Source organism: Aythya fuligula, chromosome 13 (genome assembly GCF_009819795.1).
Source record: "Aythya fuligula isolate bAytFul2 chromosome 13, bAytFul2.pri, whole genome shotgun sequence".
Taxonomy (NCBI): domain Eukaryota; kingdom Metazoa; phylum Chordata; class Aves; order Anseriformes; family Anatidae; genus Aythya; species Aythya fuligula.
Window position 1 is genome coordinate 19,732,382 of NC_045571.1, and position 134,325 is coordinate 19,866,706.

The 134,325-nt window shown below is 53.9% G+C and overlaps 13 protein-coding genes across 15 annotated transcripts in view; 4 read left to right on the forward strand and 9 right to left on the reverse strand.

Annotated features, from left to right (window-relative positions):
• The first annotated feature begins 2,471 nt into the window (after positions 1-2,471).
• On the forward strand, positions 2,472-6,163 carry TAF9B (TATA-box binding protein associated factor 9b). Its single transcript, XM_032196599.1, has 7 exons — positions 2,472-2,533; positions 2,621-2,702; positions 2,910-3,046; positions 3,115-3,249; positions 3,740-3,821; positions 4,399-4,512; positions 4,667-6,163. Exons 1-7 carry the CDS (start codon positions 2,483-2,485, stop codon positions 4,831-4,833), a joined length of 768 nt encoding a protein of 255 aa, XP_032052490.1. The 5' UTR covers positions 2,472-2,482; the 3' UTR covers positions 4,834-6,163.
• A 1,590-nt stretch (positions 6,164-7,753) lies between these two features.
• On the reverse strand, positions 7,754-28,376 carry KIF4A (kinesin family member 4A). 2 transcript variants are annotated; one of them, XM_032196594.1, is made up of 29 exons: positions 28,094-28,376; positions 25,842-26,032; positions 25,642-25,734; positions 24,685-24,851; positions 24,364-24,458; positions 24,037-24,156; positions 22,690-22,865; positions 21,605-21,666; positions 20,780-20,915; positions 20,448-20,503; positions 20,136-20,241; positions 19,765-19,830; positions 19,270-19,455; positions 18,933-19,036; positions 18,153-18,297; positions 17,548-17,658; positions 16,722-16,805; positions 16,464-16,577; positions 16,082-16,237; positions 15,598-15,692; positions 15,019-15,148; positions 13,970-14,140; positions 13,454-13,561; positions 12,691-12,759; positions 12,498-12,599; positions 11,568-11,729; positions 10,081-10,200; positions 9,231-9,353; positions 7,754-8,567 (listed from the first exon to the last, which is right to left on the reverse strand). In XM_032196594.1, the coding sequence occupies exons 1-29, from the start codon at positions 28,332-28,334 to the stop codon at positions 8,382-8,384; spliced, it is 3,675 nt and encodes a 1,224-aa protein (XP_032052485.1). In that variant the 5' UTR covers positions 28,335-28,376; the 3' UTR covers positions 7,754-8,381. The 2 variants fall into 2 exon arrangements, with proteins under 2 accessions (XP_032052485.1, XP_032052484.1); XM_032196593.1 differs by having other exon boundaries at positions 13,961-14,140.
• Positions 28,377-28,513: 137 nt separating this feature from the next.
• PDZD11 (PDZ domain containing 11) lies at positions 28,514-31,117 on the forward strand. The gene is made up of 6 exons (XM_032196203.1): positions 28,514-28,636; positions 28,741-28,824; positions 28,982-29,038; positions 29,230-29,328; positions 29,499-29,559; positions 30,026-31,117. Exons 1-6 carry the CDS (start codon positions 28,550-28,552, stop codon positions 30,058-30,060), a joined length of 423 nt encoding a protein of 140 aa, XP_032052094.1. The 5' UTR covers positions 28,514-28,549; the 3' UTR covers positions 30,061-31,117.
• Positions 31,118-32,094: 977 nt separating this feature from the next.
• Positions 32,095-33,754, reverse strand: LOC116494570 (START domain-containing protein 10-like). The gene is made up of 6 exons (XM_032196498.1): positions 33,611-33,754; positions 33,375-33,522; positions 33,048-33,151; positions 32,717-32,834; positions 32,462-32,514; positions 32,095-32,316 (listed from the first exon to the last, which is right to left on the reverse strand). The coding sequence occupies exons 1-6, from the start codon at positions 33,752-33,754 to the stop codon at positions 32,095-32,097; spliced, it is 789 nt and encodes a 262-aa protein (XP_032052389.1).
• A 134-nt stretch (positions 33,755-33,888) lies between these two features.
• On the reverse strand, positions 33,889-50,650 carry RAB41 (RAB41, member RAS oncogene family). Its single transcript, XM_032196105.1, has 8 exons — positions 50,512-50,650; positions 49,487-49,545; positions 47,765-47,818; positions 42,211-42,316; positions 41,852-41,963; positions 38,628-38,721; positions 36,731-36,797; positions 33,889-36,202 (listed from the first exon to the last, which is right to left on the reverse strand). Exons 1-8 carry the CDS (start codon positions 50,588-50,590, stop codon positions 36,138-36,140), a joined length of 636 nt encoding a protein of 211 aa, XP_032051996.1. The 5' UTR covers positions 50,591-50,650; the 3' UTR covers positions 33,889-36,137.
• A 268-nt stretch (positions 50,651-50,918) lies between these two features.
• Positions 50,919-56,120, reverse strand: ARR3 (arrestin 3). The gene is made up of 17 exons (XM_032196455.1): positions 56,104-56,120; positions 55,961-55,991; positions 55,601-55,661; positions 55,293-55,337; positions 54,879-55,078; positions 54,734-54,793; positions 54,472-54,539; positions 54,048-54,183; positions 53,842-53,926; positions 53,653-53,725; positions 53,017-53,154; positions 52,678-52,761; positions 52,468-52,491; positions 52,298-52,350; positions 51,859-51,868; positions 51,111-51,113; positions 50,919-51,018 (listed from the first exon to the last, which is right to left on the reverse strand). The coding sequence occupies exons 1-17, from the start codon at positions 56,118-56,120 to the stop codon at positions 50,919-50,921; spliced, it is 1,188 nt and encodes a 395-aa protein (XP_032052346.1).
• Positions 56,121-59,491: 3,371 nt separating this feature from the next.
• On the forward strand, positions 59,492-67,406 carry LOC116494418 (phosphatidylinositol 3,4,5-trisphosphate 5-phosphatase 2-like). The gene is made up of 26 exons (XM_032196309.1): positions 59,492-59,628; positions 60,375-60,438; positions 61,079-61,217; positions 61,301-61,436; positions 61,612-61,752; positions 62,095-62,182; positions 62,432-62,518; positions 62,683-62,787; positions 62,867-62,981; positions 63,051-63,157; positions 63,415-63,517; positions 63,786-63,982; positions 64,066-64,183; positions 64,265-64,361; positions 64,495-64,633; positions 64,712-64,811; positions 65,032-65,120; positions 65,203-65,284; positions 65,381-65,470; positions 65,555-65,671; positions 65,772-65,860; positions 66,055-66,142; positions 66,255-66,410; positions 66,506-66,578; positions 66,654-67,086; positions 67,212-67,406. Exons 1-26 carry the CDS (start codon positions 59,492-59,494, stop codon positions 67,404-67,406), a joined length of 3,285 nt encoding a protein of 1,094 aa, XP_032052200.1.
• A 4,708-nt stretch (positions 67,407-72,114) lies between these two features.
• Positions 72,115-73,251, forward strand: P2RY4 (pyrimidinergic receptor P2Y4). The gene has a single exon (XM_032196365.1). The coding sequence runs from the start codon at positions 72,115-72,117 to the stop codon at positions 73,249-73,251; it is 1,137 nt and encodes a 378-aa protein (XP_032052256.1).
• Positions 73,252-74,603: 1,352 nt separating this feature from the next.
• LOC116494455 (diacylglycerol O-acyltransferase 2-like) lies at positions 74,604-77,622 on the reverse strand. Its single transcript, XM_032196366.1, has 8 exons — positions 77,583-77,622; positions 76,316-76,444; positions 76,131-76,238; positions 75,911-75,981; positions 75,531-75,735; positions 75,211-75,385; positions 74,935-75,137; positions 74,604-74,758 (listed from the first exon to the last, which is right to left on the reverse strand). Exons 1-8 carry the CDS (start codon positions 77,620-77,622, stop codon positions 74,604-74,606), a joined length of 1,086 nt encoding a protein of 361 aa, XP_032052257.1.
• A 1,788-nt stretch (positions 77,623-79,410) lies between these two features.
• IGBP1 (immunoglobulin binding protein 1) lies at positions 79,411-84,381 on the reverse strand. 2 transcript variants are annotated; one of them, XM_032196553.1, is made up of 6 exons: positions 84,182-84,381; positions 83,783-84,106; positions 82,473-82,668; positions 81,373-81,458; positions 80,203-80,315; positions 79,411-79,943 (listed from the first exon to the last, which is right to left on the reverse strand). In XM_032196553.1, the coding sequence occupies exons 1-6, from the start codon at positions 84,367-84,369 to the stop codon at positions 79,798-79,800; spliced, it is 1,053 nt and encodes a 350-aa protein (XP_032052444.1). In that variant the 5' UTR covers positions 84,370-84,381; the 3' UTR covers positions 79,411-79,797. The 2 variants fall into 2 exon arrangements, with proteins under 2 accessions (XP_032052444.1, XP_032052443.1); XM_032196552.1 differs by having other exon boundaries at positions 79,411-79,946.
• A 6,779-nt stretch (positions 84,382-91,160) lies between these two features.
• Positions 91,161-93,438, reverse strand: LOC116494628 (protein Wnt-11b-like). Its single transcript, XM_032196591.1, has 5 exons — positions 93,368-93,438; positions 92,939-93,174; positions 92,253-92,530; positions 91,536-91,828; positions 91,161-91,335 (listed from the first exon to the last, which is right to left on the reverse strand). Exons 1-5 carry the CDS (start codon positions 93,436-93,438, stop codon positions 91,161-91,163), a joined length of 1,053 nt encoding a protein of 350 aa, XP_032052482.1.
• Positions 93,439-98,921: 5,483 nt separating this feature from the next.
• Positions 98,922-101,930, reverse strand: LOC116494531 (transforming growth factor beta activator LRRC32-like). The gene is made up of 2 exons (XM_032196446.1): positions 101,811-101,930; positions 98,922-100,895 (listed from the first exon to the last, which is right to left on the reverse strand). The coding sequence occupies exons 1-2, from the start codon at positions 101,928-101,930 to the stop codon at positions 98,922-98,924; spliced, it is 2,094 nt and encodes a 697-aa protein (XP_032052337.1).
• A 4,893-nt stretch (positions 101,931-106,823) lies between these two features.
• EDA (ectodysplasin A) overlaps positions 106,824-134,325 on the reverse strand; it is a 53,724-nt gene continuing 26,222 nt past the window's right edge. Inside the window, exons 4-10 of the mRNA XM_032196449.1 lie at positions 133,848-133,953; positions 117,999-118,028; positions 114,144-114,323; positions 113,183-113,217; positions 112,780-112,831; positions 109,870-109,985; positions 106,824-107,886 (exon numbers count right to left, since the gene is read on the reverse strand). Coding sequence (XP_032052340.1) covers positions 107,635-107,886; positions 109,870-109,985; positions 112,780-112,831; positions 113,183-113,217; positions 114,144-114,323; positions 117,999-118,028; positions 133,848-133,953 — 771 coding nt within the window. The 3' untranslated portion in view covers positions 106,824-107,634. The remainder of the gene's footprint in view (positions 107,887-109,869; positions 109,986-112,779; positions 112,832-113,182; positions 113,218-114,143; positions 114,324-117,998; positions 118,029-133,847; positions 133,954-134,325) is intronic.

Sequence of the window (134,325 nt, forward strand, 5' to 3'; positions counted from 1 at the left end):
CATTTCCAAGAGGCAGAAACACGGGCAGTTGTTTTTTTTTTGAAGACATTTAGGCACCCCAATAAAAAAAAAAAAAAAAAAAAAAAAGAGAAAAAAGCTGTGTGCTAAGGCTGTGTTTTGCTGCACCTTAAACACCTCTAGAAAACCTGTTGAAAAATCCCCACCACCTGATTCTGCTGGTGGGGATTTAGACAGCGTGCCCTGGGCTGAACAATGGGCGGCTGTCGGCCCCGTTTATTCGAGCAGATCGCTCCCAGCTGGGGGACAGTCACCTCGGATGAATGTCCCCAGCTCCGCGGTGACAGACGGAGGAGCCAGCGCTCGGCCTGGCCATGCCGTGACCCAGTTTCCTGTTTTGTCATGCTGAAAGAAACCTCAGTGTCTGGGCAGAGATGAACGGTGACTGCTCTTTTATTCGGCCAGCATGTGGAGCGCCCACAGCGAGCTGAACACAGGCATTCATAGCAGTGCTGGGGCTCGCGTGCCCCAGAGGACTGGTGGTGAGGAGGAAGCTTTCGTGGCCAAGCAGCCCCAACCCAGCTCAGCAGCAGATCTGTTGCAGGCAGTGGCTGCTCGGCTGCCCACACAGAAGGTATTTGTGGCCTCGGGGACAAATGTCTCCCTTGAGGAATCTGGCTCTCTGCATCTTCTCCTGGCCACAGCTCTCGATCGCGCTGCTCAGCCTGAAAAGTCGCCTCTTGTAGCAGGGCTGGCTGGGAAGCACGGTGACGGCCGGGAGGAGAGCCCCTTGGGTCCAGAAGGGCCTCGGGCTGCTCTCTGAGGTAAACCCACCAGCAATATGAAGTACCTTGCTTTCTTAACGCACTGGGAATAAATGGCAGGGACAGCGGATGGCCTGATGATGCCGAGTTTCAACCTAACCCACAGCCTGCGTCTTGTCTGTGGTGGAAAAGCTCCCCTCCCCCTCTTTCCTAAAACGAGGGGAAAAAGTGGGTTTTGTTTGTTGTCTAAGGTCAGTGTCTGGAATTCATCCTTCGTTCCCTCCTAGCAGGATGTTTTTGTGTAATACACGATGACTCATGAAAGTCAAATGACTTGGACTACAATGCTACAGTACTTCCAGCCAAAGCACTGCCGCAGCAGCGGCATTCTGGCCGTTTGCACGTCCAGCACTGGCGCTGGCACGTGCGAGATGCGGGCTTACAGCTCCTCGCACCACCACGGCTGCGGCGGGGCTGCCTCTGCCCTCCTGAGAGCAAAGGGGCCCGTGCCAGCCCCAGCCCCAGCCCCTCTGCAGCAAACCCATAAGGAGCCTGTCCCGCTCGCCCAGGGCCACGTCACGCCGTGAAGCACCCGCACCCACCGCCACGGCCGCAGCCTGAAACAGCTCGGGGCTGACAGGCGGCTGCTTGGGCTGCAGCCAGGCTCTTTCCGAAGGGCCTTGTGCCAAAGCCCAGGCTGTGTCCAAGCGGCCGTGCGGGGCGTTGTGCTTTTGGGGTCCCCGGGAGGCCATGCTGGCGAGCTGCTCCCCACACCCAGCGCACGGCCGCAGCTCGGCCCCTCGCTGGTGCCAGCACAGGGACAGCTGCCCTGCCGAGCCCAGTGCAGCCCTCGGGATCCCTCACCAGCTGCCGGCTGCCATTTCATTAAACGCTGAGGGAGCCCAGGGCGGGTTTGGACGTTGCGTTTACATCCGTGTAGGTTGAGTTCACTGCTTCCAGGTGTTCAATGTCACCCTCCGTGTGGATGAGAAGCAGAGCAGGACTCTCTGCTGCTGGAACGTTTCAGCGTGTGCTAGGCGTGAACCAAGCGAGCAGCTGGTTGCTTCTCCGTGCTCTGACAGGAGGCTGGCCTGGCCTCCCTTCCCCTTACATCAGCTGGCCTGACGCGGGTGCCGCTCCTTCCCCAGACCTTGCTTCATTTGGATCGTGGCACCCAGTGACAACGCTGCTGCGAGCTCTGGTATGCTGCTAATCCCCGGGCTGGCCGAAATCACATGAAACCAATTTTTTTTGTTGTTGTTGTTTTCCCTTAGAAAGCGAGCGAGGAACTTCTGACGAGACTTGCGTGGAATTTGCACAAAGATCCTCAGGAGCTTCTAAGCTATGAAAACAAGCTGTGCGGGCCGTGCTGCCAGCACGCGGGGCTCTCTTGGGTGCTGGGGATGCGGAACTTTTAAACTTTTAACTACGACACTTTGAGGAGCAGTGAGGGAGGCAAGGGCAGAGGGGGGGCATTAATGGAGTGTAGGGGGGCAATCCCCCGAGCTGCTCATGCTTTGGTGTGTTACTGCGTTGTCACAAGTATCTTTATTTAAAAACCTAAAGAAACAATAAACAAACAAACAAACAAACAAATAAAAAATAAATAAAGTACAAATAAATAACAAATACATAAATAAATAAATGAGGGCTGGGTGGTGGCGAGCGCCAAGGCCCCTCCCAGCCAGGCCGCGTCTCCATGGCAACTCCCGCCGCCCGCGTCACGTGGCCGGAAGCGGGCGGTGGAGAAGGCGGAAGCGATGGAGCCGGCCAAGATGGCGTCTCCCAAGAGCGCCCCCAAAGACGCGCAGGTACCGGGGGGCCGCGCCGGGCCGGGCCGGGCTCAGGGAGGGGAGGTGCGGGCGGAGCTGAGCCCGAGCCCTGCCTGTGTCCCGCAGGTGATGGCGCAGATCCTGAAGGACATGGGCATCACGGAGTACGAGCCGCGCGTCATCAACCAGATGCTGGAGTTCGCCTACCGTGAGCGGCGGGGCCGGGCTGAGGGGGGCCGGGGGGGGCTGAGGGGGTCTGAAATTAATCTTTTCAAAACGTACTCTTCATTTTGTACTCTATTTATTTTGATTAAAAGTCAAAGGTCTCAAAAATCAAAAGGTATCAAAAGTCAAAAGTCTGAGGGGGCTGAGGGGGACTGAGGGGGGCTGAGGGAGCGGCCGTGTGTGCCCGCAGGGTACGTGACCACCATCCTGGAGGACGCCAAGGTGTACTCGAGCCACGCCAAGAAGCCGAGCGTGGACGCGGAGGACGTGCGGCTGGCCATCCAGTGCCGCACCGACCAGTCCTTCACCTCGCCGCCGCCCCGCGATGTAAGTGCTGCGGGCGGGCAGGGCGCGGGGCCCGGCGGGCGGCTTAGGGCTCACCGCCCCGCCCGCAGTTCCTCCTAGACATCGCCAGGCAGAAGAACCAGACGCCGCTGCCGCTGATAAAGCCGTACTCCGGGCCCAGGCTGCCGCCTGACAGGTACTGCCTGACAGCGCCCAACTACAGGCTGAAGTCCCTGCAGAAGAAGGTGAGGGGCCGGCAGGGCTGCGTGCGCTGAATGCACACACAGTGCGTCGGGAGAGATGCTGGGCTTGGGGTTTTCACACCTCAGAAGGATGGGTGGGTGGAAATAGCGCTTAGTTTCAAGTTAGTGGCCTTCGTCTAGAGGGATTTGCAAATATTGTTACTGCTAATTAACTTCAGCCTATAAAAAGCATGTCTGTGAGTCTGTTTAGGCTTAAAGCAACATTTTCACGTCATACATCAGCTTGGAAAAGGTAAAAGTAAGGTAAGGCATTAGTATAGAGCCCCGAGCCCACAAGCTTTCCAGCTCACATGCATGGTGTTCACACCACAAAGACTTAGAGAACTTTGTGTCCAAATACAGATCGTGATCTAACAAATTATTGCTGTAAAATAAGCTGTCTGTGGTCTCTGGGGAGGAACCACCTCTGACTGTTATGTTAAGAACCGTTACTTTCTAATGTGATGTTAAACCGAATGTCCTGTTTTCACAGGTCTCTTCCTCAGCAGGAAGGATAACAGTCCCTCGCCTGAGTGTCGGAGCTGTGAGCAGCAGGCCCAGCACCCCTACTTTAGGTAAGAAACAGATCCCTGGGGCCTTCTTATGTTGATTTTATGAAGGAAAAAATCTTGGGGGATGTTTTTAAAGCCTGCTTCGAGCACTGATAGTGTTGGGTGCCACCTGAACTTGGTGGCATTCAGCCCCTTAGCTAACAGCGTGAGTTCATTTCAAGAAGATGATCATAATCTGGTATTTGTATACATAGCTGGCCTCTGGTTTTATTCCTGTATTTCTGATAGTTTCTATAGATGAAGAGACTATTCAAGAAACAAATGAGTTTTGTTTTTTTTTCTTTAGTGTAAGCACTACACAGAGCTGCAAACAGCAGTAAATAAAAACCATTGTTAAAAGGTTCACAGAACTGTGACCGAGCGTGAGCACTTCCCTGTTAATGCGTGTGGTTGGAGCTAGCCCAGAATATCAGTGTTCATAGTAAACTTGCAGTTTTGCCTGAAAATCTGACTCCTGACTATGCAGTATCAATGCGTTCCTGTGTGTTCTCGTTACTTTGACAACAGCAAGTTCTGTTCTGAAAGCAGACCTAGAAGTGTGTGTTTTCTTATATTTTCATTGAACCGTTTTAAATTTTAGGTACGCCCTCGGCACAAACCGTGTCTGTTTCAACAAAAGTCGGCACCCCCGTGTCGCTGACTGGTCAGAGGTTCACCGTGCAGATCCCGTCTTCTCAGACCACAGTCAAAGCAGGTAAAGTGCCCGCTGTAAAACAGACACTGCCTTCTCAGATCAGCACTGCTTTTTGTGTTAGTTTTAGCAGAATATTTAAGACAGGGGAAGCTTGGTTTCAGTGTGGGAAAATCATTTTTCAAGCTGTTTAATTAGTGTTTTTTTTTCTTCACAGCCACACCAACTACACCAACAGTTCAGAATGTCCTAATTAATCCTTCATTAATTGGACCAAAGAACATTCTTATTACTACAAACATGGTATCATCGCAGAATACAGCTAGTGAAACAAATACCTTGAAGAGGAAGCATGAAGATGATGATGACTACGATAACTTGTGAAGAGCCTGTCCCCTCCCCTCCTGTTCGTCAGTGATTCATATTGAGTCTGATAGGGTTTATTTCTGAGTGGTGTTGTAAGGTGTATGATAGCTTGTAAATAATCGGGCAGCATGCAGTGGGGTGTAGTGGGAGAGAGAGAGATCATCATCCTGTGGAAAGACAAAAAAGGAAGTCGCCTTTTTTTCTGGTCTTTAATGGCTTTTGAACCTCAACAGCGGGGATGAGCACTGGTCGCTGTTACAGGCGTGCAGTCCTCACCTCTCTTGTTGCCTTACTTCAAAGAGAACAGTCTGTGTTTCTGAAGACTGGCGAGGCAGCTGCTTGTAGTACTGCTCTGTGCCAAACAACCTTTAGGAAACACTAGGTAGCGTAGAACGTGACATAGACGCTAAATTTCAAATTAAATTAACAACAAAATAAAATCCTGTGCAAGGAGGAAAGTATCCAGGGCTACTTTTTTTTTTTTTTCCTTCCCTGAAACACATTTACAGCTTAAGCTTTTAGTTGTATGCATTATTGTCCATGTGCAGCTCTGGGTGTTCTCTTAACAACAGAAATACAGATGCGAGGTGAGGAGGATTTGTCTGAATACTTAGGCTGATCACCTGTATTTATTACTACATGAAGACTGTTGGCCTTAACACCTACTAACGTACCCACAACTCCAGCTGAAGTTAGTGGAAGAGGTAAAAGCCCACCCAACTTTTTTTTTTTTTATTTATTTCTGATGAGTTTTCTCTCAGTCAGATGTCATTTGGTTAAGCTTCCATTTTTACATGTGAACTGAGTGAACTCACTGTCAGCACGGCACAAAGGGGGATCTGGCAAAGGGCAAATTGTTCCGATCTTGACTTCAGGTGCCTGATTTGGTGCTTCAGGTACTTGAAAGTGCTGCTGGTGTGTTGTAAGATCCCGGGTATGCCGTGCTAAACAAAAAATGAAGAATTGTTTTTATATATATATTAAATAATAAAGTGGTGTGCTTTTGTAAGGATGTCTCTTGGTGACTGCTTTAATTTGTAATGCCTGACGTGACTTGGGCTTGCAGAGCTGGTGTGAGAATTCTGATTAGATTGCAAATGCAAAGCCAGTTTTCCTAAGACCTTTAAAGGGTCGCAAGGAATGGACTGTACTGGTCTTTAAAGGGATATAAAAAAAGAATGCTACCTCCTTGCAACACCACTCTTTCATGAGTGAGTGACAACCCCACCACCACTTACCCCCAGCTAACTCCTTACAAGTTTTGAGGCTGCTGAATGTATTCTTCATAATTATGGCATCATTTTTCAGTCATTTTTGCTCGAAGAAGTGCCGAATAAAGCTTTCTCTTCCCTGTGGAAAAAGGAAGAGTAGATGGGTGAGTTTTCAATGTGAGACTTTACAGAAGGATGGAAGAAAAAAGTGTTTTGGACTCCTACCCCAAATTAGATGTGCATGTACATTTGTGTTACACGTGAGAGAGGGAATATTTACTTATCCAGGCACATAAGCACATTTTCAGGCACCTTTTAAATCTAGTAGAAATACGTATGTATATACACATTGCTGTATTATACACACACTCATGCAGACATCTCACACGTACATGATCTGTGTACATAATCTGTGTTTGTATCTCACACCCCTTTTATAAAGCTATACAACAATGTATTAAATATTTGCATTATACACAGCTCATACTCCTTCACAGACACTATTCTTATAAGACTAAAATATTTTATTATGTATATGTAGACATAATTATATCTTATACACACCTACTTTTTAATATAATTCATCTATGTATTTATTTACACCTATTTTATCCAACTCCATCTGTAGCTTTATTTCACACACGCTCACTAATGCAGCCCCCGTTCATAGGCATACATTTATACTCTACATACCCAGTCTCAGACACCCTTCCATCTTTGTATCAGTATAGAATAATAATATATAAGACACTACATAATGCTTCATTATGTTATGAATTACATATTGTGCATATTATATTCTATAGCTATTGTGTAATACATACATGTATATACAGTAATATAACGTATAGGAGGCTTGTGGGGTGAGATGAGCACCTTTCCCCTCTCGCAAGGACTCACAACTTACCAGCTTGTTTAAATCACTTTGAAACGAGCATCTTCAACGATCCAGGACTTTTTACCTGGAAAGGAAAGAGTCTAGCAGAGATGTCACCTAACAGCTCTCCGGTGAGCAGGCCACGTGTGGGCAGTTTTCACAGACAGCACGTGCCTACGGCCCCAACCCGAGCAATTTGGACGCCAGGAACACTTGCAGGGCCTGCATCAAGCCCAGCTCTGCTCTGACATCAACAGACACAGCAATGGGAGAGGCACGGTGCTCACTCACCGTGATACTGACCTCATTTAGGAGAAACCTTCCTCTTCCCCTTTGATGGTTATTAAAGGCATGTCTGAACAGCTCCTGGGCTGAGAAGCCTGCTCAGCTTGCACCTGACCAGAAGCCACCTACCATGGCTAATACAGCACCAAGCCCCAAAAATAAACCTAAAGCACACGTAAAGCTCAAGGGAGGTACAGTGCTAATGCACCACTCATCCACAAGACACAGGGTAGAGCTCAGTTGTTACCATTACCAGTGGTAATTCTCTCCAATATTACCAATTCTCTCCAATGCTTCCACTGGAGAAAAAGAAATGAGCAAAGGAAAAGACAAACAGTTTCACTTTTCTTCATGCTGTAAAGGAAAAGAAAGCAGCATTACACAAATCAGGCTGCCTACTTTTTAAGATATAATAGAAAAATTCTAAAGCTGAACACAGCAACCGACAAAACACTTCTGAGACCAATTTTAATAAGAGACACTAATCACAGAGATCCTGGAGTGGATACCAAGAACTACACAGGCAATAAAGAAAGACAGGGTCATTTTTTTTTTTTTCCTCCAAAGTATTTCCTTTATTAAAGCTAATAAAACAAATTAAAATTACTAAATCGTTCACATAGGGCTAGCAAGTTTCTAATTTCATTGAACAAGAATAGACCAGTGCCCTAAGCAGTACAAGAACACTGGCATTTCATATCTGCTAACTAGTTTAAGACTACAGACAGTGTCTCCTCAGAATCAAGCACCAGCGGATCCCACATGGCAGTTTAGAACAGTTCCTCATATTGTATTGGAAGAGACAGAGCCAAGATTTCCAGTGCAAATGCAAAGTTCTTTCAAGATCCTGGATTATCTGTACCCGACGCATTCACAGCTCAGGGTGAGGAAGGCAGCTGTAATGAACAACCTGGATAAATCATCTGCACTCACTCCAGAAATTCCAAAGAGGGAAGTCTCACCATCATCCTTGTAGAAGACATATGACCAAGCCCCACACATACAAATATTTACAAAGAATTGACACAATCTAGCAAGAACTAGTGCTCCACTCCCTTGGTGCTGCCTGCAGCTGTCAGGCCAGACAATGGACTACACTGCAGCAAGAGTTCCCAACACTATTTTTCCTTTTAAAAAATCCCCCTCATCTGTGGCGTAAAGAAGTGCAGCATGACCCAGTTGTCAGTCACGGCTCAGTCAGCTTCCTCTTTGATAGGGGTACAACCTGAGAAAAAGCTGGTGTTGCTAATTAGCATTCTCTTCTTTTTCTTCACAAACGGCAGCTGGTTCTCTTGGGACTCCTCATCCATCGTGAGCACAGGAGCAGCAGTGCTGGGCTTCTTCAAGAACATTTCTTGGTCTGTGATATCTTTCAGGACCTATCAGGAAAGTGAGGAAGACAATTTCGCAGTTGGTCACCACCCTGAAGCCAACCAGCTTGTACTGGAGCATGGAGACAGCGCATACAGAAGTTGCCTTGCCAGGCTCAAGAATTGCTACATTTCTTGACTCGTGTCAAAATTCTGAAGCCCTGTCATGGTTCTCATGGGCTGGGCAGGATGAGACAGCATAGGAATAGCGTGCAGAGGGTACGTATGAGGGAAGTCATTCAGTTTACCTGAGGCAAAACTACATCTGCCAAGTCAGGATAAGACCAGCTTGGATGTAGATATCATTTTATCCTAGTTTCCCAATTCTCAGTCTCTTTTCACTACTGGGAGGTGCAGCAGGACTGTACGGCAATACAAGAGTCAATATGGGTGAAGTCAGCATATTGGCTCCAGTTCCTTTCACAGAAAGCCTACGTGGCAGTTTTAGGATGAAAACTTAAGAAGTCAGCAGACTCAAAACTGAAAAACAAGCTGACTTAACAGCCATATTCTTTTCAGAGTTTTCTAGCACAGTTTCTTTTCTTGGTTAACCACCCCCCTTTAGATCCAATCACTAAACATACCGAGTGGTTCTGAACGTATGTACCATGGTGTTTTATTTGTTTTTAATAATAAAAAAAATAAAAAATAAAAAAAAGCTTTAGCAAGTACCTTTGCAGTTGGGGTGATACACACAGGCTGAAAGAAGGTCTCTCCTGGAGTCACTTCAGTAGGGTCTTCTAGTTTGAAGGAACCTTCTGAGTCCCTTGTTTGGTCCTCACACACCGTGGCATTCTGAGGGACAGAGTTCTTTTGAAGCACTTTTACAACATTTAGCCCTTCTTTTCCCACCAACAGCTGAAGAAATTCTAAGGATCTCTAAGCCACCTTCTCTCTAGTTCCAAAGTAATTCCTGTTTCAGGATGCTAGGTGCCTCTATCAGGCAACCACTTTCATGAAATAGCAAATAATTAAAGAATTACTATGGAGGTTTCTGCTTCAAATCTTTAAGATCCAAGAATACAGCATACGTTTCAAGCAAGAAGTCTAATGAACATCAGTTCACGAACCACTCTGATGCTACAACCCCCCCTCCCTTAATTATCCCTTCTACTCCTTTAAAAAAAAAGGAACAAATATAAATATTTTAAGTAGATTAAGCTTTCATGCTTAATGACAACATACAAGTTTTATTTACTGAGTGGGATTAAGAAAGGACAAATTGCTTGTTTTCAATTTGGTGGCTAGCAACTAGCACTAGGTGAATATATGTGGCTTTGGATGTTGCCCAAATTTCTTTACTTTAGCGTGAGAGCCTGGCGCTGCAGTAGCAAACTTTGGACTCGATTACCGTGGATAAAACAGTGAATTACAGTGACATTTACAAAGGTTTCAGGAAGGTGTGTTCGCTTTAACTTGACAAACCGTGCACGTATGCCAGCAGTGGAACTGATTATCCATTCATCCAAACTTGCTTAAACATACTGGGTAGTCTGGATGTTGGGTTACAAGCGCTACTCACCGGAAAGCTGGGGTCTCTATTTCTGCATTTTGTTGGGTCACAGTTACAGCCTCCAGTGCAGCCCGCCTTGCGCTTCCTGCAGCCACACTGTTTGTTTCCACATCGGCCCTTGCAGCAGCACTAAGCAAGAGAAGAGTTCTGTGCAGAAAGAGCTTTGGCGTTTTATAGACTTCCTGTAGATTGCTATAGCTGTCAGTGCTTGAGGCAGCCTGAAGGACAGCGCTATTCCAAGCTGTCATGAACCTTTTATTTCATTGCTAGTCCCACATCTCAGGAAAAGCAGTAAGATCTTTCCACCTACAGAGCCATCTCTTGCTTCAGTATCCCCAAAATAAGAATCTTTGATTATCCAGTGCCTGACTTCAAGTTACCCAAAAGGAACCTAGTCTTAGTGCCAGCTGAACAAGCTAACATTTAAGCACTAAGAGAAACACCATCAACATACCTAGGGTCCTCCATCTAGATAGAGATGACCCAACTGAGCTATTTCATGGATCAGAGGAGGTATTTTCTTTGCTAGGCTGGGTATGTGAAGCAATAGCTGACTGCATGGCCCAGATGCCCCAAGTTACAGTTCAGAACTGAGAAACAATTTGCACTAGAGTTCCACTGGGCTACGTGCATGAACTTAGAAGAGTCAGGTGCCAAACACACACCACCCTTGTTCTTGCAGTGTGGAAGAAAAGAACGCACCAAAACCCAAACCACTCAGTAAATTCAGAATTCATCAGGGTGACAAGCACCAGTGAAAGAAACTAAAGCTACCCCTTCAAATTCCTAAGCTTTTCTGTAGTAACTGCTGACATTGTCAGTCACACGATAGTAAACTGCAGTAATTTACCGTTTGTAAAAGGAGACAAAGATCTCATGATGGAGGTCTAGCCTTATAGCACTTCAAACTCAGAGATGCCCATTGGTTCACAGTGACTTATGTTCAGCAAGATCAAGTCACCTCTTCCACATTGTGAGGAATTAACTGAGCAGGAAGCTGAAGCTTCAAAGCCCAGCAGGCTGATGGAAACAGAATACTGAAGCTGAAGCTTCTGTCAGTAGGACTAAGGACCCACAGCACACCACTGTGGGAACAGTATATAGAGGTATGTGACAGACCGTCCCTTTTTCCCTGCTAAAAGAGGCTCCAAGAAGGAACAAAGGAGCTGCTAGGGCTCAACATTCGGCTGCTGTCTAAAACATCTAGGTCAGCTGCACACCCAGAAGTAAGAGGGAATGCGTGTTTCGCTTGTGGTAGTTTTTTCATTGGACAATTTATCTTCTATTGAGGCAGGTGTTGCTGTCTATAGACAATGTTTGCTCTGTCTGAAGATCATAAATAACCCATATCAGCATTCTATTATAATAATACTGTTATAATAAACAGTTGGTGGAGACACTGCAGTTTCACTGGTGTGCTGTACACATGCTAGATGCTCAGGGATGCAGGTGATTCCCTTAGTAGTAAAAAGTGACAAAGAGTAACTAGATCTTACCCCCATCATGCTCTTCTTTCCTCCTTTGACTGCTTTTATTGGAACCCATTCTGCATCTTCCTTCTCCTCTCCAGACTCCGCAGAGTCAGAAAAAAGCTCTTCTACATCCATTTCTGGGGTTGGTGCGCGGGGTTTTGTTACTGTTTGCCGGCGGGTCTTGGGCTACACACAGAGAAATTACAAAGATTGAGGCCCCAGAAGAAATGTCAGGGGATTTACATTTTATTAAGGCACTTCAGAATCCAGCCACCATATCCCCATTCCTCTCAAGACAGCCAAGAAGATTAGGGAAAGGAAGAAACAAATGATCAAACTGGCAAGGATTAAAAGTTCAATTGAGCAGTCAGTTTAAAGTGCTAGAGTCCATAAAAATATAATGGACAAATCCTTGAAAAATTAGCATAAAACTATTTTGCCAAGACTATAACACGTCTCATTTATTCTTCTCAGCACTAAGCTTTGGATCTTTTGCACAGCCATGATTAAGTGTGCTATACCAGGTACCTTGCTCCAGGATTCAAAGACTAGAAATGCTACAGAGAAAATACCTGGATACCTGGATTACTAGGAAGCAGACAGAGTCAGACATAATTAAACTGAGGAAATGTTTGTTGTTGTTGTTGTTGTTGTTTTTTGTTTGTTTGTTTGTTTGTTTTGTCATTGTTGAGCTTTGTTCTGTTGTGGTTTTTTGTTTTATTTTGTTTTTTAAGATGGAAAAAAATGCAAACTACTTTCAGAATTATTTTGAAAACAGAAACCTTAGGGACCATCTGATGTAGAGAACAGGCCTATTAAAAATAAGCATAACAAGATGCTTTGTAAAAAGCAACATGGGTGAAAGATACCAAGATTTTTAGTGGCCGGCATTAACATTCAGAAAAAAAAAATAGGTACAATACAAGAATGAAAATTGGTATGCAGCAACTTTACTTTGGGTGGAATGTAATCAAAAGAAGAATCTGGAGACTCGGGCGGCTCTTGCTGAGTGCGATGGAACTTCTGTCCACTGGCAAGTTGGAGAAGCAGCAATTTCTGTTAGGAGGGACAAAAGTTAGCTTTGTAAAGCATACTAACCCAACTGCCAAGATGCTCCCATGTGACTTATGTCTGTACAGATCGCTACCTGTTTAAGAGTGTCATTTTCCTGGAGAAGTTCTTGGTTCTTCTCGCAGATCTTCTCCAGCTTTTCCTCCTGTTCACAATACAAAATGAAATCTATAGGCTTACATGGGGGTAGGACAAGTAGTAGTTTGGGACAGATTTTTATGTTTGGGTCTTTCTTGTAACAGCAGAGGGGTTTTCTCTGTATTTTACAATAAGACATCAGGTCTGACTTCTAGATCAGGAGAATCATTAGTGCTACTACCTAGTTTTATGCATAATATTGGATCCTTTCAGTTGTGCTGACAACTTAGGATCTAAAATCTCCTCTATTGCCAAGGCTTACTGGCAAATTAGGTGCACCTACGACTGACGTTACCCCAGTGTGTCACTGAATGTGCCCTTCTGCAGGAAGTGACGAGACAAGGTACAGTGTGTACCATGCTAACGTGGTCTAGCTAAAGCTATTCTCCTGCTGATAACGCAGTGGAGCTGTGCTCAGCAAAAGATTAGTAATAACACGTTGACCACCTCAACTGAAGGTATCCTGAGCACAGAAGTCTGCATGAGCCAGTTAGATTCTGTAGGTCTTGGAGTACAGTTGCTCTTCAGGCTCAATAAGAATGTCTCTTCTTCCATTAAATAACTGTAAATGTATAAATCTTAGCAACAACTGGAAAAGCCCTCAAATTTCTCTGCATGTTCCTCACTGTAAAGCAATTATTCCAATTAACATGTGGCCATAACGAGTAGCCTCTGGAAAAACAAACACATCCAGACATTACCTGACACTTAAGTTGCTCTTGCAGCTGTTTCTCCTTCTCATTTACTGAATCTTCCAGTCTCTTCTCCGCTGCTTCTTTTTGCTGAAGTTGGCTAAGCAGGTACAGAACCTAAAAGCAAGTTAATATAACAGACAAAGAGGTGTGAATTCCTAAAGAGATATCTGGCAGCTCAGACATGAAAGGCCCAGACAGTTTCAGAAAGAAGATGCTTCCCACTGTTTCTAGCATTATTTTGCCCTGATCCCCTTTAAAAGTCATCTTATGCTGAGATATAACATTCACACTTCAAACACTGTGAGACGTTACTGAATAAGATAACTTGTGAGGGACAGAAGATGAATAGGGAGATTTCTTTGGCTTTTGTTACCTATCCTGCAAGAGTCCAACAAATTTCCAACAACCACAAAGTAACAGATCAGTTTCAGCACGTCTCCACTGCCTTTATCTATGAGCAGATCTGGGAATCAGAGTTCTAAGATGCAAGCAAATGAAATCTTGAGAGCCCACCTCTTTTACCTTCTCCTGGTGCTGTTGTTCCCGTACCAAAACCTGATTTTGGAATTCAGCCTCCATTTCTGTTATGTAGTTTTGCCCTTCAATCAGCATCTTCTGTATGTCTGAGCAGCTAGCTTTACTCTGCTGAAGGCTGCTCTCCAGCTTGCTTTCCTGCACCTTGGAGGAGACCAGCTGAAAGACAAAAGCAAGGTGACTGCTCGGTTCCACATTTCATAGCGTGCACTGGGACAGAAATAACACAGTCTGAAGGCGTAGCACTTCTGCTTAACTGCCAGCCACCCTAAGAAGTGGAACAGCCACTTCAGCAAGGGGAGTAGGTGAGACATCCGGAGCTAGACATCTGACAGCCACTATGGAAGTGCAGAACAGATAGCAGGAGTCCTTGTTAACTGTTCCTCATTTCCTTTCCTGCAGCATGTTAAATCCGAGCACATGGGGGAAGGGATGACCCCCTCCCAAATAAATGCTCTTCCATATAGTTTTCATTATTCTCTTCCATTAGTCTCCAGGTGCCAGGGACTGCCACATAATTGGCAGTAGAAAAGAGTAAGAATCGGACCAACGCTGAATCAACTGAATGACAATCTCGTTCGATCTTCTCCCCTCCCAACATCCATTCTGATCTCAGAGTACTGCCCTGTTTCTTCCTGCAGATTTCCTATTTATTCAGGAATTACTATTTTTTTATTATTTATTTATTTTTTTTTTAGGTACTTCATCCTCTTATCTTCCACCTCTGAAATTTGTCTCTTCCTTTTTATTATTATCATGTACGTGTTCTGCGAGCACAGCTTTAACTGGCACCTCCAGACCCATGTCTATACTGCTTCCCTCTTCCCTGATCTTTTTCAATTTCACTCCCCAAAATGATCTGCAGTAGAGAAGAATATTTTAATCAGAAGTCGTGAGGGAAATAAACCTCATTCAGAAAAACACTTCACTTGAATTCATCATCTCTGCTGTCAGCCTATGATTCACTTCTTTCATTCCTGGCTAAGCAGACTTCATTACTAAAAATGGAAGTTCTAAAATAGGTAGACTCAGTTTACCTCTGCAAGGAGATACTTCAAAGCACATTTAGCCTCAGAAATTGTTGCAATATTGTCCCAACGCTGTTTCGCACGATCTCCGTTGTCTGCATCTAACAGTTTCTGCTGTAGGTCTGCTATCTGGGCATTCCTTTGAAAGAATACACATATTTGAAGTCACAACACAGGAGAGAACTTGGGCTAAAACTGTTGTTATCAGAATATTAGACGAAATAGTTCAAGTTAATAGTGTGACTGCTTAGAAATGTAGACTCTGGCTGTCACACTACATCAGTCTCTCCTCCCCTCGACACCTCCAATTAAAAGAGAAGCGTTTCCCTCACTCACAAATGCTTGTAAACAGCTAAGAATAAAACAATCTTAGTGACTGAGTTGTGTCCTTAAATCCCTGCATTAAAAAATATATAAATAAAACCAGGAAAACCATATGGTCTTATTTTATAACTATCATTGTCATTGAATGAATTATTTCAATTTCTCTTCTGTCTCACAGTACAGCTACAGATAAAAACGAGGTTAAAAAAAAGCCACCAGCTTAAGGTGCAAGCTCTGCAAATCAGCTTTATAGTAATATCTTACCTGAGCTCCATCTCAGTTTCCAGGCTTTCTATCTGCTTTGATAGAGAAAGGTCTGCCTCTGATGCCTTTAAATCTGTGATGGAGTAGGTGCGCCTCTAAAGAATTACAGCAATAGACAGAAGTGAGCAATATCTGAAGCAATGCATGGGAGCCAATCTTTCGTTTATAGGCATTTCAGCAAAAAGTAGTAGTAGTATTATAAAAGCCTTCAAGCTTTTCTTCAGTTGAAATCCCATTGTTCCTTCCCAATAGTCTTTGGTAACAGCTGTGACCCACTCACATCCATCAGATTCATTGCATTAAGTAACAGGTTACTTAAGCAGCTCTTCCCTGACATGTCACAGGACAGTAAGAACATTAAATCCTTTCTTCCTGAAAAGGAACCATCACTACCTCCCTTCTGAGGGAAGGGGTCAAACAGGAGTAAGAGTAAGGTACAGGCAATCATCGATGTGGGACAGGTAACATGGCATTTCCCTCTTACCCGGAGCTTTGGAGGTGGGTTTTCCCCAGAGTCTTTTTTCTCTTTAAGCTGAAGGAGCTCCTGTGTCAAAATCTTTCTGTCCTCCAGAAGGTCTGCAAGGTGCCGTCGAGCCTCTTCAGTGCTAACGAGAACCTCTACTTCATTTGCCAGCCAGCCCTGCAGGAAAAGCAGTACAGTGGGTCACTGCAGTCTCAGCTTCAGGACTGGCTCCTGCTCTGAAATGCCTTCACAGCTGAACTGCATAATCCAGTTGCTTCCCTTAATAAGTAACTCCACGTTCCAACCCCTTGCTCTCCAGCCATCAACCCCAGCAGCACCTCATGAGTTAACAAAGCTAAGTTTGCCTACTGCTTATTGGGATGCACAAAAAGTTGGTACACACCTTTACTCGCGCAGCAACTCCTTCCATGCCCCGATTTTGACCCTCCTTCCGTTTATCCGCAGCCTCCTGTTGTTTCTGCAAAGCATCTTTTAGGCGCTTGTTAGCAGCTGCAGCCTGCAAAAGAGTTTACACAAAAAGTGATATGGCACTTAATATCTATTGACTGAAAACATGAAGTGCTCAGATTGCAACCTCCAACCACATTTTGCAGACAGTTGGGAACCGGTCAGGAGTTTGTAGCAGGTACTGACTCCCTACCTCTTCTGCTTTGCGTCGAAGGACATTGGCCTGCTTCTGAAAGTCTCGTTCAAGCTTAAGTAGGTCATACTGCCTCTTGCGATCCTGCAGAAATACGTCAGATGGAAAATTATGTGTCACCTTTATACCTACGGCCAGTTTCACACTTCTTGAAACAGAAGAGATGCGTTACAGAACAATAAGCGTTAAGAGCTTCATGACAATGATTTCACTGGTCATTACAAGCTTAAGCCATGCAGTGCCATGGGGAACTCTTAGGCTTAAAATGACTAGAGAAGAGGCTCCACAGTTTCCACCAAAAAAGGTTTAGTAGACTGAATGCTGTAAGAGACTGCAAAACATGAGCTTAAAACATATCATCCCAAAATACTGGAGTAAGATTTTTACAGCAAGAATTCCTGTCAGATCAGAAAGCAAGACGTACAGCTGTATGTTCTACATTACACGTGAATGCTACAAGCCAGATGTATTTAATTAACTCGCTGTTTACCTAGAGATTCAATATTCCCTTGAAAGGTGGAAGACCTCCCATTTTGTGGCCCAACCCTACAACTTTAAATACTTAAAAGTACTAAATATTTTTGGCTTTTACTTGAGTTGAATGCTGATGACTTTTGATAGTTTTAAGTGCTCCAGACATTAGCAAGCCCTTTTACAAGTGGTGAAAGGTGGTAACCGTATGAGCTAACGTTTTGTTATCTTCAAAGCATTCCCCAGATGTTTTTCCAGATGCTTGCAAATTAAACAAAGCCTCACAGCAAAGACATTAATGATTTGTTTCACTCTGAAGAGGGAGGTACTGTTTGGGGGCTTATTGTTTGCTCACCCGTTCTTTCAGCTGGATCACTTCCTTGTCCTTCTGTTGTTTCCACTGCCTAAATTTTTCAGCATCATCCTTCATCTGGCGCATCAACTGTACCCTTTGGGTTTTCATTTCCTGGAATATAGAAATGGCTGGAAAAATTGCCTAATGCTTTGACTCTGGATAGTTTTGACCTATATTTCCCTGCTGTGGGTTTATGGATATGGGTGTCAGGGGGTGGTGGAGGACAGGAAGTACCACAATATGCTGCCCAGTAGGAGTATATGCCTAAGGATGCTTTCAAAGTGCTAAAGTCCAGGAATTCGTTTGTAAGATGTAAAAGGAAAACATATATACACACGATGCACTCGTGGGACTCAAAATGAAGTGACTTGACTAAGGCAACAAATTATCAGGATAGTCAGAAGACACTTCAGACTTCTTTTCCTCCACATCACTGTAGGTGTGATGCCTACTGCATCACACTAGCAATGATGGCCCCGTAGCCAAAAGCATCTCACCAAAAGACCGGTGCCCTCAGTCTAATAAACAGAAATCGTGAATATCTTCTGTCTGGAAACTGCTTTGTCTACATCGGGGTGAGCCTGAGAACTGCTAGGGTTAGTTACCCTGATCTCCTGGTTCAGTTTGGAGACAGTGCGTTCTGTAGATTCCTTCAGCTTTAAGAGCTTTGATTGTTCATTCAGCTTTTTCTTCAGCTCATTAATTTGCCCTTCCAACTCCTGAAGTCTTTTCCGACGCCGTTCACTCAGCCTGTAAAGAAACCACCCTTTAAGAACAGGCCCCTAATTACTGTTACTCTCAAGTTTTCTCCAACTTCAGAGGTACTTCATGAAAAAGGATGCAATTCTGTATCATGTTTCCCACTGCTCCTTTCAGGCTTCTTTACAATTCATACAACTCGCATGGCATGGGAAAGGGAAGATTAGGCCCAGAAAGCCTCCCGTACTTCACGGTTCAATGACTACTTCTCAGGTGGCGGGGGAATGATCTTCTGGAAACTAAGAATGTCTCAGGCAAAAGGCCAGTTATTACAAGTGACTCAGCACTAAGGAGCTGAAGCACACCTTGTGCTGACCCCTCGTCTCGTTACAAAATCCTGCACCTTTCAGAGTCAGGACTCACAATAAAAAGATCACTACAGTGCTACCAAAAGAGATGCTAGGGCACAAAGGGCCTGAGTTGTCCACATTAGATGAATTTAGTTTTTCTTCATATTCTATCTAGTTCTCCAGTTTCACACCTCAGAACTGTTCTTAATTCTGTGCTTACACCAAAATAAGAACTTTTCAATACAGCTGAAGTAAGGCCAAGACAGCGAACTTTTTCATGTGCATTAACACAATTTTGAGTGCTATAAGCCATGCAGCTTGTGTAGTCAGTCTTACTTGGCTTGGTTGACATCCTTCTTTGCCATTTGCAGAGCAAGGATCAGCTCCTCCTTTTCTTTTTGCAGATTGCTGACTTCTAATTCCAGATCCTTGATATTAGTCTAGAAAGGACAGGAGTAGTAAGACTCACAAGGAAAACCTCAAAACCCCAATCTCAGAGACAAAGCTTTAAGATGGAAGACCTTAAGGAACCATGTTTCTTTCCAAGAGGCTGTAAAACACGTGAAAGGACAGATCTTCCTTCTCCCTTCCTTCCTCAACATAAAGCGAATCCATGAATTGGGGAAAAAGAAACTTCAAGAAAAAGCTCTTGTAAGGATCTGTAAGAATTTACCTGGTACTGGGACTGAATGGGCTCCAGCTGACTATCATTCTGTGACATTTTTTTGGCAAGTGCTTCTTTCAGAGCCAGGACTTTATTCAGTTCAATCAGCTCTTTGGACATCTGTGCTTGACGGAGGGCATGTTGCGTGCTGAAGTCATCTGAAGATCTCTTGACATCCTGTCCCGTTTCTGCTTTCTGTATGAGACATAGCAATGAGCTGCAGAGGCCAATCTAAAGCTCTTTGACTACGTGATTAGTTTTTGCAGAGCACTTCAAATCATTTTTACATTAAAAAAATAGATATTCAGAAATTAGAGCAGGTTTTTGATCTTGAATTAACTGAGCAAACAAGGGTGTAGAAAAGCAGCAGATACAAATGTGATGTATTATTTACCAGTCACTTGAATTAAAAAAAAAGCATAGACATAAATAAAAGAGGAGGAATGGGATAAAGACATGCCCTGGCTGGGTCTGCACTGCACACTAAGGACTCCTTTCACTTACAGTCATAGCATCCTGTTCAGGGCTTGCCATCTCCGCAACAGCTTCCACTGTGGCAGCTCTTTCACTCTATATAGGACAGAGGAAAAAAATATCGGTATAAAGGTAGAAAATATGAAGTTAATAGCAACCTGTTGGTCTGTAATGACAACATAGGTTATTCTCCAACCACGAGTAGCTTTGCTGTTGCATTAAAAGTGCAGCTTGTTTGGAAGTGGATGTTAAGAGTCACTTAATACTTCTAATTCCTGGGCTCCTTAAATAAGGCTTCTGCTGAGTGAAATCCACTGCTCAAGCGGATCAGCATAAGAGCACTAAATTCCATTAGTAAACTCATTTGGCACACACTCTTATCTCCTCAAATTCAGTTTTACCTGCAGCTGAACCAACGCTTCCTGCAGATTGCAAATCACCTCTATGTTTTCTTTTAGTTCCTCATCTTCCACAGTCTCTACCAGCTTCTGGAGATCAAGTTTGCATCTGCAATGCAGACATAGGAATAAGTCCGTGAGTCCTATGTGGCAGGTTTATGTCACACGTGACAACAAAAAATACTTCCCAACAGAACATACAAATGAGTTCGGGATGAACAAATGTAAGTAGACAGCATCCAGTTTATCCCAACATGAACATTTAATGCTAAAAGGCATTTCCTCAGCACAAGCAAGGTATGGAAACAGACTTACACAGCGTGTTGAAGCTGCTCTAGTTTGGCATTCATCTTCTCATTTTCTTGTTCTGTCTAAGAGAAGCCAGAATTATACTGAATTATAGGAAGCATGAGACAAAAGTAAGAAACAGCTAATTTATTTGTAGCAAAGGACAGGCTGTCAGCCTGTTGCAAATCAATGCACCAAAACGTTTTCCACAATTTCTTCCACTAGTTTGGAAGCCCTAACACCAGTTTTGGCAGGAATACACACTCTTAGCATGCCATTAGTACAAAAGCTGCTATCAATCTTCAGCTAAGAGGGAAAGTCGTACAACTTAAGGCTCCTCTCAGGTAATTCAGCCTTACCAGAATGATCCTTTCCAACATCTGTGCTGTCTGACCAGCAGCTTCACTCAGCCCTCTGCTCAGCTTTTCATTCTCCTCCATTAGCGACTGGTTCTTCTCCATCAGGGACTGCAGATTCTCTGAAGGTGCCATACTACTGAAATATCAAGAACCAGTTTGCTGGTGAGCATGACTTCAAAGGTTTGTAATAGCACTGAAATTACCTCCAAGTTTCCTAAGTAACTTACAGCATATACAGGTTGTAGCTGATGAATAGAAAGACTGGAGAAGTCTAATCTGAATTGAAAATCTCTGAAGAATACAGTATACTGAAAGAAGACATTTGCAAGAGAAGAAAACAGACCCCTTTTTAAAAATAATGCTGTTTAACCAATGCTAAGCCTGTAAACTACATTAACACGGATTTTGAAACATCCTTATGCAACATCCACACAGTTCAAACTCTTCCATTTGCTTTGTTCTTTTAAGATCGATAGACATAGAGGTGCCAAACATTTAGAGGTATAAGGGTGAGGAAGAAAGGAGAGATGGATAGACTGGGAAACACATAATTAAAATTAATTGCCTAATTCCTTTTTTTTTTTTATTTCCTACAATTGCAATCCTAAGGGGTTTTCTACAAAACTGTGTGACCCATACATGCATGGAATCTCAATAAGCGTGACAAAACGTGCAGAAAGAGAAAACAAATCTTGAGAACCTCTTAGGAAGCAATAATTTTGCTTTACCCCCACTCTACAGTACTGTCTGGAGCAAAAGAGATCTACAGCCTTTGCTGGTGTGTGATGGCTGTTAGCTACATTGAGCATAATCTACAAAGCTTACTTGATAGACACCGGGAGGGTCCCTCCATGGGCCTGCAGCAGCAACACCTGCAGCTGTTGTACCTAGAAACACAAACAATTACTGCTTGTAAGCTTCTCTCATACAGTAACTAGCTGGCTGAAAGAACACAATTCGGAACCTTAGTCTTAATGAGTCACCTGCTACAGGATTGTGTTTTACTGCTTCCTGTGGGAAGGGATCACATCTCTACTGTATTTGAAGTAATTTGTTCATAAAAAACAAAAACAAAACCAACAAAACGACCTTCTCTTCACCAGGAGCACTCAGATCACAGCATGCAGTTAACAGGCAGCTAACATGCCACTGTGCAGGGTGCCAGAGGTCCCACTGAGTCAAAGAGAAGGTCTCACACTTCACTGGACCAATGCTCTGTTGCTGCATTTCATGTGAGATAGAGTCAGATCCTTCGCCTTCCTAAGCTACTTGAATACAGGGTTTGAGTTTACAGTACATTAATATGTGTTCACTAAACTCTAGCAAATGCTTGTATGCAAAATCAAAACCACTTTACTGGCTGAATTTCAAACCAGACTATTGACTGTTCCTAGGAAGAGCTAAGAAAGCTGTATCATATACTTGCTGCCAAGTGAGCATGGAGAGCCTGGTTTAGCTATCTCTAGTAGATAAGCCCTCTAGCACTTCTAGCTTTGGATTTAACCAATTCCAGTTTATACAACTTATCTCCTCCGAAGCTGGCCACAAGCTGCTCTTCACTTCCCACTCTGCTGCATGTAGGCAGGTGAAGGCAGCACAGCAACCATCACTGTATCTCTATCTTTACCTGCCTGTTAGCCTACAGGCAATATTTTGTCCAGTGGAAGGCAAATGTAAATCACATTAATGATATGATTTTACTGTAACAAGGAACGGTTGCTGTAGAATTACAAGAAGCACTCACGTATTCCCTGTCCAGCACTTACACAGTCATCTCAAGAGATGGAGAAACACATAGTGAATATTTCCCCATATTCTGTGTAGGTGCCCTATTTCTTTGCTTGGTGTTCACGGAGCGGATTACCAAAAGGCTAAATCTGGTCTTACCACATGAAGAAAGCGTCCAGTACCTGCTGCTTTAGGTGATGCAACTCAGCCGCCTGGGGATCGACGTTGACAATTGGTTTGTTTTTTATTTTTCTTGCCCTGTCAGCGTAACGCAGAGTACTTAGAGTTTCTTCTAGATTGGAATCTGCTGGGCTTACACAGGCAATCATGAGAGTGTGGCTGTTACCACCCAGAGAATCTGAGAAGGAAAACAGGACACAGTCAGTGCTCCGACAGAGAGCAAAAATAATTAGCCAGACATCACTATTAAGATACTTAAGGCAGCATAGCAGATCTCCGTACTACAGCTGGATTGTATCTAGGTGTAGTTTTGTCTCAGGAGCATTTTCCTGAACACTGAAGTCCCAAAGTTGCCTCAACTCTGAGCACCAATGTTTTCACATCAGAAGCTCCGGGGATATTGTTGTCCCGTTGAATAATTTTGGTAACTACTATAATTTCTAAGTAATTTCTGGTATAGTTCTTCCACGTTTTTCCCCTCCCTCCTCCCACACAGTATTACTCAAGACCTCCATGGATATCCAGACATCACAATTCACACTGTTCTGCAATCCAAGGCAGCACTGACTAGCACATTTGTTCAGATCATCAAGCTGCACAGCATCTTCTCCTCTGGTTTCACACTAACACATATTGGCTACTTAAAGCTTGCAGCCAGAGAAGAAGGCCCCACATCCAGCTCTGCATAATCCAGTTTCCTTGCATTAGGTATTTGCCGATACAAAAATACTGGGAAAGCCTATCTTTTTGTACAAAATCACTCAACTATCCAAAAATCCCCAGTAAATTGCATTATTCTAGATACACCCACATTAAAGATTATCTTGAATAACACGTATTAGAAGACCATTGCAACTATTAAAAAAAATAAGCACCATGAAGAAAAGGAATTAAGGGAAAAAAAAAAAAAAAAAAAAAAAACCAACACACAAATATTTGAAGAGCACACTGAAAGCACAGACAGCATGAGTTTCATTTTGGTAGTGATAAATCTCCAGTAAGTGGTTTTAATCAGGATATAACAACAGATCTCTGCTGCTTCCAGATTGAAAATTCTCCCCCTCCTTCTCCCCACCAGAACAACTGCACTGAATTTATCATGTTTCCTCCCATCACAGAGTAACTGTGAAAGAGCAAGACTTAAGAGTCCCTGTTTGAAAGCATTTGTAACCTAAAAAGAAAAGACCAGAAGAGGTCTAGCAACAGCGAGAAGAGAAATCAAACCAACAAATGCAATCACTGTCAACAGCAGTTCCCACTTTGGGCTCTAGTTGTATGGCTGTTAGGTTTTTTGATGGTTTTTTAAAATGCCTCAGCAGATTTAGGCTTTGTCGTGATCCATTTCTTACCTTGCAGCAGTCTTGTTAACTTTGAGTCTCTGTAGGGGACAAAACCACCCTTTTTATTTTCATCACCTAGAGCACTAATCACATTCCCCAGGCAAAGGAGACCTCTGTTAATGTTGATACCTGCACACAAATAGATGATGGTGAGTAGAGCTACCTCAGTGGCTAGGAACTGGTCAATTCCTGCACTTTCTACAAAACGAAGTTTTTTTTAATTAAAAAAAAGAGTGCTTATTTTAAATATTAAAGAACTACATGGCTTTTCTTGATAAGGACTTGATTTATGAACTCAAAAGAAACCCAAGCTACACCAGTCCTTTTCCTACAGACCTTCTTTTAGTCGGTCTCCTTCAGCCTTGGTCTTCTTTTGTCTCTCAGAGCCAGCAAGATCAACCAGGTGTAGCTTGGAGTGAAAACTGCTGTTCCTATGGCAGAAACAAGACTATTTTACTCTCTCCAATAAATACAGAGTTAGGAAAGGAACTGTCTAGTGGTTACTACAGCTGAGCTCCAGTGCTCAAAGAATCCCTGATACCAGAAAGCACTAAATAAAGTGCCTCAAGAGTAGCTCAGCTGCATTAATCCAAGAGAATGAAATCCTGAGCAAGTCTGACTCTAACAGCTGCTACGAGTAGCTCTGGCATCACTTACTTGTCACTTTTCTTTTTCTGATCGATGCAAATGGTGAAGATAGCATGGGACCGCGAAGACTGGGAGTTCATTGCCGTGGAGGCCACCGTTCTGGAATTGTTCCCCTGCTCCAGGCAGGACACAGTATCTTGTGCATGGGCGACACTTCTTTCAGTCAATCCTATAATCTATACCCAGGAAGAAAGCATCATTTATCCTCTCCTTCTTCTTCACCCTTGACTTTCTACATCAGGAAAGTTATCTCCTGCCTTGGCCAACAGCGAAGTGAAGTCTGTGTACACACAGCCTCACAAGCATCAGTCTCACTTCATGGAGGAACTGCATCGCTGCTCTTCAGCAGTGACAGTGAGCAGCACAAGATCACACAAAATACTGACAGATCAAAGCGCCAGGTGTCCTGTACGCTTACCTGCTGGGTATGACAACAGCCTCCCCACCACTACAGACAAACTATGTGAACAAAGCATAACTGATGGACATAGGTTTAACTACAAAACATACACAGAGCATGCAGGAGCACAAGGGTTTTTCCTGCTCTACGCTATAAACATGCATCTGTAGGAAATTGCTAAGAAAGTAACTTCAGCATTTGACCAGCTTCTGTCAGGATCCCTTTGTTGCACATGACTTTAGCAAGTAAAATTGAAAATGGGTTTGAAGTTTGATGAAGGGACCTGAATTACAACATTTTCAGGTATTCGCCTAAATTAGCCTTCAAATGAAAAGTCAGATCACAACTTTCAAGTGACTTTGCCACGAGTGGCTAACCCTATTAGCATTACACTTGAAGTAAATTTAAAGATCATCAATAGCTCAATTTTGAAAGGAAGGAGCAGGTTTTGTGATTTCATATGTACAAATACAAAGCAGTGCTCAAGCAGACTGGCAGTTCTTCCACTGAAACATTTGTCCCCAGCAGCATTGTCCCCTTCCCTTTTCAACCTCTTTCTAACAGACCTTGATGCCTTCTTTAGGATCTTCCCGTATACTGATTTGAGAAGACCGTTCCCTTGATGGGCAGAGCAGGTCTAGAATATCCTCATTGTAGATCTGAAAGCATCAAAACAGCAGTTCAGAGTTGGCAGCTTTTCCAGAGAACAACTCACTTCACCTGCAGCTCATAAGTTTATAACAGTTTAAAAACCAACAGTGTTTACCTCCAAATAGGAGACTTTGAGGACAAACTCCCAGTCCTGCCTCTGCTCCTTCTCCTGAAATAGCAGCTTGATTACACGAGGGATGATCCCCACGCTTGGATCATGCTCTTGACTGGCAGTGTAAGCACCTCCCATAGAATACGTCTTTCCAGATCCTGTCTGTCCATAGGCTATGACAGTAGCATTATACCCTAGGGGAACAAAGAACACCCAGATCAGAGAGCCAAAGAGAAACCAGAAGAAACAGGCAAGCAAAGCAGCATTCCAGGAAGAGCATCCTTCCAAACAAGCACTATCATTCACTGGCAGTTTATACAACCTTTATGCACCGGTCACAGTCGGCAACATCAAGGGAGAAAAGAAGTTAATAAAAAACATACATAAAATTAGTATACCAGCTTTTTTTTTTTTTTTTTTTTTTTGTCAGATTACCTCTAGTAAAGCAACAGAGCGATCACAGAAACACAATGTAAATTTTCTGTCATTCCAGCTGCACTTCAGCAACAGAAACAGTTGCTGGTACAGGATGCTTATTAAATCACGGCATTATTCTTAAGAAAATCCTCTCTTGCTTCATAAAAATATGTATTCAGGTACAAAAATAATCCAGTGACCACAGACAGGTCATGTTGATGTCAGTATGGAGTACCAGTGGCTGTAAACAGGCAAGATTGGGCACTTTGCAATAGTTTCTGGACATTTTAGCCTAGTTTCTGGATGGATCTTTGTCGTGGTTCCACTCGAGTGGGCAGCCGAGCTCCACCACAGCCGCTCTCTCACTCCCCCTCCTCAAAGAGGAACGGGGAAAAAATATGATGAAAAGGGCTCAAAGGTTGAGGTAAGGACAAGGAGATCACGCAGTAATTACTGTAACGGGCAAAACAGACTCGGCATAGGGAGACAGTAAGATTTATTGCTTATTACTAACAAGCTAGAGAAGTGAGAAACAAAGGAAAGAAACCAAAAGCACCTTCCCCCCCATCCACCCTCTTCCACCTCCTGCCCCCGAGCGGCGCAAGGGAATGGGGGATGGGGGTTATGGTCAGTCTACAGCACTTCTTCTCTGCCGCTCCTTCTCGGTCACTCTCGTCCCCTGTGCTGTGGGGTCCCACCCACGGGATGCAGTCCTTGATGAACTGATCCAGCGTGGGCTTCCCACAGGCAGCAGCTCTTCCAGAGCTGCTCCAGATATGGGTCCGTGCCACGGGGTCCATCCCTCAGGAGCAAACTGCTCCAACCTGGCTCCCCTACGGGCAGCAGCTCCTGCCGGGTCACCTGCTCCTGCGTGGGCTCCTCTCCACGGGCTACAGATCCAGCCTGGGATCTGCTCGGGCAGGGGTCTTCCACAGCCTCCGTCGGTGCAGGGCCACCTGCTCCACCGCGGTCTCCTCCACGGGCTGCACCGTGGGACCCTGCTCCACCGTGGTACTCCATGGGCTGCAGGGGGACAGTCTGCTGCACCATGGGCCTCACCACAGGCCACAGGGGACTTCTGCTCCATGCCTGGAACACCTCTCCCCCTCCCTCTACACTGACCTTGGAGCCTGCAAGGCTGTTCCTGACTCTCCCAGCTGCTGTGTGGCGCAGCGTTTTTTTTCCCTGTCTTAAATATGCTCTCACAGAGGTGCAAAATAACATCGTTTATCGGCTCGGCTCTGGTCAGCAGTGGGGCCCCTACCACACATGGGGCAGCTTCTAGATCCTCCTCACAGAAACCACCCCTACGGCCCCCTGCTACCAAAACCTTGCCACATAAACCCACTACAGTCTTTTAGCCTAGGTCCTGGATCTTTTGGATCCTGGATCCTTTGAATCCCAGATCCTTTAGCCTAACTCCTGTATCCTTTACATCCCGGATCCTTTAGATCTCGGACACGTTAGCCCAGCTCCTGGATCCTTTAGATCCTGGATCCTTTAGATCCTTTAGCCTAGCTCCTGGATCCTTTAGATCCCAGATCCTTTAGATCCCAGATCCTGGATCCTTTACATCCGGGGTCCTTTAGATCCGGAACCTTTTAGCCTAGTTCCTTTCAGCTTAGATCTTGGTCCCTGTAGCTTAGCTCCTGGATCCTTTAGCTCCTGGATCCTTTAGCTCCTGGATCCTTTAGCTCCTGGATCCTTTAGCTCCTGGATCCTTTAGCTCCTGGATCCTTTAGCTCCTGGATCCTTTTAGCTTCTGCAGAGCCCCGAGAGCCGCTTTATGAGGACGCAGCACCCCGCGGGGCCTGCTCGCGGCTCCTCCTGGCACCCACCTTTGAAGATGCCCCTCACGAGGGGGGCGACGGCGGTGTTGAAGACCTCCTCCTGCTCCACCGTGGGGTCGAACACGAAGTCGTAGCTGAAGACCTTGTCGCTGCCCACCACCACCTGCGGCTCGCCGGGCACGAAGGACAGGCAGCTCTGGCAGCCCTCGCTCGTCTCCTTCGGCACCAGGGGCCGGCAGCGCAGCGCCACCCGCACGGGGATGCCCTTCTCGTCCTCCCCCCGCACCATCTCGGAGGGGCGGCCCGGGGTTGTTTTTTGTTTTTTGGGGAGGGGGACACACGGCGGAGCTCGGCCGGGCTGAGGAGATGATGGCGGCCGGGGCCGTTGCGTTCAAATCGGCGCGGCGGGGCGGGGCGGCCAAAGGCATGGCGGCGCGTCACGGCGGGGCGGGCAAGGGGAGGGAGATGAGGGGAAGGGAGGAGAGGAGAGCAGAGAGAGGCGCCATGGAGGCCCGGCTGCCCTACGACGACTTCCCGGTGGTGTTCCTGCCGCCCTACGAGAGCCCCCCAGCATGGGTGCCGCCGCACGAGGTGGGGGGGGACGCGGGGATGGAGGCAGCGAGGGGCTGAGAGCAGCAGGAGGCTGCTGCTGCCTCACCCCTCTCCTCTTCTCTCTCCTTTTCTCCCCCTCACAGCGGCTCTACCACCCCGACTACAACAACGAGCTCACGCAGTTCCTGCCCCGCACCGTCGTCCTCAAGAAGCCGCCCGGGGCGCAGGTAGGACCCCCCCCCAGGACCCCCTCATCCTCCTCAAATCCCCTCCCCTGGAGCTGAAGGGGAGAGGGGTGAGGGGGGCAAGGAGCTCCCTGCCCGTGGCTGGGAGTCTCCCTGCCTGTTGCTGTGTGCTATGGGTGGTGTGTGCCTTGTCTTGCAGCTGGGCTTCAATATCCGTGGAGGGAAGGCCTCGCAGCTGGGCATCTTCATCTCCAAGGTGTGTCCCATGGGTGCTGTGGGGACTGGCACAGGTCATGTCTGTGTCCCCCAGCCCCTTCCCCTCGTGAATGTGTTGCATGGGCACGGTGAAGGGTCCCGGGGCCAGGCAGCCTCTCCCGTGTGGGAAGGGAGCTGTGGTGCTGAGCGAGCACGCAGCCGGAGCTGCTGCCTCTGCCCTGCCCTTCGCAGGTGATCCCCGACTCGGACGCGCACCGAGCTGGGCTGCAGGAAGGGGACCAGGTGCTGTCCGTGAACGACGTGGATTTCCAGGACATCGAGCACAGCAAGGTGAGCACGCCTGCGCCTCAGCGTGCTCTCGTTGACCCAGCAGGATGAGGGGAAGCGGTGCACACCCCAACATCTCTCTGCCTCTCAGCCGACAGCACCACGTAACTGATGCGCTGCTCTTTCCTATCCTCAGCCCTCCCTGGTCACTGATCAGCTCTTTCCGTTTTCAGGCTGTGGAGATCCTGAAGACAGCCCGTGAAATCACCATGCGAGTGCGTTACTTCCCCTACAGTAAGTGCCTGCCAGCCCCGAGTCTGCTCACCTTGCGGCATTTCTCCCTGGGAAGCAGACCACCATGCATCCTGGCCCGTCTGCCTGATCTCTGTCTCGAAGGATTTTTAAATATTGTCAAAATGAGAAAAAAAAAAACAAGTTTTTAACTCTTGGTTGCTGAGCACATAATGCCCACAGATACCGAGGGGAAGGAGGGAGGAAAGTCAAGGGAAGCCAGACAAGGATTCTTCATAAAATGGAAACTGATCCTTAAATGAAAGTGAAGGAAATTAAGGTGCAAGGGAAGGGAGGACTTCAAAGCAAACTTTTTTTCTACGTGTCCTAAAATAACTTGAAACAATGGCTGGGATGGAAATGTGCTATTTTAAAACCAGCTCATCTTAGCTAACTCCCCCTCACTGTTGACAGTCACCATCGACAAACACTTCTGCCCTTTCAGCCTTGCCTTCTCTCTCTCTTGCAGATTACCAGAGACAGAAGGAAAGAACTGTTCACTAGTAGGCAGCTGTCTGCTGGGTCCTCTCCAGAGCGGCTGTACTGCAAGAAAAACTCTCCACTCCCTTTCCTCAACATCTGAGATGCCGTGTCAAATTTCAGCTGTCACTGGAGGCACAACTGCGCGGGCCTCGGCTCTGCTTCCTGCTCGGAGGACACCGCAGAGCCTGTTTAGCTGGAAGATGGATGAGGCTTCAGTCTGTACTCCTTCAGCTGGGTGGGGAAACAAGCTGATGGTGCTGCTGTGGAAGTGGGTACCAGCGGACAGCTTGTCCAGCACGATCTGTGCTTCTCTTCTTGTAGGATGTAACTGAAAGGAGTGCTCAGCAGGTTCTGGATCCAGCTTTTGTTGCTAGGATGTAAGGCTGGGTCTGAGAGTGCTGGAGCAGAGCATGGCCTTAGTCCTCCAAGAGATCAGCCTGTTCCCTTCTCTGGTGACATGAAATCCTTTCCCTCTCCACTGTCCTACCTCTGCTCTACACTCCTGGGTTTGCTTGGGACATAAATGGGAGTGAAATCCAGGCAAACTCAATGCACATCTCTAGCTGCACTCGTCTTCAAGGCGTGCGTGTACCGTGTCACTGCTTAACGACCCCTGTGGGACAGGACCAGGACACTTGGAGCACGTTCCTAAGCTGCAGTGACACACAGCCAGCTTCCCTCACACATGGTGCTTGTGTTAAGGGTTTCACTTGCTGGACTTGCTTTCTTCTCTTGGCACAGCCCTGTCCCTTCCAGGTGCTCCCATCAGAACTCCCTACTACTCGGAGATAAATTTCTCCCTTTTTCCTCGGCCATCTCCTCTCCTGCTGGGACAATTCCCCCTCCTGCTGCTGAAGGGGTGGGGTGGCAGCTGTCCTGCTGAGAAAGGGGAGGAAGCCTGCTGGGCCCTGTGCTGGGAGGGCACAGCTGAAAACTTCGGGGTTATCAGCAAAGCTGGGTGCAGGTTGGGGTAGTATCACCTTGTAAATGGTATCGGGACAGCCCTCGCTCTGGCCTTCTCCGCGGTGTTTTCCACTTACCTGTAATAACTGAAATAATAAAACTAGTACAGCAGCCAGGCTTGCCTCATTCCTACTCAGGAGGTCTCAGGAGGATTCGTTGCCACCCTCAGCACTGCCCCGAGGAAATGCCCGGCTCGGCTGAGACAAAGGTTGGCTCCAGTTGGCCTTGCAGCCTGCAGGAGGAAGCTGTGGGACCTGTGCCAGGTGCAACTCACTCACCGGGGTGTTTCTGCACCGGCTGCGATGGAAGTCGGCCTGTGATTACTCTGCAGTGGCGTTATGGCACTGGCAGGAGGAGGAAGGGCTGCAACGTGGGGTTTTGGCTGTGGTGGCACCAAAGCGCCTCAGTTGAGGCAGGAGCAGCAACCCTAAAGCAGCTCCAGCTCTGCCTTAACTCAAACACGGGGGGATAAAGTTGGGCCAGTAGAATTAGATATGCTAGGGAAAAAAATATGTAAGAAAAATAAAACCAACAGTTTTTCTGCCAGGGAAAGCAGCAGCCAGGAGCACCCCCAGCAACAGCCTGAGAAGGTCAACCGAGAGATCTTCCACGAGCCCTGTCTGTCTCCTGGCTCACGCCAGCTTTGCAGCACCCACACGTCTCTCGGGGAGGAGGAAGGTCAGGCCGGCAGCGCTGGGGCCTCGCCGGGGAGAGCTGCAGGCAGCCTGGCCCTGCCCAGCGGCAGCACCACGACATGGCCCCGACTGGAAGGAGCAGATTCTTCTCCAGGACCATCCAGGGTTTAAGTAGCTTTAATTAATTGACAGAGCAGTGGCAGAGGCCACGAGCAGCCTCGCTCTGTCAATGAGTAACTCCCCAGCCATTAAATCAGCCCAGCAGAGGTACAGCACCCGGCTCGACCTCTTGGAGCAGCAGTGCCAGCCCCAGGACAGGCTGTGTCCCAAGACCAGGCGGGTGCAGCCCGCTCGTGGCAGAAAAGGCCACAAACATGAGGATTTTTGCGTAAAATCTCCCTGTCCGCCCCCCACACCTCATTGTAACCCACTAGACTGAGCAGCACCACGAGCAGCATCAGTTCTCCTCGCCGCCGTGCTCGCCGCTCTCGTCCTTCGCCTCGGCCAGGCCGCTCTCGTCGATGTCGTCCAGCGAGGCAGCGTGCTGCAGCGCCAGCGCCGACAGCGCCAGCTCGGGAAGCTCGTTCTGCTCGGGGTACAGCCAGGGCTTCACGTTCAGGCCGTGCTGCTGCTTCCAGGCAGGGTACTGCACGCAGGCCTTGTGCAGTCTCTTCAACATCTGCTCAGAAACGGGGAAGCACAGGGGGGACAACGGTGGAAGCTGAGAGCTTGGCACTTTTCCCACCTAGCCCCCACCCCACAGCTCCGTGCTCCAGCCAGGCACTGGGCACACGCCCCTGGAAATTTGGAAGCGCTCCGCTCACCTGCGGCACCAGGTACTGCGAAACTTTATTCACGACCCACTTGGGCAGCGACCCTGATGGATTTGGGGGAGGAAAAACAGAAGTTAGTGTGCCAGGGAAGGGCCGTGCTCCTCCCAGCGTCAGCACCAACACACGCCAGGGGGGCTGGAGCAGAGGAGGGCCACGTTACGTGGCTGCCCCCTGAATTCCAGGCAGGATTTCAGGAATTCGGAGCAGGATTGGTGTCAGCACCCCGAGGCCAGCAGCAGCGGTTACCTTTCGGATCCACCTGTGCCAGGTAGGTGAGCCTGCAGCTGCTGGGGCCGGTGGGGTGCACCAGGTACCCCATGAGGAGCGCGACCGCCCTGACCAGGTCCTTGCGCGGAGGGTATTTCTGTGTGGGCACAGGAGGCCGTCAGGCGCCATCCTCCACCCTCCCGGCCCTCTCCCTCTATTTTGGCACTGAATACACCGAGCAATGAGGCTGGAGGAGCTGCCTCGGGCTGAGGACTCGGCCAGGAATTTGTCCCTACCTGCGAGGGGCTCTGGGGGTCCCGGTTTATCCTATGTGGGATCTCAGGGCCAGCCCGGCCCCCCCAGCACTCACCGGGTGCTTGACCGAGAAGCTGATGATGGTGTGACAGCCATCCTCGACCTGCCAGGCCCGCAGTGTCACCACGTCCCTGTTCTTTAAGGGCTTTGGGCATCGCCCTAGACAAGGGGGGGAAGAAAAAGGAAGCTGCTTCCCGTGCCCCAGCAGCATGCGGGGCTCACAGCCACTGCAGGGGCTTCTGCCCTGCCCGAGCACCCTCCGGAGCTGGTGTCCCTGTGCCCGTCACCAGCGCAGCTCTCATGGCAGTGACCCTGAGCCATGCCCCAAACGGAAGCAGGACGGGCCCCGTGAGAGGCTCCAGCAGCGGAGGGCCCCACTCACAGGCGTAGTAGCTCACGTTGGCGTTGGCGGCCACCCGGGCGATGTCGTGGCTGGCGATGACGTTGGTGTCCCACTGGCGGCGGTACTCGCCGTCCTGCAGCACGTCGTACACCGTCCCCGCCGCCACCTCGGGGATGTCGATGCGGCACTGCGGGGAGCACCCAGAGCTCAGGGGCCGGGCTCTGCCCACCCACCCACCCACCCACCCCGCTGCCACTGCCGCCCGCGGCGCCCACCTTCAGCTGGTGCACGGTGCAGCCCGGTGGCGGTGGCTCCAGGCAGACGGCCAGGCCGCTGCAGTCCCGTTGCCAGTCGCCGTCCTGGCAGCGCTGCTGGAAGGCGTGGAAGGCATCGGCGTCGGGCACCAGCACCCGCTCCATGCGGGGCACCCGCTCCTTGTGCCGGGACGGAGCTCGGAGCCCCGGCCTCCACCCTCCTCCGGGCTGGCCCCCGCTGCGCCCGCCCCCAGCGGCCGCCCCGAGCCCCGGCTGGCTCGGGAAGCAGGAGAGAGGAGGCGTTGGTGAAATAACTTTATTTAGTGTGATACACGGCTGTGGTCAGACAGTCCATACTCAGAGTAATAGTCACACTTACTTGGCTAACAGCTAGGAGACAGCAGGGCCGGACACACACTCAATATAATACACATCCATAGAGAAGACAGCGGGAAGTGAACTATTTTATTTCACTAGTTACCCCCCCCCCGTTACTTACGGTCCCTCCCCTCCCTCCCCCCAGGTCCGTGACTCAGAACAATACGAGAGCAGGGGCCGCGCACGCCTGCCCGTGAGAAAGAAGGGGAGAGCAAAACCTGTTCTACGGCAGACAGACACACCGACAAACATCAGCAATTCCCACACGACAGGAGTTATGTACAGAGAGGGGGCCGAGCTCCCCGCCGGGGCACCAAGGACCCGGCTGGGACGGCGGGTAAGGAGGGGAGAGGGGGGGACACTCCAGAGTGAAATGGGAAGCCACATCCCAGCTTCCTCCTGCAGCCGGCTCATGTGGAGGGGAAGGGACGCAGCTGGGAGGCACCTGCAGCTCCTCCAGCTCCCGGGCCAAGGCTGCCCCTTCCCCTCCATCCCCAGCCCGCAGGTTTCAAAGTGCACACGCTGTGTCAGTGACCGACCAGGCATCGTGCTGGGGGAGTGTCACCAACCCGCCAAACACCGCGAGGGGGTCGTGCCCTGAGCACCCAGTGCCTCCTGCTCCTGCCCACCAGCAGCCCCGACACAGGCCGGCTGAGAAAAGGGACAGGGAATGGCTTACAGCCGTCTGGCTGCTTCGTTCTCCTCTCTGTCAACAGACAAACCTCCTGACTTCTGGAGCAGACGGAAGGGGGGGATAAAAAACAAACGCACAAACCCACAAGAAAGGTTTCTGAAGAGCTCTACTAACATTGTTGGAAACCAGGGGTAGAGAGCTGGGGGAAGAGCGAGGTATTTTCCAACCCTGGAGGTCCAGAAGCGACACCAAAACGCACTTCAGCAGCGTACATTCCTCTAGCCGTGCCTGGTAACAAGTCCCTGCTACCACTGGTCTGTTTTGGCAATGTCACAGCTTACCATGATTCCCAAAGTGACGTGTCTAGTAGCCCCTACCCCCCCTGTAAGTCTACTACAAAAGCAGAAGCAGCTGTGTGTGATTTCATCAAGCAGCAACCTAGGTACAGAAGCAGAAAAGCTATCACTGGCCTTCACTTTGCTGGGGCTCTCCCAGCGTCCGAGAAGCAACTCTGAGGTTGTGTGAGTGTGAACAGGACGGAGAGGAGGAAAGGAACCTGAAAGGCATCCGTGACACCCGGGGCAGGTGTTGCTCCTGCAGCGATGGACCCCACAGAGCTGCTTCCTTCGCTGTTGGCAGCCAGGAGCCCACAAACCACCCTGAGGATCTCTCCCCACCCGGCCTCGTGCTGCGAAGCCTCTGCACCCGCTTCCTCCCCCACATCTGACAGCCAGCACTCACCAAGCACCAGCAGCCTCCAGACGGGAAGGTATTCCCACTGAAGGGAGCGCCCTGCGGGGTGGCTCTGCTACGCAAACGGGAGCAACAAGGTCGAAGCTATCAGTCTGGGGGCTGCCGGGGCTCTGTGTCACGAGGGGCTGAGCGTAGGGCAAAACTCAGAAGTCGTGAGCAAGAGTTAGCCAAGATCATCCACAGAAAGGAGAAACCGAGGAGCTAGCGCTGCGTGCGCCCTGCGGGAAGCAAAAGCCTAGAACCGGGTAACCTGTGCTGTCCAGAGAGGCAAGGCCAAGTCAGCCGGACTGGTTTAGAAGGAGCAGCCTTGAAACAGAGGAAGTGGGGATGCAGGACAGACGTGGCTGGAGTGGGCAGGGAGCTAGTTAAGATGCAAGGCAGTGAAGGAAGGTGGACAACCCACCCCCAAGCTTTATTCTTGTTTTCCCTAACTCGGTGGCTTTTCCACGGCATTCACAAGATACATCTGAGCAGACAGGCTCGAGGTGGAGGAGGGAGGGAGAGGAAGAGAGAGAGAAAGAGAGAGTGTAAAGGGCACCACAGTGCCAAAGTGCACCAACATAAAAAATAACCCAAAATAAAAGACAGGACACTCATTCTGCACTCAAGGCTCATACCATGCAGTAAGAGGGGCGGCCGGGGCTGCTCCCCACCAGTAAACAGGGAGTTCGCTCGCTTAGTAGGTTGGTTTTCAGCCCACAGGAGGGTTGCCTAGGCAATGAGCAGTGATGTTCTTCCGTGAGACTGGCCGGTCGGGGAACGTGCTGCTTCAGAGCGGGCCTGTTAGCAGGAGCAGCCGCTCTCCGTGACTGGCTGCTCAGGAGGTTTCTCTAGTTTGATGTCGATCACTGAAAGGGGACGGGTTAAGGAAATCACCCGTCTCGAGGGAAATAAAATAAAAGCCAAGAGCTAGACAACAGAGAACTCCAGCAGTATCTGAAAATGCTGCCAGCTGCCCTGGAGCTGAGCAGAACACATCCTGGCTGCACAGGGTTAGGCGCAACACCAGGGGACTGGGTATGTCAAACCCATTTAGAGCACAGAGCCCAGCTGGACCTGTCTGCACACACAACAGCCCTGTGCAAAGAAAGGAAAATATTACAGTATTTTAAATCCGTGTGAGCTTTACTCCAAGTTTAAGTGGAGTGCTCACGCTTCTAATATTTATGTACATTTATACAGAAACCACAAGCAGGGGCCACAATTGATGGGCACAGGTAAACACCACACCACATGGTTTCAGCCATGTGTCTGCAAAACCCCAGCAAAAGCCAACCCTACAATGTGCAAAAATAAGCCCGTAAGCCCAATCTGACCAAAGGTAACTGCCAAACCCTGTGACAGCAGGAGATCTGCCGTTGAGAAAACAAGGATACTGTCTTCTTTGCTCTTCTCTGGTGTGCTGTCCATCCCGGGTAAGGCAGCAGCCACACGACGGAAAAGCTGAAAAATAGCAATAGGTAAGCGAAAAGCTTGTCAGAAAGAAATGCATGTTAGAACAAAACGTTGCTCTGCAGCAGATCTGAGAATTGAACAAATATGTTTTTCCACAAGAAACCCAACAGGCTTGGTTAAACAAATGAAGTTATGCACTGCCTGCAGAGCAGGTGGTTTATGTTTCTCTGTTCCTAACTGAGGTGAACATGGAGTTCTTCTTCAACAGAAACAGTTCTTCTAGGGGTGCACGGAAGAACTCCCTCCTGCACTCGGTAAGCAAGTCAGAGGCTACAATTTCCCATTTCCAGACTCAGCTGCTTTTGCACACAGCAACGTCACAGTGCTGTACCTGGGACTGCTGACAAACCTTTGGTCTGTTGGGAGGTTGCTCAAGAAGTCTATGGAATAAGTAAGGTTTTACAGCTGACCTTTCAGTTCAGTCCTGCTGTGAGCTGGCTCAAGTGAGCTACACATAAGCTACTACGGATATGCTAGAGCTGGGAATGACTAGCGTATCCCCAGAAAAACAGAAAATGGTTTTGCATAATTTTTTCTAGTCAGTGCTTAGAGCTCCTCCTGCTGACATTAACGAAGCAGCAAACCATACAGACACCATGAGGCGGGTGGTGAAAAATGCTGCAAAGATCTTTTATTTAAAGAACCAGAGGAATCATCTGATGGTGATGATTTTTCCCTCACAGTAGCTTGGTGAGGGCTTTTCATCCACATCTCCAAATTGCATTACTTGGAAAATCAAGCCACTGAGGCACGAACAAGCTGCTGCCATCAGTACCTGCCCTTAACAATCTTAGCCCCAGAAATTCTCACTGCAAACACCCACTAAGCAAATAAAGCAACAGTAAATTAGAACCAAAAAGATTAAAGTGGATTATATCCAGAACAGCTCAAAGAAACAAAACCAAAGTCTCCTAATCCCACTGTCCGGTTCTCCCAGCCAACTGGTATGCAGCAAACTAGGAAGTGCGTATCCCAGCCAGGAGCTTCCTGACACCAACCATGCTGGTGCTTTCTGACGATACCCAGGCCTCACAGCTGCCTTATCCTTCAAGTTTTGCCGTGTTTCAGAGCAATTTCTGAACCAGGGGTGAACGGCCTCACGAGTTTACAGCAAGAAGCATTGTGCACAAATCAAAAGACAAGAAATTTTCTTTAAACGTATAAAAAATGTGGCCTTACTGTTATTTTTTTTTAATGTAAGGGTAGTTGAAGACTGCAACAGGTTGCCTGGAGAGATGGAGTCACCATCTGCTGAGATATTCCAGACCCAAGTGGAGGCAGTTCTGGGCAGCCTGCTCTAGCTGACTCCACTAGGAGCGTGAGGGCTGGCCTAGATGATCTCCAGAGACCCCTTCCAACCTCAATCCTTCCATGGTTTCTCTCTGCAGCTTGCCAACAGAGCCGGGAACCTCCACTCTAGTGCATCAGCACATGCTATTACCCTGCCTGATGTCAACAGCAATTTTAGACAACAGTGCATTACCGGTTAACAAAAGCAAAGGAAACACAGAATTGTGTCTGACAGGCAGCACTAGGCAGTGACATTCCTGCTGCTCAGCACACGCTGCTTTTAGATTCTCCTTCCTTTCAAGGCGAGTTAAGCTTCCTTTGCTTTAACAGGGGATTGTTGAGACAACAGGAAGGAAGCTTCCACTAGGAAAAGCAGCAGCACTGACTGCTGGGCAAGAAGCGTTTCGGGGCCTGGCAATAAAGAATACAGGCATCTGGGGGAATACGAGCCCTAAGCAGCATTAATCCTCCCACAGAGCAGACAGCAAAGCACACATTTCCTGTCTATAAAACAGAACATTGCTCTACCTGTTTCACATTGTATCCAGTCTTTGCACTCGTCTCGATAAACATCACATTCAGCTCTTTGGCTCTCTGTTCACCTTCTTCCGTAGTGATTTGCCTGGATAAAGGTGCAAACAGAAGCAGAAAGACAAAAAGGAAAATCAGACAGGAGGAATTAGAGATATGTGACTGAAATGCTGGCAGTGGAGGGCCTCTTCACCACCCCTTACAACAGAGCACAGCCCACAGATGGAGACCTCGGGACCTCTGAGTCTTTAGGACCCCTGGGTTCTCCAGCTAAGACAGAAACAACCTCAGGAAAGTTACTCAGGGAACACCTGGACTCAGGACCGTTAATAAAGGACGTTCAGCACAGGATGAAGTTTGTGTGGTACACCCGAGGCTCATTCACAGCATCCTGAAGGGAAAGCAGAATCCCCAGCAGCTGCACCTGCTGCAGTTTCCCAAAAGTCACCAGAAGGGAACTCTACGAGATTACAGAACGACATCAGAAAGGCTCCAGCAGCAAGTGCAACGGCAAGAGCTGTGCTGCTGCGTGTGAGCCAGCACCTGGAAATGCTCTGACCAACACCCTGTACATACCTGGTGGACATTACATCCTGCTTTAGCACTGGTTTCAATACACATCATAGTCAGTTCTTGGGCTTTGCTCTCACCCTCCTCTACAGAAACCTGTCTACAGCAACGAGAACAAATCACAGGAAAGAAAAACCAAACCGAACCAAAAAACGACAGTTCAAAAATGGTAAGAAACAAAAACTGCAGGGAAAAAACAAAAACCAAACAGCTACCAACTGAAGCAACATTAGTAGGAGAGAAAAACTGAACAGGCTGCACCAAATGAAAGCAGCCCTATTCTGAATTCAGCTTTCTGGCACCAGAACTTCACTTGCATCATCACTTGGTTGTTACCACAGGGTGAATGGTTTCCAATTTGCTCTTTTTTGTTTTTCTCCAAAGATGTGCTGAGGCTCAAGCTGATCCTGTGGCTTTGTCCAGCTTTAAGAGGCCCAGCATTTCAGCCCGCCACAGATCTAACTTTCTCTCTGGTCAAGGCAAAGTGGTTTCTTTTAACAATAGCTGAATACACGCCCTAATTCCACACTCATGCCTAGACCAGGACGACTGACACTTACATCAAACTCCTAAAATAGGAATTTTTAGTGCTACACGAAGCCCAGCTGTTACTATTTTTCACACACGTTTCTGGTATTTTTATCTGTATGGCAGCGCTGGGCCAGCTGTCCTGTGCACACACTCTACCTCTGAACCACCTGGAAATACATCAAGGCAGAAATTACCCCACTGGGTTTTCCTGTTCCAAAAGAAAATGGGGAGTGATGTAAAGCAGCGTCGTGGTTTAACCCAGCCAGCAGCTAAACACCACGCAGCCGTGCGCTCACCCTCTCTGGGGTGGGGGAGAGAAAAGGGAAAGTAAAGCCCATGAGGTGAGATAGAGACAGTTTGTTAAGACAGGAAAATAATAATAACAAAAATAATAACAACAGCAATGATGATAATAGTACTGCTACGAATTTGTGTACCAACATGTGCACCTTGTGCACCTGGCCAACACACAGAGCTGTCTCAAGGACAACATCCCAGACTTTGTTCAGTTGCTTTTGTGAGCTGACTTAAGAGCCCAGACTGCTCTGAGTTCTTGCTGCCTGGGTCTCCTAATCCAAATTGGCTCCATACATTTATCGTATTTCTGATGCTCTGAGGCACCGGGCTTCCCCCAACATTTCTGGCACGCAAGGCACAGGTCACTTAGAACAACCTCCACTGGAACTGGGAAAAGCAAAATACACATCAAGGCTGAGGTGGTCTGTGTGGTGCACACAGGACAGGTTTCACCACGTGTCATCAGCGCAGAGCCTGCACAGCACTCAGCAGAAGCTTCCCGTTATCTTTTTCCCCACTGACTCAAACCACCTGTCAGTTTTAGTACTGTCTGTGCTCTTCCTGCTTTGCAAACTAAAAACTGAGAGCATGACTTGCGCAGAGACAAAGGGCAAAAAGCATCTCCCAACACCATGTTGTGCAGCCAGGGATGCTGCCCGTGGTCTCACACAGGCATTTGCAAAACACCAAAAACCCAATGAAAAAAACAAATCCAAAATACATTCTGAAGCAGTATTTACACACCAGGAGTGAGTGAAGCAAGGTTTAGAATTAGAAATGTGACAGCATCCAAAATGAAACAACCAGACGCCTGTTAGGCCCATCATGCCAAGGAGAGCGAACAAGCAGGCAACTGAGAGATTAGTGCAGGATTTTTTTGAAGAGAACAGCTTTTTAAGGTGTTATCTTTTGAACAGAAGTGTCTCATGACCGGGCAAAGAATAAGGTTTTGATTTTAAGAGACTCCACTTTGCTATGAGATCCGTGTATTTCCCAGCTGTGCTTTCTGACATGTTCTCTTTTGTACCAGGTAAAAATTCCTCATCACTTCAACGCTTCGTATATCCCCCGATACACAAACCACACCTTTAGGAACAGCTGGGGTGTGTGAAACCCTTTAAAGTATTGGGACTGCGAGCAGTTGTGTGGCTTACACCGACTGCCCTTTGCCAACTGCCAGTGAAGCTGACCGCTGAAATGAGAAATCTTCCTTATCTACAGTATTACTTATGGCTGCATCAAGAAGGAAAATCTCTGAAAACATTAATCAAGTTTTGTTAATTCAGCAATCAAGAAATGATTCTGAAATAGAAAAGCCGAAGTGCAGACCTGCAGCCCTGTAAGAATCTATTGCATTGGCTCTGTTAGCTGAAGCAGCACTCCAGGATTGGTTTTAAAAGCAGAATGCTTTACAACATGTCCTAAAACACAGAATCCATGTGATTTTAAGAGTCTAATTAACTTTATGTCTCTCGGGAAAGTCTGCTTTTGCTGATCTAGTTTCCTCTCACACCTCCAACATCACAGTTGGTGTCACATTACGGCACGCAATTTATGTTCAGAGATCAACCTTTTAGACTGATAATGGGAATATTTCATGCTGCATCTTGTAACATGAAGAAACTTCACTACAATCTTACAGCTGCACACACAGGAAGGGTCACATTCACACGACCAGGGAAAAAAAGGTAAATTCCCTTGGTTTTGCAAGGCATCTTTTTGATCCGAGCTAAGTTTTATCTCCGCATGCAAAGAAAAAGCAGCTGGTCAGCTCCTTGCTTTTCCTGGTGAGGGCAGTGAGGCCGCCAGCTCCCCCCCATTACCTCTTGTCGGCCAGGTCAGTTTTGTTCCCCACCAACATGATGATGACATCGCTGCCCCTCTCTGTCCGAACGTCATCGATCCACTTGGAGGTCTGCTGGAAAGAGTTCAAGTCTGCGGGGAGGAAACAGAGGGGAAAGCTAAGGACAAAGCCTGTTTTAAGCGAGGGAGAACATTTATGAAACTAACTACACCTGCATGCGGGTGCTCTCGAGGTGTCCCCGCACCACATACAAACGACCCACAAATCGTTTTCTGCCTGGGCAGAAAACCCAATCGACTTTTTGCAGAACCTGTGGAGGTCACATACTCCTGCTGACATGCGGTACTTCAAATAAGGAGACAGCGAAGCAGCACTCACTTGTAATGTCATACACTACCACAGCAATAGTGGAGTCGCGGATGTAGCTGGGAATGAGACTGCGGAACCGCTCCTGGCCTGCTGTGTCCCAGAGCTGCAGCCGAACCTGCTGGTACCAGGCCAGGGAGAGCAGAGAGAGAGCGCAGGAGAGAAAAGAAAGGAGGAAACTGTCCTTTAGAGAAAAGGCCATTGCTACAGTTAACTGCATGCAGCTCAGGCTGACCTTGCAACCCAACTCCGAATATGCAAACAGCACACAACTTGGCTCTTCTGCTTTTGTTTGTAGGCAACGTGCTTTCACCACCTCCTTTACCTGCCTAGAGGTTCTCCCACTCCCTCAGCCGTGGCACTGAGGAGCTGAAGGCTGTGACCCACACCTCCAGCCGCTGCTGCCAGTGGTAGCAGGCACGCAACGCAGAGCTGATCTTCCCAGGCTACCCAGGATTATTTACGGGGTACGTACGGGGTCTCCACGGAACCCCCAGCCCCCCATGACATCAAATCTGACACTGAAGCTTTTTGGGCAGCTCCTGCATGGCAGACACGCAGCTCCCCCAGCCCTGACACCAAGCAGCACAACAGCACCGAGTGGCCAGAAGATGGTGGTGTCCGTGGCAGTGCCATTTCCATGCAGGGTTAAGGCAGTTGCTACCTTCAGGTCCCGCAGAAGCAATGCTGCAGTGCAGGCATCACACAGGACACGGGGCTCTCCCTTCCTGACAGGGGCAAGGTTACGAATCAAGTACCAAATGCTCTGATAGTTTCACCTCCAGAGCCACAGCTACACCCAGACTGAGCTGCTGGTTATTTCACTCATGCCTGGTTATTTCTCCTCTTTCACCCTTCTCATCTTCTAACCTCTGGGAGCAGCCGGTGCACATACGGGACAGCAATAACCATCACTGCGCCCACGTGGTGCTGCGCCCTGCCTACTTGAAGCACCAGCAGCTAAAAAACACCCAACTAGCCCACTGAATGCCCAACAAAAGCTTTCAGCAGTTGGCAGCGATGCAATTTCCTCAGGAGCTTTTACCCCACGGAGCTGGCTGTGTGAGCAGCGCCACACTGCCAGAAATCCAGCAGAAAGCAGCCACGAGTTTCACAGGTGGGCAGGTGCTGCTTCCATACTGGTCCCTTACTGGTTCCCTGCTGCATTTCATGGCTTGGTTAGGTGTTCAGGGGTAGGAAGGAGCCTGCAGGGCACTGGCTACAAGGGAGCAGAAGCTTCAGAAGGACCAGCGAGTAGTTTGCTTCTAAGAGAAATTTGAATAGATGCTGGGCAGAGCACGTGTCTGCAAAACGTCTTGCTACAAGCAGATTGCAAACACTGCCCTGGGACTTCAGGAAGGTGAGGGCTTACCGTTGAAGCAATTAGCTCCTGGGTCTGAAGGCAGCACTGATTGCAGGAGCAAAGTCAGGGCTCTGCCCTACCCCTGGAAACTCAGGGTGAGGACCTGCAAGCACTGGGCCAGTTTTACAGCAGTGCTGGCAGAACGGATTGATGCTAACGCCTGCTTCAGGCTCTTGCCTTCAGATTTCGCAGTGAGGATCCCTGTGGAGACCCCAGGACATCACTGCTACACCAGAAAATTTACCCTGGTGGTGATTTAAATGCTCCAACCCCCAGTCTCACCATCAAAAAGGCAGCTAGAGGAAGTACCACAGACTGGTGAGGAACTGGCCCTGGCAATCCTCTTGTAGTCAAAGAAAAATTACGTGAGGGAAGTCCTGCAAGTACCACGCGGGCTCCCCTGAAGGGAACCAAGGAATTACCTGCAATATTCCTGGGGTCTGTCATTTCTAGAAGTTCGCGTGTGCCCATTTTGGAGGAAAACCCATAAATAACCCTCTCACACATGACAGTGTGCACGAACACACTGCTGGTCTGGAAGGAGCAGAGTCCCCAGCCAAGCCTTAACGGAGTCTCCCTAAGGAACGAGGTCACTGCGTGGCTGAGCGGCCCCAGCTGCAGCGTGGGGTTTCCACCACTGATCATCCCACAGGCCACTCGCACCTTGGGATGCCCAAAAATTAACAACAACTAAACATTTTTTTTTTTTATTTTTCTTTTTTCCCAGCCCACCAGACGCTAGCCAGCAGTTTCTCTCTAGTTAGAGCATTTTGGCAGGTACCTGAGTATGCCACGTAGGACTGTCCCTGTTGTGCCCTACCATGACCAGCGCTGAGTTAGAGGACTATTTGAGGTTCTAAAATGCAGTTATGTTAAATAAAATGCACATGCACAGCTCTTCAGAGAGGAAGGAAACTGTTTTCCTAATCCCGCCGGCCACCATTATCGTGCCCTCGAAGCACGAGCCTGGTCCCTCGCTGACACAAGCAAACTAAAAGCCTCTTAGTGGCTGAGATCGGAACAAAAAGCAGTAACAAGAAAAAATGAAATTATCTGAAAAGATCAGACCATTACTGAAGCACAATGAGATCAGCTATCACTTCATTATTTCTGACATGTCTGGAAGCCATTAAGAACAGCCTAGACCATGGCAAAATTTTCCCACCTGCCTGGATAAATAGCATCCTATAGCTGCCACAACAGTGGGGAGGAAAAGCTGCTGACCTTGGCAGCCTGCTGCTCTGTCTCACCCAGATCCCTTCCCAGCACATAAATCATCCCGTGCACATCCCAAAAGATGAGTTTTACATTATTTTGCACCGTGCCACAAATCCTCCTCGAGTCAGGCACTCAAGCTCTAGGACTGGAGCAGCGCCCATGTCATTATTTCGTGCAGTGATTAATCTCACACAGGCTGTTATTATGTTAGGCATTTCTGTTGACGAAGTGAAACAACCCCCTGATCAGAAGGACTTGCTATAACCTCGATTTGGGGCAGAATGGAGCTGGGCCAGAGGTTTGTGGGGCTTTTATTTGTTTTTAAATCTTCAGTTTTTTCTTTCCTTTGTTCACTGGTATGAACCCAGTCTAGCTATGTGTGCTGATACTGTAGCTTAATTGAAAAAGACAGATCAAGCGGAGTCAGAAACCAAGTTATAATGAAGTAATTCTATTCATATCTACTACTTAAATACTGCTGCCAGGAGTTACAGACAATTCCCCTTTAAGGTTGTTTATTCTTTAGAAATGATGGTGGCTGTGTCTCTCTCAAAAGCCCTCTGGTGACTCGGATGAACTGCCAGCTCCATTCTTCAATGAAATGGGAGGCTGGAACCCTCACAAGGCACAGCACAGCTTCCATTTCAATGGGTGTTGCAATTTGCTGCTTTGCCCAATCCGACAGGATTTCATTTGTTTGCCATCTGAGGTTCCTCGTACTACCTCTCTAGTTACCCGGAGCGGAGAGGACTTGGGAGGTTTAAAACTAAAAAGAAAAAGTAAAAAGCTTTCCAAATTCTACTAATCCTCTTTTACTCCGGTTGTTAAAGACACGCAGTCACAACCCCTGCTCGCCCCTCTGCTGCTCCTCTGCCTCCCACAGCCTGAGCTTTGACCAGACCAGAGTTAAACGATTCCCTAGGTTGGGGATGACGAGATGCAGTTAGCAGTGCCTGTGGGGGAGGATGCTCACGTAGCTACAGTGCTGGGGCCTGCCTTAACTCCCTTCACACACCATCACCGCTTCCAACGCATACCAGGCACCCGTGAAAAGCAAGGCCCCTGCAGCCACTCGGGCTCAATACCTACTTGTAACGTCAAAGACAATGACAGCCACAGCAGAGTCACGGATGTAGCTGGGAATGAGGCTGCGGAACCTCTCCTGGCCGGCTGTGTCCCACAGCTGCAGCCTGATCTGGGAAATGGAAAAGTGCAGGGGAGGAGGGAAAGGAAGGAGCAGGAAAATGGAAAACAAAACCGAAACTCAAGTGAAATGAAAAGAAAAAAAGAAAAAAAACTGCAAGGCAAAAACAACGCAACAAAAGGAAAGTTAAAACGGAACAGAAGTGTGAAGAGAGCCACCGAAACCTCCACCTGTGCTCAGCTCAGCCTAACACCTCAGAGAAACCTCCCCCTCCACGAGCCTGGTAATAACTCGCAGGCATGAACACATTCTTCCACTTCATCAGAAACCCAAGATAGCCCGAAAACACCTCCCAGAGGTGTGGGCACTCCTGGTTGTCGGGAGCCCATCACCCAGCCGCCAGTTTGATTACTCTGCTGGAAAGCCCGATGTGAAGTGCTCAAACATGGCAGCGGGTGCGAGCCAGGACAGCAACCACCCTCTGGACTGGCTCATCTCCTGCTGAAACCCACCCATCTGGGAATAAACTGGGAGGGGAGGAAGCGCTCTGCTTCCAAGCATGGTGTAGCTGTAACGTGGAGCTGCCAGCCTGTCAGGAGCAGGGATGGGGCTCCTCACGGCCCCGGTAGCACCACAGCTCCCTGGGCACTAATTACACACCAGAAACACCACACCATGGTCACGCTCTGGGGAAAGCTACTCAGAGAGAGCTCTGGGTGTTACAGACACACAGAACCCGGCTCACATCTCTTTGTTCCTTCTGCTGGCAAGCGCATGCAGCCCAGGCCATCCTGAGAGCTGGGGGATCAGCACAGGTCGAATTTTGGGATCTAGCATTGAGTGTAAAGGCTTATCAAGTGTGTCGAAGCAGCTGCTGCAGTTAGAGGCTTCGCCTTCTTCATCTCATTTGCACTACTGCAAAATCCAACACGAGCCCCAGCTGAGAAACTCTTTCAAAGCCTGAATTTTCCTGGTTTTCCTCCTCCCCTTACCCCCGTTCAGCAGCTCTGTTACTCTGTCGGGCTTTGCGGGCTCTGCAGGCCCCTGTACCTGCACTCCCAAGATCTTCTCCCCCTGCTAACAACGCTGGAGAACGCTATCCAAGCAGTTTCTCTCAAACAAAGGCTGAACAAGGTCTCTTCTAGCAGCAGATCACTGGTAAGGTGGGGCAGAAGCACTCTCGAATCTCACTACACGCAGGGATGAGACTTCTTCAGAAGCAACAGACCCCAAGCAAAGAGGACCTCCACCGCACCACCCGCCCTTCCCTCCTCCCAACGGCTTCCTTCTTCTCAGCCAGATATAAAATTAGCAAAAGGAAAAGGTCTAGCAAAACTTGAGCTAGCAAAAAGACAAGTACTGAAAGACAGGAGAAGGACGTGAGGGGTCTCTTTATGCAAGCTAAATGCAGGATTGCTTTATTAACAGGAAGGCAAAACTGCGTTACAAACGGAGCCTTTCTACCAGGGGGAACTGTGCCACCGCTGCTTATCCTGAGCGACTTCAGGACTCGGAGCCGCCTGGGGCGTGCCCATGCCCATTTCCACTGCCAGCCCCAGAGGCAGAGCTGCAAATTCTGGGAGCAAACCACGCCTCGGGCAGGCAGGTGCAGCAGACAGCTGGCTCCCCCGGGAGAGGGGCACGAGCTCGCCCCCGTTTTGCACGAAGGGATTTGACTTCATTCTGGAGGTTTTCTCTCTTAGTAAGCAGCAGAAATGGGAGACTGGGTCAGGCTCAGCCAAGGCTGCCGGGGGATTTCAGCAGCGCTGAAGGAGCGGGCAGGCAGAGCCGCACGCCCAGCAGCTGCAGTTGCTGTGCTCTCACCCGGCCGCCTCACTCACCGTGCGATCCTCGAGATACATCGTTTTGGACAGGAAATCAATCCCGATGGTTGCCTGAAAAAGAAGAAAAGCATCAGGAACTGCAAGTCGCCTCCCAGCGTCTGCACATCAGATCTTTCCATACGATCTCTAAAAAACGCTCCCCAGCTTGTAATTAAGCTGTTGAAGTCATTTGCATTCAATAGAGGTGATGCAAACAAAGCCATCGAGGCATCTCCACCATCTTCACCTCCCGTTATCCTCCCAACACCTCCGAACCACACCAGAGCCCAATTTTGCCTCTCAGACACTCAGGCATCTTAACTCAGATCCTATCTCTCCCGTCATCTCCCTCTGGCTCACAGCAATCCAGCCTGCTAAGACTTCTCTGATTAGAAATACCCAGAAGCTGGAACAAGTTACATAAATTGTGAGCAATGTGCTGAGACCTAAAAAGTAACAGTGATTCAGGGCTTTCCGATCGAGAGCACGCCTCCTTCGCAGCGACAATCAGAAGCTTCGTTTCCCAGGCAGCTCTTCCTGCCAGCCTCCTTCCATTCATGTTTCCGTCGCTGTACAGCAATTCCCGTGCAGAAACATTTACAGAAACTTACTGAGAATTAAACATTCGCAGGTATTTAAACCAAGCAGGCGTCCCAGCCCACCCCCACCCCCCATTTCAGTATTTTAGGCCATCCCCAGACTCAAACACTGCCCTGATGTGTCCTGGAAGGACTCCACTAGAACGTGAACCACCTGACAGCACAACAGACCTCAACCATCAATTTCTGTCCTTAGCACCCGATTCTAGGTGCCCTGTTCTCTGCAGCCCAGGCACAATTTACAACAACTACGGTGACAAGATAAACCCACTGCAGCGCCCTACAAGAGTCAGGAATAAAAGAACCACGCAGAAAGCACAAGATCCAGCTTCAGTAAGTGCCTTGTCCTCCAGAAAACCACCTTCTCTTTTCACAGCCAGCTTAAAATGACTCCAATCTGAGCCAACAACTCCTCCTGGCCTGCACTAAAACAAAACACCAGTTTTGTCTTCCTTAAAGGTATTTGCTACTCCCTTAAATACCACTAAGTGCTTTTGATGCAACTCGCTCTTCCCCAAATCTTCAGGCCTCCTACACATCCTCAGCTTTTCAGCCTGAAGCCTCTCCATCCCTACCCTACTCCCTCCCTGCCAAAATTCCCCTGGCTTTTTCTATCTATAGCCTTTTAGTTGAAGAAAAAAAAAAAAAAAAAAAAAAAAAAAAGAGAGAGAGAATACACCATGCTGACATCTTGTGGATCCAGCTCTGCGCTCTGGACTCAACTATTCCTGTTGAAATGGAAAAGTCTATAATGATGAAAGAGATCAAAAACCTATCGTAAGCACATTTTTCTCTGATTGTCTCTCTCCATTTCCTGATGCTTCACGTCCATCCTCCCCATTGTCTTCTCTGTTCACTGACCCCACAAACCACCGTTTCTCCCCGTTTTCCTCAAGTTTCTCAAACAGCCAGGCAGGATTTAAACCTCGCTGCTCTTTTGTACACCACACTCCCTGGTAATATACAAGATCTTTGGGCTGAACCACGAGGTCTCATCTACATTTCAAGGCACATTACCACCTCAGAAACGACACCGAGCTGACATCTCCTGCAGAGCTGCCTTTGCCCTAACGGCTCCCCCAGGAGCTCGCTGAGGAGCGGGGAGGAGAGGCACTCATGCAGAAGTGGCCGCACCACGTACCTGGTAAGTATTGTCGAAACTGTCATACATAAACCTGGTGATCAGAGAGGTCTTCCCCACTACAAAAGAAGAGGGAAAAATTACTTCCAAGCAGCAGAGGGAAAAAATAACTGCTGCTGGGGCAGGTGACGTGCCGGGAGCACCGGTCACCAGAACCACGCTGCCGGAGGAAAGCCGTTCCCCGGGCACCGGCTCCTGGCATTTTGTGAATAATTTCCCAGCTGGTGATTTTGCAAAAGAGCACTAGGCCAAATGAACACATGAAAGGGAAAAATGAATGATGATGAAAACTCAGTGCTCAGCTGAGATGTGCTGCGATGCGTGTGACAGTTATCTGCTTGCTCTGAGCCAGCACCAAACCTGCTTTGTTATTCACGTTTTCCCACTTATGTAACCACCAAGCCCAGGGGTTCTGGAGGCAAACAGCAGAACCCAGCACGGGGATGCAACGTGGGCGCTCTTCAGCTGCCTCTGGCTCCACAGAAGGGCAACGTTTACGACTTGGATTTCAGACGTTACAAACTTTATTCGGAACGAGGTTTTTGATACACAGTAAACTTTGACAGCTCGCTTAAAAAGTTTAAATTTACGTATTCAAATACCGCCTAGAGGCAAGGGGCAGAAGGGAGAGGAGCAGGAACCAAGGATCAGACCTCGGGTTCTCTCCCAGGGAGGGGGAGGAGGCCAAGGGAAATACAAAGGGCGCGGGGAGAGGAGAAAAAGGGAATAAATCGCCGGTTGACGGGAGGCTGTCACGCTCGCGCCTCGCTACGGTTGCCAGGGCCCGGACAGCTCCTGGAAACCCCCCGGGGACCTGCAGCCGGCCGGTAACCGGGGGGCGACGGCAGCGGGGCGGGATCGGAACGAGGCCACCCGGAGCCGCGGCCCGCCCGTGGGCCGAGCCAGGCGGCGGGGGGGCGAAGGGGATGCACGACGGGGCCGCCGCAGCCCGGCAGCGCCTCCCCGCCCGGTAACGGCCCGGTAACGGCCCCCCGAGGCCTTGCCCCGCCCGCCGCCTCGCTCACCGCTCTGCTCGCCCAGGAAGACGAGCTTGAATTTCCGCAGCGGGTTCCCGAAGTCGCCGCCGCTGCCGGGGCCGGACATGGCGGCGGGGCTGGGGCTGGGGCTGGGCCTGGGCCGGGAGCGAGGAGGAGCCGGAGCCGCAGCCGCCACCGAGCGCTCGCCGCCACCGCCGCCCCGCCCGCGTCACTTCCGCCGCCGACGCGCTGACGTCACGACGCCGGGCGAGGGGAGGGGGGCGGGCACGGCGGAGAGGGGGGCGTGGTCAGAGCGGAGAGGGCGTGGCCACGATGGGGGGCGGGAGGGCCCAAGATGGCGGCGGGGGGCGTGGCCACTGCGGGGAGGGGGCCGCCATGGCGGGGGGGGGTCCCAAGATGGCGGCTGGGGGGCGTCTCAAGATGGCGGCGGGCGCTCAGCTCTCCTCCTTGTCCGCCTCCTCCTTGTCCTCGTCGTCGTCCCGCTCCCCCTTGAGGCGCTGCCGGGCGAACTCCTCGATGACGATGTCCTCCTCGCTGCAAGGCACGGGCATGGCAACGCTCAGCCCCGCCGCGCCCGGCCCCCCGGGGATGGGGGTTAAGGGGAAAGGGCAGCGGGGCTCAGTTACCTCCTGTCAGCGCGCAGCGGGGCCGGGCGGCGACGGGGAAAAGAAAGAAGCGAAGGAAGAAAGAAAGAGCGAAAAGAAAGGAGTCAGCCAAAATGGGGCCGGGGCAATGGGGCGGCTCCATGGGGAAGGCGAAGCCAGGGGGTGCCCCCCAGAAAGCTGCCCTCCGCCGGGCAGCCCCGGGCTGCCACACCCCAAATCCTGGCTCTCAGATCCCATCACAGTGTTAAACACACTCACGCACAACCACACCCCACAAATCTGGGAGGCAACGCTGGGCATGGGGCTGGAAGAATGGGCTCGTGACCCCGATCCTCACGCCCATGCTGCCACAGCAGGTGTCACACTGTTGAGTGTCACCCCGCTGTGACACCGGTGCAGATTTGGGTGTTCTGTCCAAGCACACTGTGACACGGGCACAAATTTGGGTGTTTTGTCCAAGCACACTGTGACACGGGCACAAATTTGGGTGTTTTGTCCAAGCACACTGTGACACGGGCACAAATTTGGGTGTTTTGTCCAAGCACACTGTGACACAGCCACAGATTTGGGTGTTCTGTCCAAGCACACTGTGACACGGCCACAAATTTGGGTGTTTATCCAAGCACACGGTGACAAGGGCACAGATTTGGGTGTTTTGTCCAAGCACACTGTGACACGGCTACAAATTTAGGTGGTTTGTCCCAGCACACCTCCACAGTCCCACACAGCTCAGTGATGGCTGCACAAGGTTCGTGTCCCCCCCGCTTACCTTGGCTTGTCTGCAGTCCGTTTATGAGCGCACAGCATGGCGAGGCAGGGGTGGAAAGAGACAAACATGCAGGTTCACGCAGCAGTGGCCCTCAGGAGACATCCCTTAATGCTCGGGTGCTTTTCTAGACAGACACTCGGACGGGTGGCAGTGGGGGCAGAGCTGCTCCCCCCGTGCTCAGGATAGCGGGGTGACTGCTGTGTGAAACCCAGCAGCGGCTGGGTGCCCGTGGGAAGCACGGAGGAGTTTGGGGAGGATTAGGGAAGAACAGGGACTGTTCACTGTGGTGTGGCTGAAGCGAAGGCCTGCTGGCTCATTCCATGGAGCACCTCGCCTAACCTTTGGAGCTGCCCCGTGCCATCACTGCTACCAGCTCCCATCTGAACGGGATCTGCCTTTTCCTCCCGGGTGCTCTCACTGCGTCCCAGGTGCCACTTACCGTCCGCAGGCTTCGGGTGCATCAGGATGACGGGCAGCTCAACGCCAACGTCGCTGGAAGGGAAAGCTCTTCTTTCAGTGAATGTCCCCAGCACCACACTCAGCACGGGCCCTGAGCACCACACCGTGCTGGTGCTGAGGGCTTGGCCCCGCAGGCACCTCCCTGCTTACCTGGAAGTGAGATCCCCCAGGATGCTGCTCCACAGAGAGAAGGGACAGAAAGCAGCCAAGGAAAGGAGGGGAGATGTTAGAGTTTGCTTTGAGATCAGCTAGAAGATGCTTTAGCATGCATGAAGGGCAGTGGTAATGGGGCTGGAGGGGACCAAGGGGACTCAGCTTCCCCCACAGCCACGGGGAGCAGGGGATGTCCCTGAGCCTCACCCTCCTCGGGACACCACCAGGTTGACCTTCACTTTGTAGGACACCAGGATCCCCAGCACCTCCTTGTCCATGCCGGGCCTCAGGCTAGGAGAGAGAGCAGGAAGATGCCACCATCCCTTCTACCCCTGTCAGATGAGATGCCACCATCCCTTCTAGCCCTGTGACAGCTCCTGGGGCTGCCTCCATGCCCCAACTGGTGTGGGGTGCACTGGGGTTAGTGGGGAGGGACAGCACAATGTGGCAGCCAAAGAGAGGGGAGGGACGGCCGAAAACAAAACTTCTGGAGGCCACTTCAGCTCCCTGAGTGGGGATTTCTCCCGGCACAAGCCCGGCTCTTACATGGTGGTGGAGGCCAGGTTGGTGTCCTCGTGCTTGAGCTTTCCATCCAGAGCCAGGCCTCGCTTCTCGCGGTTGGCCGAGAGCGTGGGGGTGACGGAGTAGGTTTTGGAGAAGGTGGAGTTGGCCGCCACGTTCTCGCTGGAAAGGGGCAGGAGAGGAGAAGCTCAGGGCCAGCAGCACCCTGCTGGGTGCTCAGCACCACACCAGGGCAGGGCAGGGCCCCCTTCCTGCCCCATCCTCCCCGCCGCAGCTGTCTGGGCTCATTTCCTCCTTTTGTTCCTTTCTACAACCACTTCTTTTTTTTTTTTTTACCCCTCCACCTTTGCTCTGTCCCTCCTCTTTTTCAGGGGCCCAGGGGCCTTGCCTGACTGCAGCTGGCCTCAAGATGCAAAATGGGGAGAGGAAGCAGCCTGGGGACAGCTGTGCACCTTCCCCCAGGGACATCCCCGAGCTTGTGCTGGGGGGCTCGGTGTCCACAGCCTTCCCTCTCCTCTGCTTCCTCAGCATCTGCTCTTCTAACACTGATTTCTTTTTTTTTGCTGCCCGCTTTAAAACCACCGTCACCACCCACTCCTCGTTCGCTTCCTCCCTCTTCTCCCCCGTGCCACGCTGCCTGCCAGATCTTTTTTTGCTCACTTGATCTCCTCCATGCACACGGTCTTCGTGTATTTATCCAGCGAGTAGAGAACCACGTCCGTGATCTGATCCACTGAGGCAGACGAGAGGGAGCAGCGTCGGTGTGGTGGCAGGGGCCCGGGTGCGCATTCCCCATCCCCGACACCAGCACAGCAGGCACCAGGACGTGCCCCTCGCACTCGCTCTCACCTGAGATCTTAATTTTCTTCACAATCTTGTTGGTGGTGTTGTTGATGTTGACAGTCACGTTGATGGGGTCTCCGTGGTAGTAGATCTGCAGTCAGAAGAGAGCCCGTGACGTGGCCAGCCAGCGGGGCTGGGGACAGAGACGTCCCGGTCCCCATTTCTGGGGGTGCTCGTGGTGGCACGAGGCAGGGGACAGCCCCTGTGCTGACCTCCCTGTCCAGGGAGGCCTCGAGGTGCAGGGGCTTGTCAGACATCATGAACTGCCGGGTGGTCTCCGATTTGGGCGCGGGGCCCGTTTTCATGGGTGCAAACTGGATCTTGCGGATGACCAGGCGCACCGAGTTCCTGCGGGGCGAGAAACCATCGCTGCCGGACACCCCCACGCACAGGGGGACAGACACAGGGCTTGTCTTTGGGGGCATCCCAGTTCCTCTGGTCACACCATGCAACCTACAGCCTGCTTTTAGGGCGGGGAGGGCGCAGGCATGGGGACCAGCACCCATCCTACGGGCAAAGTGCCCAGTCCAAGTGTGCCACGGCACAGCCTTGGCCCAGCCCTGAGCTGGCCACCCCAAAACGGTCTGGTTGTTCAATTTTAGGCCACGGGGAAGTAAAGGGTTCCCCTGCAAATACCTCTTGTGGATCTTCTCCTCCAGGTTTTCAGCACAAAACCCTTTCACCTCGAAGTCCACGCCGCAGGCCTGGGGGCACACGTCGGGTTACAAAGCAGGGGGGGCTCCGAGCTGCCCGAGGTTTGGGCTTGTTCCCCTCCTTCCTCCATCACATCCCGGGAGATCCCAGCCCCAAATCCCCCTGCCCCTTTCCTCCAACCCTCACCCCACCTCCCGGCCACCTCCCCACGACTTGGGGACACGGGTTGGGGACAGCATCTGACCTTCCCCACATCGTCAGGTCCCGGCTGGAGGGTGACCGAGCAGGGCAAGTTGGTGGCAACCTGGGCAGGAGAGGGAAGGAGCAGATAAAGGACGTGCCCCAAGGTGAGCCCCGGAGCCGTGGCGATGGGGAGGAGCAGCCCCTACCTCGAAGGTGAAGGGGTACGCGTTCTCGCCGAGCTTCTTCATCAGCTTCTCCTGCAGAGGGGTGAGGGTTTTGGGCACCTGGTCGGGCACCGGCGGGAAGATCTGCGTGGTCAGGACGTAGAGGTCCTTCCTGAAGGTCAGCCCGATAACGTCGAGGTCGTCCCGGCCGTAGCGGAAGGCGCAAGTCAGCGTCACGTAAACTGGGGACGCCGCGGGGGTGCCGGGAAGGCAAGGGTTGGGAAAGGAGGGAGGAAAGAGGAGCTGTGTTTATATCTCGTTGGCATTAAAAGCCGGTTATCTACAGCAATGTGACCGTGTTAAAGATCTGGCCCCAAGCAGAGAGCTAACGAGATCCATCGCATCTGTCTTCAAGGCACGGCCAACTTCAGAGCTTTTGTCCCTGCCCCTTAATACCTTTTCTGTCCTTCAGGTACTCCGGGTCGATCAGGCAGACGCCATCTGCAAATAAGCAAAAAGGAAGGGGCAGAGAGCTCGGCACGGCAGCGGGAGAGAAGATCCTTGTAATAATATTGTGCTTTTTAAGGGCAAAACCGTCTGCTCATCGGCTGGGAGGGAGCTGCCTGTCATGGGGACGGTGGCATTCCCTTGAGCATCCCCCCCAGCAGTGCTTGTTTGCAAAGGGCTTTTATCTTTAAAGGTATTTCTTTTCAGGTATTTGTAGGAAAACGCTGGGATTTTCAGCATGCGGGGACCCCACTCACCCACAGAGTCCACGGACTCCACGTGGTCCACGAAATCCCTCTTCCCCAGGTAGATGGAGAGCTAGGGGAGCACGTGGCGAGAGGGAACAGGTTAGTGACTGCCATCCAACTGCCCCGAATTCCCAAGCCCCGGGTTGCGTTGCAGAGCTCACTGACCCTGCAGGCATCGACGGTGTGGGACCAGGCACCACATTTAAGGGGTCACGTAGGGGGTTTCAAAACACTCCCTTTGAGAAGTGAGCCCACTGGTGGCACCAGGACAGGTAGAGAGAAATCGGGAGGTTTCCAAGGGAAGGAAAACCCAGACCGTGTCCCCCCACCCACACCGGGGGCGGCCCTGTAGGTCCTGTAGGTCCTCACCTTCCCGTTGGGGCTCGTCTTCTTGAACACCCTGCAGGGAAAACACACACACGGAGAGGTTGGGATGGCCACGGCAAGCCTGGGGCAAGAGGAGCGTCCCCAGGAGCCGCAGCGGGGACAGCACAGCCCCTACAGACACTCACTTTGCTCCATCTGCCATTTTAAGTCAGCTGCCACGCGGCTCGGACCTGCGGGGAGAAAAAGGGGGAAAAGCGAAGAAAATGAAGGAGAGGCTCGAAGGCGCGCTGGGTTTATAAATTTTCTTCTCTGCAGGGAATTCGCTGCCACGACTTAACAAGAGGAAAGCTCTCCGTTGGTCCCGTTGCTCGCGGGAGGGCGAGGAAGCCGCAGGAAGAGCAGCTGAGAGCCCTTCGGCTGCCCCACGAGCCCGGCGCATCCATCCCCCTGCTCCCAGCCAGCCCGGGGCTGCCTGCCTTTTGGTTGCCCAAGCCCAGCGTCCAGAATTAAAGGGCAAATATCTCGCTGATTTGCGGGGAGATTAGAAGGGATGAGCTCGGCTTCTTAAACTTTAGGCTGCTCGGACATTAGCGGGGCTTAAGGATTTGACGCCCCGGGGCCGTGTGGGCAGAGGTGCTCCTTTACGTAAGCAGCGATGCTGGAGGGGGAAAAAGGAACCCGAAAAAGGAACCCGTGGGGAGGGAGCGGGGGAGATGCTGATCCCTGTCCCCATGGGGAAACAAGGGATTAGTCCCAAACACAGGGGCTGTGATCCCTCGGGGGCTGTGGGGTTGCGAAGCTCTGCGGGGTCCCTGGGGCAGCAGCACGAGGAGGCGCGAAGGGCCTGGGAGCAGAGCGGTGCTGTGGGGGCCAGGATTTGGGGAAAAGGGGGTGAAAGGCAGGGGAGAGGGGAGCTGGAGCCTCCTCTGTGTGTGCTGAGCCTCACGGAGGGGGGATTGGGGCTCCTCCTGGCTTGGCTCAGCTCTCCTGCACCGCTACGGATGCCTCTGCCCATGCTGAAAGCCATCTGGGGAGATTTTTCGGCCCTGAGTCTCCCTCCTTCCAGCCCCGAGCCTCTCTTCTTTCAGCCCTGAGTCCGTCACCGATGTCCCTGCCCCACAGCACCCCAAAAAACAGCCGGGGCCATGCAGGCAGCACTCACCTGGGCTGGGTGCTGCTCTCCTCCTCTCCTCCTTCTCCGCGGCTGCTCCCCGTCCTGCGGCCTCTTATACCTGCCCCAACCCTCCCCCAGCTCCCTCCTGGCTGGAGATGAGTCGTGTGTGTGTGTGTGGGGGAGAGGTATTTTGGGGCCGGAATCCTATTAATCGATTAACCGGGGAGACGCTCCGCGAGTAAGAGTGGGGCCATCAATACGGCGGCTGCCGGAGCCCCGAGAAAGCAGCTTACGGGGCTTGGCGGGGCTTAGGGGCAGGGTGATGCTGATTGAGGTGGGCAGGGGGAGGGCAGGGGGAGGGCAGGGGTGCCCGCTCCCCCCGGCATCACCCCAGCACCGCTCCCAGCCCACGTGGAGCCGGGGCAGCCCCAGGTTCGGTGGCGGAGGGGAGGGAAGGGGCTGCCTGGTCGATTCGCCCCACGGCCAACGTGCCCACGGGGATGGCACCTCCAGCTCTGGGGGCTCCCTAAATCCTAAACCCTGCTGGGGGGACCCCAAAAACCGCCGGTGGGTGAGAGCAGCGAGCTGCTGGTTTGGGAGATGCTGGGAAGTGCTCTCAGGAGTGCTCCGCTCCCGCACCCAGCCCTGTTTTAGCTGCCGGCACGTGCTGAGCGGGGCCGGGGCTGGTGATCCCTGTTAATTGCACGCAGGAGAGCTGCTTAGCTTGCAGATTAGCGGGCGCTATTTCTGCCAAGGGCAGGGGACACGTGAACTGCGACCTTCCCGGTGGCAGAGGTCCCGGGCACCCTCCTCCAGCGCGCTGCCCGGGGTCCCGGCTGGCCACGTCCATCCCTGCGCTCACCCCGCTGGTTGGGGCACCACGAGGAGGGGAGCCAGCCCTCTGCCTGACCCCGCTGATGCCTTTCTCCCGTTCCCTGATCACAAAAAGCTGCCTGCCTCGTCCCAGCCTGCCCTCCGGGGCCCCGTGCCACGCTGCGGCGGGGCGGGCTGCCGGGCGCAGGCGGCGCCGATTCCTGAAAGCCCCTGAGAGCTCCGGGTCTTCCTCCCCTGATCTGGATTAGGGGCCGTGGACGGCGCTAATCCCACCTGCCCCCAAAGCCAGGCGCCTCCAGGGCCGCGGGGAATTATTGCCGTGCTGTTAAGTAACAGCCAGGGGCAGCGGGGGGGACGGGGGCTCTGCCACCACCCTGCCCCGCTCAGGACGTGGCGAGGGACGCGGGCACCAGCAGCCCACAGCCGCCAGCCCAGAATTAACCGGGCTGCACAACTTCTCGGTGGCGCTGGCCACGGGTTCCTCCCCGTGGCGTGGGCCCGGGGGATGCCAGCGCAAGGGGAAGCCTCGGAGAGGTTTGGGCGGACGGCGGTGGTGGAGTGGCCCCGTGCCGGGGGCTCCTTGCTGCAGGGGGGCCTTGCAAACAGCCCTGGGCTGTGCGAAGAGAAAAATGGGGAGAAATGCAGGTGGGTCCCTGCGGCAGAGGGTGGCTGCAGCTCGTCTGTAATTAACACTGCAGTGCTAATCACCAACGCAGCCCGGGGCAGAGCTGCCCAGCACGTGCGGGACCCGCTCAGTGTCTGTGACAGGAGCGAAGCCTCTCCGTGAGCCCCAGCAGCCCCCAAGCCCCCGCACCCCATTTCCAATCCCCCCGACCCCATTTCGGGATGCCCAGGCTCCCTCGGGCACCCAGTGCCCAAATTGTCTGGAGCCGGCCCCACGGGGGCTGCGGTGCCCCCGCATTTTGGGGGGCACCCCCTGAGCCCCTCTCCCGGCGCACAGCCGAGGGAAGGGGGCTCGGAGAAAACGGGGAGCGGGGCGGCGGCGGAGCCCCCCCAGCCTCTCCCCGCCGTGCTCGGGGCCCTGGGCCCCGCATGGCCGCCGGCTTCCCCTTGGCAGCGGGGCTGGAGAGGGAGGAGGAGCGAGGAGGCCGGCGGGGAGAGCAGAGCGCAGAGAAGGAGGAAGAGCGCGGGCGGGCGCCGTGGTGCTGAGACGGGGGCACCGGGGCCACCGGGGAGGGTGCTGCGTGCCCCTTGCCCTGCCGCTGCCCCGTGGGGCAGGAGCACGGCGGGCACAGCGGGAGGGGGCTCGGGGCCGCACCCCAAAAAACTCCGCTCGCTGCCCCCAGCGCCCTCCGGGAACCGCAGGAGCCGCGAGGGAGGGGTGAGTGCCGCTGGTGATGTTCGGGGCGCCCGCACGGCCTACGGGGTGGTGGCCCCGGGGTTGGGGTGGCGGCACGGGGTGACCCTGCCGGGGGGTCCCTGACGCTCGCCCCTCTTCCCCCGCTGCGCCCTGCAGGTCGGAGCCCCCGGCATGAGGACCCCCCGGACCCCCGGCATCCCCCCGCAGCCTCCCTGCTCCTGCTGCCCCCTCGCCGCCCGGCTGCGGGGCTGATGTGGGGCTGGGAGCAGCGGGGAGCAGCGGCAGCCCCCTGGCGCCCCGGGGGATGGCAGCGGCCAGCTGGTACCACCGGGACATCAGCCGGGTGGTGGCCGAGGACCTGCTGGCCAAGGCGGGCAGGGACGGCTGCTTCCTGGTGCGGGACAGCGAGTCCGTGGCGGGGGCGTACGCCCTTTGCCTCCTGTGAGTGCCCCCCCCCCCCGAGCTCTGCTCTCCGCATCCTTCTGGGGGCTGGCTGGGGAAGGAGCCGGCCCCGTCTCCGTGGGGTTTGGTGGGGCTGGGGGTGCTGTGGGGCCCTCAGGGCAGGGTTTTGGGGTGGGGGTGGGAGTTATCCGGCAGCCGGAGGGATGCGCGCGGGGCGCGGGTGCTGGTTCTGCTTCGCTCAGCTCTCTGGCAGCGGGATATTGGGGTGATGCCCAGCTTGGATCCAGGGAAAATCCTGGCAGAAACCCGCACCAGGGGCTCCCAGCCCAAACCCAGCCCCCCCAGGGGATGGGGGGCAGCACCCCGAGCCCTTTGGGGCTGCCCACCTTCGGGTGCCCACGCTGGGGGACAGCCCTCCCTGGGCGCACACAGACATCCCCTCTCCGTCCAGCCCCTGCTCTTAACTTCTCCCATGCCAGGATTTCGGCACCCCGAGCCCCAAAACACCGCTGCTGGTCCTCCAGGACCCTCCTGCAGCCCGGGGACACGTCGGTGGGGCCAGGAGAGCTGGGCTGCTGTGGCACGGGGCGGTGCCTCTGTGGGTTTGGACGGCTGCCCCCCAGCTCCCCGTGGTTTTTCCTGGCCGGGCGCGAGGTCCAAATTGCAAGCACATGGTGCTGGGGAGCGCGGGGGTGCAGGGCACGCTGATTTCATGTCCAGAAGCAGGAGCTCAGCTCCAAATCCTGCCGAGGGGGGCACGGTGCAGACGCTGGGCTCTCCCCCAGGTTCCAGCGGCACGTCCACACCTACCGCATCCTCCCCGACGACGAGGGGCTGCTCTCGGTCCAGGTGGGTGGCGGGGGGCTCGCCGGGCACCCTCAGGAAGCAGGTGGGGAGGGTGTGGAGGGCTGGGGGGGTTGCTGCCACCTCCAGCTGCTTCTGCAGCAGGGCGCCCGGCGAGCGGTGCGGTTTGCTCTTTGCACGAGCTGGCTGCAGCGGCAGCACAGGATGTGCGAGCTCTGCACCGAGCCCTTCTGCAGCCCGGCTGGGAACGGTGCTGCCCCGGCAGCCTCGCAGCCTGCTGCTGCTGCTGCTGCTGCTGCTGCTGCACCTGGGGCAGCTTTGCAAAATATTTTCCCCTTTCCTGTCGCTCTCACCGTCCCGGCCACAGCAGCCCCGCAGCCCCGCTCGCTGCTGGCCTGGCCCCGTTGTTCCCCTCTGGTGTCCCCGCGTGGTTTCTCCTGGTTCCCGACTTTGCCACCACCCTTCCTGGGGCCCTAAAAAAGCCCCGCTCTGCTTCCCAAGGGGATGTCCTCATCTCCTCCCCCTCCTTGTCCTGCTGCCCTGCAAGGTTGGCATCCAGCTGGCACCCACCGCTCGGCACGGGCACGTTTTGAGGGACAGGCAACCTGCCTGGGGGTGCCCCCATCCCTCAGATCCCATGGACGGGGGGCACATCCCGTGCCAGCATCCCCTCTGCCTCCCCCAGACCATCCAGGGCATCCAGGCCAAGTGCTTCCGCACGCTCCCCGACCTGATCGGCGCCTACCAGCAGCCCAACAACGGGCTGGTGACCCCCCTGCTCTACCCCGTGCACCGGCACCGGGACGCGGCCGACGAGGACTCGGGTGAGCGGGGCCGGGGGCTGCGGGATGAGGGCTGGGGGCTGCCGGGGGTGCCCGTGCTGAGCCCGGGGGTGCTGTGCCCGCAGACGGGGAGGACGGCAGAGGGAACCCTGCGGGCAGCGCCGGGGGGCACGGGGGGAGCACGGGGCTCGGCGCTCCCCCTGCCCGGCCCCACATCTCGCAGCAGCTGCAGCTGAGGCTGCAGGAGCAGGTGCACAGCAGGTAACGTCCGGACCCTTCCCTCCCGAGGGGTGGGCACGGCCACGGGGAGAGGAGCAGGGGGTGCTGGTGGTTCCCCAAAAAAGTAGGAATTTCGTAAAACCCGAGCGAGGTGCCCGGGGATGGCTCTGCCCCAAAACCCGGGCACCGCTGCTCCCAGCCACTGCCTGCCCCGCAGCCCGGCCAGCGACTTCATGGGCTTCATGGCCGAGTACCTGACCCAGCACCTGCAGCTGGACCTGGAGGCGCTGCGCAACGGCCACCTGCAGCTGCGCCACCTCAGCACCGCCCTCGTCACCGCCTGCAGGGCGCTGCACAGGCGAGTGGCATGGGGACAGGACACGGGCACTGCGGGGACACCCGCCTCATCCCCATCCCCATCCCCATCCCCATCCCTATCCCCATCCCCATCCCCATCCCCATCCCCATCCCCATCCCCATCCCCATCCCCATCCCCATCCCCATCCCCATCCCCATCCCCATCCCCATCCCCATCCCCATCCCATCCCCATCCCCATCCCATCCCCATCCCCATCCCCATCCCATCCCATCCCCATCCCATCCCCATCCTGTCCCAATCCCATCCCCACCCCCTGGGCAGCCTGTGCCCGGCGTGTCACCGTTCCCACTCCATCTCTCACGCTCCCCCACCTCTCCACAGTGAGATCGACTTCACGTTGGCGGGGCTGGAGGCCCTGGCCAGGGTGTTCGACCCCCCTGCGTCCCCTCGCAGCCCGGCCAGGGAGCAGGTGAGGCCCCGGGGGCTCGTCCCGCCCGGGCACGGGGAAGGTTTTTGGGGTGGTTTTAGTGCCCGTGTGCACCCAAGGGTGCTGCGTGTGCCCGGTGGGGACACGGGGTGGCTCCCTGCTGGGACAGGCAGGGATGTGTCCCCACTCCTGGTTCAGGACGGGGGGAGCTGGTCCCTGCCCGCCTCGTTGTGCACCCAGAGCCGGCGGGGGGGAGCACGGAGCCCAGCGAGTGCCCCTCCTTCTCCCCAGGGCTTTCTGGCCAGTGATCCCGACCTGGAGCTGCTCCTCAACAAGATCTCTGCCGTCAACCACCTCCTCTCATCGCTGGAGAAGAAGGTGCCTGCTCCCTGCAGGGTGGGGAGCTGGGCACAGCCAGACCCCACGGCCTCTTCCCGCGGCTACAATCCCCTGCCGTGGGCTCCCAGTCCCACCATTCCCCCAAACTGGAGGCCCCTCAGCCGCCCCCATCCCATCCCCAAGCTCTCTCTTCTCGCTGCCAGGTGCTGAGGTCCCTGCAGGACACGGTGTCGCGGCACAACCTGGCGCTGCCCAGCCTGGCGGCCCCGCCGCCGGCCACCAAGCCCCTGGCCGTGCAGAGCTTCGAGGTGAGGGCACGGGGTGGTCTCGGAGCCAGCGTCGCTCCTGGGTGGGGGCCGACCTCAGGAACCCCTCCTGGTGCCGCAGGTGAAGGTGGGCAAATCGCAGCGGGCAGCCCTGAGGGTGGACGTGGAGCTGGGCACGGTGACCGTCACCAAGAAGGGCAGCGGGTCGCCGGAGGAGATCATCCCGCAGGATAAAAGTACGGGGTCGGGGGCCGGGGGACGCACTCCCCGCGCTGGGGGATCCCCTCCTGACGGCCGGCGTTCAGTCCTGCAGCTGATCAAATACCAGAGCGTGCAGAGCAAGGTGAGGCTGGTGTACGGCCGCGACCCGCAGCGCAGCCTGAGCAAGGACTTCGTCTTCCCCAGCGCGCGGGTGAGCACCACCAGCCCCTTTTTCCCCCCTTTTTCTCCTCGGAGAGGCCATTTTGGGAACACAGACCCGTTATTTAGCCACGCAGTGAGCAGGCACTCTCAAGGTCCAGGCCACTCCCGTGAGCCGTCTCTGGCACCTGGGGGTGCCGTCCCCCTGACGCAGCCGCCTTTTAGGGTGCTTTGTTCCCCTACACCTGGCCCCAGCCCCAGGGCCCTGAGCCCCCCCATGTGCCCTGAGCCCCCCCGTGTCGCCCACAGAAGCGAGAAGCCTTCTGCCAGCTGCTGCAGCTGATGAAGATCCAGCACTCCAACCTGGACGAGCCCGACCTCATCTCGGTCTACGTCGGGACGTGGAACATGGGTAAGGGGCCGAGCTGGTCCTTGGTGTGGGGAGGGGGACGGAGAAGCCCCCAGCCCCCAGCCTGGCCATTTTGGGGTTTGCGCTGCTGCTGCTGGAGGCGTGGATGCCTGGAGGGCTTCACACCCCAGCACAGGTCTGAGGTGTTCATGGATGGACCACGGCGCTGGCGTGATGGGTGCTGACCCCGGGGGGTCCCGGAGATGCACGGGGCAGGGCCCGGGGGCGGCGAGGGGCTCGAGGAAAGTCACCCGCTGCCCATATCCCCCAGGCAGCGCCCCGCCGCCGCGCTCCCTCGCCTCCTGGCTGACCTCGCGGGGCTTGGGGCGCACGCAGGACGAGACCACCGCCTGCATCCCCCACGACATCTACGTCATCGGCACCCAGGAGAACTCCCTGGGCGACCGCGAGTGGGTCGAGTTCCTGCGCGCCTCCCTCAAGACGCTGATGGCCATCGACTACCGCGTGGTAACGGGCACCCCCTGGGACCCCCCCCCCAGCCCTAATCCCGCTGTGGGGTGGGCAGCTCACACCCCCTGTGTGCCCCGCAGGTCGCCCTGCAGTGCCTGTGGAGCATCAAGATGGTGGTGCTGGTGAAGCCCGAGCACGAGCGGCGCATCAGCCACGTCCACACCTCCAGCGTCAAAACGGGGATCGCCAACACGCTGGGTACGGAGGGGACCCTGCGGAGCCGGGGGGGCTGCCCCACGGGGCTCCAGGCCCCCCCCCCTGAGCTCGGTGTCCCCGCAGGGAACAAGGGGGCCGTGGGTGTCTCCTTCCTCTTCAACGGGACCTCCTTCGGCTTCGTCAACTGCCACCTGGCCTCCGGCAGTGAGAAGACCCACAGGTGACGGGGGGCTCGGGGTGGCTCTATGGGGTGCCCCGCTGTCCTTGTCCCCAGCTGGCAGGGACGGGGTGCCCCGGGGGTGTTTTTTTGGGGGGTTGATGTGCGGCTGCCGTCCCCCCCCGGTGCGGCACAGGAGGAACCAGAACTACAGCGACATCCTGCGCTCCCTGGTGCTGGGCGACAAGCGGCTCAGCGCCTTCGACCTCACGCTGCGCTTCACCCACCTCTTCTGGTTCGGGGACCTCAACTACCGCCTGGACATGGACGTGCAGGTGGGTGCCCCCCGGGACCCCCCCTGGGTGCCCCCGGGGGCCGCCGCTCACCGCTTCGCCCTCCGCCCGCCCGCCCAGGACATCCTGAACCACGTCACCAAGAAGGAGTTTGGCGTCCTGCTGGCCGTCGACCAGCTCACCCTGGAGCGGGAGAAGAACAAGGTGTTCCTGCAGTTCCGTGAGTGCAGGGGGCACGCTGGTGGCACCCAGGGACACGCTCTCCTGGTGCCCCCTCCGGCGCGTGGCGGTGCCTGCACAGCTCTGTGCGAGATGCCAAAAACCTGGGGGATGTCGGTGTGCACCACGGACCCCCCGGGGCAGCGTCCCCACGGGAGCACGCAGCTTTGGGGACAGCCGGAGGTGCCGTCCCCATGTCCCCTCTGTGTCTCCATCCCCAGGAGAGGGTGACATCTCCTTCCCCCCCACCTACCGGTACGAGCGGGGCTCCCGGGACAGCTACATGTGGCAGAAGTTCAAGACCACGGGGGTGAGTTCCCAAAGCACCACCCCGGGGGAAAGCAGCCCGACCCGGGGAGGGGGACCCAAACGGGCTGCTCTTCTCCTCCTAGGTGAGGATCAACGTCCCCTCGTGGTGCGACCGCATCCTCTGGAAGTCGCACCCCGAGACACACCTGGTCTGCAACTCCTACGGTGAGCGGGACGGGGACGGGGCTGGGGCTGAGCCTGGTGCTGCCCGAGCTGCCCGGGGCTCGGGGACAGTCCCCAAGTGTCCCCGTCCCTCTCCAGGCTGCACCGACGACATCGTCACCAGCGACCACTCGCCCGTCTTCGCCACCTTCGAGGTGGGCGTCACGTCGCAGTTCGTGCCCAAGAGCGGTAAGGACGAGGGGACGGGGTCTGTACCCACGGGGACCTGGGGACCCGCCCTGCACCCTCTGAGCCCCCCTGCACCTCCCGCAGCCCCCGGCAGCAGCCCCGAGCCCCTGGCCTGCATCGAGTGGGAGAGCATCGAGGTGATCGTGAAAACCGCCAGCCGCAGCAAGTGCTACATCGAGTTCCACTCCTACTGCCTGGAGGGTGAGGCGGCCCCGCGGGGGGGTGTCCCTGGGGTGGGCGCGCTCTGCTGCCGGCACGGGGCTGGAGCTGTGCCCCCCTTTCCCCGGCTGTGTCCCCGCAGAGGCTCAGCGGAGCGGGGAGAACAACTCCCAGAGCTGCGACGTGCCCGGCTTCCTCAGGATGGGCTGGTCGGCCAAGCAGCTGCCCGTGGTACGCCCCGCACCCTGCGGTGTCCTCACTCATCCTCCTGCCCCTTCACCCCGTCCCTCTCACCCCGCCGTGCCCGCACCCTGCACGGGGTGAACCCCGAGGGGCATGGGGGGCTGTCACCGTCCCCGGGGACAGAGCCCAGCCGTGCGCCCTGCCCCGTGGCACCCCCCCAGCCCCGCTCTCTCCCTGTGCAGCTGAACCCCATCCTGTCGGACCTGGAGTACCTGGGGGACCAGCACCTGCTGCTCAGCATCAAGGGCGTGGAGAGCTGCGAGTCCTACGGTGCGTGCATGGGGTGGGGGCGCGGGCAGGGAGCTGCTGTGCCTTGTGGGGGGGGGGGGGGGGGCTCGCTGGCCCCCCGGAGCCACCCCGTTACCGTGGGCTGTGCGCGCAGGCGAGTGCTGCATCGCCATGAGGTCGATGATCGGCAGCACGGCCCAGCAGTTCGAGACCTTCCTCTTCCACCGGGGCGAGGAGACGGGCTCCATGCGGGGCTGGATGAAGGTGCGGGTCCCCAAGGAGAGGCACAGCACCCGCGAGAGGCTCTACGGTAAGGCAACCCCCTGCCACCCTGCTCCTGCCACGCGGTGCCCGTCCCTCCGGCACCCCCCCGGGGGGACAGGTGACATTTCTGTGCCCCTGCAGAGTGGATCAGCTTTGAGGAGGAGGACGAAACTCCGGCAGCGGACACCCCGCCGTGCCCTAAACCACCTCTCAGGTTCCCCCCCGGCTCTGCCCTGCCACGCACCCCATCCCCAGGCCGTGCCGAGCCCTGCCCCGCCGCGCCTCGCAGGAGCCGGCCCCACAGCCTCCCGGAGGCCAGCAGCTACACCAACCCAGCCTACTTCATCTTCGAGGGGCTCCCCACGGCCTGTGGGGCGCCGGCAGAGAGCCCGACGTGGGGGCAACGGCCCCACAGCCCCTTCAGGGCACGGGTGCCCTCGCCCCGTGGCTTCCTGCTCAGCCCCCCGGGCGCGGGCAGGCAGAAACGCCCCAAATCGGCCGTCCTGGAGAGGGACGCGCCAGCGATGGGCGACTGCTCGCTGACGGCGCTGCACATGGCCTCGTGCCTGAGCCAGCTGGAGCGGCTGGCCCCCGAGCGTGCGGGGCACAGCCACAAGGTGCAGCTGCGCCAGACCCACAGCGCCCTGGAGCCGCCCCCCCGGCGCTCCCCGGGGCTGCCGGGGCGCACCACGGATGCTCGCCAGCACGGCCACCCTGGAGAGGTACCTCCACGGGGAGGGCAGGGGGGGAAACTTTTGGCTAGCGGGCCACCCACGGGTGCAGGTGGGCGCTTTTGGTCCTGCCGTGGTGCTGCTGAAGCCTTTCCCTGTTCTTTTTTTCCCCCCAGTGGCCCTGCGACAGGTCAAGCCACCTCGGCGTGCAGCAGGGCCAGGAGGGGCTGTGTGTGCACGGCTGGGACGACCCCGAGTTCTTCAGGTACCCCCCGGCCCCGGAGCTGGCAGCAGGGGGCTTGGAGCAGCCCGGCACCGCTGCCCCCAGGGTCCCTGGCAGGGCCCCGCGCCCTGGGGGGGACGAGAGGTGAGCTTCAGGGCAGGGCGCAGGGGGCCGGGGGCGCACCCGCCGTGTCCCCAGGTCCTCGTGGAGGCCTGGGGGGTCCCCGCTCCTGCTCAGTGGCTTCCCGGCAGGGGATCCCTCTGGCCACGTGTGTAGGGACGGCACCGAGCGGGACCTGCTGGAAGCCGGGGGGCTCAGCCCTGCCCAGCGCAACGCCCCCCGTGGCGAGGTGCTTGGGAGCCCCCTGGGGAGCCCGCCTCGAGCCGAGAGCATAGACCCAGAGGTGTGGGATTTGGGAATCCCACAGGGGTTCTGTCACCCACCTTGCCTGAGCATGGCCAGCACCCAGGACTGGACCTCCTGGCCGTGTGCCCGACCTGCCTGGTGTGCCTCGGGACAGCCTCGGGAAGTGCCCGTGGCCATGGGGGTGGATGCTCTCCGGCTGTCACCGCGCATCTCCGGCCTCCCAAAACCTCCCCAAAGCACTGGAAGGACCCTGCTGAGCCCCCCAGCGAGGGGACAGGGGACATGGGGCTCACGGAGGCCGCTCAGGAGGTGGGGACCGCTGGATGCTTTGGACCCGGAGGCTCTGGGCACCCTCATGCCTTGGCCGCATCGGCCGCTCCCTCGTCCCGCCGCCCAGCCTGGCTGGGGATCCCTGAGGATTTCTCCTCCAGTGGATGCTCCCGGGGCTGCGTTGTGGTTTCTGTACGAGCTCCCACCTGCAATAAAGTCTCAGGGTTCGGAGGACGTTGGGGTGCGTGTTGGTGTGCGCAGCCGGGGGCACGCGCTGACCCCACAGAGCACGGGGAGCGCCCGCACCCGGCTGGGTGCTGCCCTCCCGCTGCTGGGGTGCTGGGAAGGGCCCAGTTTTGGGGACACCGTGCCCAGAGATGGCCCCAGGTTTGGGGACACTATGCCCAGGCTGGCCTCAAGGTGGCAGTGGCCACCTTTGTCCCCAGGAGAGCCCTGCAGGTCTGGGGTGCCGGGCAGGGTCAGCACCCCAGGGGGTAAGGGCGCTGCTGGGAACCCCACGGCTGGGGCTGGATGGGGCAGCCTGTGGGGCTGGGGGCTGCTGAGGTCCCCAAGGGATGGGGGCCATGGTCCCCAGGGGTGAGGGACTGTGCTCTGAAGGGCAAGGTCCCCGTGGGAGAAGGGCCGTGGTTCCCAAGGGTGAGGGGCTGAGGTCCCCATGGGTGACAGACCACGGCCACCGGAGGGGAGGGTCCCCATAATGAAGGGTCCTTTCCCCCATGGGTGACAGGCTGTGTCCCCACAGGGGAGGCACACATATCCCATATCTCTGGGGCTGCCGCGGGGGCCTCAACCAGCCCGAAACCTACAGGGGCAGCGGACGGGCAGCAGTGGGGCTGGCAGGGGCGCCTGGCACGGGTGCTGGGTGCGCTGCGGGCTCCTGCCCCCGCCTCCGCCCGCCTCCAGCCCTGCCTCTCCCGGGCACTTTGCTCCCAGCGGTGGGAGAGCAGGAGCGGGGTGTGCACGGGAGGGCACGGCACGGCACGGCACGGTACGGCATGGGGTGGCACAGCGGCAGGACCCCCGGCCCCACGGCGCACGGGTGCTCCCCGGGGGTGCCCCGCGGCTGAGAGCCACCCCAGCCCCGCACTGCAGGTGAGCTGGGGGCACTGGGGTGGGTGGGGGGCAGCTGGATGGCCCCACCATGGCCCTGCAAACTTTTGGGGGCTCTGTGGGCACTGCTTTGGCCCCTCCAGGGGTGGAGGGGGCATCCTGGGGTGGAGGGTTGGGGGATGAGCCCGTCCTCCCCATGCCTCCTGCCGCCCCTAAATCCCTCGGTGCATCCTCTGGAACGCACCGCGGTGCTCCTCCATCACCAAGGGCCTTCGCCTCTCCCGGTGCAGCCACCTCCTCTTCTTCATCTTCCTCTTCATCCCCCCCAAGTGCTGCCTCCTGCGAGGGCAAAGCTGCCCCTTGGGCTGCCAAAGCTTTGCCCGGTGCTGTCGGCTCCTGCAGCAAGGAACCTGTCCCCCGCTGTCCCTCTGAGAGCCACCTCGGGGCAGGGGACAGGCCTGGGGGTGGGGGACGTGGTGGGCTGCCCCCAGGGCGCTGCACAGCCCCAGAGCTGCTGGGGACCCCGGGGAGGGCACAGCTCCTGTTTGGGCAGCTCCTGGGAGCGGAAAAGGAGTGGACAGAAACCAGGTCACGCTCCCCTGCTGCCAGGGCTTTGGCTGGGCGAACCACGTGGCGATTAGGGACAAGGGTCCTTCTGCAGTGCGTTTTGCATAATTCCCCCTTGTTTTGCAATTTCCAACGGCTTAAGAGGGAAGAAAAGCCCCGTGTGTCCCAGGCCCCAGCTTCACGCCACCCCGAGCCCCTTGGCTCTGTCCCCCTGCCCCGTGTCCGACGGGCACCTCGTGGCCCTGCCGTGTGGCCCTGCTGGTGTCCCCAGTCCTTTCTGCCCCCCCGTGTGCCATCCCGCTGTCCCCCCCAGCAGCTCACGGAGCAAGGGGGAGGCAGGTTTCATGCCTCGTGCATCCACAAAGCGGGCAGGGCAGGGCTCAGCATCACGCTCCCAGCTCCACGGCTCTCCGTGCCGAGCCTCCAGCTCCCTGCCAGCCCCGATGGGGAGCCAGCGCCGGGCTCGGAGCCCCTGCTCGGCCCCAAACCCTCCTGGAGGAGCGCACGGGGACAGTGCCGGGCAGGGAGAGCCTCGCCGGGGACATCACCGACGGGCTGGAGCGGGCGGGTGGTGACGTGGCCCCGGGTGGGGGGTGTAAATCAGAGCAGTTTAAACCGCTGACTTTGATCGTGACTAAGATGAGGAAGCAGGAAACCTTGCCTGCTGAGAGCACGACTGTCAAATGTCCTCTTCTTTCGCATCGGGATTTGTCAGAGGTTTTCCCAGGGGACGCTTGCCCGGGAGCAGCTCACTCGGGGTGCCACGGGCAGGCTGTCCATGGGCCCTTCCAGAAGCTGCCCTCTCCGCAGGGCCATCCAGCCCCACGCTGCTGCTCACACCTTTTCCTTGCGTGTTTCTAGCATCAGATTATTTTATTTATTTATTTATTTTAATTGGATTCTTCGTGTCTTACTCATTTATTGACCTGCTTCATGGAAAGCGGCTTTGGTCACCGAGATGCGCGGCACGGCTGCTCTGGCAGGGCTTCGTGGCGCACTGCTTCGGCTCATGCGCCCTCAGAGGTGGGAAGAGGAAAGAAATCTCGTGGTCCCTCCTGTCCCCGTCAGCATCACGGCTCGGGGACGAGCCGCAGTGGGCTTGGGACCGGCAGCAACCCCTCCGGAGGGGGTCCCGGCCGGGCAGGGCTCCCAGTCCCTGCTTCCCCTCTGGTTTGAGGGGAGCTGAGCGAGCTCCTGCTGTTAATGTTTGATCCGGACCTGCCTGTGCTCTCTGAACTCGCCCCACCGCCAGGCTGCCTGCGGTGGGGAGGCCGTGCCAGGGCTCCTGCTTTGGCCCCAAAGCCGCGCTCAGCCCAGAACTCAAACAAAAAGAGCTGGGGGGTGCCTGCCCAGCTGCCTTGGATTGCTTTATGATCATCTCTGTCAACTCGGGGCTGTCCCCGTGGGGCCGGGGCAGGACAGCTGGCAGCTCACCTGAGCCACGGATGCGCCCTGCAGGAGATTCCTGCCAAGCACGCTCCCTGCCAGCAGCCGCACGGCGCGGTGGTGGCGAAGGACGGGGTAAAGGGGACGGGGGGAGAGGGAGATGGGGGGGAAAAGCGGGGGCAAACCGGCATCCCCATCGCAGCGCCGAGCCCTGCGCCAGCCCGGTGCCCACCAGCAGAGGTGGCACAAAGGGGGCACCTCCCCGGTGCCGGGGGGCTGGGGGGTTGTGCTGTGGCCACCCCCTGCCCAAAGGGTGGAGAAGCAGCCGGAGAAGCTCCCTCTGGCTGCTGGAGCAGCAGGAGCTGAGCTTTGGATGCCTGGAGAGGGCAATGGCAGCGTTTCACGGCTCGCCCTCGCCCCTCGTCCCCGGGGAGTGCTTTGCGGGGCGCTGAGGATCCCGCGCTTTGATCCCAACAACGTGCGAGGGGGAAACGTCCCCGATGGCTCCTTGGGGAACTCGCGCTGTCTGGGGCTGCTGGGGCCGGGGCTTGGCGCGGGCACAGCTCCTCTCCGCCCCGCTGAGCTCATCGCCCTCCTAGGGAGAGCAGCCGGCAGCTGGAGGCCCCGCGCCGCGCAGGGACCCTCTCCCAAAGGCTCCTCCAACAGCCCCCCGAGGATTTCTCCGGGCCACGCCACCCCCCTCACCCCTCCCCAAACCCCCCAGACAAGCCTTTCTTCTCCTCCCGCTTTTCTTCTTGGCAGGGCCCCCCCCTGGGACCGGCAGCATTGTCAGGATGGTGCCAATTAGGCTGAGCCGGCTTCCAAGAGGCCGGGCTGGCAGCGAGCGGGGCTGCTGGTGCTCATCAAGGCCTCATTGTTCGCCGCGCCGCGGGTCTGCTGGCCGGGCCCGGGCGCCCTGCCCGGCTCCGCGCGGCGCGGGTGTCACGGCGCGCCGCTCCGAGGGACGGTCCGCGGGTGTCACTGGGGGGGCTCCGAAGGGGAGGACGTGTCAGGCTCCGAGCCCGGAGCTGAGAAAAACCAGAGATGGCATCAAAGTGGCCGGAGCTCCTGGAGGGGGGGAAAAAAAATCTGGCGTCTTTGGCCGCCTTCCCCCTGCTTTTTGTGCCTGACAATGGGCCGGGATCAGCAGCTAACGTGTGGTTATTAACTGCTCCCCCAGCTCCGGCCGGGAGAGCATGGCAGTCCCAGCGAGGATGTTCCCAGTTGCCCTGTGGACGCCGACCCCGACGGCCTGGCCGGGAGGGAACAGCACGGCGGCGGCGGCGGCGGAGGAGGAGGCCAAGTGCGTCTTCAACGAGGAGTTCAAGTTCATCCTGCTGCCCATCTCCTACGGCATCGTCCTGGTGGTGGGGCTGCCCCTCAACAGCTGGGCCATCTGGATTTTCGTCTCCAGGATGAGGCCCTGGAACGCCACCACCACCTACATGTTCAACCTGGCCGTCTCCGACACGCTCTACGTCCTCTCCCTCCCCACCCTGGTCTACTACTACGCCGATCGCAACAACTGGCCCTTCGGGAAGGCGCTCTGCAAGATCGTGCGCTTCCTCTTCTACGCCAACCTCTACAGCAGCATCCTCTTCCTCACCTGCATCAGCGTGCACCGCTACGTGGGCATCTGCCACCCCATCCGCTCCCTCAAGTGGGTGAAGACCAAGCACGCCCGCCTCATCTGCGTGGGCGCCTGGCTGGTCGTCACCGTCTGCCTCATCCCCAACCTCGTCTTCGTCACCACCAGCTCCAAGGGCAACAGCACGCTGTGCCACGACACCACCAAGCCCGAGGAGTTCGACCACTACGTGCACTACAGCTCCTCCGTCATGGCCCTCCTCTTCGGCGTCCCCTTCCTGGTGATCGTCGTCTGCTACTGCCTGATGGCCAAGCGGCTCTGCAAGCCCAGCTTCTCCAGCCCCGGCCCCCGCGTGCCCTCCTTCAAGCAGCGCTCCATCAAGATGATCATCATCGTCCTCACCGTCTTCGCCCTCTGCTTCGTGCCCTTCCACATCACCCGCACCCTCTACTACACCTCCCGCTACTTCCAAGCCGACTGCCAGACCCTCAACATCATCAACTTCACCTACAAGATCACGAGGCCCCTGGCCAGCATCAACAGCTGCCTGGACCCCATCCTGTACTTCATGGCGGGGGACAAGTACCGGGGGAGGCTGCGCCGGGGGGCAGCCCAGCGCCCCCGGCCTGCGCCCACCTCGCTCCTGGCCCTGGTGTCCCCCTCGGTGGAGAGCAGCGTGGGGGGCAGCTGCTGCACCGGCAACCCCCGAGGGATGGGGACAGCGGGGAGTGGAGGTGGGCGGTGAGGGGGGACGGGGGAGTGCTGCGTGGGACCCCCAGTCCCCCCAAATCTGCCCGGAGTACTGACTGCAGGCCCGAGGGTGGGCGGCTGTGGGGCACGTCCCACCCCACGGCGGTCCTGGGGACACACGAGGATGGACAGGTCACCGGGAAGATGGCACACGTGGCCCTCCTGGTCTGCTCGATGGCAGCCTGCAGGGGCCAGGCTGATTTTGGGGACGGAGAAGGAGCACCCCTGCCTCTGGGGTTAGTGACACACGGACAGCCGGGGCGGTGGCCACGGACCTGGCTGGGGTCTTCCTTGAGCCTTTGCCACTCAGCCCAATGCTGCCAGGGAATGGGGCTGGGGGTCGAGCCTCCCACTGCTGCTGCCCTGCGTGGTCCCTGTGTTGGGGACCCTTGGGAAAGGCTGGGGAGGGAGGCGGTGAGGGGTCCTGCTGCTCACGACCCCAATAAAGCACCTTCCCCCTCTCCACGTCGTGCCGTGGTCCTCCTCGTGCCAGAAGGAGGAGGGATGGGGTGGCTGCGGCGAGGGGGCAGCGGCACGGCCCCTCTGCGCGCTGGCACGGGACCAGGCTGCTGGAGGGGGTGGCACTGCCGTGACGAGGGACAGGTGGCGAAGGACTCCTGGGGAATCTGCCTTTACGGGTGTTTGCTTTCCAAATGTTTGCCCAGAGCCTTTGTTTAACCAGGTGCCTGCGTAAAGAGGAGCAGGCTGGAGATGGTTATCAGCGCTGGTGACTCCCACGGCAGCCTGGGATGGGACAGGGAGAGACGGGGCTGTCCCTGCCCTCCCACGGCCCCCCCGGTCCTCCCCAAGCACGGGGAAAGGGAGCCCAGAGCATCCTCGAGGTGTCCCCCCCGTGCTGTCCCCCTGGCACCTGCAGCACCACCAAGCCCCCCCCTTAATGCCCACACATCCCAGTGCTGTGCCCTGTCCGATGCGGCACCTCCAGCACCAGCAGGACGCAGGGAGGGGGTGGAAATTTGTATTAGGGAACGCACCCGGCCGTGCCGAGGTCACTGCCACCCGTCCCCAAGCCCGGGCGTTCCCCCCCTCCACGGGGGGACATCTCCCCAGCCTGCTCCTGCCCCCCATGGGGAAGCCACCCCCGGGAGCTCCTTCCTCTTCCTCACGCCACCCCGTCCCCTCCCTCCGCTCACGGCCTCCTGGTCGGCGTGGGGGGACTGTGCCCACCGCCGGCTCTCACCCCCACGGGTCCTCGCCAGCCTTCGGGTGCCACGGGAGGAAGAGGAGGAGGGGGAGCCGCAGGGCCACGCACCAGCCCCGCGTCCCCGCGTGTCCCCCGTGCGCCGGAGGGGGGCCGAGACCCCCACCCGGCGGCGCCCGCCGCGCTCACACGATGCGCAGCTCGTCCGCCTCCGACAGCCCGTACTTGGTCTTGTTCTCGTTGAAGAGCTTGAGCAGGGAGCGGACGTAGAGCTCGTGGTACATGTCCACCGTCTCGCGGCTCGGGTCCTCGATCTTGGGCACCGTCACCGGCTCGCCCACTGCCGGGAAGGGGGAACCCGCTCAGATCGCGGGGCAGCGCTCAGCTCATCGGGGTCACGAGCTGGGCTGTGCCTTCCAACACCACCCAGGGCATCCTCCTCCTCCTCCTCCTCCTCCTCCTCCTCCTCCTCCTCCTCCTCCTCCCCGCGCCCTCAAACCCGCCGGAGGTGCTCACCCACGGTGGTGATGGGCCGGGCGTAGGGCAGGAAGCCCCGGGACCGCACGGAGGTGAGGCCCCTGCCGTAGAAGACGCAGGGAGCGAAGCCCATCATCTTCTGGAAGCGCTGCTGGATGCTCCTCATCCAGCTGCCCTCCTCAAAGACCACCTGGCGGAACAGGTCGTTCTCCCCGAAGGAGAAGGAGGGGACGAGGTAGGCCCTGCGGAGGGGAGGTGGCACGAGGTGAGGGGACACCGAGGACCCCGCTCCCCGCCGGCGGCGCCCGTGCTCACCCGTGCTGCAGGGCCATGCGGACGAAGCCCTTGCGGTTCTTCAGGATGAGCGTGGTGATGCCAGGCCGGCAGGAGAGCGACTCGGCCGCGCCGCCGATGACGATGGCCACGGCGTTGCCGGTGCCGTTCTTGGAGAGCAGGTACCCGATGGCACGGCGCGTCACGGGGCACAAGCCTGCAGCGGGGAGGGCAGCGCTGAGCTGAGCGCAACGCCGCGGGGACGGGGACCCCGCGAGGGACCCCAAAGGGCAAAGGGGTCCCCCTGCTGCGGGAGAGACCTCGGGGGAGCCCCCCTGCCCGCGAGTGCTGCCCCCGCTCACCCCCGCTCATCAGGTACTCCCTGAAGAGGGGCAGGCGGAAATTTCCAGCCAGGGTGGTGAGGGAGGGCCGGATGCCCGGGAACATCTCGGCGAAGCCGGTGGAGCCCGTGACGAAGTTGCAGAAGGCGCCGACGCAGAGGATGCCGTGGGGGTGGGAGCCGATGATGTAGTTGTGGCTGGGGGACAGCTCGTGCGTCTTCACCAGCTGCGGGGGCAAAACGGGGCTGGGGCAGGGGGCACCAGGGCTCCAGGATCGGTCCCCACGGCAGCACCGCGTGCTGCAAGCAGGGGACACGTGGAATAAGGAGCCTGGCCCGGCATGGGCATCCCGGTGCCTCCTTTTGGGTGTGGGCATCCCCACCCGGCACCCCGCTCCGTACCTTCACGGGGAAATAATCCCGAAAGTGCCTCCACACCGGCCATCTCCGCAAGCACGGCAGCCTCCTGCCACCTGCAAACCATAGATGGACAGGGTAAGTAAAGCCCATCACAACAAGCTGACTGCTAAATAATCCACGTAGGCCCGCTGCATCCCTCCTTCTGCCATTTTTTTGGCCTGTCTGCTGCGCTGAGAAACGGGGGTGCCCCATCCCTCCGTACCTTTCTCCGGCGTGTCCCAGTCAAAGATGACCCAGGCCAGGTAGAGCGCGGAGATGGGCCAGAAGCTGGTGAAGACCAGGTAGACGAGCAGCAGCAGGCTGACGGTGCCTGCAGGATGGGGACGGGGATGAGGATGGGTGAGTCGGTGCCTGGCCGCCCCCGCCGCCCCCCACGGCCCCACTCACCCAGCAGCAGGAAGCTGAGCACCCACTGCAGCACGGCCAGGAGCTGGAGCCAGGCGCGCACGTCCCGCTGCGAGGGCCAGGGCACGGCGAGCAGGGTGCGCAGGGTGGCCAGGAGGCTGGCACGGCTGCCTGCGGGGACGGGACGGCTCAGAAGTGGCCACCCCGGTGCGGAGACACCGAGCTGGGGGTGGCCCCGGTCCACCCGGTGCTGGATGGGCTGGGGGATGCCCAGCCCCGAGGCCAAAATCCACCCCCCAGCAGTGCCAAGGACAGCGGCGAGGGGTGAGGCAGGGGAGGGGTGGCCGTCCCCAGCACCAAGCCCCCGCGGGGCCAGCGCGGCCCCGCTCGCTCCGGCTGGCCCTGGTGAACCATTAACAAACCCCGGCGGGGTGCCAGGATCCAAACTCCACCGCACGGCCCCATCCCTCCTCCCCGAAACGGGCCCGAGGCGCCTGTCCTGACGGGCAAAGGTCCGGAGAGCGCCTCAATGGCACGCAGCGGGGCTTGGGAAAACAACCCAAAATCTCCCAGAAGAGACGCGCAGGGCAGGAGGGGGGGGACGGAGCTGTCCCCATCCAGGCCGGCCACCAGCCCCCGGGGGGAGCAGGCAGCGCAGGCTCAGCTCATCCTAGCTCAAACCCAACCACCAGTGGGGCAACTGGGACGAACAGAAGGCCAGAGCCATCTCCAGCGGGGAAGGATGGGCTTCCCTCTTCCCAAAGCACTGGCCCTACTCTGAACACCCCCCTGCTCCTCCACCATATCCCCAGAAATCCTCCAGCCCCATGGTTTTAACTTGCCCAAGCCCCGTGATGTTTACAGCGAGGACACAGCTCTGCCCGGCCCAGCTGTGCCGACCCAAAAGTTGCGTTTTTAGACGTTTTCATGCCGCCTCCCCGCACCCCAAGCACTCCACAAATCTCCAAGGCCACACAACGAAAACCATCGACCGAGCCCAGCAACTGTGCCAGTCCCCAGCTACCCCCGGAGCCTCCTCCGAGGATTTTGGCCTCCGTGGGGACCCGGAGGAGAATTCACAGCATCTCGCAGGAGCAACGTTTCCTACCGCACGGTCGGCATTAACTGCAGAAATCCCACTCCCGTTGAGCAACTTTGTGCTTTCCTCTGGTGCCACTAACCCCAAACTGCCCCAAACGCCCCCCTTCCCCCCTGAGCAGTCAAAAGCAAAGAGCCAAGAGTGACAGCAAGGAGCTGATACAGCACCAGAGCGTGAGGAGCCCTCAAACACGCTTCGGGTATTTCTTACCACTCAGATTTTGGGAGCAGGCTGTGATGATCGTTTTCATGGTGGCGGGGAGCTCTGCTCCACAGCCCAGCTCAGCAGGTTAAAAGGCGAGTTTGGAAATCCCAGCGGCGATTGATCGCTGGTCCAGCCTCGGTGACCGCCCCGGCCGAGCCGAGGGAGGCTGCACGCACGGAGGGGAGCGGAGCGGAGCCAGACGGAGGGGCCAGGACAAATCCTGGGGTCTGTGGGAGGAGGAGAAGCCACGCAGAGCACCGAGGAGCCCCCAAAAAAGGCAGCTTGGACCTGCACAATTAGCAGGGCTCCTCGTTGGTGCCGGCAGCCGCCGTCCCCCAGGGAATGGTAGCGTCCGTGCCGTGGGTATTTCACAAACCGCTGCCACGCTCCGATGGTGTGACGCCCTCGAGGGACGCCCCAAAACGTCCCCCCTGTGCTCCGTGGGGTCTGGCAGGCTGGCGAGGTGCCTGGGGACAGGACCTTCTGCAGCAGCTCACCAAACAGCCGTCACGGCGGGCCGTGGCTCTGGCTGGAAAACAGGCAGGTGAGACTAGAGGGGTTGGGGGTAAATAAAGGAAAAAAAATAGGAGAGAGACAGTTCAGAAAGAGTGAAGAAAAATGAAGCAAAAGCAGCAGAAGCAGCCCTGAGATGGGGCTCCAGGCCAACAGCAAAGGGACAGGGAGGAAATGCGGGATCTCACCCAGCAGAGCTGCGTCTTAGGAGCTGCCCTCACAGAAGGACTTGCCGGGAAGAGCAGGCTAACAGCAAATGTAGGAAGGGTAAATTGATGTGTAAGAATGCTCATTATTAAAGCAAAAAAAAAAAAAAAAAGTTTTGGAAGGTGCAGAACCCACAAGGAAAAACAAACAAACAAACAAACAAACACACACACCCACATGATCTTTTCTAGTAAATCAGAGAAACGATATCTGGAAAAAAAGGGGCAACTCCATCCACTGCAAGCGACATTCAGCATCGCTGAGGGAACTCAAGAGCAGCTGGGAGGGCTCCGTGGCTGTGTAAATGTCTAAGCTCTCCTCAGTCCAGCTGGCTGCTCAGGTGTGCCTGAATCATGCTAATATGAAGGAAAAAAAAAGCTGAGTGCTTTCAATTTTTAGTGTTCCTTGCATTTTTAACAGGTTTAGAACAATCTCACCAGCAGCTGCTGGCCCACAGCTGGCAGGCACAGAGCCCCCAGCAGCAGTTCCTCCGTTGCTCACCTGGCAATGGCAGTGCCACTCTCTGGATGGGTGCAGGTACAGCACAGCCGTCACGTTCTCTCTTCCCAGTCAGTCAAGGAGCAGCACCAGCTGCAATTTAAGCTTGTTTGGAGGACTGCAGACACAGTTTTCACCCCTTCAGGTTCATCCCATAAGCAGATCGCAGAGCACGCTGACCACCAGCGCACTGCTCTTCTGAAAACGGCGCTGCTGGTCCCAGCGTTGGTCCCTGCAGCACTCCACGAGGGTCACAAACACACCCACACCACCACGTGTACCTACACAACACATCTACAGCTGCACAGAGCCCACCACACCAAGCAAAGGGACAAACATTTATATTAAGGCATCTGTACTATGTGTACTACCAGCATTTTAACACTTTGCCCTTAAAATATCTGCCCTGCTTAACACAAAGCTCCCCAAAGCTCCCAAACCCTTCATTCTGCCAGCCTGGGGATGATGAGGCTGTGGAAAGGCCACCAGTAGCCCTGGCCAAAATAAGAGGCCATCTGACATTTGCCACCCCCAACTCCCAGCAACCAGTCCTGCACATTTTCTCTGAAAGGAACAAAAAACAAACAAAAACCCAAGGGATTTTCACAGCAAGAACTAGGCAGAACAAGAGATTTTATTTAGTCTAAAATATAGAGGAAAAAAAAAATAAATACATCCACCAACAATACAAAGAGAAGTTTCCAAATGCATGTACTTTTCTTTCAAGGACTTCCTCTGACTGGGAGAGCAGAGGCAGTCTGGCCCCTCAGACAGCGCCCCGCTGACAGGAGCTCTGCGGTGCCACTGTCCATGACGAGCTCGCTCTCAGTCTGACATTTCATGTAAACCAAAGCAAATTGTCGTGTTTCCTCCTCCGACTCCAGTGACTCCCAGAGAAGCCAAGGACACCTCTGCATATGTACAGTGCATTTATTCCTATATCGCCAAGACACAGGCAATTCTGACAGGATTTCCAGGCCCTGCTCTCTCTGCTGCCACAGCATCAGCCCATGTTCTGCCGATTGCCGTAGCCTCTCGGGTGTGTATCTTTCCAGTCATCCCAGTCTCGAGCTTTTTTAAGAGCTTCCTCATCGTCCTCCTCCTCCTTTTTCTCCTGCTGCTGCTTCTGCAACTCTTCATCAGCTGTATCTGCTGAAGGTCAAGAACAAGAGTGAGGGACAGTAAGACAATGGGAAATGACAAGTCGGGGTCTCCGAACAGAATCCCTCCTGGAGTCAGCCTAGACAAAGCAGGAAATGCCGAGGAGCAGCCAAGCAATCTGTTTATCCTGAAGCCTAGTGGAGAAAGCCAGAGGGTATTCTACACCCTGAGCACATCCCCTACGCACCATTCTCCTCAAGAGGGTTCACGAATTCTCTGTTTCCATTTTTGCCCTACCCCTCCTTACCTGATGGCTTCTGAGGTGCACTCGGACCATGCATTGCTTCTTCCCTCCTGCGCTGGTCATACCAATCATTTACGGTCATAGTCGGGAGGCTAGGATAGCCAGCACCAAACACCCTGCAGGAAGAGAGAGAGGGTCGAGGAAGGCACGTCACGTCCTGTATGAATTGCAGAAACACCAATAACAGCGCACAGAACTACCCCGTAGATCTCCAATTTGTATCGATAGCACGAGGCGTGTTACCAAGACTTTGCCCAAGGAGGGTATTTCCACAGTCTGGGCCTTCAGCAGCAGACTGCTCAGAAACATAGCCAGGATAGCACTGCAGGAGTTAATTCTGCTGCTTTAGAGAGGCAAGGACTGCTTTGTTCCAAAGATCTCGAAATATTTGTCCAATCCCTAGAAGAATGCTGTCCGCTGGCTCAGCTTGCCCATGAGGACACCGAGAACTGAATCAGGCACAGCTTAGCTAAAGAGGTATCTGTAACCCTCAAATCAGATAATGTCAAAACCACAAGAAATCTGTTTTCTAGCCCACTTTGTGGTTTAGCTGCTGTATCACCTGCAAGAATCTCATAGCACCACGAAGTGCTGAGATCTTGTTACCCTACGGAAAGCCCTATGGTAAAAAAATTTAAGTAACAGGCTATTGGAACTGGTGGCCAGGCGGGTACCACAGCTTCTCAGCCCCAAAGATGACTAATTTGAACCCACCAAAATCCTCCGGAGTTTGTATTAGATTAAGTGACTGCATGTGCTTTTCTATGTCATGCTCTTTATTTTAAGAGCAAAGAACAATCCTGTTATATCACATCGAGGTTAGAGGGGCAGAGAAGCCTTGCCTCTTCCACAGCTTACTAAACAGCAAGCACAGGGCCCATAAACTAACGCAGTAATACTTCAGTACGGTCTCCTCTTCTGCCATCCCAACAGAACAACCAGCATCAGCCGAGACTCTGAAGCATGCTGGTAACAGAAGAAACGACAGAAAGTGGAAGAAACGTGTTAGAAGTTTCCCCGTCCCCTGCCCAGATGCACAACACATGCAGTCTCGATGCGACACGCTGCCTGACGATAACGACTGTGCTTCTGCCTTTGAAAGAGTGTCTTGGGTTTGACGTGGGAACAGAGCGCTGCATCACAGCGCGTTAAAGTAAGCAAAAATAAACATACTTAGACTGAACAACGTCCCGGGTAAGAATGAAAGGTTTCAGTGGAGCTCTGACTTGCCGGGCAGTACCGTGAGGTGGTGCTGAAGACTGAAATCGCAAACAAGAGTCACAAAATAATCACGTAGATAAGAGTCCCCTTCTTGGCTTCCCACCCCCCAGACAAGTTACTAAGGGTCTTGTAGAAAAGAGATGCCTCTGCTGTCACAGCAATGCCCCAAGACGGACAATTCAGCCCTTAATCCAGTTTAAATCATGAACTCCATCTGTGAGCTTCCACAAATCACTTCTCTTTGTGCCTTTGTTACACCCGTTCCGATCAAAGCAGAAAGCTGACAGAGCTAAACCAGATCAGCTCAGATCAAAGCATGAAATACAGCTTATTTTTTCCATGGATCAAACACAGTGCACTCTGAAGCAAGTAGAGCTCATCATTCATGAAGATATCACCCAGGGCACTACAGAAGAGCAGAGCTCTGCAATGCCAGTAATGAATTGCACAAACCAGCCGTGCCAGCAAAGCTGGACTATGGCACACTTAGGCACATTATTATTAGTTTTTTAATTCTAGACAGATGTTCTAGGTGAGAAGCATAAAGCCCAGAAACACCGTGCCACACAAGAATTGTTTTCCTCATACAGAACAGGCATGTTTTTTCTGTAACATCACGATGTTCTGTAGGTTAGAAATGTAGGCTTGAAAGAAAAAAATCACCAGGGTCTTGTTTTAAATGACAAATGTATTTAGTTCTTTAGAGTTAAGGGTCTGGTACAACCCAGCAAAGCGGAGAAAAGCCTCTGCACACAGATCAGTTCAGCTCTGATGTTCAGTGCTCGAGCATTTTACACGCTGTGACTGTCTAGGACGTGCGATAGCACCAGACAGGCACTAATGCAAAAATCAGACCACTGGCTGTTCGGAACTAAACCACGCCCTGTCCATTTATATTGTGCATGAGCTAGACTTTAACCTGGAATTCACAGCACAAAACTTAGGAAACTCTGCTAATGAATTGCTCTGAGGTTCATCTACCCACAACAGTGTCTGTCATCAGGTCTAACCATGCAGAGTTCACAGGACCTGCAGATAGAGATATCTCATACCTGTTTCGCTGCATCTCTGTTCCTCAGGATTACCATTTCATGGTCAATGCTCTCAATTTCCTCAAAGCTGATGTTGACCCATTTCTGGATTTGCAGTAGGTAGAATTCCCGTATCTGATCCTCATCTGCCTGCCCACTGTCCACAAAGGTTCTCATAGAGGCCAGCCTGTTCTCCAGTTCCTTCTTCTGCTTGTACCTGGCTCAAAGAGAATTAAAGGACATAATTTCGGTAAACTTTCTCTAGCATGGCCCAGATACAGTGCTTAAGTCTGTGTAAGAGCTTTAAGATACTTTCACGTGTTTCAAATGAAAGTTGCATACAGAAAGGTAGGTTCTGATGACTTACCGATCTAATTTATGAAGCTCCTATTGTTAGGAAGTTTTAGGAAGACAATTTAAATTTAAAGACAGGGCCCCTCCCAATTATTTTCTTTGTGCTAAGAGGCCAGCAATCCCAGCTGAGGATTGCTGACACAGAGGACGTCCAAGAGAAAGGACACAGCATACAAGCGTTGTTCTATAAAACAGACTCATGCTCAGTAACTCCACAGAGAACCCTTAAAAATACATCTTAAGCACACGAGCATCTGCCTGTGCTGCTGTGGGGCAAAGCAAACCACTCCCTTCTGGGCTGTTGGCAGCAGGGCAAACTCTCTGCAGTCAGCCACTGAGAAGGGCAGCTGGGACGAGAGCTCTGGAGCCGGCGTGAGGATCCAGGCTGTCAGAAAACGGTGATCTTGCTGCCTCTGCTTTTCACTGGGAGCTGACATAACTGCAACGCCTCGCTCTGCAGTCAGGTCAGGTAGGAACCTGCTGATGGCAGGGCTGGCGAGCACACCCAGACCTGCCTCACGCACAGTGCCAGGCTGCCCGTGCTGCACCGCCCCACAACATATCCTGCTACCCCAAATCCGTCCCACCTGGGTTACTTTTAGGACAGAAACTGTGTTTTGGTATTTATGTAATTTAAACTGCTCTCAAGGCCACCTTGGGCCTGTCAGTGTCACCGCACAAAGCAACAGTTTGCCTGCCACAATCCTCATCCCAAACATGACGGAGGGGCATCGACGGCCCCTGAATTAAAGCTCAGATGAGGACATTTGGAGGAAGCTTCCAGCCTGGGCGGCTTCACAGAGCTTGTTATTAGGGAGCTGACCGCGAGGAGCTTTTGCGTGACTCCTCTCTGAGGACCGGGCACCACCACCACAGCCACAGCCACATCCCCACGACCCCCGGGCCACCCCAGCCCACTGAGGGCCCATTTGAACGCCTTGAACCGCGTTCAGCCCCGGCCTCCTCGCCCTGCTCACCTCTCGATCTTGGCCTGCCGGCCGGCGGCCATAGCCAGCAGGCTGCGCTGGGCGGCGGGGCCGCGGGCACCGGTGCTGCCGGCCTCCTCCTTCTCCTCCTCGTCCTCCTCCTCCTCGGCCCCCGGGGCGGCGGGCGGCGGGGCGGCGCTGAGCCCGTAGGCCCGGCAGAGCTGCAGGAAGCGGCAGAAATGGGCCCGGGCCGCCTCCAGGTGCTCCCGCCGGCGGCTGGCGTCCACCTGCCGCAGGGTGAGGGCGCCCAGCAGGGCGGGCACCGCCAGGTACCTCAGGTCGGCCGACGCCACCTCGTCCAGCTCCTCGTTCTCGCTGCAAGGCACAGCCCCGGCGTCAAGCCCCCGTTTCAGCCTCCCGCCGCCAGCCCCGTCCCCGCCGCCTCCTCACCTGAAGAGCTCCAGCTCCGCCACCATAGCGGCCGCCTGCCGCAGCGCGCCCAGCCCCTGCCGCACCTTCTCCTGCACGGCCGGAGCCCCCGAGGACGGCTCGGTGCCGGCATCCACCTCCTCCCACAGCCGCCAGCCCGTGGCCAGCAGCTCCGGCAGCCGCGCCCCGCCGCCGGGCAGCTCCGCCATTGCCGGCCCGGCTCCGAGCCTCCCCCCTCAGCCCCGCCGCTTCCGCCCGCGCCCGCGCCCGCCCCCGCCGCCATCTTCGTGAGGGCGCCGCCGCCGCCATCTTGGTAGGGGCCCGAGGGGCCCCTGAGGGAAGGGGGGAGGTCCGCGCTCGGCTAAAATTGGGCTCCGGGCAGAGCAGCGGGACCGAAGAATTGTCCAAATCACAACATTAAATCAAAAAAAAACAGAGAGTCATAGTGAAGCTGACAGTGCTGGTCCCCTTCGCCTCTCAGCCCCCCATTTACTCCAATTTACACCGCCCCCATAAAGGAGCAGATCCCTGGTCTATTTAATTAACAGCATTAAACAATGACGCACACAAATTTCTCATCCTGGACCACATGGACCTGGGTTGCCCCAAGCCCCTCTGATCACCTCTTCTTTGACTTTCCTCCGCTATCTGCACCTCTGCAGGTTATTGTTTTGCAGGTTTGGTTGTTGCTTGTTTAATGGTGCGAGCCTCTTTCCATTAATCTTACCAGTGTGTCTCTTTCCATTAATCTTAAAATTAATCCATTAATCTTAAAATTAATCCATTAATCTTAAAAAAATAATCCATTAATCTTAAAATTAATCTTAAAAATGCAGCAGAAGGCTGGAGTTTGTCTGCACAACACAATGCAGCACCCTGCATCAGGTGCCAAGCTGGAATTAAATGCATTGGCTCCAGAGACACGAACTAGCAGTGCAATCAGCAGTGTCCTGCCAAGCCCAGCCAAAGATCGTACTAATGAACCACCCTGCCCCAGAACCCCATGCTGGTATCTCTGCAGGGTGCTCAGCTCCCTTCCTCGGGTGTGTTTTGCCCATGCGGCTGCACCAGAGGGAGCCAAGCCATCGCTAGCCTAGGGTCGCTCCGTGGGGTCCCCAAAGTCACTGCTGTCACAAAAAGCCTGACCCAGGTGCTAGGGCAGGAGCTCCACCTGGGAGGGTAGGTCACACATGGTCCTCTCCTACTATTGGGAGAGCCTTGGCAGCCCCTTAGGATGTCAAGGCTGGAATTCACTAGGGGCTTGTACTGCACACAGCTATCACTGCATAACATGGGATCAGAACTTGGCAGGCCATCCAGGCAACACACAGTGCCCAGCATGGATGCTCCGCAGCAAAGTCCTACATTTTATTATTTAAGTGCAGTGTCCATTTCATCTCCATGTGTTGTTTTTATAACAAAAGTAGGATAAGGACCCTTTATCATTTCTTTTTTGGTTAGCTCCTGAGTCCCTTTTAATAGTATCTCTGAAATTAAAACAGGCATCAGACAGGTAATGGTTAAAGCTGGGCTTTTACAAGCTGACGTGCAGAAACACAATACAAGTTAATGACCTAGATGTGAAAAATTTATATGGTGTGATAATAATTCAGGGCAGGCTGGAAGCACTCAACTTCCACAGATGAGTCAGTTTATGACTTAATCTGTTTGTTTCCCTCATGCGTACACGAGATAGCTTGATAAAAAGTTAATCGTAGAAGATAGAGGAGTTGTGGGTTTAGGTTCCTTTATGCCGTGTCCCAAGTACATCCTGACGGGTTTGCTCTCCTGTCATCCTCCTTCCATGTGACTGTTTTGCTCAGACTGAAAGCGCAGGCACCGGTAGTATGAGATATGTCAACAGTTTAACACATCATTCTGTGGTATTCCTGCGCACCAGGCAGGAAGCGAAGAACCACGCTGCGCTCAACAGTGGAAAAAAATAATTAATATAATAATTGGAAGTAGAATGAGGCCAGAAATCTACAGCCATTTTTCCTTCACCAGCAGAAGATGCTATGACACCCCCAGCAATTACGGCCAGTTCACCTTTATCAGAGAGCAAACGCTCCAGTCTGTGCAGCATCTTCCCTCCTCGCATGCATTAGTTAAAATCAACAGTAAACCTATCAAATCATTCCCCCACCTCCCTTCCCAAGCTTTTAAGATTCTAAATTTCAACAGCATTTTTGAGGATCGGAGCAAAAGACACTGTTGGAGTGAACTCCTTCAGTGCCTTAGCCTTTGTGTTACCCAGATAGCCTCAGCAGTTATGGGATTACCCTGCCTATAGGATATCTCTGTTTAATCTTGAGCAAACATCTCCTTTGGGCATTCTTCCTTGAGGCCTTCACCTCTCAGAGCAAGCCAGATAGGTTCACAGGGAGTTATTGGCTTGCTCTCCAAATAATTGTGAATAGGCTGATGATGCAGCACGGACCTCAGCCCACTTCCCCTTCCCTTAAAACTGGAGGCGGGGTGGTGGTGGTGGTGTCAGCTTTGACCCAGATTATCAGGGGCAGCACAGGACAGGCCCTGAGCCACACATTATCACTGCTCAGCAGCCACGCTGGACTGAGGGAGCAGGAAATCTATGTGAGGCTCTGTTTCCTTCGAGACGGAGAAGGCTTTGCTTGCAAGAGCCAAGTCGGTGAACCTGTCAGCTGGATGGAAGTTCCTGAATCTCCCTGCTAGCAGTTCATTAGCCCTGTTTTTACCCGCTGTCCCAACTGGTCAAGAACAGGTTTCACTTATACCACAGAGGCATGAAATCAGTAAGGGCCAGTGACCAAATTACCTGTCGTCTGCCTGCTCTTCAGCCCCAGCATAAGGAACTGCAGGCACCCACACGTCGTGGGCTCATGGGCTTGTGGCTGCTCCTGCTGTGGAGAGGAGGCTGCTCTGCAGCTCCCACCCTGCCGTAGCTCATTTTCCCCAGGGGTGCACGAATGAAAAATGCTGCTATTTGATGAGGCCATGGCATTTCCTCAGCACTGGCATAAAGGTGATTTGATGAGTCCACCCAGCACAGCCATTGCAACAAGCGCCCTTCAAGCTATGCCCAGGGGCCCTCAGACTGCAGTCTGGTTCCCCCTCTGGTCTCATGGCTGTTACTCACCTACGTTCATTTGTCCCTGTCTCTCAGCTGAAGATCCCCATGAGGGCAATCCCTACTATTACTTGTCATCCTCAGGACATCCTGAGGAACACCCCAGAAATAAAGGAGAAGAGAGATGCAAGGGAGTTTCCTTAGATACAAAGCCTTTACTCATGCTTGTGTCTTGTGGTGCGAGAGTGGAGGCGCCAACCATCCCAAAGGTCAAAGTAACATCCCCCAGATATTTACAGCACTGCAGATGTTGATCAACAGCTCAGCACTGAGGCAGTGGCCCCACCGTGCGTCTTCTCCTTGTTCTAGCTCAGGTCTCCTTGTGACGAGCAGAAGGAAAGAGAAAAGAAAGAGAAATATCCCAACATGTCCTAGTGTCATTCTTACCCCCAAACTTTTGTTTATTTACCAACATCTTATTGCCTTGGCTTGGGTTATCCACCTGGAATAAGTTATGCAGCATCTCTACAGGTATACATAATAATAAAAAATAAAAATAAAAAAAAAAGTGCTTTAGCAACAAGGTCAAAAGAGCCCATGAAGATCACTCTCCCACTCTCCTTTCTCCAGACTTCATTGTCTGCACAATCTGGCCAGCAGGGAAGGATCACGTTCACACCAGTGTTACTCCTTTCAAACACAAACTAAAAGTCAAGTAGTAACTATGGGCAGGCTTTGCAGAGCAAACCCTTTGCCCGGTTCTCACCACATTTCATGCAGAGGGCTGGTTTTATTTTGTGCGCAGGCCACGTTCAGAGCCATCTCTCCCATGTCAGCTCACAGCACCAGAAAGTGAAAAACTTCTGCCACCACCATAGAGAATTCAGCTCTGGGATTCTCATTTCCAGTGACAGATAAACAAAAAGCCACAAGACCCAGGGAAAAATGGCTAGTGACAGGAAAGTCAAAGAGGTAGATCCGTCACATTAGCAGCGAGCCCGACGAGGGCTCATGAAGCAGAGGGTAATGACAGCAGCCTACCACAGTCTGGGGAGGACTGATTGTGAAAGTGGGGCAAGAGAAACATGTGAGGATGTGTCTGAAGGGCTGCGAAGCCATAATTGTTACGGAGATCCTCCCAGTGTCAAGGACACTGCTGTCACCGTGCCCAGGTTTGTTCAGGTCCCGAAGAGGTACCTAACAGAGCCTGAGATGTTTTTTGGGGGGACTGAAGTTGCAGACAGCTAAAGAAAGACCTGCTAGCACTGATTTATTTCGCTGGCAGTGCTGCACTGACTAGTGCTGGAAGCCACCCAAGGGTGATGTCAGGGTCCAGGTTTTCCCATCCTTTACCTTGGAGGATGCTTGTGATGGCCTGTGCCAGGGGTCAGGGCTCTGTGCTCCCCTGGCAGCCTTTATGCTAGCTTCCCTGCCGGCAGAGTTGGACAAAATACATCCAGTCAGATGGATCCCCTCAGCCTGCGGGGCCAAGTGGGTGGTTTATTCCCCCCGGACCCACTGCCGGATATTAATTGCCTTGTTCTGGCTCTCAGTCCCTGGGAGACTCTTCCAGCCCAGCAGATCTCACAAAGCTGGTGATTCCAGCTGCGGGCCCAGATTGCAACGCTTCCCCCTCTAAACGTTGTCACTTCGCTGTCACCTCCCCACAGCCCCTCCTGCCAGCCTGACCCTCGGCACCCTTCTGATAATTACAGCACTTCCCCGCTGCCCGCAGGACATCAGCAGAGCCCAGTGCCCCCGCTGCACCTCGACCCCTCCAGCTCACCCCTGGACCATGCAGGCAGCCCGAGGAGCAGAGGGCTCCGCATATTCAGCCCTTGCCCCTGCCGTTTCCCAGGCAGAAACTCAAACAGGACCTCTCCAGGAGGGGATCGCGACATCTCCCCGGGGCGTTCCTCGCTATTGTGGCTCCTCTTCTCTGCCCCAGGCGCTGTGTGTTTGGAGTTACCAAATGCAAATCACATTTCCCACCCTCCTGGCTGGCTCTCTCCCTCCGCAGCAGCGGCCTTTGCCTGTTTTCTTCTCCCCAGCTCGTTTTGCAATGCCCTGGGGAGCTGGGGGGAGCTGGCAGCCCTTCCTGATTTCACCTCCCTCTGATCCGGCCCTGCGGCGCTTTTGGGGTGAGCAACCCTCCTAACGAGGTACCTGCACCCTCTGTGCTCCGCCTGGCTCTGGGCACAGAAACCGCAGCCCAGCATCCCTTTTCCGAGGAATGCTGGTGACTAACTCCTAATTGCATTTTAAGAGAGAAGCTGCAGAGAGCTTCGTGGCCTTGCGCAGCTGTGGCGGAAGCCTCGCAGCTGCGGCCTTGCTGTCACCCTGGGAAGGCTGCGTGTCAGCAGCCCCAGCGAGTCAGCGGCACATTAACAACTGATAATGGTAGTTAACTCGCTTAGTTAGCTGTGTGAGCATCTGCTTCACCCCTGAGCATTTCAGCTTCCAGCTCCCAGGCTCCTCTCGAGCCACCTTGGGCTCCCAGCTATTAGTCATTGTTAATAAGGAAACCTGGAGCACATTAAATGGAGGGGATGGTTTACAGTAAAAGCTTATGAATTGATTCTGTGACCCAGCAGAGGCTGTTAAAAATGATTGAGTGAATATGGAAATGAGTAATCTTACAGCTGGACTCGGGGCTGAGCACAGCCAGCTCCATTCAGTACAAACCACAAATAACACAAGGCGCACGCAAAGCTGGCCGAGGCTCTCGGGCACGGTGGCAGCTGCAGGAAACCGTCCTGGGACTTCGGTCACATTTACCTGAGCCCCTCATGCTGTGGGTTCTCCTCAGCACGTGTGCGTTTAGGCTCGGCCCTTCTCTCCAAAGGCTGCACGAACTGGAAACTCTTATTCCATCTGAGCACTCGGCCAACCCCTGTGCTAAAAGCAGTCGAGGCAACAGAGGGAAGTAAAAGGCAGATCGGGACCCCATCCGTGAGGCACACTTGTTTAGTCCAAACTACATGCACTGGGATCAGGAAATAAGCCCCAGCTACCTCAGTTTCCAGCTACCAGAACTTTTATGCTTTGTGTTTTAGGATCTCCCCCCCAGGCTCATTTTCTCTGTGAATGGCAAGGAGCTGGAGGGAGGTGGGCTTAGGAAACACAGAGGGCTGTCGCAGAGGGGAATGGTACGATAGGTTTATTTAAGAAGCACACACCGGAATCCTGCTTACACCAAGTATGGAGACAAAAGGCTTGTTCTGATGTCCCTGGGGCCCTGTCCTCTCTCCAGGCCAGTGCCAGCTCGCCTGGTATCAAAGGGGTCAGAGTAGTGGGCTGAAATCTCCTCGCAGTGAGAGAATCAGGTTGTAGGGGGGACTGATGGGCTCTGGCTCCTGGAGCCATACCTGGTTCTGCCTGCGTCCCAGCCGTGTCGTTCCAGATGCTGCAGAGGGCACTGGAGCAGTGTTTGCCCACCAGGAGGTTTTAATGGTGCTGGGTCAACCCCCAGCAGAAACCTGCTGCCAGGGGAGCTGCCCGTGACCCCCTCACCCTATGCAGTTTTCCTCCCCTGCAGCCTCCTCCCGACGGGCAGCTCGCTCCCCCCTGCCCATCCATCACTCCTGGCTTTCAGGCCACTGCCAAAAACCTCCCGCGACAGGACAATGGCAGCCCAGGGTCCCCATTCACCCCTGGAGAAAAGGGCGAAGTGATAAATGGACAGTCCCCAGCTGGAGACGGGCGCTGGATGCCCCCGCTGTGCCGCGGGAGGGCAGCCCTTTGTCTTGCTCCGGGCAGAAGGGGCAGAGGTCGGGCTCGGGGTTTCGGCTTCCCATCATTGCTCAGTTTGGGGTCTTCCGTGGCAGTGCTGGAGCCCGGGCTCCCAGCATAGTCCCCTCCTTGCCGAATTTAGCGCATCCCCAGCGGCTGCTGCCCAGTCTCCAGCTGCACCCCGGGGGAGCCCTCCCGTGCCCCGCGCCGCCCCGGGCGCTATTTGCAGACGTATTTCTCCACCAGCCGCCGGCACCTCTTGCACGCCACGTAGCAGCACCAGTGGTACCTGCAGTGGCACCTCTCCACCACCTCCTCCGTGTAGGCGTTGTAGCCGCGGCCGCAGCACAGCAGGTCGCAGCCCTCGCTGCCCACCGAGCTCTTGTTGCACTGCCTGCCCAGAGGAGAGAGGTGAGGGGTCGGGACCGTGCCTGCCCATGCAAGCAGCACTGGGGGCTGCACGAACCTTCCTCACACCCCCCTGCCACCACGCAAAGGGATCGCCCCGACCGCCACCGAGCACTCCTGGTTCCACGTGCCGGATGGAAGCTCTGCCTGGGAGGCTGCCAGAGCACATCTGCAGCAGTTCCTTACCTGTCCTGCGTCCCCAGAGACCCCAGGGGGACGTTGGGCACGCAGTAGTCGGGGGAGTTGATGAGATAAACCAGATCCGTCTCCTTCAGCAGCCTGAAGCCTGTTTCTTTGGGTACCAGCTGCTTCCTGGCCCCGATGAGCCGGTGGGTCACCCTGACGGCTGCCAGGTACTTGGACTTGAGCTCGGAAGCGATTTCGCCCAGGCCTGGCAGCCCCTTCCAGCAGGTCTTAACCGAACAGGAGCCCGAAACACCGTGGCATTTGCACCTGGTGTCCAAGGAGTCACTCAGCACCTGTGGAGGTTGGAAAGAGGATGAACGTGCTGCCTGGGGCTGGCGCCCACCACACCAATTTGGATGAGCATCCACGGGAAGTTTTAAGAGATGAAAGAGCTGTGCTGCCACCCAGGAGAGCTCATTTTGTTTAGGGGTGGAAGAAAACGATGCTACTGGGACAGCAGAGTGCCTGCTTTTAATAAATATTGAGGGGTGATAAGCACATAACCCTTGGGAAGGGTTTGCAGGAGTTTGTGGTGGGCTGGCAACATTTTTTTGGGGAGGAGGAGTAAGGGGAATGTCTCTGCAAACACATCTACCTCCAATTTAACCACGTAGGTGCCTCCTCACTCTAAGGACGGCACCCCCTGGACTGCCTGGGGTCTCCCCCCGTTTCTCAGCCCCCCTGCAGCAGGCAGTGGGGGTCCCGGCGCACACCCACCTGCCTGCCCGCCGCGCCGTTGTGCAGTTTGACGGCCCTGAGAGCCGTCCTGCCCGGCCCGCTGGACTTCACGGGGCTGTCGGCAAAGGCAGCACCGAGCTGGAGGCCGTAGCTCAGGTTGTCCCCGCAGCCCCCCCATCGGAAATCGGGGCCCGGCGCCTCGGAGGGGGCAGAGCCGCAGGAGCAGAGGGGCAGCGAGCCCGAGGCGCAGGCTCGGGCGATGGCGTGGGTGACGGCGGCCGCGGCCAGGGCGTGCACGAAGGCGGACTCCCGGGTCCCTGAAAGAGAAGGGAATCTCGCGTCCCACAAGGGAAGGAGGCTTGTTTTGTTTCGTGTGACGGGATAAAGCCCCGAGCTGACGCCCTTTGGGGGCTGTATCTTTAGCCTGTGCTGCTGTTGTGTCCTGCTCGCAGCAGACAGCCTGATTTCCCCTTTGTTTGCAGCCTCCAAAAGCTGTTTTTGCTTGAGTGTGAGTTATTCCTGCTGGTCTAAGTGGCACGGGATTAACAGCGGGGTGATGGCAGCATGTTTTCTCCAAAGGAAATCCTAAAGCAGGTTTGCAGCGCGGCTTTTGCACCTAAATCAGGACTGACACCCACCGTTAAAGCCCTGCCTAACGCACGGCCCGGGGAGCTGCCCGGGGCAGCAGGAGGAGGAGGTGAGCACCCGAGGGGAGCCCCCTTTACCTCTCAGCAGGTCAGGACCGAAGCTGGGGGCGCGCAGGATGGAGGAGCAGTTCCACCTCATGCCCGCGAAGGTCTTCTGGCAGGCGCTCACGGTCTCGGCGGCCGCCCGGACGACGCTGTGCATCACCTCCAGGTTCCTCCGGCACGTCTGGAAGTGCTCGGGCACCACCCCGGCCAGCAGCCCGCAGTGGTGGCTTTCGTCCCAAGCCACCCCGCTGCCGCTCTCCGCCAGCCCCCTGCGGGGAGAGGAGAGGGGAGAGGGGACCGTGGGCACCGGGCTGGGGGCCAGGGGATGGGGACCGCAGGTGACGAGCAAACGGGGACCTGGGGAGAGGGTGACAGGGGGCAGCCCCGCTGCGGGGGACCCCCGGGGAGCCCCCCATCCTTCCTTCCCCTTCCTCCCTCCCCCCTTTGCTCCCCGTTACTCACAGCCACTGGATGGCCGCGGCGAGCCCCAGCTGGCAGAGCAGCAGGGTGGGGGGCACGGCGGGGTGCCCCATGGCTGGGGACAGGGCTGGGGATGGGGATGGGGCCGGGATCAGGGCCCCCGCCCCCTTTATACCCGCGGACGCTGCCGTCCTGCCCCCCGGGGAGGGGAACAAAGGCGGTTTCGGGGCCATTCACAGCTCACAGCCCTTGGGGAGGCCGCCCCAGCCCCTGTCCCCCAGCCTGGGTGCCTGGGGACCCCGCTCATCCCCAAAGTGGCATCTCCTTGGGGAAAAAGCCACGGCGGCACAGAGCAGCTCCATGAACGTGGTGGCAGAGGGTGCCTGGGCTCTGCCCTGCGCCCCACCAAGCGCTCCCCGGCCACAGCCCACTTCTCAGCCCAGCAGGGCACGGGGGAGGCCCCGGCACCGCAGGCGCTGCTCGCCCAGGTGAGCGGATATCACCTGTGGCATCTCCAGGAGAGCCATTGGGCTGCAAAGCAAACACGTGTTTCTTTGCTCAGCAGATAAAAACTTGTCCTTGCACGCAGGGGACGCTGGCAGGAGTCAGAAAGGGATGACATTAGGAAGGGACAAAAGGGGTTGGCAAGGGCTGATGCTAATTTATCTCTCTTTTTTTTTTTTTTTTTTTTTTTCTCCTTATTTTCTTTGCTCAGAGCTTTAAAAAATAAAATAAAATCCATTTTCCTGGACCCAGAGAGAGCGAAAGCCTGAGCTGCCTGCCCCCTCTGTCCCCACAGCCCCACGGTGACGGGGAGGACTCGATGGCAAGCAGGGCTCCAGATGTGCGCGGGTCAGCCAAGGGCACGGACGATGCTCTCAGGGGCCTGGAGCAGCCCCAGCCCCCGGGGGCCGGCAGAGGGAAAGCTGTGCGGGCTGTGGGCACTCCGGGACCCCCGTGCCCCCGAGCCCAGCGCTGCTCCAGCACTGGAGCTAATTGCTTGTGGGGAAATCCTGCCCCCAGACAGCCGCTGCGGGGCTGTGCTGGCAGCCAACCCACGCTCCTGACCCATTGTCTCCGGCGGGGCACCAGCAGGGGTTTCATAGCCCCGAGGGCCAGGCTGCTGACAGCCAGGGCGAGCAGCAGGGGCTGCGGGGAAGGGACCCTGAGCGCAGCCTGCGAGCAAATTCCCCGTAACCTGGTTCAAGCACTGCTGCAGGGAGGCGACGGGATGCGGTGCGACATCTCCCAGCTCCGCACGCCGCTGTATGCCCTGCGCAGAGGGGCTTGAGACAGCCCCAAAGCTAAAGGCACCCAGTAGGAAACACGGTGAGAGGATTTAAGCTGGGGTGGTGCCCGGGCACTCGGTGGCAGCGGGCAGCAGCGATGTGGCAGGGAAAGCAGGGCCTCCTCGGGCAGCAGCTGCTCTGTCTAGGACTTCTAGTTTGGGATTTCACTTTCTCCCTCGCTGTGCAACTTCCCTCCTGGCAGGAAGGTGCTTTCCCTCCGCAGGGCTGCGCTGGGCGCCTGCTGAGCATCCCCCCCGTGACCTCCCGCTGACTTGCTGGCCCCTGAACCAGGGCCAGGACACGCAGCCTGACTGGGTGACCTTCCCAAACCTCGCTCCTGCGCCCCAAAGGCCGGGGTGCTTTGTGCCTGGGCAGCGGCCCATGAGGAAGGGTCCCCGAGGAAAGGGCCGAGGTCACTCCCAAATCCCAAGCAGAGCTACGAGGGGCTGGGCTAAAAGAGGGAAAAGAAAGGGAGAGGCGCAGTTTTATGGCTCCCTGGCATCAGCTGGCCCTGATCCCGTTAACCTCCCTGCTCCTGGCTGAAAATAAAGCCCTAAAAAGCAGCACCCGGTGCTGGGCCAGGCACTGTGCTGCGTGGGATGAGGCAGCAGCTCCACGGCTGTGGCCACCAGCTCGGTGCTGCTGCTCTGCGCTCTGGAAGTCCCTGATATTTTTTTGACATCCCACCTTCCCAGCGTGGCTTTTTGCAGATCCTTCTCCTACCTTGGCCAGAATCAGCTGCGGTGTCCCCACTTCTCCCTCCCGCTGGCCCCGTACGGGCCCTTTTCGCTCCGGCCCCGAAGATTCTGATCTTGTGAAATGTTTTCCTCTGTAAGTTCCCTTTCGCAGCCCTGGGGAATGGGGAAATGCCTTGCGCCTGGAGGGGGACATCGCGGGGAAATCTGAGCAGCTTCTGGAGGGATGAGGAATTTTTGGACCAGGAAAAGCTGCTCTTGGCGGGGCCGGGAGGGGATCGGGTGCTTTTCCGTGCATCATGCGCGCAGCCTCGCAGGGAAGTCAGCATTGAACCCAGCACACGTTGGAATTGCCAAGCAGAGATAACCCTGCTGCTGCTGGTGGTGTGGGGAGGCTCCTGGGCTCTGCGGGTGCCTGGCTCTTAGCTGACAGCACCATCCTGCTGTGCTGCGAGGGCACATCGCTGGCCCAGCTTCAGCGTGGTGTCCTCCAGGGCCCCGGGGCTTTGCACCCCAAATTTTGGTCGTATCGACCTGGGGCTAGGTGAAACCGCAGCGCTGCTGGAGCCACGCTGGGTCTGAGCGGGGTCAGAGCTTCCCAACCGGGACAGAGCTCTTTGAGGCTGTGCTTTGTGCCAGGCCCCGATGGGAGAGGGCATGTTGCCACCTTCTGGCCAGCGGCTTTGCTCTTACGGGCCACCACCTCCCCCCAAATCCGAGTCGTAAGTGTTGATCTCCGAGGGACTTTGTTTCCTCGGGTGTGTTTTTGGGCGCCAGGTGACCGCGGGACGCAGGCGGGTTCCTGAGAAGCCGCTGCCAGCACAGGGCACAGCGTCCGCAGGCTTCTGATGCCAACCTCCGTCTGCCTCCTACAAGAGGTGATTTTCACCGATCCCTCTTCGTAGAAAAGTTTAGCGATGACTGAGCGGCAGGAAAAAAAAGGCTTCCTTTTAAAGCAAACGCAACGCTTCGTTTGATGTCAGTTCCTCTTAGCTCCATCCTTGAAGCAAGCGCAGGGCGAGCACTAAAAATACCCCTTCCACTTCCACGTCGGGCTGCCGCGGGGCAGCAGGAGGCTGAGGAAGGGGGTTCCCGGCCCAGCAAAAGGCAGCTCCTGGGGTAGAAAGTGAAGCGGTGACCAGCCGGGTCCCTCCGGTTTGTGAACTGGGCAAGCACGTGGCGATCCCTCACCGCGCATTGTCCCGGCTTGCAGTCGCTTGGGAAGCTTTGAAGCTTCACCTGAGGATCCTCCACGGGCTCCCTCCCACCAGGTGCCCCTCTCAAGCCCCTGGAGAACACAGTGCCCTCCTCACCCCACGCTCACCTACCCGCCGGGGAGGAACCCCAGCCCCGTGTCTGGGAGGCTGTGACAGCTGCGGTGACGCCGGGGGTGGTGGCACGCGGGCGTCCAGCCTGGCTGCGGGTGTCCCGGCCACCTCCAGCCCCGTCCTGGGGGCACGGATGGGACCTGGACTGGTGGCGCTGGTGGTGGCTGCGGTGGCAGCAGGTGACGGTCCCGCTGCAGGACGCTGCTTTCCCGCAGGGAAACCGCCCCCCTTCCTCTTTCTGACACGCTCGGGCGGTGACCTCAGCACGGGATGGATACCCAGAAGCGCTCCGTGGGTGGCAGCGACCTGCCAGGAGCTGCTCCATCAGCTCAGCACCCCCAGGAGCACGGGGACGCCTCCTGCCCTCTTCCCCTCCGTGCCCAGAGGGTGCTGTGCCTGGACCAGCGGTGCCTGGCAGCTGGGATGGCTCACGCTGGAGGGGAACGGGGCACCTGGGGACATCTCCGTGCTGCTGGGATCGGGGCCGGCTGCGGCAGCACGCCCTGTCCCCAGGGCCCCAGGACCGCAGGGTGGGGGCACCCAGCTGCACAACATCTGCCTGCGAGCCCGGGACGAGCGAAGCTGCCGCAGGGTTTGGGAGCTGCTTTCCCAGCCCCTATCCCTGCCAGCGTCTGCGGGCTGGGCAGGCTGCGTGCCGGAGGTTCGGCGGCAGGTCCCCGGCCGGCCGGAGCCCCACCAGAGAGGAAGAAAGTGTCATGAATAACACGCCCGGCCTCGCCAAGCGGGATGGAAATAGCTGGCGGGAGTTGTGTTGAGTCACGCAGAAGGGGCTGTGGCAGCGAGCGATAATGGAAAGCAGGGGTGGCAAAGTCCTGCGAAAGGGAGGGACCGGCCGCTGGCACGGGGAAGCTGCCACCAGCCCCTTGTCCCATCCCGAAGAGACATCAAACCCAGCCTGCCACGGGGAGCCCGGCTGCTGTGCCGGGACGGTGCTTCCTCAGAGCCCGTGGGAGCACGGAAACATCACCCCAAAAAAATGCAATAAAAGGGATACCTTCGGTGGTGGCGAAAGGGTGAATCACGGAGCAGGGGAGAGGGGCAGCACAGCACACAGTCCCACACCTCGCAGCACCCCGAAGGGCATCCCTCACCGAGAAAAAGGGAAAACACCAAAACCGTGCTCTGAATTCAGGCTGGTCGCAGACAAGGTAATTTCCACACGAGTTAGCAGAACAGCTAGCTGGGAATTCCTGATAAAATCTATTTTGCTTTGAAAACGGACTGATTCAGTGAAATGCGAAAGCTTTCCACTGGAAAGAATGAGTTTTGCTGGATTTCTCAACTAATTCTCTAGAAAAGTTGTAAACGGTCAGAAGATTTTAACCACCACTGCTCTATGTCAGGCTCCGATTTATACCCTTACAGCTTGGCACAAACCCAGGACATTTTGACATAATCATTTATTTGCTCAAACCTCCAAGTTCTACAGATCTCTTAACCTCGGTTTGAACCAAGAAGAAGCTTCTCCAGGCTTTCTTTTCCTTTGTTAAGGCTCATCGCCCCCTGCCCTGGCAGCCTCTCCAGCCCCTTGGCTAAGCCAGCAGCTCTCTTCCACCCCTCTTACCCTGCACCACGAATCTTTTTGCTGCCAGAAATGCCCTTTGCTTCACAGTAAGACCATGATAAGCTTGAGAACAACAACAAAAAAAAAAATAAAAAAAAAAAAAAAGGAAAGAGGTAATTGGGATTTTGAGTGAATTCCAAGCCCTTTTGCTCTCACATCCCCCAGCACAACAGGTGTGTGGACGAGGAGGTGGCGTGCGCTGGGCCGGCTGGGGACTTTCAAGGTGGAAGCAGAGAGATGTGAAACACGAGGTTTTTGGCACGCCCTGATCTTTTCCCTTTCCCAGAGCTGGTCCCCGGCCCTGGATGGTGGGAGAGCTGCGAGGCTGTGCGGGCAGCCACCTTCTCACAGCGGCTTTCAGCAGGGACAGAGCAGCACCAGCTGGGTTTTCTTCTCCTTAGTGCTGAAAACGTTGGAGGGCAGGGCAGGACCCCCCCTGCGGCTACTTATTTAAGTATCATTTAATTCTTAATTATTTAATTTCTTCCACAAAGTAGCGTGGATAGGGACACCTTCCTTCTCAAGAGCAAGGGGGCTGCAGGAACCCAGCCCCTCCTGGTGCCTGCCCAGCGCTGGGCTCAGCCCCGACGTTGCTCTGCAAACCACGCGAGTTGTGGAAACGTGTGCCCAAATTAATATTAATAATAATATTAATAACAATTAGCATCTCGACCAACAGCTGCAGCTCCCAGCACCCGCCTACACTTTAGTGTCACCGTCTGCTGGCCTCTCCTTGGCTGCCTGCCCCGTTCTGGGATGGGGCACGAAGCCGCCCCCATTGCTGCCCCGCACAGCCCCGCACCCCGGCGGCTTCTGCCCCTTCCTCAGGAGGCAGCACGCGCCGTAGCCCAGGCACAGCAGGATGCTCAGCACCACCACCAGCACCGGCAGAGCCCCTTTGGGACGCGGGCAGGGCCCCCAGGGGTGGCTGCTGAGCGGGGCCGAGAAATTGCCGCGGCGGTGGCGGTAGGCGCAGAGCGCCCGGTCCAGGTCGGGCAGGCGCACGCGTGCCGCCCGCAGCGCATCCAGCCAGCCCAGCCCGCAGCAGCTGAAAGGGTTCCCGGCCACCCACAGCACCCGCAGGCTGCGAGCCCAGCTCGCCACGGCCAGCTCGGCCAGCGCCGGCAGGTTGTTGTCTCGGACGTCCAGGCTTTCCAGCGGGGAGCAGAGAAGCCCCGCGGGCAAAAGGCTGAAGCGATTGCCCGACAGGTCCAAGGATTTGAGGGCGCCCAGGCAGGGCAGCTCCGCCGAGCCGTCCCCCATCTGGTTGCCCCGCAGCCAGAGCTGCTGCAGGGAGAGCTCCAGCCCCCCCAGGGCTGTCCTGGGCAGGGACAAGCCCCCGTTCTCTGACAGGTCCAGGGAGAGCAGCGAGGTCTGGTTGAAGGCGTAGGGCTGCAGCCGGGTGATGTTGTTCCTGGAGAGGCTGAGGTGCTTCAGCTGGGGGACGTTGGAGAAGGCGGTGCAGGGTCCTGCCCCTCGAGGGTCCCCTCCCGACGTCCCCCCACGGTCACCTCCCCGGCTCTCACAGGGCTGGAGGCTGTTGGAGCCCAGGTCGATCGTCTCCAGCTGGGGCAGAAAATCAAAGAACCAAGGCGGCAGGGCGCGGAGGAGGTTGTCGTGGAGGTCCAGGGAGCGCACGGAGAGGGACACGTTCCCCTGCAACGTGGCCACGCTGTCCCCTGCTGCGCCACCTGTAAGCGTCTCCCTCGTTACGTCCTGGAGACAATTCATGGCCACGCTGAGGTTGTGCAGAGAGCTCAGGCCACGGAAGAAAGCAAATGGGAAGAGCTGCAGCTGGTTATTGCTGAGATCCAAGTCGGCCACGCGGGTGAGGCCAGCCGTGGTGCCCGAGGACCCGTTAAACCTCCCCATCTCGTCGTAGTGCAGCGTGAGCGCTGCCGGGGGGCCTGAGCTCGGGGCCAGCGAGGCAATGAGGTTGTTGGAGAGGTTTAAGTGCGTGAGGTAATGCGCTCTGGGGAGCTCCGGAAAATAGAGGAGCCTGTTGTGGCTCAGGTCGAGCACCTGAAGCAGGTAGGGTTCCTCGCCCTCCTCCGACACGAAGAGCTCCAGCGCGTTGTGGCTCAGGTTTAAAACTCGCAGCTGCCGGAGGCTGAAGCCGGAGATGCAGTGGAGGGAATTGAAGGCCAGGTTGACCACCTCCAGCTCCTCCAGAGCCCCAAAAGCTCCCTCCTCGATTTCCATGATGTAGTTGTTGCTGAGGTTGAGCTCGCTCAGCCGCGGCGTGCTCCAGAAGATGCCCGCGGGCAGCCTCGTCATCCTGTTCCCGGACAGGTCCAGCTTCTGCAGCGTGGGGAGGCTGCTGAGGTACCAGCCCGCCACGTGGCTCTCCAGGTTGTTTGCCGACAGGTCCAGCACCTCGATGTTGCCGAGCAAGCCGAAGGCTGGCCCGTTAGCGAGGTAATTGCGGTCCAGGCGGTTGGAGCCCAGGAGGAGAGAGCGCAGCTGGGGGAGCTGAGCCAGGGCGGCCCCCGACACCGCCTCCAGCTGGTTGAAGCGCAGGTCCAGGTGCTCGAGCTGCCCGAACCCACTCATGTGGCTCTCCGACAGGTTTCGGATGAAGTTGTTGGAGAGCTCAAGGTACTTCACTCCTTGGCCGAGCTCCTCTGGAAACCTGTGCAGGCCGGCACCCTTGCACGACACCTTCGTGGGGCTCTAGGGAGAAGCAGGAAAACCCATCAGCATGGGACAGGGCGCGCAAAGGCACCGCCAGCCAGGGGGTGTGCTCCTCTCCACGTGCCTGAGCGATGGGAAGATGAGCCCCGTTCCGTGTCCTACCCCGCGATGGGAAGGGGCCAGGCCACCGAAAGCTGCTCAGGAGACAAGAAGCTTGTCTGCAGGGCCGAGGGCTGTCAGAGGGGAAGGGGGACGTAGCCTTTTGCTTTTGTGTTCGTGGACAGTGCAGTTTTCTGGTTTGTGGTGTCCTGTGATGGGGTGGCACTGAGCCAGTGGCCTGGCTCACCTGCTCCTGCCCTGGTGCAGGTTGGTGTCACCGATGGCACCGTTTTGGTGGCCCACACCCCTCGGGCTGCTGGCAGGCATCAGATGGCTTCTGTGGGTCGTCACCAACACCCAGAGCCCCAGCCCGCGGGGACAAGCGCTGTGCAGAAGGGAAGGAAAACCTCTGCCTGCTGCTGTCTGAGCAAGGAGAAGCCTCGGGGTCTGGTTGTCCTCCCAAGCAGCCCCGCAAGCACCACGGGCGAAAGGGCAGGGGCAGCACTGACAGTGCCAGAGCATCCCCGTCCCCTCCCTCCAAAGTGGTCCCCTTGGAGGGCACCCAGGGCATCGTCGTGGCGGAGCAGGGGGACACTGCTCGAGGTGCCACCAGCACAGCAGGACGGAGAGCGGCTGGGAAGGGCCCTGGGCAAACAGGCTGGAAGGCAGGAGAGCCAAGGAGAGGACGAAGGTGGGAAGAGAGGGAAGGAAAAAGGAGACGGAGGCCGGCTGGGGACGGACGGGGGGATTTGCGCTTGGAACCTGCCTGCGCTGCGCAGCGGGACGGGTGCTCGGGCCCAGCTCAGAGCCATCGGGGAGCGCTGGGGCTGCGACAGCCCTCGGAAAGAGCCTTACCTGCTGGCACGGCAGGGGCTTGGGCCTCCCCGCCCAGCCAGGCTGGGCTCCGAGGACGGCCGGGAGCAGGCAGAGCAGCAAGCATCGTGCCCCGGTGAGCCGGGCTCCCAGCTGGAGCATGGTGGGCTGCGGGCGCTGCCAGCCCTGCCCGCTGCGCCGGTGCTCTCCGGCGAGCCGGGCTCGCTATAAATAAGCCTCGGCGTGGGATGGGGGAAGGAGATAACGCGGGGGGTGTTCGCAGCTACGGAAGTGGGAGAAGAGAGACATACGACTACGGAGGGGAAAAACAGTGCACGAAGCCACAGGGAAGGGAAAGAGAAACCGCTGGAGCAGGGAGGCGGTAGGGCTGCGCAGGGGCTCAGGTGATCGACCGAAACTGCCGTGGAAATCAAGTGCCAGGGAGGAAAGCTGCTACCTGGGAAAGCCGGGGGTTGCTGCGGGGGTTCTCCTGCTCTTCTCCAGTTTCCTCTGCCCTGTGCCAGGGCTGGGCTGTGCCCAGACCCCAACAGCGGCCACCAGGACCCCTGGGACCCTCTGGGACACCAGGGCCGCAGCAGAACTCGGTGCCCAAAGGACAAAATTCTCCCCCTGGCCCTACAGCCGGGGCTCCCCGGTGACACCTGTGTGCCCTGGGAACCAACCTCTGTGGCTTTCACTGCCCAGTCCCTGGGGCAGGGGGTGCCCGGCACAAAGCAGAGCCCTCAGAGGGGACCAGGGGTGATCGCGGCCCCTGGCACTGTCAGCCCTTCCCCTGTCCCCAGCGGGATGTGCAGGGCTGGGCTCCTCCCTGCCACGTCCCTGCGTCCCCAGCAGGCCTGGAAAGGGGCGGCTGTGCCACCCAGGAGCCGTGGGGACACCTCCTGTGGCAGCTCCAGGCTGTGTCCGGGTCCCCAGAGCCGCACGCCACTGACACAGGTGTGTTCGTGGTGACATCTCCGTGTCCCTGTGCCACCTGGTGGTGACAGTCCCTGGGGACACAGGGCCGTGGCCACGTCCTGCTCACAGGGAACTCAAAGCGAGTTCTGCAAACCAGACTTTTGCTGCTTTTTTTTGGCTCCAGGGGGCTGATTTCTTTCCATCTGTAGGAACGCATCCGGGCTGCTGCCCAGCCTTAGCTGTTGCTCCAGAGGTAGAGCTGCTGCTCTGCTCCTAGCCGTGCCTGGCAGAATAATAAATGATATTAATATTTTTTTCCTATTTTTATATCTGTGCTACCCCTTACACCTAACGATGCAGCAGCCTGGCTTCCCCTGATGCTGCCCTGATGGAGGATGCGCTCCACTGCAGCCGGGGCCAAAGGCAGCTGCAGGAGAGCAGCCCTCGATTGCTCCCGGAGGGGATGGATGAGGCTCGCACATCTGTGCAGACGTGGGAGCAGCCTCCGACCTCTGGCTGAACCTGCACGGCCCCGGCCCCCAGCCAGCACCTCCCGGGGAACCCCAGCCCTCGCCCCGGCCACCGGGCATGGGCCCACGTAGCAGGCACGGCGGTGAAATCAGCCGAAAGTCCCTGATCGGAAGCAAGGGACTTCTGCAGAGAATCCCTGGGCACTTACATCCCGACCCCATGAACTCCCCGTGCTGAAGAAAACTCGGCACCTGAGGTCTCAGCAGTGGGGTGTGCAGGTGCTCGGGAGCCGAGCTACAAGGCCACCCTAAGCCATGAACCCAAACCCAGAACAAAGCACCTTTTGTTTCCTCCTCCTCCTCGTGCTGCCTCTCATTTAGGGCATCATTCCAGGTGCCCTGCTCCCACGGAGGGCGATCCCCGAGCCGGGGCAGCAGCACCCCTGGGCCGAGCTCCTCCGCACCCCCCAGCTGCCAGGCCGATAGTGCTGAGCACGGAGGAACAGCCAGAGGTCAGGAAAAAGCTTTATTTGCAAAGAAAATATTGACAATTTACATAAACTTACATCCTAATTTATATACATTATGTATATTTTATATACAGATAGTGTCTTGAATAAAGATGTCGAAGCACAAAACAGCATCAGGATATCTCTGTGCAGCTCAGACAGGTAACGGGCTCGGAGCTGGGTGTCTGTTCCCACAGCCCCTCTCCCATTACGCTTTTATTGGGGAGGTTGAGGAGAGGCTTCCTCCTACACCTGGACGTGATGCAGGCAGACATCAGGGGGGGATCGGGCTTGCAAATGGGTGCAGCAACTGAACACAGCTGTGCCTGGACAGGGGACAGCGTCTGGTCCGTGGGCCAGAGACATGGAACAAACCCGAGCAGCCGGCCCCGAGGAGGCTCAGCTCGCAGCCGGGGGCTGGCTGTGGCCAGCTGCCTTTTTGCTCCCGAGCTCTGAGCTGACACCCCCGGGAGCGTGCTGCTTGCGGCATGTCCGCATTTCACAGAGCCACGGCAGATGCACACCTGGGAGCAGCTCCCACACGAACATCTGCCCCGTACCTTCGCAGACCGGGAGACGCAGCCTCTCCTCCGCTTTCCCCAAACGCCCACGCCGGGACTTTTGGGGACAGTGAAGGGGGGCTCACGGCAGGCACACAGTAAGTCAGAGGGCCACGAGAGAGTGAGCGCCTTCACGGGGCTCTCTGCCCCCCTGATTGCCAGAAGAGGGGCTGCCCTAGCGGATGGAAGAAGGCCCAAGCGAATGTAGTTTGCTCATCTCTCTCCAAACACAGCCCAGGCGCCCTTTTCTCAGCACCAAGTGCTGGAAGGACACTGCCGAGTCCCCTGATGGGCTGGCAGGGGGCAGCAGTAAGCCCACAACTGCTTACCTGGGCGAGAAAGGCGCTGGAGGAAAGCACAGCCAGGTTTTTGTGGGCAGGGAGCCATGCCCGAACACCTTTGCTGGAGAGAATCCTTCCTTCCAAAGGTGAACACAAGAAGACACGAGCAGAGCCGGCTTCCCTACGGATTGTCTCTGCATAGAGGGTCTTGGGGAGGGGGGGAGAAGGGTTTTGAACGAATTAAATACCAATCAGCTGCTTGCTACATTTCTGCAAGTGGAGTCCAGCCAAGCACGGAGCAGCAGAGCTAAGGCACGGAGGTGAGAGCGAGCTAGTGCTGCCGAGGGGAGGCCAGCAGCGACTGCTGGGGGGACCGCAGCGCTGCGCCACCATCTCCAGCACGCCGATGTCGGTCTGTCCGTGAGGAGCTTCCAGCCTAGGGACGGACACACATCGGAATGAGGAGACGTGAGAGGGAAAGGCTGGAGCGAGGCCCTGTTCCTGCTGGAGGTGGTTGGACTCTTCCACGCGCATCCTCCTCAAGCTCTTTTGCGCTGCTTCCAGCCCTTCCTGGCTCCGCTAATGGAAACCTGCAGAGGCACCGAGGCCGGTAGTGCAGAGAAGTGTCATACAGAAGAAGCTATGCTACAGCCTAGGCAACCTGCTCTGCAATACTTCATCAACGAGAACTTGTTGCTGGGTGGCCCAAGGGTTTCAAGTATAAAACACCCCCGGGGCTGCCGCAGGGCCGGCGATGCGGCGAGCGCTCGGAGCAGCGGTGAAGGTGGCTCTTGGCACGAAGGCCACCCGAAGCCCGGCACTCCCCGGTCTCTGAGCCCACGTCGTGGCGCTCAGGCTGTGGTGTAAGACCAGAAGCAGCCCCTAAAACCTTCCGCTGCTCGCGAGGAGGGAGGCAGGAATCGCTTCCCCGTGCCCCCCTCCCCGCTGCCCCGTGCACATGCCAAGGGGGAGCTTGGCGGCGCTGCCTGGGGTTTTTGCAGCAACAGGGGATTCTCCCTTTGCCTCCTCCTGCTCGCAGCCATCCTCAGAAGCGAATCACAGATCCTGCCAGTGGGGGACGAAGAATGCAAACTGCATCCATCGTGCTGTCCCGAGCCTTTTCATTATTTATGCTTGCCCCAAAGTCTTGCTGTTCAGACTGTATTCTACAGCAATTCTGTTAATGATTTGCTTAATGTTCTCACTATACACAGTTGTCCTGATTCATTCTTGTCAGAGGAACATGTCCTTCTTAATCCATTTTAAAGGAAATAAACCACAAAGACTAGTTAAGTGCCCCTAAGGCTCTTGCTCGTCCAACATGTTAAGGCTAGAAAGGAGGAGAACATATTGAAAAAGAAATAGCAGGCAATTTTTCATGCAGCTATTTTATAAACTGCACGCCTCCTGTGAATAGCGAGGCCGAAGCCAAAGCCGGGTGCCCCCAAGAAATATTTATCTCCCAATAACTGCAATAGTTGGCAAGTGAGATCACTCGCTACGGATCAGGAAAAGCGGTGGAGCTGAGAATGCCCCGGCCAGGGCGGCCACACCGATGGCAACCCCACACCCTGCAGGTGAGCTCTGCTGCTGGCCAGGAGCTGAGCTGTATCACCCAAGGCATCGTTTTGGGACTTGCTCCCGGCCCTGCTATTCCTTTTGGCCATAGAGGCTGAAATTTTGCTGCCCTCTTGGCTTAATGAAACGTGCTCTGAGAAGCAACCCGGCTGCACCACCGAGCAAATGCCACCTCCAAACCCGAACCGAGGCACGGCACGAAGAGCAGCCAGCGGCCCAGCCCCACGCCCAGCCCAAGCACATCTTATAGCTTTAGATCTCACCAGTTGAGGGGAGGTAACGGGAGAGAGTTGCTCAAGAAGCCAAAAGAAACAATAGCGTCCCAGCTACCCTATTAGTCACCAGAAATCGAGTTATGACTAGACTCAGCAGGGCTCAGAGAAAAGAAAAAGTGGTGACTTCATGCTGGACCAGACTTCTTAAATACACATTTTTGCTCGAGACTCCATCACCACTTATTAGAGCATTTTAGGTAGAAGAGTGCCAAAAGGAAAAGGGTGTGGGGAGGAAGGATAAAAACCACATCTAAGAGCAGGGCAGTTGCTATTAAAACAGAAAAAAAAAAAAAAAAACTTTCCTGTTTGAATATTTTATTCTTAAACATGACAAACTTCTTCAGAGTGTTTTCACAAGTACTTGTGTCTGCTCTACATGGCTCTGTGAAGCCTGTAGAAATGTGTTCTGGTTTGCAACACATTAATTAAAAAGACAAAAAAAAAAAAAAAAAAAGAACCAAAAAACCAAACCAAAACAAAAACACAAATTGCTGTAACAGCAGCAGTACTTTAAGGCAGCCCCCGTTAGGGCAGTGTACACCTCTGGGGCAATGGCAGGAGCTGAAAGTAGCAGAGGCTCTGGAACCGGGATCATCTTTATCTTTGGGACTTTGCAATTTCTGGAATGTAGAGGCAGCTTTCTCTGTGCTAAGCCTGCTCTGTTAAGTGTTTAGCTTCCTCTCAGACACACCGCTTTTGCAGCCTGCTTGCAAGCTCTTCGCCTTCCTCTCTCACGCTCCTGAGGATGAATGTAAACGCCACTGACTCTGTCCTATTCGCCTCCCTTCGCACCATGCTGCCCTCCCAGTTGGAACCGGGAAGGCAGCAAAGCAGAAACCCCATTTCTTGCTCTCGTTAGCGGGCAGAAGCAGGAGTGAAGCCTAGGCAGGACCACTCTGACCGACGTCTGTCCTCTCCTGCTACTGCCTGGGATGCTCTTGCTAGTGCAACATAGAAGCAGAGACCCACATCACTCTCAACAAGCCTCATGTGAAGATCACAGAGCAGAATATCAGTGCAGTAATACTGGAAATACTGAGACAAGGCAGACACAACAGCCTTTCTTCCTCACAACGCTTTTTCAGCTAGCTTTTTGATCCAAGTCTCCATGCGAGTCACAGAAGACATTGTGCTTCCTGCATTCACATATAGGAATAAATAGCTCTGGATCAGTTTTCTTTATGGCCGGATTACAGAACCCCCTGAAATACTGATACGCTTATGAACAGCAGCACTGTGCAGTTCTGTGAGTATCCTTGGATATGCCAAGTTCATCTAGGATGCTGGTGCATCTCCTAGGCGTATAGCCCCAAAGAAAGTTGTGTGCTTGCTCATGTTGATGGAGATGTCAGCATGGACCATTTTCACAGCAATCTTCTGCCTGGCTTTGAGGAGGCAGACCCCAGCTGTATAGCAGGTATTGAAGTTGGTCTTGCCGGTCTCAATACTCCGAGTGCATTGCAGAAAGGGTTTCTCATCCACCACCACCTCATAGCTGGCAAAATCTGTGAAGTTTATGTAGTATACCTGATGTGAAGCAGGAAGAAGAAAGACTGTTAGGCAGTGTATTTGTGCACCAGGAAGAAGTCCACATTCCTCTCAAGGCATACGCGTGGTCCCTCTGCTAACGATCCCTTCCTTGGCCCCTGGCCACCCATGCTCACAGGAGGTTGGCTCGTTCAGGCAGAAAGACCCTCAAGCCAACAAAACGTAAGGAAACTTCGTATTTCACTTCACACTAACAGTACAAGCATGCAAGCGTCTGCAAATCCAAGTATCTTTATGGCCCAGCTAGGAATCCTCTCGTTAGCCCCTGCTCATTAAAGGAAACATTACAAACCTGTGCAGGCTGAGTTACCACGACCTGAGAACAAACCTATCTGCTACAAACAGCTTTTCATCCAACAAACAGACAAAGATTTTAACTGAAGTCCTCTGTCACTTACCTGGCAAGTCCTGCTTTCTGGATCCCATGAGCCTCCTTTAGTGTTGACATCAAAATGCCCTAAGATGACTGGGAGCTGCCTTCTTTGTAACTGGACTTGAGGCGCTTTCAAAGGCACAAGCTATTACAGGGAAGACACTCTCCCAGCCTCCGCAGCTTGGAGGGGGATGACCTTAGGGTATTTGTACTGATTTAACTCCTGGATTGAGTGGCTAAGTCCCCATGACTGTGACTTGCTCAGTTCCTTAACCATCTCCCACGTGCTGCTTCTGAAGAACTGCAAGATGCCTGAGAGAGACCCGCACAAGGAGCAGTCTGTCCCAGGGAGCTGCTTCTTCCCAAAGGAAACTATTCCTTTTTGGATGCATCTGCTAGTTCTTCTTAGCCTATCTGCTGTGACCACAGAAGCTAAATGAGGCCGAGTCCCCTTTTTTCTCCTCGATGGGCTACAAATGACAAAAGCTTCAGAGGCCCAGCGTTATGGCCAGCAATCAGCATGAAGCGCTAGGGGAACAATTCTATTTCAGCCCATGTAGTTATTTTTCCTGCCCCCATCCAAGCCAATGCACAAGCAGCTCCATGGAAGAGCCCTGCCTCACCTGGCATCCACAGCCCATTTTATCACACCTGGTACAGTCAGCGGGCCTGCCAGCTGCATATAGGCAAATCCTGATCAGGAGATTGGAGGGGCTAAGATCTGTGCCAGAACCTGGACAGATTTCCAGCCCGCAGGTGACCGGACACCCTGCCGGCTCTGGGAGGCTGGGCTGAGCATGGCAGCTCACACCCCTACAGCTTAGAAGCTGCTCAGAAACTTGCAGAAGACTGGGAGCACTGCGCTAAATGACAGTACGCCTCCTGCATTTATTTTTTTCCGAATGAGGAAAGGAAATTACGTTTTACTTCCTGTATCCTAAATCCTAATATGAATTATTTTGTTCAGTACTTTCTACCTAGGCAGCTCTGCACATCCATCGCTGGTACCAGCTAAAGCAGCAGCTGAGCCATCCTGCTGCACCACAAGGCTGCTGGCACATCGTGTCCCTCTGAAGCTACACGAAGAACGTGGAGGCAAAATGGAATTACCTGGGCTGGAGGTTGGCCAGGCCACCCAGGCTGGCAGTCCTACGCTTACAGAGAGCGACACGGTTTCTCAATGATCACAAGTTGTCGGGGTTTTGGTATTACATCCCTCTTAAAGCGCAGAGCCCAGCTTCCTGCTGGGACTCTTGCTCTGCAATACGGTTTAGATTTGCTGCTGACTGCCTGCGCAGGCAGTATGGTGGGGGAACAAGTCATCGGTGGCATATGGGATTTGGTGGGGCGCCTGCGCGCGTGTCGCAGTAACTAATCTCTTGCAGCTGGTGTCATGGCGAGACGTCTGACCTCGCACTTCCAAACTCTAACTTCTTCCTCCGACACACATCTCCTAGAGCATGAAGTGGTTAAAGGTACATACAAGTTCTTGGCATTTGCTAGTTGTCTGGAGCCCTCTCGTGGTTCATGCAAGGCTTCCATTGGAACACAAGAATAGGAGTTAGGCCTAGGACCGTACTCACTTCTACCTGACTATAGATGAAGTATGTGCCGTCCACCAGTACCTCCAGCTCCCCACTGCGGGCATGCAGCTTAAACACCTTGGGGTTCATAGTGATGCGAGACCAGTCATTGAGGACTCCACCTGAAAGATCTCAGTATGAGAAAATGGCAGTCACTCAGTACCCGTCAGGATGAAAAGCGCGGGAGCACAGAAATACAGTGACATTGCAAGCTTTCATACACAACGACACAGACCCACGTTCAAAAATCAAGTAACTTGGCGAGAAAACCCCAGAACTAAGGGCTGTGCTGTGCTAGTTTTGACTCCTTCCCATGGCGCTAGCTCTGATTACACCAGCACTCACTGCTGTCTGAATGGGACACCCACATCACGCAGCGTGCAGGATGAGCGATTTCCATCTCTGCTTATCCTTGTCAGGAGCAGCTCTTCTCAGCCCTGAATCAGCACCTGGCCTTTTGTACTACACTGCATTCAGCCCCAGCATCGGATGCAGACGAGCTCATCTTCTCCCAAGGCTAAGGTGAGCCTATTATTGTACCTGAGTGTTTCCCAGCCCTGACAAAATGTTCTCATCAGGACTACGTGCTGTCATCCCCACTGCACAGCAAGGACACTGGCACATGGAAAGCCGTGCCAGTACTTTAATGTATTTGCTGTGTTTTCCAAACTCATCTCCGAGGCCAGGGGCTGGTTTTTGACACTCTGCATGCTCAGCCACAGAGCACAAACAGCTTCTGGTAGCTGTGGTTACAGCAGCCCTTCTGCAGCCCAGACCCCAGGCGCCTCTCGAGGTTTTGGCCCTTTGCTGCTGGTGACTTCCCTGGTATCGTGGAAGAAACTCTGCAGAAGGGAAGCATCAGAATCCAGCTCTCCAGGCAAGATTCCCAACTGACATTACCCAGCCAGAAGACTATTAAATCTCCTCGACTTCCCTTCTCTTTATTCATTCCCCTCCCCACACCTCTCTACCCAGTTTCCACACTAAACAAAGCAAAACTTGCACAGTGTGCTGCAGACGGGAGCTTCCTTGAGGATGACAGCAAGGCTGGGATGAGAACAATGATTCCTGTCCTTGTGGGAATTGGACTAAATGTGGCAAATCTGCCTGCCCCACTCAGTGCTGCTGAGCACGAAGACACAGCCTTCACCTTCATTTTAAGCCCTGGGATCTTCCCGAGAAGAAAACCGGTCCTTGCAGCAAAATAAACCAAAGTGTAATGGAAAAAATGGTGTGCAACTATGGCCTGAAATAGTCTCTCAGGACATGCATGTGCACGGAGGCCAATTTAGGGTAGCACGATGGATTTTAATTCTGATATCCCTTGACTTCAACATTCTTGACTTTGTAACTGGCATTGTTTTAACGACTGCTTTGTGATTACATTTCCTAGATTTTAAAAAAAGTCAAACCAACAATGAGGCATGATATGGCACCACGGCACACCACATGGACCTATACTGGGGTCCTCAGCACAGTTAGGGGTTTACAGACCGACCACCCAGGCCCGTGGGATAACCGACACCAGCAGACCTCTGTTCCCTGCATGGGCACGTCCCAAGGCCACGCTGCTACGTGCCGAGGACAGCACCAAGTCTGTAGGTTTTATCAAACGCAACTCTCTTTCCTCCCAGTCTTCGTCTGCGTTTCTGCTCCCTGCCCCTAGCTGCAAGCCCGGCAGGCTGCGGCTTCTGCTGACTGTCAGCTGGACAGCATTAATGCCTGAGCGCCCAGGGAAGGCAGGCTCGGAGCTGGGGATTGTTCCCGAGCAGCAGGGAAGGACAGTTACAGGGTAATTCCCACTCTTAGAGAGTAGCGTACACTCTGTAAACATACACGCTTCCCATTAATAACGGGATAATTACTTTCTGCACATAAGCAAAACAGCATCTTTTCCCTCGTGCTGTTGTTAGAAACGGCCGATTTCCTTTTTGTTTTTTTTTTGTTTTTGGGAGCTTTCCCCCGCCCTGCCGTAGCGTTCAGCTGGAAGGACGCTTCCCTAACCGTGAGAAATGTCAGCTCACGCCTGGTGGAAGAGATAAACCGAGCCTTTCAAGGGGAAACCTGGCCAGCCCTCAGCGTCCCAGGCGTGGTGTGGGATTTGGTGAGCAGGGGTCCTGCAGCCCTGTCCCCAGGGCTCCCCGGGGTCCGGGCAGGGGACGAGCCAGCTCCCCTCCAGCACAGCGAGACATCGCCAGCCGAGAGACAGCGGCTAATGAATGAGACCCAGCTGTTGGCAAGAGGAGCAGAAACCCGAGCAGAAATCGGAGAGGGATTCGGGGAGGAAGGAGGAGAGCAGAGAACTGCTGGTGGATGTGGGATGGCTCGGCAGGAGCTGGGCTGAGTTACAGATGATGGGGGGGATGCTCAGGGGGCCGGGGAGCTGCAGGGTGTGCTTGCTTGCAGTGGGGCAAGGCAGGAGGAGCTCGCAGCTGTGTGTGTCTCTGTGTCCCCGCAGCTCCCTCTGGAGCTGCGCTTTCCCCTGAAATATATTCTTGGGGAAATGGGGAAAAACGCAGGCTAATGGGGTTTCGACAGGAAAAGGATATACTGCTGGCTTAAAATAGAAAACAAGAACAACAAAATGGACTGGGAAAGAAGGCTGGCCGGTCAAGGGGCTGAGGAAAAATGGTTTCACAACAGGTGGGAGGAGGCACTCTGTACCTGGGGGCCAAGGGGAAGTGAGACCCAGTGGGGCTGGAGTTCTGGGAGAACAGAGACAAACTGGGAGGTCTGAGCACAAAAGAAATGGGGAGGGACACTGAGCAGAAAGCTCCTCTGCAGTGTCTGGGCACTGGGAGTCAGGCTGTCACGGTCAGCAATCGATGCCCCCTGTCACAGGGTGCTCTTAGATCCAGGTATGTGCCTGGGGCTGCAGGGCAGGTTCAGTAAGTGCCAATATCATGAGATCCTTACCATTCTTCACTTGGATTGCTGAGCCTTGGCCTTGAAGGTGGACCACAGCTGGCTGCAAAGAGATAACAGGGGTTTAAAGGGGGTCAGAAACACTGCGTCATCTTACAGTAACCTGACATGGCTTCACGGCTTTGCTGACTGCTACATGACAGCACTCTGAGATCGTTACTGCTTTTCATAAACAAACAAACACAAAAAAGAAGATGGGAGCAGCTGAGAGCAACATGCTCAAGTACTGGACAAGAAGTGAGAAGCCCAAGCCAGATTAACACGGCTTCCTCTTGAGCAATGAGAAAAGAGAGCTCAGTCGGTCATTTTGTGGAGCTCTGATTTAGCACAGAGGGGAAGGGGTGGGTTCTGCATGTCGGCAAACAACCGGTAACTTGAAAGAAAATCAACCAACCTGGATGTCTCTGGAGCCTGCCTTGTCTGTGGCACCTGCAAAACGCAATTTCACATCATTGCAGAGTTATGCTTGAAGGAGCTGCAGTAAATATTCCTCTAGAGAAAACTCCTTGTACCCCATAACAAACATTCAAGACCCGTTTATAGCAGGAGGAGGATGTTAACAGCTATCCGGGGTACGGCTTCATGTTAGAAAGTATGCAAGCAAGGAAAAGCCTCATCCCACTTCTTTCTTATTTCATTCCCGCACTTCTGCCTAGCATCATCACAATGCCCCAACGTTATTCAACCAGTTTCCACTAGAAGGAAAAATTGCACAACCCTTTTGCTGATCAGTAGTGGTAATGAAGACTCTTGGCTGCAAAGATTACAAGTCTGACTCGGCAGTAACGCAGGTCATTCACTGCATTCAAGCTCCATGCTGAAATCTCTTTTCTCCGAGAGCCAAATCTCTGTTAAAGAGGAGATGCTTGTGGGCAGCACTCTCGAGTGCTAAGGACCTCATGCTGCTGCTGGCCTGTGCTTCAGCAATTTCTGAGACATAAACTGAAAAGTCAACTGAGTTTTCCTTTGAGAGCCATGCAAGCCATAGGGTGACAGCCCTGATTTCTCTGAAGAAGCATTTTTTAAGACCAGACTGTTCATGTGCGTAGCACAAACAACAGCGATGTGAGCTTCCACTAACACGCGTTTTAAAGAGTAATTACAGCCAGGGATTTTTACAAAATAACTGGCACATGACTCCACGGAGGAATAATATCATGCACAAAGCAAAACACAACCAAGACTGCAGGAGAAAAACACATTTTCATCTGACTTGTATGGCAAACCCTGTGTGACTTGGTTTCTCGTTTTGGTGCCCGTGTTAAGCAGCACCTCCCTGGTCTGGATGCAGAAATGGGGTTTGTGTCAGGAATGGAGGCAGAGAGGGGCACCCTGCCATGGGGATGAGCGGTTACCTGAGGGGCCCTGCAGCCCAGGGGGTCCCTGAGGGCCCGGTGGGCCGGGGGGTCCGGGGGGTCCCATGACGGTGGTGCCGGGAATCCCGGGGATGCCAGGAATGCCGGGGGGGCCCTGGGGGCCAGGAGGGCCGGGTGGCCCCTGGGGTCCGTTGGGCCCTGGAGGACCGGCCTTTTTACCTGAAAAAAAAAACAAAACAAGGCCAAACGTCAGCGTTTCCCACTTCAGCCCCGACAAGGAGGAGCACCCGGCCGGATGGGCCACAGAGGCAACCCTGAAAACATTCTGCAATTTCTTGCTTCTACAACGAAAATAGAGTTTTGAGGTAGAACAGCTGCAACCTTTCTCACCTGCTGTACGCGTGTGCCTTCATAGCTAAATCTTTAACAGCAGCAGCAGCCTGCAGGGACGTGGCCGGGCGCCACCACATCTCCTGGCCCAGGGACTCCTCCAGAGGGCAGTTCGGAGCCGAGCTGCAGCTCCCGCTCTCGCCCCTTCCCTCCCCACAGCATCCCGGTGCTGAACACTGCAGGAAGCACCAAGATGCTCAGTGCCTCAAAAAATCTCAGTGCCCAGTCTGGGCTTTGGCAGGGCTCGCTGAACCCCGAGGAGGAAAGCACCAAAGAGCTGCTGCGTTCCTTGAGCACCTTGCAGCAGGCACAAGGACAAAGGATGGGGAAAGAAAGTGCAACGATGCAAGGAGACTGCAAGGAGACCCAAAGACTCTGATCAGGCACGCACGCAGTGGACCGAAGTAAGGTCTGCAGGGAAAACCTGACCTGTGATTTCCTGATTTTCCAGATCCCCGTGAGAAACTGTGGTCTTTTGACGTAGTTTTTGGAGTGCGATTTTCTAACAGCTTCGATGCCAAAGAGCTTTACTAACATGGCAAAGCCGTTTCATCAACTGCTGCAACAAAGTCTGCTACAGCACAGAATGAAACCATTTTTTAGACAACAGTGAGGATAGAAAATAAAGACTATGGGTATGGTTTCTGCATACATTTAGGTACTTGTTTCTCTACTAACTATGCGTCGCTGTGGTGGGACAAAACCACAAGACATGAACTTTGTGCAGAACTGGAAGGATCCAATCTGCTGCACCGTGGCCACCAGCCATGGCCAAGGGTCAGCCGTGCTGCCCAGTCGCAGTGTGCCACACGGTCCCTTCCCGTGTCACCTGCCCCAGCACCCAGCTGCTTCTTTCAGCACTGCCACGGGGCCGAGACTCAATCAGCTGCACAGGATCGACCTCCAGCCCTGCTTTTTGTTTCTAGGTGTAAAGGAAGCAGAATGCTGTCGGGTGCTTTGTTTAAAGTAGAAAGCTACTTCAAGCTAAATACTCCTAATTAAAATAATATTGTGGTAACACTGGTATCCTACAAAAACAGGGCAAAGGCATAAGGGGACAAATTGTTACCTGCAGCGGTTTTGCCCAGATTAGCAGAGGTGCCTTCGAATCTGAGCTGCCCCCAAGCCAGGCTGCCTCTAATCCAGCAATTCTCCGCCTCCTCCTCAGGATAATGACAGGTCTTGGAAATCCTCAGCTTGAATCCAATCCCTTACCTATTTCCCCTGCAGCACACTTAATGAATTCTTTTCATCCACGCCCCCTTCCATCTAGACAATCCCAACGCAGGATCACAGGCACTAAGGCAGGAATCCCGCGGCTGTCTCTCCTTGCTTTCCTTCCCAAGAGGGACACACATTACAGCTGTTTTAACTAATCTGTCTCAGAAATCTGGTCTGCGACTAAATTAGCTGCTAGTTTAGCAGTAAAACAATTGCACATAATTCTGAAGCCGCACAGGGACACTTATTTTTCTATGCATTCTTGCTCCTTCAAGTAATTTCAACTTCTTCTCTGTATTAATGCAATCCTGCCTGTTAAAGTCACAAGGCAAAAAATAGTTCTGGGAGCGGATAAAGCTCGATTCATCTTCCCACTGAGGGGACCATTCATGGCCGAGCTGTGGTGCAAAACAAGCCGTGCGCCAGGAAGCTGGGAAAGCCTGCAGACACTTTTAGGAGGATATGTGGGGAATGAGATGCCATTGCTTCCTCTTTCTTTTCACTTTTTTTTTTTTTTAAGAGCCACTTATTGGGGCAGAATGTGAGAAGTCCTCATTCCCAGGAGTCCTGTGTGCCATGGGGTCTGTGCCGGGTGCTCCCATCAGGCAGGGGAAACCATCTCACAGCCGAAACCAGCTCTCAAAACCCATCTCCTGAGAGCACTCAGCGTTTAACAACGAGCACAAAGTTGAAGCTTTGGGCCAGGCAGGCAGCACATGGCTCTTGCACAGCACACGAGGCCTCGTGCAGAGCTGCTGTACTTCTTGGGTCTGCAGAGGTTTGAGAACGTCCCGTGGCACTCCCCAGCTCCATGCAGCTCTCCTCCTTCACCCCCAAGCCAACTGAACCAAGCACCATCAGTATGCTTTCCTTAATTGTCATTTGCTAAACAATAAGCTCTAATTCTTTTTTTAAAAAAAGTGACAATACCATAAAACTGAAATATTTTATACAGCACTACAGCTGTATGTAATACAGCTCTACGAGATCCCTCAGCCACCCAAAACTGCTACGAACACCACAGGCACCATTTGTTATTAGTTCAGCTGACTGAGCGCGGGTTTAGGGTTTCAGAGTTTTGTTAGGACAAGCTTTCTGAACATAAAATTTTATGCTGCTTCGGAGGGTAAATACAAGCGAAGCTTCCGACTGCGGCCGGTCCCGACCTCTCAGCCATAAATTGCGAGGCCGCATGCGAGGAGCACCGAGGTGAGGCTGTGGGGTCGTAGCAGCACGTGCAGCCAGGTTTCTGCTGGAAGCCCCTGGGTAACAGAGCAGCAGCCGTGAGCGCCGTGTGGTTCAGAGACAGCACGTCTGGGGGAGCCCCTGAGTTGCACACAGCCGATGCCTTTCCTGCAACCTGCAGCAGGGGAGCGCGCACCGTGGGGTTCGAAACACTCCCAGGAGTGTTTTGATCATTACAAGGAGCAAGAACAGGCAATTGGATTCTGCTTCCCTAAAATCGGGGCTGTTGCATATTTTTGAGAGTAAGTCTATAAAGCAACTCAGATCCTTTGGCTCGCTTAAGCTCCTGGTAGCAAACAAATATATTATGCCCATTAAATGTTCTCAAGGAGTCCCACACAAGAAGAGATGGCATCAGACACGCCACGAAACACAGGGCTGCGTGCTGAAAACCCGAGTCACAGAATCTCACCAGTGTGCATTTTACAAAATAATCAGTTATGTTTTGCAAACAGCTTGAGGAACGTGGCAAGAAAGTCAGACAGGATACCTGCGGGCTGACCAACGCTCAGCATGGAAACAAGGCAACACTCATGAGTTTAATGCACAACAAAGCTGCAGGGTATATTCACATTTCGGTTGGTGAGTTGGAAGTAGACACCAACCTGCAGCAAGATCCATGGCAGAAGAGAGAAGAAAACTAAAGCTGCTCCAGCAAAGATGGCTGTGCTACCAGCACGCAGCTCGCCATCGCTGGTACACGACAGCTCCACTATTTAATTACGGCACCTTTGGAATTACTCCTATACAGTGCAATTAACTTCCTTCGGCTCTTAAAGACGGCTTCAATAAATATCTGTAACCCCTCGCTGCTGCTGCTGGGGAATGCAATCCTGCCGTAGCAGTAAGGGCTTGTAGGAGCAGCACACAGCCTGTTTTATCAACACACGCTGCGTTAATCCTCGCTATTTGCTGAGGGCTGAACGCCTCATTGCTTTTCTCATTCGTATTGGTTAAAGAGAATTCATAGCTGGGGCAGTCTTACACAGGCACAGCAAGGGGCCATTGAAGTAAAATTAAATTAAAACTCAAACTTACCCTTTTTCTTGTTTTTAACTGAACTTGGACCTGCAAAGGAAAAAAAAAAAAGAAAACTTGAGACTCGGTGATCATTTCATCTTACATAACCTCCCCCATCAATAACCACTTAGCAAGAAGGGTGTCGCTGCGATGCTGGAGCAAAATTGGTGAGAAAACCAGTAAGACAAAGATGTAGAGCTTTTTGCTTCTCACCAGATATTTTATTCAGATTCCATCTTACTTCCAGCTCGGCTGCGATGCTGCTCAGATCTCTGCACAGAGATTTGCTGTACATGGCCAGTGAAGTTGCCAATACCAGTACTGCACTCCAAGCTTTCAGACAGCAGAAACCCTTAGACCTAGCAGAACCCATTTCTGAATGTGACCCATACACAGCACATTATTTGATTATTTTTCAAGCAGACAATGGACGCATTTATAGCCCGTGCAGCAGCACACAAACTGTCCCCGTATTTCAGACACGGTGGACACCTGGCAGGGAGAGTCAGTCCCAAGGGCCCCTGAGGTGCCAGGACGGAGCCCGTCGCAGCCACATCCAGGTCTGGCCATTCAGGGCCCTGAAAATTCCCCTGAACTCGACTTACACCTGCAGCTGGGAAGCTGCAAAACCAGCAGAGAGCAGGTTTGCTAAAACCACGCTAGCTTGAAGTCACACGGATTAAAATTTAAAATTGGCACATTGAACTTCCCGATGAGGACAGGTTAGAAGAAAGGTAACAGGGCTCAGAGCTCAGCTGAAAGCAGTGGCCCAAGTACTTGCAAACAGTGTTGTTTAAAAAAAATAAATATATGATTTAAAAAAGAAGCAAATAATTACTATAAACTGTTAATCAATGGGAATACAAACCTCCCTAGCAAGAAGTGGAAATATTTATAGGTAAGCTGAGAAACTACATGATGTCTTGAGCAGAAGTTGAAGTGTGAAACATGTGCCACTGCTTCCTTGAAAATTAATCATGCAATGGAAATGAACTGCAAGAATCTCCAAATACTCTCTCAATTTGTCAGTCAAATCCCTAAATGCACCAAAGACTGAACTCACCTTTAGCTAAAAGAAATGTGTACAATACTCTGATTTGCACCTCTTTTCCGGTTTCAACATAGATGTGAAAAGTTCAATTTTTAATTTCTGTTCAGGCCAATAGCTAATTAGACCCGGGAAGGCAAAAAAATAATGCCCCAGCCACGTCCAGCTCCAGTCCCTGGTGTGCTCGTACCTGCTGGTAAAGGGGCACCTGTACTGGGGACACAAGCATCCCAGCACCGAATGCTGAGCAAACCCAGCTGTGGGTGAAGGAACTGCATAACTTCTAGGAATGGACGGCAGCGAGGCTGCTTCGAGTCAGCAGTGGTAGGGAAAGCCAAATTGCAAACAAGCACAGAAGTGCCATGTTCCCTAAGTAGGGGACAGATGAGAGAAGGACCAGAGAAGTACCCAGTAACCTCATTCCTGCCTTTCCAGCAGGAATATTCGATTATGATGTTGGATCATGGGAAATTTATGCTGTTATCTAATTTATTACCTCTACTAATTTACTGTTTGTTATTATTTTTTTTATTTTTAAACTAATTCTTATGTTCGGAATATTAAGAATCATGAAGATAGAAACCCGTGTGTATAGAACCCCATACCAGTATCTTGCTGGGGAGAAACGCTGAAGCCAACCATCAGGACCAACTGTACAATCTGTCATGTTCTGCAAACACCGATGGGTTTCTCTGCCCCTTCTGAGCTCTGAAACTTCCCGCGATGCAGAACTCGCCACGACCCCGCTGGCGATCCCTGCGGGCACCAGCTAGTTAATAACATTTTCAGTGAAACGAAAAAAACTGTCTGGGGACATCATTTAAAATAAAACAACGCAGCAAGCGAAATGCAAGTGCTGTGTATGTGTCTCTTCAGACCTTGGAGTCACGAGAGTTTATTTCATGTTATATATATCACACCATTAGCGCTATAACCAGAGTGAAAGTACAAATAGCTGCGGCGAGCCAAACACATTTGAAATGGATGGAACCAATTAGCTTCAAAGATGAATGGGAGGAATGAGAACCACATGTGATGTCAATGTTCACAGTCTATATTACAACACACGCATCTGTTCCAGGCACGGCAGAGAGAGATGTTACGGCTGTGCAAGTGAATCTTTCGACAAACACAAAAATACTTCTGACATGAAAAAACACAATATTATTAGACTTGGGAGCTTCTGAGTCTCGGGGGTTTGCATCTGTTCATCTCCCAATAGGAGGGGATGGATAATTTAATTGTAGAGAGAGCCACGAGGTTCATCCGATGCACCAGAAGACCGAATTTTCCTCATTTTTGCTCAAAATGGCAAACTTTTCTGAATTTATTCTAAAACGGTAACAAAGTCTCTCACTGAGGCTGGGAAGAAGAGCTCCACCAAAATATCAGATGTGTGTTCCCTTCCACACGCAAGGTGCCGAGGCACAGGACTTGAAAGACTCTAGATACTCGCTGGCCCAACACATGTGCAGAGGAAAAAAAAAAGTCCTGTCTGCTGTACTCTTCGGAGGCCACTCCCCAGTATTTAAACAATAAAGTCTGTTAAGTGCTGCGATACTTTAGGCATATCACCCTCTGGTTATCCGCTCATCGAGGGAGCAGGTTAATTACCGTACAAATTAAGCAGGGTTTTGGCTGGAGCCTTGTCCCACACCGCTACTCCCACCTCGCCCTCCCTAGTCTCAGAGCCTTGTACACGTTGGACTGGAGAGTAAATTGACCGGCCAGTTGCTCCCCAGTAGCTATTTTGCCTTATTTATGTAAATAACCTTTAGTTTGCTTTTCTGCAATTTTCTGACATCACCTCTGCTCGTCATGAGCTCCTTTCACTATCTGGCACGTCCTTAGCAGAGATCAAGCTTGTGGTCTTGCCTGCTGGTATTAAACGCCACCATCACCACAGCATAGTTTGTTTTTTCTCCACAGGTGCTTGTGCTCTACTTTTACATTTCTTCCTAAAAATCCCACCTCTCCTCTGCCTCCTGTCCGCGTGCTTTCTGCTTGTGCTCGAGGTCAAACCAGACCCCAAGATGTAGGGAAGTCTATCCCCTTCTTTACTTCCCTTTCATCTGAAATTATATTCATGCTTATGCTCTAATCCTTCCTTGAAGGAACTCTCAGCTCCGTTTAATCCTTCATTTCAGCTTTCTTTTGCACAGGAAAGAAAGTTGACAAGAACCGCTAATACAGAAGAGAACTGGGATATCAGAGGAGAGGCTGCGTGGCTTTGAAGGACACAGAAATAAGCACGGGATGAGACTGAGTCATGCAAATTGCGTAGCCCTATAAATTATATATACACAGGGAATAATCAAGATTTCTGCTGTATGGTGGAGCTCTTCAGCCGGAGCTGAGGAGGACACAGTCTGCATGCAGTGAGCACAGGTTTGGATGGGATCTTTTGGCTCAGAGCGGGCCCCCAGCATCACGGGGCACTGCCTGAGTCTCACAAACTCATCAGTCCCTTTGGGAAGTAGCAAGGTTATTTTTGCCTACTGGTATTGAAAGCCATAATTAGAAAACTACAAAGCAGGCTGCTGCCCTGACTTAAAACATTCAAGTTAGCCACCTGATCTGCTTTTAACATTTATCATCTCTTTCACTGCATTTCCTTTAGAAAAAGGCTCCCCAGCCTTGGCTGTAATAGGCCCCGCCAGCTCTATCACCTGCCCGATGACATCTCCAGTGCAGGATGAGATTTGCCCCACCAGAAATGGTGTCAGAGTGACAACGCTGTGCACTGGGCTGCTGAGGACCCTGGCTTCAAATAGCGCTGGTGCCCCATCCCCATCCCAAAGCTGCTTTTCCACATCTGTTCAGAAAAGGAAAGGCCGGCTCACAGAACAGGAGGGAACATAGAAAGAGCAGCAGTGGCAAACTCTGAGGGAAAGTTACAAGCAGAAGAAGGCAGCTCCAAACGATAACAAAAAACCCCAACCCACACACAGCTCCCACCCTCGCAGCCTTCTGCCCACAGCGACAGCAGCTGGGCGCCCGTGGGAGGGGGAGGCTTGAGGCAATGCCAAGCCACTTCTCCCAGCAGCATTGCTGCTTTTGTCAGTGCTAGCAGCAAGCCAGCAAACTTCGTACCTAAGCTAATGAAAATAATTGCCACAGACGAGCTGCTGTTGTGTACAACAGCACCTGCAAGCAGCAGAAGATATCTATGGATGCTTCAGGGAAACAGCTCTGGCCCTCTGCTCCTGCAGCCCTAACATCTGCTGGGTAATTTCCAAGGGCTTCAGAAAAAAAACAGATGGTGATGCAACCCAAGGATATTACATATGACATGTTTTCGCTTATAAAGATTAAGAGAGTTTACTTTTTTTCCCCCCTGATTTTACTTTCTGCATGCTACACACTGCTATGATTTACTATAAATACAAAAATATCAAAAACTTCTTTAGGACATGTGCTGATATAAATAGCACACTAAAAAAAAAACCTGCGTTCACTTATTAGTTGTGTGTGTGGATTAACAAGAAATAGTTTAAATTCTTTCAAAACAGTTCAAACTGGTTTTATTGACGGGAACAGATCTTTGTAATTACTTTTATTTTATATAAAACCTATAAAGGGCTGACCATTATAGAAAACCATCAAACAAAGGGCGAGTACCTAGGCAAGCTGCTGAACTTGCTCAAATTCGCAGTTGTCAGGAGCAGAAAAAGCCAGCGAGCACCACTACTGCCTTCGAGCAACATCCGCATCAAATTCAGAACAAAGACATCCGCTGATGTCTTCAAGGTGCTCACCTTGGGAAGCAGTCGCAGGGAGGTGCGCTGCAAAAACCACCACGTCCTCTGCAGGCGGTGCCAACCCACTTCCCGAATTTGCTGTTTTCACTGCTCGCCAGGATCAGTACGACGTTCCTGTCCTATTTCTGAGCACTGAGTTACTCCAGTCAGCGTATCACACATCTCCTCGCCTAAGCACAGCTCTGCTTTGGGGAATCTGTGGGTCTGGATGATATAACCGAACCGTATCCACACTACCATCACCGCTCTGCCTCTGGGATATGAGAAGTTACCCTCCTCCGAGGGCACAGACAGAATTGGACACAAAATCTCAGTGATTCATAACACCACAGAGTCTCCCAGAAACGTCTCATCGCTTCTCACTCGTTTATAAAGTGCAATGCTACCACTCGTTGAAATCATTAAGCCCACAGCTACTTTCACAACAACCATCGGATTCTGAAGATGGTATCAGGGAATCTACGTGACTGATCTAATATGCACTTTTTCAAAACTCTCTCTCTTTGTGCACTACCAAAAAAACCTGCAGCTTTTTCTTTGAAGTGTGAGCTTCTGGCTGTAGCTGGAAGAAGAACATTAGGTTTAATGACCACTGCTCTCAACAGCTATGGAAGTTTGTGCAAAGTATTTTTCTTTTTTTTTTCAGTATTTGCTCTGACAGCAAGCGCCTTCTAGCTGTGAAAGTGCCCATCTCCCCCAGAAGAAGTTCTCTGCCACTTGGAGCTTCCCCCTCAAAAAAAAAAGGACAAAGCAGTAAAATCCTGACCTACAGCCGGGCATTAACCAGCACTGTCAGCTCCCACAGGTGTTAGGACCAGAAGGAACCACTGTGATGATGAAGTGATAAAGAAGCCTGACCCACTGAGCCTTCCCATCAGCTCCCCTAACCCTATTTGACTAATTTGTTTATTTATTTATTTACTTGGGGGGGGAGACAGAAAGAGAAGCTCAAGCGTTACTTCTGAGAGTAAGATTTCAAGCGATGAAGAATCCATTACATTCTTTGATATGTTGTCTCCATGGGCAAGATCAAAAAGTCCACTTAAAAGTGTACTGACTAAGTCCACTAGAGCTTGGTCGTTTCATTTACAGAAGGCGTGTAATGATATTTACTTCACTCACATGGGTACGAGATATGCAAGGCTTTTCAAATATTTTTAAGTGCAGCGTTATTAATGCCAGACTATGGTGGAGTTGGGGAAAGAAGGATGTTAGCTCCCAAACACATGCTTAATCTAGAACATGTGGTTTTTGGGGAGGTTTGGAACCAATATGTTTTCAACATTTTCAGGAAATTTGGTCTAGCCAGATGAAAGCTTCTTGGACCCTACTGAAATATCAGTCGGTGATACAAATACTGAAACAAGATGAATTTTTCCCTTCTCCTAAAAAGAAAGTGCTTCTTCACCAATTCCAGAGAACAAGGCAGCAGATCTTGAGGAGCAGCTCCTATTGATATGATTACTCCAGAAAATACGATGAATTATAGATCTAGGAAAACGTCCCAGAAGTAAAACACATCATGTGCTACTCCGAGTGTCTGGTATGCCTTGGCAGAGTGCTTTTTGGGGGGGTGGGATGAGGAAGGGCGGGCTCCTGCTAAGTGTGGAGGAAAGATGCTGTCAGCAGCCACAGGCAGAGCGGCTGAATCCCAGCTAGGGATGGGATGTCGCAGGTACGAGGCTAGTACTGATTTCAATAAATCCAAATACACTGAGCATGCTGCACAACTGAGAGGGGAGCTTATTGTACAAAGTGGAGGGAGAATAAAAGGATGAAACTGTGCCGTTTGATGTATAAGCATGTAAGGCAGAGCCCTGGGCCATGCAGTTATTCTCAACCACCATTGTTGCCTCTCTCTCTGCTTTTGTTCCAATTTTGTTTTGAACTCTTCAAAATTCATGCATGGACACAGTCACCCTTCATTGTCTTTTCCTCGTTACTTCTTTGAGACACTCCACGATGGCCCCCCACAGGACAGCGTCCTTCATCTAACGGCCGCCGCTCCACCTTCACCGCCTTTAACCACATGCGTTAGAACATTAAGCCCCGAATTTCAGGAATCTTAGCTTAAAAGACAGCAGCACCCTGTCTTGTTCTGCAGTTGTGGGCTGCCAAGTGCCCAAGGCTGGCTCGGCACCAACTCAGAGCTGCCATGGTTTCTGATACCCCACCCTGGCGCTGAACTTAAGTGCCCAATGCTCAAACCAGTTTCCTCAAGCCTGGGAGATCATGGGGATTTTGCAGCTCTTTGTGCTCTTCTGAGGCACTCCCTTGGCTACATGCACTTTTAAGGCTATTCTTCATCTCCTTTAAGGACTTTTCCCATGTCTCCATATGTCTCCAGGGGAAGTATCCCACACGGAGGTCTCCCCCGACACTTCTGGGACTCTGCTGCTTGGCCAGAAGGGTCTGAGAAGAGCTTGTGCACCAACACCAAAGGCTGAAGATCATTTCTCTTGTGGTAAATGAGGTATGAAAAAGGCTTTCTGCTACCTCACTGCTCTTCTCCTCCGAGCAATCTGTCAAAGGACAAGCCTACGTCCATGTGCTATCCAGATGATCCGATTCTGCTCCAGGAGATCCATGGATCAGCAGCCTGCTCCCTCCCCATCCCTCTGATCCCCTGCACCAGACCCCAACGCAAGCCTATCGGGCTGAAAACAAATGGAGAAGGCACAGCTCATTCCAGCCCCGTCTCTCGAGTCCCTGGAGCGACACTAGATGCCAGAGAGCCACAATCCCTCTGCCTCAGACAGCTTCAGACTATGAGACATCTCATCACGTAACAGGTTTTTTGTTGTTGCTGCCATTGTTTTTTTCTCCTGCCAATACTTCAGAGAGATTTCTGCCTGGTTTGATGATTAAGAAACAGGGCTCTTCACAATGGGGAATAACTCGGTCAAGTTCATAAGGAATGTGAGGACAGTTAACGCAGAAATACAGTGATACTGGCTAATAAAGCCAGGCAGTTGTGGTGTAATTTATATCGGTCTTTAATCATATTAAAGGGAGAAAAATCTTTAGTTACAGCAGTTCAAGATGGTCTAACTGAAGTGGGAGCACAAGGGACAGACCTAGGAGAGCATCAGGCAAAAACCTGTTTCACTTGCCCAGGTAAAGGCACCCTGTTGGGCAGCACCCTGTTGACACTTTCTGCACCAGTTGGATGGGGGAAAAGGATTAGGATGAATGTAATTGTGCTCATGCATTGAAGGGATCTGGTGACCTCCCGGGGTCTGCTCCATTCCATGGGGACAGGCACAGGCTGACGCACGACAGCTCCATGGGCAGCACCGGGCTCCGTCCTCCCTCTTCTGGCCAAGGTGAACCACTGAAGAGTTTGAGATAGCCTTTGAAACCATGCCACAAGAATAGCTGAAAGCCAAATGTTTCATTATACTGAAGGTTGTTGTGTTCATTATTGTGCTTGAAAAAATGAAAAATTTCAGCAAACTGAGATGAAATCCCTCAATCTTTGATCTGGGGCAAGAGAGGCCCCAGAGATGGTTGGCAAGAGCTGAGGTGGCACTGGGCTCTACCCTTGCACGCGTGTATGTATTACTTAGATGAGGCAAGACCTCAGGACAGCCTCCTGGTAACATGAAGGGTTGCCTTTTTTTTCTTTAAATCCAGTCTCCACTGACTAGGTGCAAGCACATCGCAGCGCAAATGTGTTCATGAACAAAGACAAAATCCTGCTCCCAATTAACTCCAGAGCCACTGTTGCTGGCAAAGTAACATTGCACTGACTTTTCAAAAAAAAAAAAAAAAACAACCCAAAAAGAAAAAAACAATCAAACATAAATCTCCACCCTTCTTAGCTCCGTTCCCACATAATCAGTCCCAGCCAAGTTCCTGGGGTTCACACCAGAACCTGTGGCCATCATATTTCATTTTCCGCACTCTCACTGGCTATGGAAGAAGAATATGATGTGCCTTTTGTTTTCCTTCAGGCACTTAGGTTGGATTCCAAAAGCTGGATCTTTACAGCAGAGCTGACAAACAGCATTACTATTTCTATTTCAAGTATCTGAAGGCTTTTTCTTGTCTTGCTGGCTGGACCCACAAGGCTTATTTTTCTATACAGCGCTGCACCCTATTGCTTACTTTATCAATACCGCATATTTGAATTCAACAATTTAAAGCGTAGTATTACAGCTGTGTTTTTATTTTGTTTGTTTTATTCGGTTGTTGCTTAACACAAAACACTCTGACATTTTAAGTCATATCCCACTAAGATAAACAACTAACATATGTCATGAATTCCAGTAGAAATGATTCCCAAGTGGCGCTGCAGCAAGGTTTTAACCAAGCGTATTAAAGACTCTCCGAAATTGTTTGCTGGAGATTTTAAACGCATGCCTCCCCGCTACAGCCATCCACAAGGAATCAAGGGCAGGTGTGAGGAAATCTACTCAGCTATCTCATCTCTGCACAGGCTGACATGTTTTTCTTCCTGCTGCATGTAATTCTGGCTAATTGGATTGCAAACCTCTGCAGCAGTGAACAGCTGCCTGCAATCTGATGGTTTAATTACGCCGAATAGCATGGGACCTATATCTAAAGACAAACGTGCACTTGGAGCCGTATGAATCTGAAAAGCAGCCTTAAAGAAATCCAAGGGACAGAGACCGCTCTCTGGGAAGCCTGTGCCTTTTGCGTGGCCCCGTCCTTGCAGCCGCTGTGACACTGGGAGCTGCTCTTGGCTCTGCCAACCCTCGAGTTTACCCATTCACATCACTGCAAACAGATTAACGTACTTAACCAAATCCTGCTCGTGTTAACGAGATCGGTTATGAGTCCAACAATGTTGCTATACATCATGGCTAACAAAGCCCTAATGAAAACAGGGAATTATCATGCCTCATTCGCAACTTTTTCCCCAAAGAGCTTCTCGGTGGTGGTGTTCTTTAGCTTTGTGCAACAGCACTTTTCTTTTTTTTTATGGTTAATGTATCTGGTCTACTCTAACTGAGCAGAGTTTTATTGAGCGCCCAGACAGGCCACAACTGAAGACAACTTCACAATTCCCGTCACCAGAGCAGCAGCTCTGGGTTTGGCCATTCGGTCACGCCCTTGCTGCCACGGACAGAAAATAGGGTTATTCTGCCCAGGATCTGCCCAAGGCAGATACCCTGGAATTGCTGCAGCAGGACGCTGAGCCTGAACCCCAAGCCCTGGCCGTTTGGGAAGGTCTGCACGCCCCGACTCGGCACCAGTCCCCCAGCTTTTGTGTCAGAGCTGATCGGCGACCAGATGCACTCGGAGCATGTGCTGAGCAAACTTGTGTCTGCCTGCAAAGTACTTGTGGATGTGGCCAGCGAGCCGGTTTATGCACAGAAATCAAAGCTCAGCTGCAAATACTTCAGTAAGACAGACAATGGAGCCTCTCTCGTACTGTGGGAAAGAAATCACCACCTACCAGACTCGTCGAGCATTTATAATGCCTGGTACAGGGCATCCATGGTCCAGATGCGCACAGCTCAGATGCGATCGCATTCCTGCCTTGCTGTGACATCTGTTCTCGTCTCATTAGCCCGCACCATGTTTTGTAACAGGAGAAACTGAGATTCTGAAAAAGTCAGCATCTGACCGGAGGCATTAAGAGAAGGCCCGGTTCCACAAGTGGAATTCAGATGGAATCCCCAGTCACTTCTAATGATGTTGGACCCTGCTCAGCACGGAGTTTTAAAAGAAGCTGAAAAGTTTAGGTCGAGTTTCAGCAAAGCCTGCTGCAGCAGCACACAACATTGGGTCAGGCACTAAGGATCCATCAGGACAAGGCTCAATTAGCACAAGGATCTGAAAACGCAATCTGGGTGGAGTTCTGACCAGGGGATTCCTTCTCGAGCCTTCCAAGCATCCTCAGCATCCCCACACCTTTCCCTGGCGGTCCACCCAGCTCATGCAAAGCAGACAGGAGACAAATGGGGAGGTGCCAGAAGGACAAACACACCCCAAGGAAGCTCTGTGAATGGAACTAATCAACCCCATCCCATCGTTAGGAATATTAAGAGTAAGGAAGCAGGGCTTCTGCAACAAGCCAGGTCAGAAGTGGAAGGGAAGGCTCCTGGGGTAGCTGCGTACCAGCAGAGTTCAAGAAGAAATCCGGACTCCGTCTGCACCCACACCCCATCATGCTTCTGCGTGGAAAATGACTCCCTATGGTGTCCCAAGCCGGGCTTCAGCAAAGACTGTTAACAGACACTGCAGCAAATTTGGCTTCAAAGTGATTTCAGGATTAAAGAAATTAATTTGGAGTGGTTTGAGCCAAGGATAAGCTGAAAACATTTCAGCTGCCTAAAAATACACTCTTTTACAAGTTACACCTGGAGCAAGAAGACCCCCTGGAATGTATTTTTCCCCTTTATTTTCACTTGTTTCCAGAAATGACTTGGTATTAATCTGCCACTAGCATTAAGTAAGAGAGCTGAAAACCGTGACCTGAACTCATTCTGATTTTTCAGACAGTTGTTAAGCTTCTCTGGATCCGTCTCTGTGGAAACAGCGGTTAGAAACAAGCACAGACACAAGACCAGGGTCTAAAATTAGTTTCCTACGTTTTTATCAATGTGTCTTCATGGACGGAAAGTGCCCAAGATAAGGGACCTTAGACAAACAGCCCACCTTATTATAATAAACCTCGGTGTATCACGTAGGTAAGGATCTGTAAATGAGCTGGGGTCTTAGTTTTAGCCACAGTCATAAAAAATACTGGCAGTGATGTCATGGTCCTTGTACGTGAAAAATGAAAAATCTATTGCAACATATCTTAATTCCTCCCTTCTGCCATTTTGGGGGAAATCAGAGAGAAATTCTTGGGGGGGAAAAATCAGAGAAGAGTGAGTATTTTCTGGTGAGCCTTTCCTTGGGACTGTCTCCTCCGCTCCAGTATCCAGGAAATGTTCTTTATTTATTGAGTGCTCATCACCATGGTTTCTGAGCACAATAAGGCTCTATCGCCCTTAATACATCTGCGTTTCTGAGAATTCCTGGACTTTGGGGAATTGCACGGGGCCGACACAAAGGAACCGATTGTTCTGGGCTCTGGAGTCGGAGGGATGTATCTTCCCTTTCCAAAGCAGAGGAAGCGAGCAGGAAAGGTCGCTATTGTGATCCGTACAAAAAAAAAAACCCGGCTGCACCGCCAGCGCGACCCCACAGGAGGGGACGTGGGGACGGGGGCAGCCGCAGGTGCCTGTCCCTATGGGGTGGGGGGCTCGGGGCCAGCTACCTGCAGCCAAAACCCCGCCGGCACCCAGGGGAGCCCCAGCGCGCTGTTCCCCCAGCACCAGGTAAAAGCGGGGCTCTTCTCGAGCTGCTGCCATCCCGGTGAAAGGAACCGAATTTTTGGTTCAGCAGAAACCATTCACAGCGCTAAAAGCAGTGAGTTCTCATCAAGGACTTTCCTCAGCAGTAAGGACTGCCAAAGTAGTAGGAACCAAATTGTTGTCAGCTTAAGGACAGCCATCTGCTCAGCCTCTTTCCAGCTGCCATGCTCCAAATCAAAGAATGGATAACAATCATTTATGTTTCTCACCAAGCTCAATATGAAAAAACCTAGGAAGGGAGAAAAAAAAAAAAAAAAACAACAAAAAAACCAACCCCAAACCGAGAAGCAAAAACCAAACAAACCAGGAAAGCGGCACTGCAGGGATCTAACTGGGAACAGAGATGAAAGTAGGAGAAAAAGAAACTAGTTTTTTTAAAACAATGTTTTTTAAAGAGTCCTATTGACATCTGCTTTGTAAATGTTCTGTCATTATTTATAACCTCAAGAGCACGGAATTGTCTCTGTAGTTACAACCATGCTACTCCCATATTTTGGCTTTGTTAGCAAAGAGCCAGCAGCATTTTTACTGTTGCTCTGGGAATAGAGATCTAACATTTCATACACAGTTTATTTAAAAGTGGACTAATTTAACATTCTTGATGGTTCCTTTTAGCACAACTGTTGCTAATTACCAGCTCCAGAATGATTTGTTAATCTGGGAGCTACAGCGGTTCCACAGCAGCATAAATACACCGAGACAAAAAGGAAGGAGGGCACAAAGAGGAAAATAAAGAAAGAGACATCGGAGAGGGTCAAGTTTTAGTGAACTAGGGCAAATTAAGCGGCAGGTGGAGCCGGTAACGCGGAGCGCCATAAACTGGAGCCGTAAAGAGGCTAACCCCGCGCCTTGAGAAGTCGAAAGGAATTGGAGCAGCTTTAAAAGCTGTGCAAACGTTGGTTTTGGAGGCATGTAGAGGAAGCTGGCTTGAAACACGATCTGCGCTCCTCGGGGCTGGGGCAGGCACCAGCCTCCCGTTAATGCCGCTGGCCCCTGGCGAAGCGACACGGCGCGGCACGGCGCGGCACGGCACGGCTGGCAGCCGGCAAAGGGCGAGCAGGAGCGGGGCGAGCCGTGGGGCCAGGCACGAGGAGCCTCCTGCTCCTCCCAGGACACGACCCCGGCTTTGTTCAGGCGGTTCCAGGGCACCGCGCACGGAGGGGCGCAAACAAAAAATTAAGCAAACACGCTCGTAAAACATGACAAGTGAGCAGTCCGCCGAGGAGGAGCCCTCGGAGCACTCAAGCCGTGTTTGTCAGTGGCGGGGCGTGATTGATGGCCTTGCCCTGCTGCACACAGCTTTTTGTGGGCTTTTTCAGAAAGCAGCACAGAGGCGGCACACCGGGCTCACCGCCGGCGGCCCCCAATCTCCCACCCTGGGGAAGGGGATGGGACCCGTCTGAGCCCTCCTCAAAACGCCCTTTTCGCTGCCCAAGCTCCTTTTCCTAAAAGAACCCGAACTTTTAGGAAAAGACCCAGAGTATCGTTGACATCTACACACCATCCAGCCCATCGCTTTGTTGGGAAAAGCTGGTGAGGACCCCAGCAGGCACCCAGCGAGGCCTCGCAGCCTCCCTGCAGCCACGGCTTCTCACACGTCGCATCGCCCCAGCCTTTCGCTGCATGTGTGAAGGGACTTGAAAGTTGGTAAAATTAATTCCAGACAAATATTAGCGAGGCCTCAAGTGGAAAGCACATCTCCTTCCTTCTGGGAAGTTACAGTGCATCCACTTTTATCTTCGGGAGGCTCTTTGGAGATCAAAGATCTGATCAGCTTTTCCTTTGTAAAACTCATGAAGCAAGCGGTGTTATCAATACCGTAACAATCATTTATTTGTGCGTGTGTGTATTAAGGATTCATTTGCCTTCTCTGAAAAACAGATTCCTGCACGCAAACCTAAAACAAACCCCAGGAGTCACACAGGGAAGAAAGCTCTGTTGTTTGTTTACTGATTTTATGGTTGTTACAAGAACAATCCCTACCCTGACAGCTTACACTTGTTAAATGCCTCCCTCCCTCATAAAACCGAGATGGCCAAACACTGAGCAGCCGCCTGCCAGCACAGCCCATCCTGCTCTTGTCAGCAGGAGAACAACCTGTCACTGGGGCACTTCTGCCCATCCCCATTACCTTTCACGGTCAAAAAACAACTTATAAAAAAAAATAATAATAATAATTGGTGGAACCGTGCTAGATTGCTGGAATGATTCAGCCCTGATGCGTTCAGGGAACATGGAGTGGATGTGGGACAGGCACGGAGGCTGCCGAGGTGTCACAAAGGCAGTGCACGCTTTCTCTTAGGCACAGCACGGAGGAGAAAAGCCCCCGTTGGTCCAGCGGCTTTCAGCAGCTCCTTCTCACAGCACCACGACTCTCTGCACATCTGTCAGTACGAAGCCAGTGCTCAGCCAGCCTAACGGACGAGGCTAATTCCACCAGACATCTGCCGGCAGCACTGAATTTACACGGTTCCCATCGAGTGGAAACTTGCTACTCGCACAAGCGCCTCGCGAAGACGCTGGAATGGATTTCGAGGAGTCGCTGCAAAAGGCACCGGATCCTCCCCGAGCCATCTGAGCATCAGGCCGACACCGACGCTGAGGATGCTGGACCACACCGAGCTGGAATCACTCAGTGAGTCTGTACCAAATGCATCATACTTGTCAGCGTTTCGGGGAGGAGGAATCCTGGGAGTTTCATGAAGCTATTTCTTGGAGCGGAGCCACCGCAGAGCGTTTGCCACTGCGAAACTGCGAGGGGAGGATGGGGAGCTCACCGAGCCTGGAAGCCGAGGGGGGGAAAACTAACGCGGGCTGAGAAGTTTATAAACGCCGTCAGGACTTGACAAGCTTAGCAGGCACCGAGCCACGCACAGACCACTCCTTAATTACTTCTTGCTCTACTTCACGCGAGGCAGCCTCGCTGCTCGCTGTCAGCCAGTGCCAAGGCAGAGCCGAGCAGAGCGCATGTTTCTGCTGCTGCTCGGCAGACCCTGTCTGATGGGGGCAACGTGATCTGGCGGCTGGGCCAGCTTTCGGTAAGCTGTGGTTGTTCTAAATCTGCCCTAACGCACCTCTTACTCCGATTTCTGTCCTGTTTCACATACCAGCTCCTGATGCTAGGGTAAGGGTAGCAGCAGTAGCAGCATTTCTGCTGAAAGATGTGGTCGAGTGCAGGAATGGGCGACATCAGGAATGGGCTCCACCTCCCAGAGCCTTCCAGATTGAAGATTAAAACACTTAAAAAAAAAAAAAAACAAAAAAAAAAAACATCCCATCCCATCAAGGAGCAGGTGACGGGATGGTCCTTGCAGAGGAGGCACCCTCAGATACCACCTCCAAACCCAACCAGAAGGTCTGGTTGTATTCATCTAAAACAGCTGAATAGAGCAACAAATACAGGTGTACAAGTACAAATTATTAGCTCGAATGAGCACAGAGCCTCACTATTGGAGAAGAAGAGCTAACGACAAGAGTACTGAGTAGCACTGATTTGTGCAAGCTCACTGGAGCTCCAGTTGTAGAAAAAAGGACTGCTGGAACTAATAATCTTGAAGGCAATCAAAATTATATAGAGACAATTATAAGCCACAGATGACACTTTTTTTTTCTCCCCCTACATACGGAACTCTGCATATAACCACGATCAGAAAATAAAGGTCAGCCTCCTGATTACGAGTGCGAAAGTGCCAGGCACAGCAGCAAGGAACGAAGTGACACTCACCATCGGGCCCCTCGCTGCCTTTACTCCTTTTATTCCGCCGGACACGTCTCCCTTCCTCTCCAACGTGCAGCTTTTCCTCAGGGTGAAAGAAGTTCAGCAAGGCCAGCTGGAAGAACAAGGACACGGTTAAGCATCGTGGCAGTGGATGACCCAAAGGCCAGGCTCTGCCAAGCCCAGCAGCAGCAGGATGGATGCGTGGCAGCAGCATACAGACGCCTGGCCCATCCCAACCGGGCGGCTGAGCTGCACCAGAAAGGTCATTTCTATCACCCTCTGGTTTGGTAACCCAACGAAAACCACCTCGGTGCCCGCAGCCGGCTGCCACTGACATGCAGATCATGGAAGATGGAGCTGGAGATCAGCACAAGCCCCAAACGCTGATGCAATCCTTGCTAATTATCCTCTGTAAAACTTGCTCAATCCTGGAGCTCTTTCACCAGTATTACTCACTGCCAGTAAGTTTTTCTCTCTCAAGCCC

Excerpts from the sequence above, each read along its gene's own strand:
- TAF9B (XM_032196599.1), top strand. The coding sequence starts at position 2,483 with ATGGAGCCGGCCAAGATGGCGTCTCCCAAGAGCGCCCCCAAAGACGCG. Across the intron at positions 2,703-2,909 it reads GATGCTGGAGTTCGCCTACC|GGTACGTGACCACCATCCTG; the intron begins GTGAGCGGCGGG and ends GTGTGCCCGCAG. Across the intron at positions 3,047-3,114 it reads CCTCGCCGCCGCCCCGCGAT|TTCCTCCTAGACATCGCCAG; the intron begins GTAAGTGCTGCG and ends CCCCGCCCGCAG.
- KIF4A (XM_032196593.1), bottom strand. The coding sequence starts at position 28,334 with ATGGTGCGGGGGGAGGACGAGAAGGGCATCCCCGTGCGGGTGGCGCTG. Across the intron at positions 24,459-24,684 it reads CAGAAAAAGAAAAGTGACAA|GAACAGCAGTTTTCACTCCA; the intron begins GTAAGTGATGCC and ends TTTCTGCCATAG. Across the intron at positions 17,659-18,152 it reads AACTGAACCAGGAGATCAGG|GAAATGAAAACCCAAAGGGT; the intron begins GTAACTAACCCT and ends TCTATATTCCAG.
- PDZD11 (XM_032196203.1), top strand. The coding sequence starts at position 28,550 with ATGGAGGCCCGGCTGCCCTACGACGACTTCCCGGTGGTGTTCCTGCCG. Across the intron at positions 28,637-28,740 it reads CATGGGTGCCGCCGCACGAG|CGGCTCTACCACCCCGACTA; the intron begins GTGGGGGGGGAC and ends TCCCCCTCACAG. Across the intron at positions 28,825-28,981 it reads AGAAGCCGCCCGGGGCGCAG|CTGGGCTTCAATATCCGTGG; the intron begins GTAGGACCCCCC and ends CTTGTCTTGCAG.
- LOC116494570 (XM_032196498.1), bottom strand. The coding sequence starts at position 33,754 with ATGGAGCGGGTGCTGGTGCCCGACGCCGATGCCTTCCACGCCTTCCAG. Across the intron at positions 33,523-33,610 it reads GCACCGTGCACCAGCTGAAG|TGCCGCATCGACATCCCCGA; the intron begins GTGGGCGCCGCG and ends TGCTCCCCGCAG. Across the intron at positions 32,317-32,461 it reads CGCAGTACCTGGTGCCGCAG|ATGTTGAAGAGACTGCACAA; the intron begins GTGAGCGGAGCG and ends GTTTCTGAGCAG.
- RAB41 (XM_032196105.1), bottom strand. The coding sequence starts at position 50,590 with ATGTCCGGCCCCGGCAGCGGCGGCGACTTCGGGAACCCGCTGCGGAAA. Across the intron at positions 42,317-47,764 it reads TGTATCTCGAGGATCGCACG|GTTCGGCTGCAGCTCTGGGA; the intron begins GTGAGTGAGGCG and ends TGGTACCAGCAG. Across the intron at positions 36,798-38,627 it reads CTGGATACAATGTGAAACAG|CTTTTCCGTCGTGTGGCTGC; the intron begins GTAGAGCAATGT and ends GCTATTTTTCAG.
- ARR3 (XM_032196455.1), bottom strand. Across the intron at positions 55,079-55,292 it reads GTACCTGAAGGACAGAAAAG|TTTACGTGACGCTGACTTGC; the intron begins GTATTAAGGGGC and ends CGGCGTCCCCAG. Across the intron at positions 52,762-53,016 it reads AACCTGGCCTCCACCACCAT|CCTGAGGCCCGGCATGGACA; the intron begins GTAAGAGCCGGG and ends TCTCTCTCCTAG.
- LOC116494418 (XM_032196309.1), top strand. The coding sequence starts at position 59,492 with ATGGCAGCGGCCAGCTGGTACCACCGGGACATCAGCCGGGTGGTGGCC. Across the intron at positions 62,183-62,431 it reads GCAGCCCGGCCAGGGAGCAG|GGCTTTCTGGCCAGTGATCC; the intron begins GTGAGGCCCCGG and ends CCTTCTCCCCAG. Across the intron at positions 66,143-66,254 it reads GGAGAGCTGCGAGTCCTACG|GCGAGTGCTGCATCGCCATG; the intron begins GTGCGTGCATGG and ends CTGTGCGCGCAG.
- P2RY4 (XM_032196365.1), top strand. The coding sequence starts at position 72,115 with ATGGCAGTCCCAGCGAGGATGTTCCCAGTTGCCCTGTGGACGCCGACC.
- LOC116494455 (XM_032196366.1), bottom strand. The coding sequence starts at position 77,622 with ATGAAAACGATCATCACAGCCTGCTCCCAAAATCTGAGTG. Across the intron at positions 76,239-76,315 it reads GCTCAGCTTCCTGCTGCTGG|GCACCGTCAGCCTGCTGCTG; the intron begins GTGAGTGGGGCC and ends CCCATCCTGCAG. Across the intron at positions 75,736-75,910 it reads GGGATTATTTCCCCGTGAAG|CTGGTGAAGACGCACGAGCT; the intron begins GTACGGAGCGGG and ends TTGCCCCCGCAG.
- IGBP1 (XM_032196552.1), bottom strand. The coding sequence starts at position 84,369 with ATGGCGGAGCTGCCCGGCGGCGGGGCGCGGCTGCCGGAGCTGCTGGCC. Across the intron at positions 84,107-84,181 it reads GCGGAGCTGGAGCTCTTCAG|CGAGAACGAGGAGCTGGACG; the intron begins GTGAGGAGGCGG and ends TGTGCCTTGCAG. Across the intron at positions 80,316-81,372 it reads CGGGACGTTGTTCAGTCTAA|GGTGTTTGGTGCTGGCTATC; the intron begins GTATGTTTATTT and ends CTCTTCCTGCAG.
- LOC116494628 (XM_032196591.1), bottom strand. The coding sequence starts at position 93,438 with ATGGGGCACCCCGCCGTGCCCCCCACCCTGCTGCTCTGCCAGCTGGGG. Across the intron at positions 93,175-93,367 it reads GCCGCGGCCATCCAGTGGCT|GGGGCTGGCGGAGAGCGGCA; the intron begins GTGAGTAACGGG and ends CTCTCCCCGCAG. Across the intron at positions 91,336-91,535 it reads TCTCTGGGGACGCAGGACAG|GCAGTGCAACAAGAGCTCGG; the intron begins GTAAGGAACTGC and ends TCCTCTGGGCAG.
- LOC116494531 (XM_032196446.1), bottom strand. The coding sequence starts at position 101,930 with ATGCTCCAGCTGGGAGCCCGGCTCACCGGGGCACGATGCTTGCTGCTC. Across the intron at positions 100,896-101,810 it reads AGCCCCTGCCGTGCCAGCAG|AGCCCCACGAAGGTGTCGTG; the intron begins GTAAGGCTCTTT and ends GCTTCTCCCTAG.